General features: G+C 39.0%; 3 protein-coding genes and 1 pseudogene across 7 annotated transcripts; all 4 read right to left on the bottom strand.

Moving 5' to 3' along the window:
- Positions 1 to 13221: 13221 nt before the first annotated feature.
- MOXD1 (monooxygenase DBH like 1) lies at positions 13222 to 77692 on the bottom strand. Of its 3 annotated transcripts, none has more exons than XM_027634184.1 (12): positions 62040 to 62366; positions 50587 to 50733; positions 48990 to 49154; positions 48549 to 48632; positions 30412 to 30591; positions 28045 to 28147; positions 24815 to 24981; positions 23227 to 23418; positions 20447 to 20506; positions 18575 to 18717; positions 15895 to 16063; positions 13222 to 13693 (listed from the first exon to the last, which is right to left on the bottom strand). In XM_027634184.1, the coding sequence occupies exons 1-12, from the start codon at positions 62310 to 62312 to the stop codon at positions 13529 to 13531; spliced, it is 1848 nt and encodes a 615-aa protein (XP_027489985.1). In that variant the 5' UTR covers positions 62313 to 62366; the 3' UTR covers positions 13222 to 13528. The 3 variants fall into 3 exon arrangements, with proteins under 3 accessions (XP_027489985.1, XP_027489986.1, XP_027489987.1); XM_027634185.1 differs by lacking the exon at positions 62040 to 62366 and adding an exon at positions 76341 to 77692 and having other exon boundaries at positions 13398 to 13693; XM_027634186.1 differs by lacking the exon at positions 62040 to 62366 and adding an exon at positions 62596 to 62827 and having other exon boundaries at positions 13398 to 13693.
- Positions 77693 to 81358: 3666 nt separating this feature from the next.
- Positions 81359 to 112715, bottom strand: STX7 (syntaxin 7). 3 transcript variants are annotated; one of them, XM_027634020.1, is made up of 11 exons: positions 112612 to 112690; positions 108537 to 108674; positions 104523 to 104663; positions 92012 to 92081; positions 90657 to 90747; positions 88914 to 89051; positions 88208 to 88260; positions 87336 to 87426; positions 86477 to 86549; positions 85430 to 85512; positions 81359 to 82788 (listed from the first exon to the last, which is right to left on the bottom strand). In XM_027634020.1, exons 3-11 carry the CDS (start codon positions 104602 to 104604, stop codon positions 82693 to 82695), a joined length of 777 nt encoding a protein of 258 aa, XP_027489821.1. In that variant the 5' UTR covers positions 104605 to 104663; positions 108537 to 108674; positions 112612 to 112690; the 3' UTR covers positions 81359 to 82692. The 3 variants fall into 3 exon arrangements, with proteins under 3 accessions (XP_027489821.1, XP_027489820.1, XP_027489822.1); XM_027634019.1 differs by lacking the exon at positions 108537 to 108674 and having other exon boundaries at positions 112612 to 112715; XM_027634021.1 differs by lacking the exons at positions 108537 to 108674; positions 112612 to 112690 and adding an exon at positions 112122 to 112347.
- Positions 112319 to 113361, bottom strand: LOC113941334 (translation initiation factor IF-2-like). The gene is made up of 2 exons (XM_027632502.1): positions 113334 to 113361; positions 112319 to 112863 (listed from the first exon to the last, which is right to left on the bottom strand). The coding sequence occupies exons 1-2, from the start codon at positions 113359 to 113361 to the stop codon at positions 112319 to 112321; spliced, it is 573 nt and encodes a 190-aa protein (XP_027488303.1).
- Positions 113362 to 128741: 15380 nt separating this feature from the next.
- Positions 128742 to 130251, bottom strand: LOC113941344 (annotated as a pseudogene).
- Between the last annotated feature and the right edge of the window lie 3752 nt (positions 130252 to 134003).

Genomic DNA, 134003 nt, shown 5'->3' on the forward strand with positions numbered 1-134003 from the left:
GAAGATTATTGATTCCTCAACAATGTACGTATGTGTATGTACATAGTGAAAAACAGAGTGTAAGTGATATGAAGAAAGAGGAAAAGACAAAGAGAGAGAGTGTGAAAAGATAGCATTGGCTATTGATTAATATTTACTATAAGGACAGCCCCTCTACAGAGAAACTATTTTCCCCATCAGACTGCTTTTGCATTTTTTTCCAAACTACAGCCTGAAGAAAACAGGAAACCCCCCCCGCCTCTATTTTTCCAGATCTCATACCAGGATGCCAGTCTTCTCCTAGGTCATCATATCAGCCTTGCTGATTGTTCAGCCCACTGTGATCTGCGTAAGTTGTTTTAGCAGTTGTGTACCAATAGCAAACATTCGCCTCTTACCTTCCTGTGTCACTGAGCTTCTCTCTTTGCCCAGGAACTCCTGGCCAGCTGCCACAGACAGTAGATTCACCATCTTGACTCGATCATATTTATTAACTCAGCCTAGATAAACACAGCTGATCAGCAGCAGCCAGTGGAGCTATTTTTCCTGACAAACTCCATTGTCATGGGGTGCACTGTGTTATTGACTTGGAGGGTCACTATCTCTGCAGAGCTCTGGAGAAGGATGCAGTGTCAGAAAGTGTGAAGTGTTAAAACATAGGTCTCCAAAACAAGCCCTGTGAGCCTTCACAACTGCTAGGAAACAACCTTTTCCAGATTGACTGAAGAAAGTATGAATTAACAGACAAGAACTTAATTAATTCAGTGGTTTCAATGGAAAAATCACATTTCTTGGCTTGCCCAAAGAAAGGAAAGGATGTGAGTTTAAAGAAGGAAAAATATTACAGCCAAAAGAGCATAATTATCTTCAAGGAGAGTGACTAATTGCATGAGAAATACATAGACTGAAAGACCATGTATAAATACTTAGTAAACACCTAAAACGTATTCCTAACAAATTCCTTTGAACATAACTTTTGCCATATTTGTCAGTTTTCCTTTAGTCTTAAAGGTGCAAGAATGTCTTGTATTGAGGCCACAGTTACAGAAAGGATGAGTGCCAGTGACTGATATGGGTACTTGGGAGATCTGCTGCAAGTAATAGAGGTAATTACTGTCCTAATGATGCTTCTCATCTGCAGAGACTCTGGGGTGGGTGGAGGTACATTAAGCTCACATTTACCAAAAGAAAATATTGAAAATCAGAGAGCCAAAACACTGAGCAAAATTATTACCTCCTGTTGTCTGGTCTGTCTGCTGTCTAACTCTCTGCTGCTGCACTGAGTTACTTGTCTTGCATTTTTCTTTCTAATGACACAACTGACTAGATGTTTTCCAAAATTGTCTGAGTGGGAATATTAAAGCTCTACTAAATAAGTCCTGGAAGAAGAGTGCTGATTGATGGGTGCTGATTGGTGAGCTACAGATATTACCAGAGACCTGTTGTGGGAGGAAGGAGAAAGAAGTCTTTTCAGTACTGACAGCTGTAGCACAAATCTTTATTAGTTTTATTGTGTTTAGTTAAAATAGCTCTCAGTTGGACTCTGTGTGGAAGTCAAGGCTACACATTGCCCCTGTTTTTCACCCTGAATAGGGATTTTGTTCGTATGATCCCCTGATGTCATGAGCTCGATTTTACTTTTGATGCAATGCCCACTTGGTTTTTCCCTGACTGCCAGCAGTACAGAAACAGACACACGAGGCTGAGGGAGCCTATGTGTCCAGTCACCTATCCACCAGGATACAGGGCTGAAAACAGAAAAGGAAGATTAATAGAAAACAGTCCAAAAACCCAGTCTGAAAGAGCTGAATAAAGCTACAGAACTGGATAAAAGGGTCCCTCTTACCTTCGGACCTGCTGTCTCAGCTCTGGAGGTAATAACAAGCTGGCTTTGTTTTTGTGATCCAGCCTCTGGTTTGTGGGAGAAGGCTGGCAGCCAGAGGTCCTTACCCCGTGCCGGCAGGGGAGCTGGGGAACGCTCACTCCAGGACAGCCAGTGGGGAGATGGATTTAGGCATATTGTGCACACCACAATTAGTCTTCCTTTTCCACTATTTTGTTGTTATTTGGGCAAGCATGAACCTTTCCAAGAAAGGGATGATACAGCAGAAACAATATGCAGTATTTTGCAAGGAATATAATCTAATAATCACAATTCAGAAAAATCTTGCCAATTCTTCCACATGTGATAAAAATGTTGAAGAACAGTACAATAATATTGAATGGTAATATTTCATATTAGCTTCTGAAATGTTCATTAATTTGTCTCAGTTACTGCTATATATCTCCATAGGAGATGAGTTAAAAGACAGGTAAAAGTCAGCACTGACAAAAAAAGGTGCAAAAGAATAAAAAAATACCTTTGTTGAATTATTTATCTTTCCTGTAGGATTATTGTAAAACCGCTTAACAGAATCAGTTACTACTAAGGTCTCCCCATCATTTCCCATTTGAAGGTCTTATTTTCAGTTGTGTATAATGTTTCTGAATGCTTCATTTGGACAAAATTTTCCATGTCTAGTGTCTGCTTCAGGCTGCTTTGTTTGTGGAAAAAATCAGCCAAAATGATTCATTGGTTTCCAAGTAGGAGGTTATTTAAAAATACATTGTTTTTCACACAGTAAAAATATTCCGGTCCCCTTTCCCTGAAGGCACTGAAGTACTCCTCTCATTTGAAACCTGGAATCGGGCTTGGCAGGAAGGTCAAAAGGAGAGGGGTGCTTAGACACTACAGGTGGGCTTAGAGCACACTCTGATGTACAAGTAGTAAATCAGTAAGTCCAGTAGTCTGTCCTCACTGGGATTCTACCAGAAGATGTCCAACAAATTTGTTGTTGGGTCATTCATCTTTTTCCTCTCTTCCATATCTACCACTCTTGTGTAAATGCTATGCAGCTGTCTGCAAGAACGAGGGAACTTTAGGCCGTATGTTTGCAATGCTCCTTGGCTGACCAAAAATTGCAGATGCTTTTCTCCTCATACAGTAGAAGCTGAATTGCAGGCATTTGGCTGCTGAATTGTCAACACCTGGGAAGAGCAGTCAGCATTTCCATGGGCAGCACCTAGTGGCTTCTCTCTGATTTTCTTACGTTATTATTTTTAAAGACAAAATTGCAAAAAAACCCCCACTATTTTTGAAGAACATCTCTCAGGTTGCAAAGTCAAGTCTTTTTGTCATGTGCTGTGGTTTGCACAAGATCTCTACCTCATCAGTTGTAGAGAGTAAATAGAGGGAAATAGTGAACTGTGCTAACAACTGGCTGGCAGTTTTTAAGCAATCTACTGATTCAGCATAGGAAAAGGTACATTTTTATGTGTCTGATCTCTTTGCACAGGAGGAGTACAGAGGTGTGGTGCTGGTGGGGAAACCAACAATCTGTCAAAGAAATGAGGCACTGCCAGGAGAGTGCTGGTCTGTGTGCTTGTCTGGCCATGCCCTGCACTGCATCAGTGCATCTTGTCCTGGCTTCTCATTCAGCTCCATTTCTAAATATTTTCTTCAGCATGTGTTTATGTGGGGAAGTCTAAGTTTCAGCAGCTGGAGCAGGACTATGGGTCAAAGGGCCATGTGTCCAAGTACCAGCATCTGGAGCAGGAGGGGGTGTGGGTGTCTGTGTACAACCATCCGCCAATATCACACTGGGCTAGCTGGTGAGAATGACAAGGGACCTGCTTGGGAGTTGAGGGAAGTGTCTGTGTGTGTGTGCATGTGTCTGCTTGAACACCAGCAAATGGAGCAGGGTAGTGGGATTTTGTGGCTTGTAAGTCCAGGGGACAGCTATCAGAGGGATTCACGTTATGCATAGGCATATATTTCCCTCTGATGGACCTTCATCATGAACTGGTTGAGAAGGCAATGGAGTTAGGCTGTTTGTGCTGTCTGTTCATGTGTGTCACTGTTGGTGTTGCTTTTTGAGGTCAGCCACATGCATATGTATATTTGCGTATATGAATACATCATGTTTGTGCACACGTGCCAGATGGGGACACACATTCAGTCTTGCCACTGGCTAGACCTGGTAACATGCAGCAGCAGCAGCATCTTCACCTGTTTTGAGATGTCACAATCAGCAAACCCAAATAGTTATGGTGTTTCTAAATGTAGAGTAAATACCCTATGTGCTGATGGGAGGATAAAATGGATAAATAAAATAGGCAGATAAAACTGATAAAAGTATTTTAATAGTTCCCATTAGGTGAGAACTGAAATGTGACAGTATTTGAACACTTGCCCCTCCCACAGCCTATCATTTTTTTTAACATTAGTGGATGTTTGGGGCACTACTGGTTGCCAGGGAAGCAAGACCAGGACAGCTGAAGCACTCGAGTTATTCTCCCTTAATGCCACAAGATGGCAGGACATTAATTTTAAATCTTTCATATTTCTGTTTTATTTATTATTGCTTTTTTTTAATTTCTTTTGCTTTTTTGGGCTGCCTGACGCTCTCAGATACTGCTATTTGTTAACCGTAGAAAATGAATATAAATTTTGGGCTTTTAATGATGAGGTTTTGTCTGCCTAGTAGTTTTCCTTTAGCTCTGGCGTGGATTAAACACTTCAAAAAAATTACACTGCTTTACCAGTATAATTTGGTGTAGATAAGTGCACCTTTCTGGTTCCATTTTGGTACCATTTATTTAATTTTCCTTCTTCGAGTAGACTGACCACTGCAAATATTTTTATTCAGGTATAAATTACAGATGTAATAGTTTACACATAAAATGCCTCAACTTTTGTGCCTGAACAAGACCTTAGTAAAATGACTTATTTGAAGAAGGCAGATGTTGAGGTGTTGTTGGTGTTGCTTTTGCAGTTGTAAAGGGTTTTTTTGAAGTGCACTAATATTGCCTGATTTCAGCTCTTCCCCTCTGACCTCTGCAACTGCACATGATGTTACATCAGTAGGTAGTAAACCAGACGGGGATTGAGGATGGGGTTTTAATGCATGAGTGTACATTAAGGCCTCCCACCTTCCTGTCCTTCATTACTGGTGAGCTCTCCCCATTGCCTGGCAGAGCAAACAGCAGGGGGTAAGGCTGGCATAAAAGACTGTTTAACATCATCCTGTCTAGTGCCTTGTCAGAAGGCAGAATTTCTTCCATGTTATGAAGTGTCCTTCTTATTGAAAAGCTTAGAACTGATGCCACATGCAAATCTCTCAGAGGGCAGCAGAGAGTGCTATTCAATAAGCAGTTATTTTTTCAGTCTTCTCTCTTTTTCAAGTTTTAAAGCAAAATTGAAGAGGAAAGCATGAAAGGGGGGAAAAGAAGTATTTTACTCCTTCTGCTAATAGGAAAGAGCCCTCTGTCCTCTGCAAATTAAGTGGTGTACCAAATACAAGCTGGTGTGGGACCCTAAAAAAAGACATGAAGAGCCTTACACCTCATTGTGAGTTTGACAAGTTCATTTCTCCTGCCCAGGTATCTCATCTGTACATTGCTTCAAGGCTAGTGGCTGGGCAGATGAGGGGTAGTTCCGTAGCACAGCATGGAGTGGTTTGGAGTGTGTATTTGTTTGACTGGAGACATACTTCTGGTGATGGCATGGATAGACTACCGAACTTGGGACTCCTAGGCTCAGTTCAATGCACTAAGTATGAAGCCAATTGTTCTTTCTGTCGTGCTTTTTAAAAATATCTACAGATTTTGTATTCAGTGATCATCTCTCTTCTCGCTATAGCTCACTTCTTCTACACCTCAGCTAAAAAGCACTAACCTTTGGTGGTATGTTCAGTAGGACACATTTACCTTTATTTTTTTCCCTGCTGTCTGGTTCCTGAGATGCTTTTCTCAACTTTCTGACCTGTTTTTCTATATCCTGCCAACCTCGAAGGACCAACTCCTCTACTGCTGAAGGATGAGGTAGATTCATATAGCTTTATAATGGATTTGTGTCACCTTACATCAGCAGCAAATCCAACCTGCCAAGTCTAAAAATGTGTCCAGGTTCAGTATTCCACTTAGAGCCTCCCCAGAGAGGTACAATCTGGGAATAGCTTCTCCCAGATTTATTACATGACGCCACAAATAATGGCCAACACTTGAGCAGCTTTTGTGGTTTTCACAGCATAGTGCAGACTTGTAACTTGATGTCTGAAAGACATAGGTATATATATAAGTTTACTGTATTCCCCAGAAATGCTTTGCAAAGTTTGCATGGGTTATAAATAAGTTTTCAAACTTTATCCCCTTAAATACCTTAAGATATCCTCTGATGAGAAACTAGTCATACAATCCTAAGACAACCAGTGAAAAATATACTGCACAACATACTCTTTTAGACCTAAGAGCATAAATTCCTCCTGAAACCACAGGAGACCCACAGAAATGCTATTTGTCTTAACAAAGTAGATATTTTTAAGCATATTTTCTCTTGTACTGATAATGTGTGCTTAAAGGCATTTGAGATTGTCACATTATTTTTATTCCTTCATAAGGCAGAACTCTTCACAGTATTGTGTCTAGCTGCAAGAACCTTTTTTTCTCTAGGTCACAGGTTAGAGCAGGGGAAGGAGTCAGCAGCTCAGATTTTGGCAGGTTTCCTTTCAAGAGATTAGAAATTTCTAGTGAAAAAATACTGTTTTGTTTCTCAAAAATCACTGCAAACAGGGATAAATATTTTAAATAATGATTAAATAATGGCAATGTGTTAAGGAAACAGTTGCTCAAGCCTATAAAACTAAAAGACAGAGCAATTTTTTGCCACTATTTTGTAACAGAATTGTAAACCACCAGCAATGGTTGTCTGGTGGTTAATTAGTGACAGAACCACATTCAGCAACAAGCTGGTTTCTTGCTTACTGGGCTGGAAAAAGCTGGAAACATTTACAAGGTGATGTATATGTGACCCATGGGAGGCATCCACAGGAAAGGAGACAACAACCTCACAAAAGGCAGTTTACTTTACCAATAACTCTCTGAGTCTCCAGGAGATTATTTACATAATCTGTTCATGCTTTCTGTCTCTCAGAGCTCACCTCAACACCACAGTGTTAGTTGTCATTAGTAATGAAATTGCAATATGTTGTCCTAGATCAGATGTGGAGCCCCAGATTCTCTGTTACACAAATTTGTCTCACGCAAAGTAGCAAGCATAAAAAGACATTCACTTAAAGCAAATATTTTGTTAGTATGAGCTGGTGCAAAACATTCCTTCACATCAAAAACTGTCAGGGAAGAGTTGTTCCTCCAGGAAAACCCGTATTCCGCGCTGTTCTCCTCTGCTAGAAGAAGCAACTAGAAACCTCAGCTGGCTAGGTATAGGAAAAAACACTTGGCATCATTTAAGGAGCTCTGGCATATACCAGGTAAAAACAACAGTATGTGGGGATGCATAGCAACTGTGAAAAAAGGGCTGCCTTTTGCACAATAAGTACAAAAAAACCCCACAATGCACATATGCTTTTAACACCTGAAGCTTAAAATACAAGGCAAAGGTATAAGGGGAATGAAAAATATGTTCTACTGTATATTCTATATTTTTCGGTGGTTAAAATGTTGGCACATTTCAAGATAGATGGGCAACCCTTCCCCCAAAAGCATGCTCTGCAAGCCAAGAATTGTTGCAATATATATCTGTCATTAGGTATCTATACACTGTCTATGACATAATAAAAGTTGATTCCTGCACTACAATATGGACATGATCTTAATAAGTGAAAACATGATAGAAAGAAAGAGTTTAACTCAAGTAAAATTACCTAGAAAAAATTTAATCTAATAAGTCATGGAGATGAAAGTTTTTACCTCTCGTAGCTAACACAAACCTTGCACTGTCCACCCAGGCCTCTTCCAGTCAAGGGAACAAGCAAAGAATCACCCAATGATTTTATTTTCAGCAAGTGGTGATAAGGATGGTGCTGCAATCTGAGCTTGTACCATTATCACTTGCACACTCCCAGTGTACCATCCTTCTTTTTTTGTGAAGTCATTCACTTGCACCTTTGGGGTTTGTTTGCATTTAACTGTAAAGGTGGATATTTCATTCAAAATAAAAATATTAAAACACAGTTTAAACTTCAGTAATTTTAAAGGGACACTTCAAAAAGTATTTAATCAACCCTCATCAACTTTCCTAACTGTGCATGATGCTATATGTTATGACAGATTTTGCTTCTAAGACAGGTAATCAGAGTAGTGAAAATTTTCCCTGAATATCAGAGTAACTATGCTCCTTGGAGCTGTTAAGAAATTTCTTTTTCTTTATACCTTTACATTTGGTAGCTATGACTGGTTAAAATCCTCATAGTATATACACAATCTAACTATGCAGTTTCTTCAGAGTTCCCATTACATATTGAAATCCAACTTTACCCAACTTTGTGAGCACATTTTAAAAACATATTTCGCTTACTCCTTATCAGTTTTATTTAGACCCAAGGCAATTTGCAGAGCAGCCATGACAAAGCCAGTGGCCACAGTCAGATCCAGCCCTACTCAACACAGCTGAGGGGCAAAGAGCAGCAGAAGCTGCACAGCCAGCACTGAAGTCATCAGAGAGGTCACCAGCAGTGCTACAAGCACAGGAAAGGCAGGACACAGAGCAAACAAGTGTTGCTGGAGTCAGTGGCTCACTCAGCAAAGTTGTCTGGGAAAAGCTTCTTGTTCTCCACATACTTTTACAGGTGTGGTACCTGTAGCCTTGAAAGTTTTTATGGGTCATCTTGAAGGTAGTTAGATTTAGTGTAGGTACTGGGAGCAGGAAATATTATTCTCCTCTGTCTTTTCAGTTACATAAATCAGGGCAAAGTAGATTTTGGAACAATTATGTCAATCACAGTATTTAAAAATCATTTTGCACCATTTAATACTGGCACTTACGCACTATGCAGAACGGAAACATCCTCCATGAGCATTACCTCATACAGGTAGTACTCATTGCCTACTGAGCAGTATGAGTAGGAGAAACAATCACAAATTTAGAAGAAAAACACATTTATACTTGTAAAAAATTTGCAGTGTAACTATACCTTTTGAAAACACTTTTTGACATTGAAGCCCATGGATGCAATGCAAACCAAGTGGGTGATAGGAAGAGCCATGTCTGATTATGTGGAATTGTTCAAGTGGCGATGTGAGATTCTTGTTCAGTAGTTTGGAAGAACTTGAACTCAATTTTAGTGCATCTTCTTTTGAGCAGGATGCAACTAGTCGTCTAAAATGTCCAGCTTTCAGAAGCAGACTATGACATATTTTTAGTCATCTTAAGTTTTCCTATGTTTGTCTGATATCTTACAATCTTCCTGCAAGCTAGAGTCATCTCAAAAATAAAAATTCCATCTAGGAGAACAGTCTACTTTGCTAGTTTTGATGTAAAAACATGAATTGCTTTCATACCTTTTTCCTACATGAGTACACTAAGCACCACGCTTTAGGTTTTGGTATACAGGCCAACTGCACCTGCACTACAAGCACTTTGCAGGGGCTGAAGTAGGGAAAATTCATGGTTGCCCTCATCCATTTGTTCACCCTGTGCCAGGCTCAGTGCAACTGCAGAACACTGGTGGGGAGATGAGAAATGCTCCTGGTGATACCTGTGACCTAGGGAAACCTCTGTGGTGATGGAGGAAGAAGGACAGAAGAGCTCCTTGTGTCACAGCTGGATGTGTCATTTTCTTGTCCCAGCTTTTCCCTCTGTTAAAAGATTCAGGGTAAGTTTGCTCTCTCTCTTTCTCTCTCTCACACCGGCCAGGGATATACCAAAAATCAGAAATAAGACACAGAGAGCAAAAGAAATGAAAATTCTTAAACATTCCAGTAGTAATAATTGGTCTAAAAATATATACTTTCTGCATGAAGCGAGGAAAGGGGAGAATGAGGTCAGTGTTTCTGCTAGGTTTTATGTATTAAATTTGTACCCCTTCAGCATCTGGAACAATATGGCCACACAGGCCTCTTTTAAACCAGCCAGTCCTGTTACCAAGCCAGATCTCCCCATTGAAAGGGATTAATCCCAGCACAGTTGCACTCCCACCAGCTGCAACTCTGCCTCTCACCCTTGTGCTGGTCCACACTTGCACCCAAGCTAGATGTCACTGCGACACAGCCGTGGATGGGCTGATACAGGGTTGTATGATGGGTCTTGTGGATGGGGTATGCAATCAGAGAATGACACCCTCCTCTACAGGGGCAAATTTAGGAGCTCAGTTCTCAGACCTCCTGTGTCCTTTTTTTATAGCAAAATCCCAAATAGTTGCTGATTTAAATAACAACCATATTTGAGGACAGCCATATGTTTGTTAAATGGAAGATCCATAATGAACAAATAATAAACCTAATAGTATAAATAATATAACTATAGACAGTTGGCAGATGACAGGCAGCAGGACCATTATGTGGGGAATCTGATTTAAGCAGAACAGGATTTTTGGCACCTATTCTGGAATGCAACACCTTATCCCACTAAAATACTTATATATTTAACTTCTCACTTCTTCACATAGAAATTACGTAATCATTAAAATACAGTATCATCCTTAGTAATTTTGAGTTCATCATCCCTTAAGTCATAGATTTTACACATCTTCTCCTCTACTATGGTTTGCTTGATAATAGTATTTTCTATATATACTTTTAACTGTAACTATTATGAGAGCTTTGAGTAGAAATACAAAACAAGAACATACACTTTACCACAGCACAATAATGAATAAAAACCACAGAAATTTGTGTCTAAGAGCTTTTCATGTGCAGTGTGACTAGGTGTCTCTTTACTGCATACATTTTTAGTTCAGTGACATAGAGTTAGCTTGTGGCATTTCTCACTTTTACCCTTGTTTGAATTCTCAAAAATTTCAGATTCTTCTTATTTTTTTTCTTATTTTAAGTTTTTTTAATAGTGTAATGTGCTCACATGTTTTGAATCCTTTTATTTGGAAGTCTCCCAGAACTGTATCACCAGTCTCTCTTTTTATTTACCTGTGAAGTAAAATTTTCCTTTCCATTCCTCCAGAAGTCATAAAACAGTTGTAGGTTAAATAAAAATATTTAACGTGTATCACAGGTCTTCCTGATATACTGCCAGCTATCTCCCACAGACATCCTTTTTGAGCTGTCTTTGCTTTACATCATCTCATGGCATACTGGATGGCAACAACAAGCACCCGTCTGCTCACATGTTCTTAGGACGGGTGCCCATAGAAAGGAAATCCCTGTAGATAAGAAACCGCATAAAATCGGAGAACAACCAGAAAGGAAAATAGTCCTAGATCTATTTTATCTTTGTTACAAACCCAGTCAGCCTAGAATGGATGCTAGTAGTAGCAAATGAGACCCCACAGTGCATGTGAAAGGGCTCCCCTCTCCAACACAAATGCTCTTTTCTTATTTCATTCCCTGTTATTTTTCCCCTTGCTCCCTGACAGAAAGATGTTCAAACATTCCCATTTTAGGGATGGATCTAAGCATAAGAAAGGCCAAGGTTCCCCCTGATTACTTTTACAATAAGAGGCATCCTAGACTCCATGACATCTTAGCTGAGGATGCCCATAGCTTTTTATATTCAGAACAGATCACTAATCATTCAGAAGACTTTTCTGCCTATAATTTGCTAATACTATGTTTAGTTTTTGTTTTTCAATCAGTTTTTTTGGGAACACAAAACAGAAGAACATAGTTCTTCTGCTGGCAGGAAGAAGATATGTCAATAGTTACATTTCTTTACTGAATCTTCAGGGGCTAAACCCCAAAAAATCCATATGGTCTTTGGCATACACCTTTTCCTTACCTATCCAGGACCAAAGGGAAGAACAGTAGAACATATCACTGTCCAGAAATACTTAGAGCAAGCAGCTGCCCAACAACGGTAAAGAAATTTCCCAGGATTTCGTGGGACTTGTTCCTACTCCAAATGCAGATATATCACTAGGAGGATATAGTAGGTCCTGTGAAACTCTACCTTCATGGTTCATTTTAAACTCCCTTTATGCATAAGTTCTGCAATGAGATTGTTAGAAAATTAATCTATACTTGATTAATTCTCTCATCTCTACTTGAAGCATTAGCTGCTTCAGTGCCTTTTTCCTGTGTCATATGCATTGTCATTTTGGCTACCCACAGTGGAGCCTTACTAGCTCTGTGATGTTTTCCTTTTCACTTCTCAAACGCGGAGAAGACAGTTCTCAAATCCCCTCCTTATTTTCTTTCTTATGTGATATTTCTTTGCATCAGAACAGCCTAACAGCCTCATTAAGAGGAGTAAATGCACAGATAGATAGGTGGTATCAGTCGTTAATAGTTACTGAACAAAAACAGGGAGAAAAACAGTTTATCTCGTCTCAGTCAGGTTCTTGATCTGCTCTGGACTCACCACACTACACAAGAGCGCTCAATGACGCAAAATGTACATAAGAAAGGTCTGTATGTTACTAAGTCTACAGAGGTTAGTCATACTGCAGGTGTCGCAATGATCAGGGAAGCACTTTTAGCGTCCAAGCGAACTTATTTTTATAGCCACACTCCAGTTATGTTTCTGCAACACTGAAAAAATTATATCTTACTATAACTGAGGTATGTCTACAAAAATGAAGGGTTTTTTTAAATGTTCAATGTTGTTTTCTACTGTGTTGCCTAATTTCATTGGTGAGTAATAAATTGTGTCTCTTTTGGGAATCTTCCTCGCCCAACACCATCTGAGTCAAAAAGTTGCCGATTTCCAAATATATAAACAAATAAATAAAAAATTGTACATATAAGACAGAAAAACAACCTCTTAATCAGCAGTTTGGCCTATTATTATGCTCAGCATGTGCTAACAATACCTCCTGGCAGGCTCATACTCCGATTCCCTGTGCATGCCAGAGCCTGATTGAAAGATAGATCTTAATTGCTACTGCTGTCCAGATCAAAAAAGGAGTGCCTACTTCTTGCTAAGGATTTACTCACTGGACAAGTACCTTAAGACAGAATAAAAACACTGAATTATCAAGGATCAGGAAAAAGAAATGTCAAACAAACCAAAGGACTTGTACAGGATTCACTATGGGGAAATTTGGGGTTCTGCCTGTGTTTTCAGCCCTTTCACATCCATAGTTCCCACTTCTCTTAGGAGCTGAGATGGTTTGCAGTGTGTTGCTCCCAGAAATGTCCTCCCTGAATGAATTCCCCCTGTAGCTTTACGGCACATGTCAGTCAGACAAACATATGTTTGCAAGACCTGTTTAGTAATTTGATTAACTGCAGATGTCAAGAACTAAGACAAAATAATACAGCACTCATCAGATTGAATGTGGTTAACTAGGTTGCATTTAGTTTATTAATTTCATTCATATACATAGATGACTTTGAAAGCACCATGTGAAATAGTCAAGATAAAGTATAAGAAAATGTCACAGGAAAAGATTTCTATATGCAATGTGTCAGTGTACCTACTGTGTTTCATACATACTTTACATTGAAAACCAAAAAACCCACAGTTTTCAGAGGATATACACACTTTATTTTGAAATGGCTAGTTTCATTTATTGATATGTAAAAAAATAAATCTACAATAGCAACAGTGCAAACACATCAGAACTTGCATGGCATACAGAACACAAATGAATAAAAATTATTATACAAAGAGCTCAATGTTTCCTATGCTACTGGTTATGATGTGTAACACAAACAACAGGGTGAGGAATAAACTGCAACTTAAACAGGAAGATGAGCTGCATATTACTGGCTCTGTCTTGTATGGTCTCTCTATTTCAGGGGGTAAAGCTGTCATGCCTTGGATCTGCAATTAAAATAACAAAAAATGATCAGAGTTTTGCCACATAGGATTAGAAAACTGTATTTTGCTCTTAAGCTAGCTGGAGCTTGCATGAGAATCTATTGTTAGTTTTGTACTGGGGTTATGACTCTTATTGTGGAGACATCAAACTCAGCAAAAATATTGATATATTACATGCCAAATGATCAGCCAGTGTGCACATCCTATGTTTTCAGCTCAAGAGCAGCTGTGTACACTGGTATCCTCTCCAGTAAAGCAAGGTTATGCCGTGGCTGGTTGATTTGAGAGACCTTTTCTTGCTTTGTAGGATTGTTTGGTTGGTTTGGTTGTTGTTTGCATCCTTCTGGCAGAAAAAATTGGAAGTTTACAGTGGCACAGTGCTACAGGGATATAGAATGATATCTGAATATGTTCATTTCTATGTACAAGGTTTACACTTCCATGTACAAAGCAGCTAATTGTGTACACAGTATTTCACGGAATCACAGACTGATTGAGGTTGGAAGGGATCTCTGGAGGTCTGGAGGATCTAGAGGATCTCTGGTCCTATGTCCTTGCTCAAGCAAGGTCACATACAGCAGTGTCATGTTTCTATAAACTGAGCGTTTTACACTTTCCCCTTGAAAGTCAGTGGAATTTTTATTGGGTTGGACATAACTACATGTTTTTTATGGTTCTGACATACAGTTAGAGACACTTGTATGTGCTGCGTGGCTTGCTTTTCCTAAATGTACTCCCTACATATTAAAGAAAATAATCTCTACAAAAGCAAGCTCCTGGGCACAAACACTTTTCAAAGTCTGAATGTCCACCTGTACAGCATGTGCTTGCTTTGGGTTTTTTTCCATGTTCAATTGTTCTGCACTGCAGAAAAAAACCCAAACACCTAAATATTGACTTAATCTTAGCAAACACAACACAAAACTAAAACTGAACAAGGGACCATTACTATAGAAGGATGAAGGTATTTTCAACGCAGTTCCTCTGCTTCAATTTTTAACAACTCACAGACTGTTTGGCCATTCACGTTAAATTTACTCTTGATTTTGATTCGAATGGTCATTTTAGTGTAATATCACTAACAAGTGAAGGGAAAGGAAGGAGTCCTAATCTTAGCTTTGATGAATACGCCCTATTCATTTGAAATAGGAAACCATGATTAAAAGGAAGAACTAAGAATACCCAGTTCAGTGAGCTCATTCTTTGACTATGTTTTTTAAGTGTTGCTCCTTCATCCTGTAAGATAGAGAGGAACAGCATTTTCCAGAAAGTATACCATTAAAATAAGAGAAAAACCAGCTTATTCCTGCTTGATAAAATTTCTGTCATCATCTTAACTTGTCGTCTGACAAATAATCAGTGAAAAAACAGATATGCAACTGCTACTGCTCAGTTGTAATGATCAAGAAGTTTACCCCAAAATGGTGAATAATCACCCTAATGATGACAGCTTTTCCCAGCAGTCCTGGAAAAATACCAGTAGACATTTAGAATAAATAATAACTTACTGGGCAATTATTTTTTATTTTACAGGCTATTTTCATCAAGAGAATAGGGAAGGGAAACCTACAGAAGATAAAATCTTACAAAGGTTCACAGGGGAAACAGACAATCCAAATGTACTTTCTTTGGCCCAAGACTATAGACCATTCTATGACACAAGACAAACAGAAAAGCAAAAGATATTGGAAGAGTACTCATTATAACTCTAGATTGTCTAGATGCCTGAGTTAAGAAAGTAGATTCTTGAGGCTACCTTATGCAGTCAATAAACTTATCCCTAGAAGGTGACTCAGAGAGGAAACCGGATTTGGGGATCTTGAATCACCCATCTCAAGACCCTAACATAAGTCCCTGACCATGAAGGCAGCCAAGGAAAAACAGCTTCCTGACTCAGTCACGTAATCCGGACATGCGTGGTTACTCTCTGACCAATCCCAACCACACTGAAAGACTCCATTCTTCTATTACCGGTCCCAAGTGCTGATCAAAGCTCCAACTTTTCTCTTTAAATGCTTCTAGAACACAAGTTAGGTGAAAGCATTGATAAAACTTTCTCATCATTTGTTATTGTATGTAAATGTAATATAGCCATGTAAACATTCTAAAGAGATATAACCAGATATTTATTCATATACAATGAAAGAGAGTAAATCACATTTGTTTCACGACATTGTTGCTTCCTTTTCAACACACAGACTTACCGACCATTCTGCATTATCTGTTTTTGAACACCTCACGTTCACAGGTAGTTTAAGAACAAGTTTATTATAGGAGAGACCCTCTGATCTGGACCATTTGAATTTGTTCATTGCATCCATAAAAGATAGGTTTTTATATTGCTTAGGACTCTTGATAATGAAAGGCCAAGTCCTAAAAAAAAATACAAATAATTACAATTAGATTTAAAAAAACCCAAAACATAAATACTATCAAGTTGGAACTGATGAGGAAAAGCTTTTGGAGAATCTACTCAGAAAAATAAACGTACTATTACTGTGTATATTATGCATAGCTCACATTCACAGTTAAGTTCTATTCTACTGAAAAGCGAAGCAGTTTCATTGATTTTAACAGACTTAGGACTCTTTAGGACTTGCTGCCAGACGCTTTTAGAAATGAAGGACTTCAAGAGTTACATTGCTGTTCTCTGATCTACAAACTGAATACACAAAACAGATCTTCTGCTGTAACTTCTCAAAAAAAAACAAAACCAAAAAAACCCACACCCTCTCTGAGGCTTGGCAGGCTGGGTTGCCAAGAAACATTTGCCATTAGAAAGCTGCTTCCAGATGGTTCTGCCAAGCTCTGGTCATAACTCAGATAATAGGTCAAAACTGAGCCTAACATCACAGGAGTTGCTCTGACGTGCACTGGTTGGCAGCAGAGAATAACTGTTTGTGTGGACATTGCCTTTTGGCAGGTTCCTACATGCTGGCTGCAAAGGGAGTTTTGGCCAGAGGTTGTATAGAAAGACCTGCTGTGCTGCTCTATTGCCCACATGTGGGAACCTTCCCATCAACAAATGGGGAAAATCCCACTCCCCACCAGCCAAAGATGTGGAAAGGGAAGGAATGAGATTTCTTGTCTTTCGTTTAGTAAAGAAAATTAAAAAATAGTAACAAAGGAAAATTAGGAAAAAATCCAAAACAAAACTAAAGAAAACCTTTTCCATTCTTCCTGCTTTCTCCTTGTTTGACTCTACTGGGATGAATGAAAACAATATGGAGGACAGGTCAAGTTCTTAAAAACATAAAGTCCAATACAGCTAGTGGAAGAACAAAAGTATTCAAAACTTTATCTAAGTAACCTAATTAATATTTTGGTTGGAGCATGAGTTATCTTTTCAAAGCACTTTAGATAACACTCTGTCTTATCTTGCAGTAGGCTGTCTCCCACTTGCTTTGGGTAAATTGCCTATGCCAGAGTTCTGTGTCCACTGTGTTCTTGATGTCCACTCAGCCTCTAGGTATCGAGCATATAATTTTAATCAAGCACCTATTTGACACTATTGTGGCCCAATTACTTTCATCTGAGCTCCTCATGATTTAAACCACTGAAGAAAAATGTCCTAAAGTGAGCTACAGTGCCTTGTTCCTGCTTCCAGTTTGTCTTTGTGTGTAAATCGAGAGAGACTTTAGAGGAGTCAGTGAAGCAATTCTAGTGTTAGACTGACACAAGAGAGATGAGTATCAGGTCACATATCCTTAGGCTGACAGAGTTTAATGAAACAAGAACTGTGGATTAGGTCATAAATACTAGAGGCATTAATAATCTCCTCTTCTAATTACTATTCCATTTGTGGCAGACAGTCTGCATACTTAGTCTATTCAGAACATCCTTATTTCCCCAGGCCAAATGTGCATTTTTTCCTTAAGTACAGTTATCATGAATGAACACTCAAGAGAGCATATATTTGTTAGAATATTTTCTTTCTAAGTTCAGAGAGACTCTTTTAGCTAGGACTAATTTAGAAACTCTGTTCTCTCTGTATTAAAAGAGGTTGTAAGTGGAAATAGTGTGGAAAATTAAGTAGACATTCATTGCACGATGCATTCCTTCAAACTCTTCTTTCTTGAATATAAATTTCAGAACTAAGACCACCAAGCCTGTACATCAAATTATTTTGCAATAATAGTTTTATATGTTTTGTTAAGATAAACTGTGTAAGGAAAGACAATTTTTAAAATGTAATTGCGGTGACACACTAGTAGTCTATCCATTTGATTTTAAAATCTTGCTATTACCTTAATTTAGTGCAACTAACAATACAAATTTAATTCACCTTTCACTGCTAATAGTGCATTTTACTTTTTACTGTTTAATTTTTTTTCTGCATTTCATTCATATGGGAACTTTCCTCTTTTGATTGTTCTCACTGTTTACAATCACTTCCACTCTTGATCTGCTGTTGAGGTGCTTTAATTTTAAGCATTATGAAGGAGACTTAAAACTTGAAATAAACTCTTTATTGACTTTTATATATTCAAACAGATTTAACCTGTCTATACTGGACTTCCTCCTATCTTCTAGCAAAATTTAAGTTTTATGTTAGATTCTGGAAATCATTCTTAATGAGTGATATTGTTGTGCAGGTTATCCCATTGACTTAAAAAACAGAAAAGGCAGATTCAACAGCAAACTGGGAAGCATTTTGTGAACAATATAATTTTTTTAAAAGGATAAGCTGCTTTCCTATCAAAAGAAAAAAAAAGGCAGAGTAATTTGGCAGGAAAAATACTTATCAGCACAGCATATTGATCAAAAGAAAGCAGCATGAGTGACCATGTTGCACTACCAGAAAGAAAAGCTGTCTAAAAATTATTCTATAGGCCCATAGACAGAAGTAGAGGTGCTACACATATTCATAAACATTTTGCATACCTGACTGGTCTATAGATTTCCTTAACTCCAATGAACTGGAGCTGTTCCATTATATCTGGAATACTTGCACATCGGGTGAGGTTGATTCTTGGGTAATAGAGCAGATATGACAGGCACATTTCATTCCTGGTGCTCAGACCACCCTGAAAACGGGATTTTTCTTTTAATCAAGGTAGCGTTGTAATCCCACAGATGAAACCACTGATTAGCATTTATATGCTAATGAAATGTGTGTCAGGAGACCAACTCAGCAAGTTTATCTTGTATGCTAGGTTATCAAGTAAAAAGAATTATCACATAATTAATTACAAAATATTTAGCAAGCTCAAGCAATAGCTTCTAAGATAAAAAGACATCAGAAAGAACAACTATGAATAAAATAAGACTCATATTATGTTGAAGAGTACTATCTGAGAAGTTCAGGTTTGCTTTCAGTTGTCTCCAAGGTACTTATATCAACCATGTTTCAGAAAAGGGCTTCAAAGTGGAACAGAGGTAGAAAAAATCTGTAGGATAATTGATCTGTTAAATAAGAAATTAAGTAGCATTGCCTAGTAAAATGGAGATTGGGATGGAATATGTATCTCTCTGGACTCTGCTTATAAGTACTCAGGAAAATAAACAGTAAGAAAAAGCTCAATTATTTCTGCTAACAGACAATGTTGACTCAAGAAAAATGAGCACTAATTATAAAAGAATTAATTAGAGTAACATTTCTAGAAATAGAATCTTAAATACTCTTCCATTGAGTACCATGGTGCAAACAACTAATTTAAAATTAATCTTGGTAAATATGGAGAAGATTATGTGCTACATAATCCTAAATCCTGTGTGGGTACAGTTCCACAAATATCATGGAATCACAGGAATGGGAATGGAGAAGACAAAACACATGAACCAGAGGCCAAGAGCTAGTGTGGTCACCGCATAGAAAAACAGGACAAAACCTCAACACCCTCCATTCTTGCTATTTTGTTTCTTAATATAACTACTGCATGTGCCTACATGCAAGCCATGATTCAAGGAGAAGTATCCCTGAGCTCACTGGATGCCAGGAACAGTTCTTCCCTGCAGAACAGAAACCCCTCAGGTCTCACCTCCTAGAGGTCTGGAACCAGTCCCTCCCCAGTAAGCAAGATCAGACCCAGGCGAAGGCAGCTATATGCCTCCCATAGCCACACTGGGTCTGGCATCACTCTACATTTTTTTAGCCAACTGATACAGTCCAGCTCATGTGCCAACAACCAAATTTCTTTTACCTCCAAAACCAAGTGGCTGCATCACATTGGCCAGTGCCAATCTCTAAAGCTGCACCTGAGAGACTGCACTGACGTGTGCCAAACCTGAGCTGGACCCCCTTGATGGGGGAAGGGTCCTTGGCTCCTCTTCCCAGTCCAAAGGAGCTGCATTCTGCCTGGGTTCTACATTCAGCACAAAACTAAACAGTCCAGTAACATCCTGGTCATATCTTAAGTAAAAATCAATACATAAGAACTGGCAGTCACAATGTCGGGGAAAAACATGTAGTAAGTCCATAAAAATAATTCATTAGAATTTGCAGAATTTGCATGTAAATACATGTTGTGATGAAAGTATTCCTTATACTAGCAAAGTTTGACTTTTAAAGATTTTCTGTGAGCTGAAGTGCTTATTGTTATAAACTAGTCATATGAATGCCTTATGCAAGAGATAAGACTATGATCACAATCATTCAGAAGATTTAAAAACCTAAGAATCTACGAAAGATAATACATAATTACATGCACACAGGCCTTAACAAGTAAGTTCGTTTTTTTTAAGTGTTTTATGAAAAAGGTTTTAGTCTGCAATATTGTCTGTGTACTTATTTTGATCCACTAAAATATTGCTTACCCATGTCATGCGAATTCGGTCCACAGTATTGTAGTGACATTCTGTGATTAAATTATCTCCCTGGAACACAAGATTTAGAAAGTTCACAGTTTTGAAGCTTATCAACACCAACTTCAGGTAATCACAGATGACAGTGAGCACTTAAGAAATAAACATCAGAGCAGTGGATATGACTTTTTCAAAGAGAAGGGTTAAGTAATTGCCCTATGCTAAGGCCTCGGTACTTAGCATTCATATTATCCCAGATTCTCAGGGAACCCCCATGGATTTAAACAGAGTCTTATTAAGACTGTTGCCTGCATTTTTTTTTAAATAGCAGTGAAGGTGCCCAGTTATCATCCAATTTCTGGAAAATTATATGCTAGATGATGCATACAAATGATTCTTGCTCCAAAACTCATCCAGTGCTACTTTACTCAGGCCAGTTTATCCTGCCAACTACAGCAGAAATATTTGGCAAATGAGGAAAAGAAGGTTTTCCACATCACAAAGGCAGCTATTTCTTTGCCAAGCCTGGGAGTAGAGGAGTGGCAGGTAGAGACTTCACTACATTGACAGATATGTATGGGAAAGACTTAATACTTACCTTCTCAAGTGCATACAATTACCTTTTTTGGTACCTTGACAAACTGATCAACTGTTTGCTAATACCTTTACTCCCTGTACCTAATCAACTACAAATCTCAAAATCACCACAATAACCAAGTGGAAATTCAAGTATTCAAGAACATAGCCAGACACCAAAAACCTGGTATTTTGGTCAACTTCGTGTCATAAGGATGCCAGATGTTTGTTTGGTTTGGTTTATTTTTCTTGTATCATCATCTTCCCTTATCACCCATTATACTTCCCTGAAAAAAATCAGATCACCCTTTAAAGGCTTAGATTTTCTCCTTTCCTGAAGGCTGTCTCATCACCAGATAAATGCCAGCAGGGTCTGTACTCCAGACCGCTGGAAGAAGGTGTGTCAGCCTCATGTCAGCCAAATGGAGATGGAGGTTTCTGAAGCAGCAAGAACTGGCATTGCTTCACTACTTCCAGCAGAAATATGCTGGTTCCCACCAGAAAGATCTATGGTTTTCATAGCTTATGGACTGTATAAGGTTCACTAAAAGTGTTCCTTCCATGTTATTCCATCTCCTGCTTCTAAACGGAGAAGAGTGTGTGAGCATGTGAAGAAAGCAAATAAACTGGACTCCACAAGCTAAAAGAAGGATACACCCTTGGAAGAGCTTCTGGGAAGTGAGAACTTACTTAAAAGTAGAACTTACCTAAAAAATTTATTATTATTAGTTAATTGATTAGACTGTTACCTGAATTACACCAGATGATGTGTGCAAAGCTGCATTGGTAGTTTTGCATAAGATAAAAGCAAAGAAAGGCTTGAAAAAAGGCTCTCCACTCAAGGTGGGGGTATTTTCATGTTGCTGATACTATCAGATACCTTTTTTAGTCTTTATGCTGTCTACTCCCTTATGTTCTTGAATTGTAAGAGGCCTTCCTCTATAATCTGCATAGATTTTCCTAAAAATATTACAGGCTTTCTCTGCAAACCTGTTATCTTCTGCCAGCCTTCTTCCTAAACCTTTCAACACTTCTTTCCTGAAGGAGGTAACACCAGTTTGTCTTTGAAGTCTCTGTAGAGTACAAGCAGTTTGACTTCAAAGAGTAAATGCTGCACTTGAACATCCAGGTTTTGCTGTAGAAATTAAACTAGAAATTTAGCATTTTAGCTTCTTACCTTTAAAGTACAAATATCAAAGTATCCCAGTGTGGGAGAAGAGACAGAAGAGACAAAGAGACTTGAAAAGAAGCCTGGAAGTTTAAAACCATGGGGCTCCTGACTATACTTGAAGTTCAATGATTTCATTGGTCTTTTCTGACATTTTGTGTCTGATCAATTCTATTAAGTAACAGGCTTGTTCCCATGCACCAGGACAAGCTTCTCTGCTGGCCAGATCTGGAGCACCCAGAGTGTGCAGCACTAAACTTTCTGTCTTCAGGTCAAAACCTCAAAAAATATGCTGGCTGGAACTAATAAAAGATGAGTGAATAATTTTTAAGTGAATGACTCACCAAAAAACCCAGACTCTTTTCATGCGATATCTGTGGATAGCTACTGCTTCATAAGATAACTGTAGCTGGAAATTTTCTATAAGTTATGTTACGCTATTTTCACAAGTATAATAGATAGAGTTGTATGATTTCTTTTTCAAAAGGGTTGTGTTTACAAGTGAAACCTCATGTGGAAGATAAGCATGGAGCTTTCCTTCCAACAACAACAAAAAATGTGAAGCAAACAGAAGATACGGCTGATTTGTAGACATGTTTGCAAGGCTGGACATTTGCTGTGTGAAAAAACTGACGATGTGCTTCTTGGTTCCAACAGCTCTGTAAAGCCATGCATTGACATTTCCATTATTCATCTTGCTGAATGCACAACGATGGCACAGCCAGGCACATGTCGGATTTGCTAATCTGCTATGTTCAAACATTTGTGATAGTAAAGTTCTAATCAAGTAATTATGGATATCAAACATACTCGAAGAATAGCTTGAATTGATGGACCAAGCCAGTTCTGTGGTGAATTGTGTGGACACTCCTGAGATAACGAAATTTTAATGCATTAGTCTGTGATAAGTGGAAAAACTAACAAAACATTCAAAAATTCTATGATGCAATGATAAGAAATTTTGTAGCAAAATTAATCCTACATGTGAGAAAATGTTAGGCACATGATCTCTTAAAGAGTTTACGGGAAAGAATGAAGTGTGTCATACTGGCAAGATGGTTCTTTCTTCTTTCAGATACTGAAACTCCTGGAAGTTGAAGTCAAACTCATCATCATAAGCAAGCAGCTTCTGCTCCTCGCCATTATGGAAGTGGCGCATCCTGATAGCTCTGCCAGCAAGATGTGCATGAAGAAGGACCGCAAACACTTGAATCCCAGTAGGTCTCTCAGCACCTAGAGCCTGGCCAAGGGAAACCACTATTAGTGTGCCCAAATGCAAGGTAATGTCATGTAATGTAATGTACAGAGTGAAAATATATTAATTAATGCATTTTGCATTCACGCAGTTTACTGCAAAATGTAGTCTAGACTGAAACCAAACCTGTATGTGAAATTAAGGTTGTATACACAAAAAAAAGAAGGCTAGATTTTTTCTGTAATTTTTTTTTACAAAAAACTCATGGTTTTACTCCTAGTAAATACATTTTTTAATGAAAATCAGCTAGACTGCAAATTATTCTTAACAGTTTAAGACTTCCAAGGGAATCATACTATAAAACCTGCACATTATTTTAGTGCTAATGGCTGATACTGGAGAATGTGGATTTTTATTGTGAAAAACATTTTCTATGTAGTTATGAATGATGTCATCAATACCGTGCCAAGAGATGCACTTAAAATTGAGAGGCTGTAATTATAATATACTCTATTTCCCATCTTCAAGTGAACTGGTAGTGAAATACTGTAAGTTCACATCTGAAATTTTTTCCAGGTCAAAAACATTTGAAAATTAACTTTTCCAAATTGATACAAATCTGACATCACTCCCATTCTAGCTGAGATCTACAGATCTAAACTTCCAGTATGCTCAACCTTAGTTCTTATTCAGAGGTTAAGGTAGAAATAATCTGTTATCGCAGTACCTTTCAAGAATAGCCTTAGGGTCAGAAACCTCATGATAATAGATTATTCAAGCTGAAAAATGCTAGGAGAATATGCAATATTTAACACCTCCAAGAAGAAATCTAAATTCTCTATCTAATTTGACCTTCATAGTAAACTAAGTTCTTGATTCAACCTTTCCCTATAAAGGACAAAGTATATGAGAATCAACCATGATACATTAATCACAGATCTTGGACAATGCTTCCATTACCTGCAGAGATATTTAAGTTATTTTAATGAAACCAAGTATTTAATAAATGCATAATTGTACTTTGGGCCATACAACAAAACCTGGTCAGGTCTTTATTTTCTGTGGTTGGTCTAAGAACCTTTCAGGCTTTACCTCATCATTAGGAGCCTTTTGCACATGCACAGGTCTGAATTAGTTTCAACATTTTTTCTGGGCTAGGTATTCCAAGTTGTTAATAGCTTTGCCATGGAAAGCAGTGTATGCTTATATATTCAACACAAAATTAAAACATTGCAAGCACTGTGTCATCCAGTATTACTCATGTAAGTAAAGCAGCTTGAATATTGAGTAGTCTAAAGACCCATTTCAAAAAGACTCAGCATTTTGGACAGCAAAATGTACTACCAGATGCCTTTGCTCACATCAATCTTCCCAAGAAGTTAAAGTGACTCTAAAACTATTTCTATGAATGAAAACCAATGGATTTAGGCAGGGGTCATACCTCTTCCAGACATTCCAGTGTGCAGTGACCCTCTGACACAAATTCGGGCATGCCTGGTGGGATATTGTGGAAGAGGCTGACCCAAAGACCAGCTTCAATAACTCCAGCATCATATTTCCTTAAAACTGGAGTATAAATTAGCCTCAGACCAGAGTTATCTATCAAACCTGCAACAAAAGAACACAGTGAGCCATGGCTATAAATCTGTTTTTCAAACACAAAAAAAACAAAACCAAATTGTTTCACATTTTTCATGCTATGTCCTAAGTTTTTTACATGAAAATTGAGAAATCAACCTCAATAACCTGGAAATGAGTTCAAACTGTATTCAGGATGTAATAAATAGGGACAGTCCACAGGACAGTTTTTAAGTACAGTATCTTGTTCTCTTTGGTGTTTAGATGTGAAGGAAAAATATGTACTCCCTGTAGCCTTCCTGTCCCTTCCACTGAGATATCTAACACGGATTTCAGGGAAAAGAAGATAAATCACAGGCAGAAGAAACAATACAAGGAAATAATCAGACCTCAAAAGGTTCCGTGTATGATTTTCATATTAAATATTTAAAGCAAAGCTTAAAACTTTTGTGTTTTATTGTCTTAAAAATTATCTTCTGCTTATGAATTTTATCTATTTCTTTGCCTGGAGTCCTAGCATTAATTATATTTTTCCTTTGCTTAGGATTGCCTGTTACATTACAGCATACCTCAAATGACAAAATATACCCCTTTTACAATCTCTCAGATTAAGAGTATCAACTAAACATGAACATTTGCTTACTGAATCCCAAACCTGTACATAATACCAGTACCTTGAGTGCAGCAGACAAGAGAATTACAGAGTATTTTAATGCTGCACTGTCTCAAGAACTTCTCTTGATTTCAAAAATTAGTTTAAAGAACAAAAGCCTGCTGTGAAGAGGATGAGTTTTTAACAGTCAAAAAGATATAATCTATTTTGTTCACCTACATATGTTTAGCCATATGTGTTTGTTTGTGTAACTATTAATAATTGTTACCTTCATCATCTAAATGCTTATAATTATTAGTCATTCGTATTAATCGAGATACACACAAAAAAGATTAATTTGTATTCGCACAATTGCTACACTCTGATAGTTCACTTTTTCTTTGTATTTATGAATAATCAGTGAAATAATTTCAAATTTGAAAATTAAAAATGCAAAAGGGTATCAAGTATCTCAGAGAAGGTAAGAGGCTTCCTAATGACCTATATTAGTCTTCTAAAATACATAACAGACATAGCAGTGCCTGAAGCCAAATTTTACACCAATATGATATTAGCAGTCTATTTTAAGATAAGCAAATAGCAGAGGGACACAGCAGGGATTGTTATCCAGTCACTAAAATATCTAAGATGGAGTACTGTATATAATTATTAAGGAACAAAGAATATGAACTATGTATAGCCAATTAAAAATGGTAATCAACCATTCTGCAATATATGAATCATGACATTTATGATGATATATCCTATCCCACAACATCACAACTTTAGTATCCGGGAATCCAAAATCACTCCCTTTCTGGAGCTATCCATAAAATCTCATCAACTTGGATTTTTCCTTTTTGGAATTTCTCCCTCAAACTGGTTGCTAACATCTAAATGTCAGAGACTTTTATGCTCTGTCAGAGTTTCTGATAAACAATCTGAAAAGAGGCCATCTTTCAAATGAAAAGTTAAGAACTACAAAATCAGAAACATCCACATTAAATTAAAAATGTTTGAACTGCTCCTGACTGGGAGCCAACAGTGACTGCCAATCTGAGTCACTCAGGAAAACATTACCCCAGGTCACAAAGTGAGGGAAACAGTGCAACCTTTCACCATGAGACCCAGACTGGAAACACAGATGACAGAATATAAAACTGGAGGTCACCCAGTGGCAAGTTTGGTGTTGCGTCAGGAGAACTCTTTTGTCCCCATGTGAAGCAGATAGAGCACTCAGGTGTACGCTCTCACAGACCTGGCACAATTTTATACTGTGTATTTTGCCAGGGAGGAGGAGATGTAGGACCTGGATTACAGGTACCCTTCCCTGCCTACACTGTCTGAATTTTTCCAGGTCTTCAGTGAGATCCTGTGTTCACCTGGGAGTGTCCCTGCAATTGTCCATGTTGCTTGAAAAAGAAACAAAACATTATTGATTTCCAGCTTTTGTATGTGCCACCTGAACTAAACCAATGCTGTCATACAGCGCAGTCAATTAAAACAAAATGATAAATTTAGGGACACAGCCAAATCAGACACAGTTTTTCCACATGCGACTTCTCAGGTTTGCAGGTAACATTTGATGGAAAAGCATACAGTATCAAGGATGCAAACAAAGTTTATTGTATACTATGCAAATGTGTATGCTAAAAGGACAGAGTCTGTCACTAAATAAATAAAAAAAAAGACAGTTAATTTAGAACAACATGAAGGGGGAAATGACAGTAAGACAGAATGCCATAACCCACATAGCGGATTTTATTTTAAAACATAAGGGTGTAAAGAAAGGCCTGTACACTATGCTGTATCGGATTTTACTCAGTTCATGTATAAAAATCACCAGAATATTCTCAGGTACAGTAGCTTAACAAACTTCTGCTTCAGAACAAAAAATATCTTTTCCAAAGACAGCTTCAAAGTTCCCCTGATTTTCTGAAGTTCATTGGTTTCTTCCTTTTACTTCTTTTAAACAAAATTTACTTTCAGGAGGAACATTTAAAAAACACTGTTATAAATTTAAAGTTTATCTTATAAGACAAACTGCTTTTACCCAGTGAATGGTCTAGCAATCTGAGTCTGTACTTCAACTTCAGAAACTGCCCACAGTTCAGGTAGATTTAAAAAAGAAAAAATACTATAAAAAATTAATAAAAGGATCATTCCCTGTGTTGCTGTCTCACAGTTTGAGTGCTATGCTGTTTGTTTTCATTCTGATTGGATTTCCCAGCAAACAGAGAGAGAGATAACAAGAAGAATGTAGTGATAAAAGGAGATTTATTCACCTGGTCCCCAATTTCTTGTATACCTGAATCTCTCACTGACTTTGGGTTAAACTTTTGAGAGCAGTGAGAAAAACACTGTGAATCAGGGACTACTGATCAGGAAAAAGTAAGCCGTGGCTTTGTATTTGCTCTGTTCGCCACGCAATGCAGTGATGAGCACTTGTGCCTAGTACATTTTCCAGTGTTGCATGTTTTAAAGAGTGTGAGGCTACAAACCTTCTGTGTATGATGGATTGTCATAATGCACCTCCATAAGAACGAACAGAGGGTCAGATGCTGTGCCAATGGATAAGCCAACATGTGGAGGGTAGGTGAAGCCCTGGAAATCAATGCACGCATACAGAGTTCAGGTGTTTTTGCGATAGTTAAGAGTTAATTTCTCTTTATAAATACAATGTCTTCTTTTTACAATGATATGATCATATTAATGATAAAATTTACAAAGCTAACTTCTTTTACAGCTTTGTGAACATGACAATTTGATATAATATAGTTGTTATATGCTCAGTACACTAAATAATTCTGTCAGTATAAAATAGTAGATCCCACGATAACTAGAGGACAAAGCTCTGAGCAAACAAGCCTGACCTCACTGCTTTGAGTAGGAGGCTGGACTAGAGACTTCCTGAGATGTCTTCCAATCTGCATTATCCTGTGATCTTATGATTATTTATTCTGTATTTATTGTTTGAGAAGAAAAGGAAAATTTCATTTTAAATGTATAAACGTTGCATCATCAAACACTTAGCCTGACAATAAAACCCTTATGAAAACGTGAATCAACATTTTAAATGCTCCCAGTTTCTATGAGCAGCAATTTCCAGGTAACATTGAGGTTGCATATGATTAACTTGTTTTTCCTGCACAAATCACTGTATTCTTAGTAAAATTATTTGAACAATAAAGATGATCTTCATGGTTGCATTTACATTAGCAAGTCAATATTGCAAAAGAAGTAGTTTCTGTACCTTGCAACAGCTTGTCCTGGACCCACAGCCCCCAAATGATGCTCCTTTGGACAAGCTCTGGTCAGCCCCCATGCACTGAACCTCATTTATTGCTAGAAGGTGCTGGGTTCACCCCTGCACATTCAGTTTAACTTCATTCCAAAGGGGATTGTAAAAATTCTCAAACCACTCGCAATGATAAAAAGAGCTTGCTGAGTGGGAACAACTGGAAGATTTACTTCAGAAGCTCACTCCTGAATCAATCCAAAATGCCAGTATCTCCAAAATGAACTCATTTACCAAACTCACTGTAGTAGAAATTAATCTGCAACATTTTATAGTATATAGCTAATATTTTAATATATAATTTGAGATTCTAACTTTCTGAAATGTGCAATTTGAGATTCCAACTTTCTGATGCTTGATGGACATTAATGAATTAATTGTAATATATAGTAAAAAATATTATCACCTTCATTCGATGTAAGGGTAAACTGAAGTTAATGAAGTGGGTACTAGGTTAAACCTGAATGTACCCCAGATCTGTCAGATTCCTCTCCGCTGATCTTTAACATCGGGATCATCCTTGCAAAAGCCTCCATAGTGCTCGTTAAATGATAACTTATTTATATGAGTTTTTAATTTCACTTAGATTAAGATACTCAAAAGTACAAATACTAGGTCAGAGCATAGCTGGTGGCAAAAATGCTCAAAGCATATGTCAGGGATAATGCTCATAGTGGATTAAATGTCTTTTGATGAGTCCACGTAAGAGCTCTGACTTCCTCGCACTGCAGCACTCGCAGATGGTTTTGGACTGCAGGCTGGCAAATGAAGGCTTCAGAAACTATCATCACCCCAGTGCCTCTCTGTGCCTACACCATCATTTGTGTGGGCACACAGTGAATCATGGGGGTAAAGGGGTCGAATTCTTTTGGCAGTAATGGTGCATTATGTCAGCTGAAAGCATTAACTGGAGCCTAAATTGACATATGAAATAAGCTGAAAACACAGCCTGAGGTGAACATGGCAATCAGAGCCTATATTTTCTGTAGACATGCCCCCCTTGCCATGAGCAAAGTGGCCCTTGTGCTGGGTCAGCACTGGCACAGGGTCTCTCCTACACTGAAATGATGTCTTCTGGGGCTGCGTAGGAAACTTCAGAATGATATGCCTGAATGGGGCAACAGTGAAACCAGGTCCTGGTGAGGCACATAACTAATTACATCTATTTGAAAAGTCCTGTGCCTGTGTCTTTTACAAAGTCACCTACAGACACTGCTTTCCTTTCTGTTATTCTCCACAGGTAGCTGGTCATTCCTGGAGGCAGTGTATTTTCATACCCAACAGGACAAGCTGATACAGTGATAGATTTCCATGTTCCAAAGCTCCCCTACGGCATCTATACTATTATAATTACTTTTGGCTTGTCACTCAGGATCACCATTGCATGGTATACTTAAAAGGACAATAAGAGGTTGAGGACTTACTGATGAGGCATTTAGGGATTGTGATTGTGTACCCTTAAAAGCAGACAGATTAAGTAATCTCTAATATACTATGAAGAAACTTCATTATGATACAGCCCCTCGTAAAGCCCCACTGATGAACCATGATAGACAGACATTCATCCTACCTCTCCTCCAATGGCCCAGGCAAAAATGACTGTCTCACATGTGAGAAAAGAGTCTGGCATGTTGGGGTGGTAACATTCATGCCCATAGTCCAGCACACTGTCATTCAAATTGCTGCTGCACTGGTAAAGCAGGATATGGTGCACCAGATTCTCATGGCCTTTCTGGATCAACGGCTCAACCTGTCAAGGTTAAAATGAAAAGAAAAAAAAAAAAAAAAAAGAACACATATCTCAGTGTGACTATTTTAATGCAGGTATGAAGACAGATATAAAAATTATGCAATATATTTATTTTAAAGGGAAGACTTGATGTTATATTTTAGTTATGTTGAGATGTACTTTCAGCACTGCAAACTCAAGAAATGAAGTTGTCAAAAATTTCATTTTATCCAAGTGCATTAGTGGGGAACAGAAATAAATTCTACATCTTGACAAAACCTCTGTTACCACCTTTCTTGTTCTCTCTTCTCCCATCCCAGTCTTGCACTGTCACTTGTCTTTCTCCCTGGCCAATCTTGCTTAGCAACATTCCAGCATGAAGGGGATATAAACCAGCTAAAAGTCTGAACCAGACTGGTGTCTGAACGAGTCAGAGCTTTTCACCCCTGTTTCTGCCTCTTTTGTAGTATTTCAAATTATGGCTGCCCGTAGATTCTGTGTATCTAGGGTGAGCCTAGAGGTATACCCCACATTCTTCAGCAGCTCAAAATGGACTTTACAATTTTTTTGACATCTATGAGAAATCAGAATTATTTTAAAATCTGCTCATTTGTAAAGACTTTATTAACATGAAGTCATTCTTGAGAGGTTGGGTGTTTCAGCCTGTTTACAGCAGTGATAAGCTGGAGGGCTCTCAGTGGTGCCCGAGTGCCCCCAGTACAATTAAATCACCAAACTTCAGGGTAGGCTGAAATTATTTAATTCCCATATAAGTGTTCACCCTCTATTTGGATGGATGATGTTAAATCATCTCTGTCAGAGATTATGTCCCTGGGGTAAACATGAATACTTTTGAAAAAAATTATTTTGCTTTTCAGAAAGATCATATTCCACAAAATATCAGCATATAGAGGATAGTATTAAAATGAAAGGATTTTTCCCTTGCCTTTGCCTTCAAAGATTTCATCACATTCTATCATATTTACCTTCAAACTGAATAAAATAAACATTAATATTTTTACAAGAAAAGTCAAGCTTTGGCAATGCAACTTTTAAGACACAGGGTGCCATGCAGTATTGCCTCAATATCACTGAACCAATGAATCACTGAATAGTTGCAGTAGGAAGGGACCTTTGGAGGTCATCTAGTCCAACCCCCTGCCAAGGCAGGGTCACCTAGAGCATCAGGAGAGAGAAGGTTATTTTAAACAGGAAAAGAATGTATATACATCGTAAATTTACATCCATTTTATTTTGTAAGCACATTCATGTGCTACCAGAGGACCAAAACAGAGTAAGCAGGAACAGTTTATTACATTATTAAAATATTGTCAACACAATTTATCTCTCTGCATTTCATTCAAAAAACTAAATCAATTACAAAAGAGGAAGGGTGATAAGAAGTAGCCAGAGACTGACTGTATCAAGACCAGCCTTGTATGTATGAATCCACAAAGTACCGAGTCCAAATGATACTGAGTACCTGCATGTCCACCCAAGAAGTGCAGAACCCACTTCACTGGACTTAGAAATTAATGGAGGGATGCCAATTTAATTGGATACCCCACAGTTTTTTTCTGGAGGCAAGATTGAAATACTTCATAGGAGATCATCTGAACTGTTCATTGTTCTCAGTAATCCTCCCATCATCATGAATTACTGCACTATGGAAGTAAAAGGTATTTTTGAAGGAGATAAGAGTCAGTTTTCCCATTAAATAAGAATTCAGTTCCAAATATATCAGACTGAATGACAAAGATTCAGAAATCCATTTCAGCTTGATGTTGCTTCTTCCCTCTGCCCCATCATATACCTGCATATTTATCCAAATACTACAGAAGAAAAATGCCCTTGTAACATGGCAGCTTATACATTAAATAGCAGGATATATGTCAAGAATTCGGAAGTTCCACATAATGTAGAGGTTAGTAAAAGAAATGGTTATGGGAATATTATCCCTGTATCTACCAAGAAAAAGGAGTACTTTTGTCCCAACATGTGACAGTTCTGCCTGCTGCTACAAGATCCCAGTGCATGCTGTGCTTACAATCACTACTTCAAAACCAGCTTCCTCTCAAAACAATGGGATATCACCAAAATTAGAAACTCACATCCTGTCATCGTTTTTTAGTGTCAGTTACCTAAATAATAACAGCACTTCAAAAAACAGTTTTGTTCAGCTTTCTTAAGTGAAGAAAAGAAAAAGGAAGCTAAAACAAAATAAATCCTTAAACATACTTCTATTGCATCTTGTAGGATAACTTATATTGTTCAGATGCAGAAATAAGTCATGAAGAGCAGCAGTGAAGTTATGCTTTTTACACGTTTTTATTACTACTCAGTTGAAGAGGTCTTTCTGTTGTTAAACAAATTTTTAAAAAGAAAATGTTAGGAGTGGTCAAAATTCTATCAAAAAACATCTTAGGAAAATTTCATTAATCATGAATTATTCTGACATGTATGGAGATATTTTAATGGCCAGCTCCCTAAGGCTCACATCATTATTTCTCATTGAAATGAGAGAAGAAAGAGGACCAGACCTTTTAGGTACGTTGAGCTCCCCTTCTCTGATCTGATGAATACCTAACTGTATTTATTTACTAGAATAACTTCAGCAGAGAAAAAACCTAAAAACTATGATTTCATACTCTGTTGTACTGAATAGCTGGACTAGGGATTTAAATGTGCCATTCTACATCCCAGGTGAGTGCTGCCTCTTTACACAGCTATTTGTTATTTTGGCTCATAGAATAAGTTGGTTATTTAGGCTGCCTCACACTTCCTCTCTCACTTTCCACAAAGAGCATCTGTACAGATTACTTTGCTTCAAGCTGAGAAGAAATTCCAAAATGTCATTTTTTTCTCAAATAAACAAAATTCTTGTTTTCTGGCCAGCCTTACAAATAATGATGAACAACAATGACGTTTCTCAAATTGGGGGCCAAATTCAGAAAATCGCTTGTGTTTAGAAGTGCACATAAGTAGTCCCAGGTGTAAAATCAGTTGCTAAAGCAGGTATCTACAATTAAATATCTAGATCAGGGTGGCCTGATTTCCAGAGCACTTGCAGCCTCAGTGAATGACAACACAATTTGCAGTTACAATTTGTGCAACTTTTAGAATACTTGCGAAAAGATAATAATTTGATATGGTACAGTAGGGTAAAGGAGTGAAAACAGAAAAATAGCGATAAAAATAGGTATGTTACATAATAGTCATTAAACTCTGCAGATTTAAGTGAACAGTTAATTTTTTTTTTTGATTTTTATTTATACATAGCCTTGTTTGCTCTGCCCTCTTACAACAAGAGACTCTCAAATAACATTTTCAGCCAAGTAATTAGATAATCAGTGATTGAGTAGTTTAGACGGTTGCAGTGAAAATGGGAATCCACCTTTCATTTTCAATAATTATGAAGAAACCTGACTTTGAAATGTAGTTCCTTCTCTTGTCCTTGTGAATTCCTATCCATCTCTTGTTAGCCAAGGCAACCAAGAAAAAAGCTGAAAGGAGACTAAAAAGGAATATGCATGTAACTACCTATTTTCCCCATTTTACCTCGTTCTTTGAGGCTCCTCTGTGGTGTTTTCCCTGTTGCTGACATGCAAGGAAGACCCAGCTGTCAGGGTTCATCTCTTTGCCATGTTGTGAATAAGCCTGCAGAGATACTGCACCATCGGGCACCTCGGTGACTTCTTCCCCTGCAGGCAAAATGCATTTTCTGCTTGACATTTCCTAACTGCCAGAGGCATGGAGAACAAAAGCCCCATATTCATGCTACATTAAAATGCCCAACATGTTTGGGATTGCAAAACATAAGTGCATGCAACAAGACACAATCTCTCCTGTTTTTCATGAAACCTGTGGTAAGAAACTCATGGTTTATTATTCATGATGACTTGCTTTCTGCATCTTCCTCTATCTTTTTTTGAAAGCTTGGGAAAAAGGTCTTTATATCTGAGCACACTCACATATATGAACCTATCTGACTCCCACTAACAGAAGCAAAACATAATAGAGGTACTATAATCCTGCACCACTTCAAATCTGAGCTTTCGAAGAAGGAGGTATTTAAAATACACCATATTCAAATGTAAATGAAGACACTACCTTCTGCAACCAAAAGCAGAGGTTTCAGTTATGGTGCTTGGTTGACATGACCTGTGTTCATCAGACAGGTTGAGAAGTTTTACAGATCTCCTTTCATGGTACTGAATCTCTTAACACTGCTGAAAACACTGACTTTCAAAAACTATAAATTAAAGAATTTTCAAGTCATTATAATGTTAAACCAGATAAGATGTGTGCTGTCTACCTGTTATTTTAACAGAAGTCCTATTCTAGTCAACAGGCTGATATCACATGAACAAAGAGAACGTTTATATCTACCAGGGCCAAGTTACTCATCTTCAATTTTTCCTCCTCTCTTCTCTATTTCATAGAATCAATCACAGAATCAACCAGGTTGGAAAAGACCTCCAAGATCATCAAGTCCAACCCTTGATCCAACACCACCGTGGTTACTATTATTCCTTGTCTATTATCCCTTTCCTCCTATTATCCCTTTACCTATTATACAAACTGAACCTGTCGTATGTTGTTTCCAGTTTTTTTCCTTAAAAAAAAAATTAATATAACAGTGGCTTGCATCTCAAGGTGATGAAAAGCAGGGTCAAGATACTAATGTGTTATGTATTAAACAGGATGAAAATTAAAAGACCTTAGGTGGTCCAAGAAGTTAGATTTCCTAAAAGGAAGAAAATATCTCCAGAAACCTGGAAGTCTTTCTTGCTTATTCCTGGTTTTCTCCTTTTTTATTTGCTCTATTTTCTCTGATGTTAACAGCTGTGGTTTGTTCTTCATGCCTGTTTGTGCAGACGATGAAAGTTAGCAAAATATATCCATAGTCTCACCATAGTGTCCCTATTTAGAAAATATAGCCCACTGAATGTCAGAAAAAAAACCCACCTGAATTTATTTTTAGATATGAAAATGACAACAGGTTTTTGATCTTTTTGAAGTGATGATTCTACACTGAAATGTCAATGAAAAGCATGATTTTTTTTCTGGCTCAAAAATGTAGCTTCAACTTAATCTTATATTTTAAAGACATGATGGGATTGCATATTGCCATATAAATGACTCTGAACAAGGCCACAGCCTTACATCACACCTCATGTAAGTAGTCAGTGGTGACGCAGGGAAGAAAATGAAATTAGTTTATCTCAAAATGGACACTAAAAATTTGACAGATTTTTGTCCTGCTAGTGTTGCATCTAGAAGAGTTTCTAGCCTGTGGTTGGTTCATTTATATGTATGAGCTTTCCATGTCTCTGATTAACTCAGACCAAAAAGTGATGTCTGTGAAACTGAATACTGGTTGAGTTTAGTTGAGAGAATTTTTGCAGCAGAAAACGAAGTTATAGGCTTTCTATAATTCTCCTCAGGAAGAACTATTATTTTCTTACTGATTACTTTGGTCATTGTACTGCTGTAAATCTGTACCATGCACATGTATTGAAAAATTATCTGACTTGGAAAATTTCTTCAAAGGTTGACACAATTTCTTCTTATTAGGATCCATCAAGATGTTTTCTGATTTTTTTTCAGAAGTGTAATTGTGAAATGATCAAATATTTATCTAAAACATCTCTTTTAAGGTTTTAGATTTCTCTTCAGAAAAGCAAATACTTAGTTGGCTTTAAAAAGTTGGGTCTTTTTCAGCAAAAAACCCCTCCATGTATTCCAGAAAAAAAGGCCTCAGTAATATGGTTTTATTTTCTTATAAATTTTCTGAAAGAAAACCACCAGCCATTTGCTGCCTAGCACTTGCACACAACCCAGAAATGTGCTGAGCAAAATCTCAAGAGCTGGAAACATGCCTCTCAGCTGGGGTAGATGTTTAAGTCCATGACTCCAGGGCAGAACAGAGTTTTAACCCTAACAACACAACAACTAGCTCATGTCAGTAGAAAATCCTGTCTACACCAGTGTCACATCTGGGACACTAATCTGCTGGAGACTTTCAGCCCAGAGTTAAGGCATTCCAGGGTCAGCAGAGACCACCCTCCCCATGCCTCCATCCTACCCTGTCAGAAAGCATTAAATTAATACCACAGAATAGACAGAGCTGAAGGAGACAGTTCCAATGCTCAACTGGCTGCAGTCTAGCATGGACTAACTGCTGTAATGTTTCCTGAGATCAGCAGTATCATTTGCATGTACACAGCTAAGTGTACAGTTTCTGTTTTCCTCCCTGTACAATCCAGGTCTTAAATTCAGTCATCACTACTGACAAATCCCTTTAAATCCCTCTCTATTCCAAGTGCTTTTGAGTTTATGCCATACCCCTTACTTAGAAAGGTGTATATTTTGCTGAGTTAGGAGGCAGAGTAAAGCCACTGCTTCTTGTTGATTCATGGTCATCTGAGATGACGTACAACTGATGCATATCAGGAAGTATCACTGCTTGATGTGAATTGTCCTTCAAAGGTAAAAGTGTTCACTCAAATTTTTTTCATACATATTTTTCACATCCTCCAGCTGGAGGAAAATATAACCTGTGTAGCTAGTGACAGCTTTTGATTTTTGTATTTAAAAAAAAAAGAGATGTAGATGAGGAAAAGGCGCAGGCAACAGCGACATCTCCAATGTTAATCTTATCATGTGATTAGATAAGGTTTCCTTGGTGGATGGAAATTTTCCAGACCAAGACTTCCACGCAACTTAAGGTATTGAAATTTGTATGATTTGTACTTAATATATTTGGGTTGGGTTTTTTTCCAAAGTGAGATTCAAATACCAGACATAATCCTAAATTGAAATAACAGTGCTAACTTAATTGATTGATTGATTGGTTGATTTAAGCTATATTACTGGCATTTCCGTTTAACTGGTTTTGAGTATGTTTTGAGTACATTTTAAAATGCAGAACAAAAATCCTAACATCACTGTGGAGGAAAGGTCCTTACCACGTAAATAGAAAACAGAAAACTTTATTCAAAGTAGATATTTCCTGTTCTTGGTGTAAATAAATGATTTTTTTACTCAGTAACTGCATTGTTCAGTGAAGGCTCTTATTTAAGTTTTATTAGTATATGGCATAAAAAAGTAGTTAACATACCTCTGTTTAAAGCTGTAGAATATTTACTGGAAAAGAATATGCACTTTCAGGTAAAAGGTAACTGTTGATGTGCTGCTAGTTGGAAGAGGAGGCCATTTATCTAAATTTACACAAATCTGTCTATTCCCACATAGTATTTCTAATGATTACACTCTACATCTAGAATTTTGTAGGTCAGTGTGCAGAATACCTTAAAAATTTTAATTAGGAAAGAGGAATAAAAAAACACAATAAACAATAACCCCAAACATTTAAAAATGAGACCTAGAAATGGGTTTGGGACTTCTTGTTCTCTCTGCCATGAAGTCCATTCTTAAGTTCTTATTCCTATTTAATCACCTGGAACTCTGCCACTAATAAGGAGTTCCAGACTTTAAAGACATACAGTAATTTAGACTACATCCAAAAGAAGTATAGCTTAAAAAAAACCCCATAAAACATTGTTTCTGCCTGACGTATGTCTGAAGATTTAAGATAACACATTTAGTAGCAGTTAAAAAGTATAACCCTGAGGAACAATCTCATAAAAAGCTCAAGTCAAGAAAAAACATGTTTCATTTAATTACACTTCCTGGCAATACACTCATTGCACTCCTAAGCAGCAGCAGCAGCACTGGTAGAGTGGTTGCGGTATTCAGTATGACCATAGTCTCTCAGCACAGTTGACACACTCCAAGTAGAATTATTTGTCAATTAATCGTCAATTAATCATCAGCATCATTACTTACCTGTGAAAACAATATCATAATAAAGTAATATGAAACCAAATATGTTTCAGATCTAAAGCCAAAACAGGTACTCTATAATGAGTTTATATATATTTAAGAGGAACATACAATTTGAATAGTATAAATAAAAAAGTCAGTGAAGGTACTCCCTTTGTGAAATCCTGAAATCACCATTCATGCAGAGCAATGTCTACCTATTTTTTGAGGTAGCAATGGAGAAGGTTTTAATTCTATTGTACAACTGCAAAACATTCTCATTCAATCACGTAGTTAAATAACATTGCACTTTTTCTCCTCCTGCTTGGGAGTGAATGCACAGCTTTACCCAAAGACAGAGCATGTGAGAATTTACAACCTGTCTCTTTCTTGTTTTACACACACAGAAGTATACTATTAGGAAAAACATTTTCTGAAAAAGACATGCTGACTTCTGTGAAGAATGACCAAAAGTGAACAAATGTGAGAAAGACCTTAAGCATTTGAATACTGAGCCTCTAGAAGAGTCACCAACCTGCACACCCTGGCACCTACAGTTTGCTGAAGGGAAAGGACGGGATTAAATAAGCACAGGGCTTATGATTTTGACATGACACAGCCTCCTGTGTCAGAAGAACAGCTCTAAGGAACTATTGCCCATAACCCTCTAAAGATGGCTTACAAAATAAGAGCAGTTAAGTAATGCTCATATTAAAACTATTATTTCCAAATTTTCTCACCTAAAGTCAGTTCCTGGTACCCTTCTGCAGGATTTAACACCCCTCAACACAAGCATGAAATTACACAACATGGGCTATTTTCAGATTACATGGTTTTTTTAAAGTCTATATTAAAATTATACCATAGCAATTCTCTAGAAACCATATCTGTGATTGGCACTTCACAAAACAGAAAGACACAGCTTCAGTTCAAGCAACTTAAGCCATAGCAATGAAAGTGAGGGGATTGAAAAAGGAGAATGAAGAGCATTAAATTGTAGTTTATAATAATTTGCTTAGATATTTATTTTTTCTCAGGATTAGGTGTTTTGTGTTTGGGTGGATTTTTTGTGCATTTCAGTTAGATACAAGATGTAAATTATTTCCATTCAGGTATAACATCAGTCTTGGTGTAATGAGAAACTATTCACCATCTACCAGTGGTTCATTTGTCACGTGTATGGATTTTGATGTCATATATGTGTAGTGGGTTGACCCTGGCTGGATGCCAGGTACACACCAAAGCCGCTCAATCACTCCCCTCCACAAGTCAACAGGGGAGAGAAAATATGGCGAAAGCTCATGAGTTGAGATAAGGACCGGGAGAGATCACTCACTGAATACTATCATGGGCAAAACAGGCTCAACTTCAGGATGTTAATTGAATTTATTCCTGACAAAATCAGATCAAGATAATGAGAAGTAAAATAAATCTTAAAAACACCCTTCCCACATCCCTCACTCCTTCCCAAGCTCTACCTCCTCCCTCTCACCAGTGGCACAGGGAGATGAGGAGTGGGGGTTATGTTCAGTTCATCATTACTTGTTTCTGCCACTGCTAAGGGAGAAGAGTCCTTCTTCTGCTTCACCGTGGGGTCCCTCCCATGGGAGATAGTCCTCTGCCAAGTTGTCCAACAGGAGTCCAACCACGGGCAACAGTTCTCTGAACTGTTGCAACTTAGGTCATTCTTCCACGGGGTGCAGTCCTTCAGGTATAGGCCTCTCCAGTGTGGGTCTCCCACAGGGCCACAAGTCCTACCAGAAAAACCTGCTCCAGTGTGGGCTTCTCTCTCCATGGGTCTGCAGTTCCCTGCCAGGTGCCTGCTCCAGCACAGGTTTCCCATGGATCCACAGCCCTCTTTTGGGCATCCATCTGCTCTGGCGTGGGTCTCCTCCACAGGCTGCAGGTGGATCTCTGCATCCCTGTGGTCCTCCATGGGCTGTAGGGGCACAACTGCTTCATCATGGTCTTCACCACAGGCTGTAAGATAATCTCAGCTCCAGTGCCCAGAGCAACTCCTCCCCCTCCTTCTCCACTGACCTTGGTGTCTCCAGAGTTGTTCCTCACATATTCTAATTCCTCAGTTCTCTGGCCACAATTACTTCCATGCAATAACAGTTTTTTCTCTTATTAAATATGTTATCACAGATGTGTTACCATCATTCCTGATTGGCTCAGTCTTAGTCAGCTGCAAGTCTGCCTTGGAGCTGCCTGGCATTGTCTATGCTGGGCATAGAGGAAGTTTTTAGCAGCTTTTCACAGAACCCACCCCTGTAGCCGCCCCGCTACCAAAACCTGGCTGTGCAAACCCAATGCAGTATGCTATGTGAGGACACAGCACAGTAGCATTGTCTGACCATTGTCTGTCTATTTTCCCACCGTTACTAAAGAGAAGTCAATGAATCTATGCTGTAGACATAGCTGTGACTACTGTGCACTGCAAGGGGAAGCAGAGATGGAGGGGGTATCATAACATCATATATAGGGCAATTATATCAGCCCTATAGAAAATTTGCTTAAGATGCTGCTACTGTGTGATTTGTCTGAATTAGAAAGTTGATCTTAAGAAGCAATGCCAAGATGCTAGTAGGACCAAGTTAGATTTGTTGTGTGATCCATCCACACAACCCTCATCAAGACAGATGTTACTACCTATGAGCCTGCTATTCTGATACTGACACAAAATACACTTCATAATTGCTGATCTTAGGCCCAATCCTACTATAAAGTATTTTATTGCCTGTTGTGATAAGAAGTGTTGATTGTTTGGTTGCAGAAAATTTCTAGATACAATTTTCTTATCTTTTCAGACAAGAAGTCACAGGCTTACACTAAAACAAAGCTAAGGATGAGGAAGAAAAAATAAAGACGTAGCACAAGACAAAATGGGGTAATCATTAAGAATCCTCTCCTGAAGATCATACTACATATCATCTCAGAATTGGGAGGTGAAACTCAGACATCTTTACTAAAAGAGTTTATTTCTCTTTTCCATTCTCATATCTTAAGTTAAAGCTCCTGCCATTAAATCCTGAATGTAATTAGAAATGACACACCTTCTGATTTTTATTTAACCAGACAACCACATAGCACTCATATTTTCCAACCACATGCTGGCATAGTAAATACATTACCTTTATGGATAGAAGTTTTTATTTAAAAAGCAAAAATTAAAAGAAGATGGGCTAAATTAACTAGATATTCAACTTTGCTGATAAAAAAAATGAGTAGGTTATTTTTGCATACCAAGTATGGAATAAATAATGCAGAAATAACTGCATAACATAAGCATTCTTATCACTAACACACACAAGTGAAATGAAAGAAGACTACCACAAAATAAGAATATATTCTGTAAGAAATATTTTTTGGTGTGATAGTAAAATCTGTGGTCATGTGTAATTTAATCTTTGATCACAGAAAGCAATACTATCTCAAACAGTTTTACATATGAAATAATTTAGTAGAATATGAGAGAATAATGTATTTCTGCTATTTCCTGAGACAGTGCTTGGGAAACTTTTAATTTTCATGTTCGGTTACATGAATCTTTAGCACTGCTAAACCTAATGGGCCAATTCAGGCTTGCACTGAAGAGCCAGCCCTCCAGATCAAAGGGCAGATAGCTTACAAGCTTTGCAACCTAAGATGATTGTTTGGTTGCCAATCTAGTTTACCGAGGCTGCAATTGCCTTGTAGGGGAACATATGGGGAAATATAGAACATTATGTCAGGCTGCATAGTGCAATTTGCTAGAGTTATCACATTTAGCAAAATGTAAAAGTTCAAGCCCAAGAGGGTAACAAGCAGTTACTGTCTGGTATCACTGAAGTTAAAAATCAGTGCCCTCATTTAGGTACAGCAAGATACAAGCTTGCCTTCTGGCTTCCAATCAATCAGTCTCTTAAACTGGAGTCCCTTTGTGTTTTCACACTGAGGTCTTTGGTATTACTAAAGCATTCCACTGTCAAAAAGCAAAGTTACCCTTGGCAACAAGTTTTTTGGAGTTTTTACTTCCTTATCAGAGTTTCCCCCGAAACAGAACATGAAGATTAACTAGCAGCTGCTGGTGTGTTATAATACAGGCCTTTCTTTAACTGAAAAGAGGCTCCATCTTCTGAGGAGATCAGTAGTGGAAAACTTTGGTGCTTATATAAAAATATGCCCTATGTAATGCTTCTCAGTTAATGCTAAATAATTAAGTTTTTTCTGATTGTATGCTTAGCCTGTTTCACTAGTCACATCATAAGTTTAGTGCCAAAAAAAATCACATAGGGTTGTGGCTAAGAAAAGTTCATTTTTCCCAAAAGCAAATTTTTTTTTAAAAAGTATTATTTTGCAATATTTGCTTCTAACATAATCTCTTCTCTCCCTTGACCGCTCTGGTGGGGTATGTCTTCCTGATTCATTCATCCAAGAGTTAGTTATCTAGCACAGACTGGTTGTCTGGGTTCTCTCATCCATCAATGGAGAGAGAGATTGAACCATGCAGGGGGTGCTTGAGCTCATACATTTCAGACACCTGCTCAGGATGATACACAGCTAGTTTTGTCACTATAAAGGTCAATTAAGCAGCTGGCTCAGATCCTTGGATAAGTCAAGTTAGATAAGAGGAAGCACATCTCCATGGCTGAAAATAGGCTGTCTTTAATATGTTTCCTGAGTATTCATGAGTTGTACTTAAGAGATATTGAATTTTGACCACATAGCCTCATTCCTAGGACGGGGTTTATTCCCCATTTCAGCAGTGCTAAACCTGTTCATTCCATTTTCATAAGCTGGTTCAAATAATGCATATAGAAGGACTACTTTCTATAAAAATCCAAATGTTTAAGACCTTACAAAAAGCAACCTACCATCCTCCTTTCCAATCCCAAAGGTCCTCTAAAAGTGGACATCCCATTAAAAAAGCTCTCTTACAGAATCAGAAGTATTTTATGCTTGTGAGCATGGCCACATCACAGCCTTTTTGCTGGTATTTCTCTGACTATACTAGTTTTGAAAAAAACCCAGAAAGTTTGAGATTGAAAGAAAATGAGTAATTCTTAGAAAAAGGACATGTAGATACAGCTAAGTGACCCTGCTATCCAATTATAGTTTTTATTTTACATAAATTATTTTTCCTACTCTTAAAGTGAAATTCAATATTTGACATATTTTTCACTACAGGATTATTACTAATGAACCCTGGGGAACTACTTTTTCTAAGGAAAACACAGTGTATTTCAAAGGAATTAAGAAAACATGGAGAGAAAATTTACAATGTTGAAACTAGCACAGACTTGTTATGCACTGAAGCCGAAAAGCTTCTCACAAATTCATGATGGCATGTCTGGCATGTAGGATAAACATACTATTCCTTCACTAGTATATGTTGTAAATTTTCGGTTTACACACAGAATTAAATAATTTGTCAGGTGGAGTGGGAGACCACAGGTCTAGAGGATTCACAGAAAATCTGGAGACAATAGAGGAAATGCTATCTTAAAGTTTCTTAATTGCAGTGGAAAAAATAGTCAAGCACATGGGAGACCTGTGGTTAATGTGAAGCCAGAATAATGAATCTTTAGCAGATGCAGTTGTTTTAATAAGCAGTACAATTACATTAAGTAACAAAAGACATGGAGTATTGAAACCTAAGCTAAAGACAGTAATAAAGAAGAGTTGTATCTATAGAAACATGAGTAGAAAAAGCAGTAAGAACAAGCTCTGAACATAAAGCAAAAACAGTATTTACTGGAACACTGAGAAGCATTTCTCACAGATGTAAAACAAATTTTCTCTTTCTTGCTAATGGTAAATATCTGCATGATGCCACCTCACAATGAGCAAAATATAAATTCAGCAAATAGACAGAAAAAACCCAGTTGTCGGCAAATAGACTTGTAGCCTATCAAAATAGAAAGAGATGTGTCAGCGCACATTTATCCACACACACTGAAAATCATGAAAATCAGACGTCTCAACAGTACAAACATGAGAGGATTTTGGAAGTTTTCCAGTGTGCTGCCACTGAATAACTTTTTTTTTTACCTGAAAAAGTAGTAAGAAAGAGACTTTAAAAACAGGTAATTTACAAGAGGGAGGGTGCTGTAGAGACTCCCCTTTTCAGGGTGTGCTCCCCAGGATTAGCTGTCTCTGCCAGCCCCTCTCCCAACCCTGGCGTTCAGTGTCTCTGCCTGTGTGGGCTCTCCACAGTCAAGGAGCTGTCCTCAGCATGGTGTTTTCATGCAAAGGTGGGTGCATGGACATGCCTGTGTGTCTGTTCTACCAGTGGGTCTCTGTCTCCCTCCCTCTGACAGGTCCTGCTGGATCGGAGGTCCTTCCCAAGGTGTAATCAGTGAAACCAGAGAACTTTCTTTTAAGAGGCACATTCAGGACCAGTCAGAATAATTATATTTACAGAGAACTGCAAAAATCTTAGCAAGACATAGTCTTAAACCCATCTCTGGAAAGTCTGGGCTAAGAAATGGAATGCTTTTTTCTAAGAAAGCTACTTCTGAGAAGGCTCTCAGCTAATTTCAGTATGTGAGAAAAGTAAAAATCCCTTGGGTAGTAAGCCTGAGGCACATACCACAGCTTGAAGCTCAAAGCAGCCAAACAGGCCAATGCACACATCGCTGCAGGAGGAGCTTGCAGGCAGGCAGCCATGTGCTCTCCCATGTGAATAGCAACCAAGGTCCACCACTCCAGGACCACTGCAGAGCCATCCTGCAAATAGGTGTTTTGAAGAAAGATAGTTGCCTGCTATTACCTCCAACTAAGTCCTTTCATCTGTTTTGCTTATTATTGTTTTCAAAATTTACCTATTTCCCCTGTAATTGATTCTGCTATCAGAAAACACACAGGAGGGAAAATCTGTAGAAGTTTAACAAATTTTCAAACAGCCACAATTCAGCTGGGTGGACCGCTTGAACTGAGGAGTGATGTACACCATTAGTCACAAAACCAGCTCAGTGCCTGGTTTTGGTTGTGATATGGGTAATTATTATCACTGTTATGCCCAGCTATTGAGAAATTTTTTATTCTGTTTTATTTCTTAGCAGGTATAATGTTATTATGAGTTATCTCTCCAGAAGTTCCTGGAGGCATTACGAAAGATCTTGTAATGGAAGGCTTTGTAGGGACATGTAGGAAGACACAATCTCTTCCCTAGGGAAAAAGTTGCAAGAGATGTGAAGCAAAGGAAGATTTGACAGAGAAGTCCTAACCCTGGCTGGGTGCCCCCTTATTGCAGTGAAGCTCTGTTCTCCATTGGTAAATGCAGCACAAGGAGAAATTACTAAATCACTTATTCATGTCCTTATTCTACCTACGAGACAAACACAAGATTACAGTCTTATCTCTTTCACGATTTACATGTCATGGTGCATGCTTGATCAATGAAAATATGCTCTTTCTCATTACCTGGGATTCCCAGAAAGCAACATGACTATTATGTAAAGAGAAAGAAAAGACCTAAGGTTCTACATAATTTACTTTTGACTAAATTTGAGATCTCTTATGCTAGTTATTTCTTTGTCTTGTGCTAACAGAAGAAACTAAAACTCTAGAGTAGATGAAGCCTAAGTCCAAGTGTTATCAGTCACCCATCTGTTGCACCACCAGATTGTATCTACGAAATATATTTGTAAATACCTTAAATATATTCTGGTTAAGAGGATATAGTCACTCTTTTTAAAAACAATGCAGTCAATAGAAATTAAGTAATCCTTTTACATTCAGAATCTGAATTCAGAACCTGGCATTTGTTAACCAGAAACAATTAAAAGTCTTGTCCTCTACATTTAATGACAGGTCTGATTTTTTTCCGTTTCCTTCATTAAAACATCATGCTTTCCTGATGAAACTGATTTTTTTTTAAAAAAACCCAGTTTATTATAAAATGCTCAGAGCAATTTTCAAGAAGGAAAGAATGACAGAGAAGAGCTGAACATATGAAAAAAAAAAATCCTATTGTCGCTGTTGCACCCACTTGAGACTCCAGATTATCAGCAGATTTACATATCAGCACAGCTAAGCACACATTTTTGGTGGCACAGGTTGTCCAACATGCACTGAGCTGTGCACTTCAGTGTTCCACAAAATCATACAAGAGGACAGAAATGGCAAAAGCCAGTTCACATGTACACTACTGAAGTAGAATAAATCATACCAGAGACAAATTTGTACCATTTCTAAACCTTTTTTTTCTGTGTGTAAAAATGAGATGTGTAGATTTGTATGAAAGCTGTGTTACAGAATGAATCCAGAATCAACATCTACAAAAGTATTTAACTAACACAGACAGTTTGATCAGGCCAAATAGTTCATCTGTCCTCCCCTTTGTGAAATTCAATCTTTGTTTGCATAGCTAATGTCTTCCTGAGTAGCCATAAGCCCCATCCTTTGTGTATCAGTAGGCTTTAGGAAATGTTTAATCAGTTTGCAAGAGCACATAGATACAATTCCACAGCAACCCTCTATGTGTCATCTAAAAAAAGTCACTATATGAAAATATAAGTTATGACCCTGAAAAGAAAGGTTAGGGAAGTGTTCCTACATAGTTCTACTCTCTTTCTGTATTAGTTTTTCTCTCTCTAAACGTTTTTAAAGCAGTAACATGAAATTTTCTTGGTTTTTTGAAGATGGAAAATCACTAAGGATTATACTCTAATTTTCAATTTTATTTAAAAAAAAAATGCTTTTCTGAAAATATTATCTCTAAAATTTTAATATTTTTTATACATTGTAAAAATAAAAAAAATATAAAACTATTCTGAAAAATTAGTCAGTGTATTTCTGAGCTAAAATTTTGTTTTAGCTTCAACCAATCACAATTTTTTAAAAACTGAGCAACTGTATGTGCAGTCAGGTAAAACATTTAGAAAATATATTCCAGAGAACCTTTTAGCAGAACAGCGTGTATCTACACCTTCCACCAAATTTAACATGGAAAGCTTGAATTCTAATCCTACCATTTAAAACTCTCACTTGAAAGCAGAAAATTAGGAATCTTGACATAAACACCATAATACAAGCAAGTCTTCTTTTCATAAAGATCTGTGAAAGTAGCTGTCATAAATTTCAAATGTGATTAAAGATCAAGTACCTGAAAGCAGAAATTTGGGCCTTGCAATTGTTCATTCTGATAAGTACAGAAATCCCCAAAATTTCAGAATCATTATAGGTATATATCAGACTTACACTGGAGATCATATGTTGTCTGAGGTAAAGTTTCAGTCTTACTGAGAGCATTGGAGAAATATGACTGACAATAATAAAAAAATGGAATAGAATTGTATAATTAAAGCACTTAAGAGTTTAAAGAAAAATAAAACCGAGGGCCAGAACTATATCACTGTGCTATATTACGACTTTTAGAACAGTAAGAAGTTGTTCTTTTGTGAGGTCTTCAGTACGTTGCTCTTGGGAAGAACTGTGAGCACTATCTTTTGCTCAGCACCCCTAAGCTTTCAATTTCAAACTGGAAGAAAAGTTAGAAAATGTGTTATATAAAAACATGTTTATGCATGGGGGTTTTAAAATCACCTAGGATTCTTCTGAGTCTTGTGTGAATGTTTACACACACATTTTCACTAATTTTTAAATAAACTACAACATCCACCTCTTTTTTCATAATATTTGGCTGAAGATAACGGTGTCTTTGCTTATGTGACATAACGTGGCATAACTCCACAATGGCCATCGCAAGAGAGGTGACTGGAATCAGATAAGAACCCTTTATTTGAACAAACATCACCATTTAATTATTTTTTAATCTAAAATTACCATCTGTTAAAAGCAATTCATTAAATCCTTGTATAAAAGTAGAAACCTGATGTAACATGGTTTTTTACTTAGTCTTTGCCAGAAATATTTACAGACAAAAATAATTTTCAACCTCATTTTCTTAAAGGAGAGAGGACAAAGGAGAAGAGAAAAGAACAGAAAGAAAGGGGCTCTGTCCTTGTACATGCAGTTGTCGGTGCACACCTGAATCAGGTCCTGGGCACACATACACATACACTTGATCCATGTTTGTGAAAACAGAGAAGAGGTCTTATTTTTCCCTCCAGTAAGCAGTAAAAAAAATTTCAAAGTGCAAGAATTGATTTGAAGTGTAATTATTATCTGAGTTCCTCTAAATTTGGTTAGTCTGAATCACTCACCTTTGTCACGTGATGCTTTTCATGTTGTATGGGAATCTTAAACATTTGGCACCAGTATGTTGTATCCTTGTCTGGTACAGGCACCTGTCTTAATAAAAAGGGCAAGAACACAATACTATCATAGAATCACAGAATGGTCTGGCTTGGAAGGGACCTTAGAGACCATCTATCCCACCCTATGTCAATCCCCTCACCATGGGCAGGGACACCTTCCACTAAAACAGGTTGCTCAAAGTCCCATCCAGCCTGACTTTGAACACTTGCAGGGATGAGACATGCACAGCTTCTCTGAGCAACCTGTTACATCAACCTCATAGTGGAGAATTCCTTCCTTATATTTAATCTATATATAGAAGTCACACTACCTGTTGTGTAAGCCCGAAGCTTTGGCTACCACTTTATTCCCATCTCCACATAGACTCAAAACATGGAGTAACTTACGTCTTTGTTTGTCAAGTCAAAGTATGGCAGAGAGGCAGATAAGACTTCTTTCTCAGGATTTAGCAAGCGGAGACTCTTTGTACCACGATTAGATCCATGATAATTTTGACCCGCTTCTCCCATGTCTTTGTGGTGGTAGGCCCAGATTACCCGCACTGTGCTCTCCTGAAAAAAACAAAACAAAACCAAACAAAAAGCCCATAAGGAATAGAAGCAGCATCTTCCTTACATAGTTCACATACTTCCTACAATTGTATGACATAGATGTAGCTGTATTTGAACAATGACAATGTATACCAGAGGAGCAGTCATCTACTTACACAATTTTGCCTATAGAATTAATAATGTATAGGGTTCACTGGAGATACACAGAAGTTAAATCTTTCTCTGAGAAATTCTTTCCCTAATGTTGTGAATTGAAATCCTATCTGCAAATGGCAGAACAGATTCATAAAGAGGTATCCAACTAAATGCATGATAAATATTTTTCTAGAGATATTACTTATTTGGCCACCAATGAGATTCCCTGCCAAATTTTTTCCAGGCTCAGATCTGTGAAGATGTGAATACCTTCAGTGAAATACTGTCTTTACATACTAGGGAAGATAGACATCCAAATACAGAACAGATTTACATTTTAAAAATCATTCTAGAGTCACTGCACAGATCAGTTCTCTGCAAACTATTCTCAGGTTGCAATAATCACCCTTGAGTCAAAGTGCTCTAATAAATCCTGAAGTGTCTCAGAATGTTAAATTATGCTCAGAATTTGGAGCAGGTGTGAAAAACAGAGATCCATTGATTGCCTGGAAAACTGGTGGTTTATACAGCTGTGGTTTGCTTCCTTTGCTTCCTGCATCTTTCAGCCTCTCATGTTGCTATTATTGCATAAGTTATGAAAACATAGATAAAGCAAATACTGTTTTACTCTTACACTACAGTTTCCAAAATAAGTACTAAACAAGCCAAAGCATAGAACACCTTGCAAATTTGTCTAACTTATCTGCCATTTCCAATACAGAAGTCATCAACTTCATGTAATTTAAAATTACACTTAGGAAATAGCACAGCAGTCCCTAGGGCAACACAAGAATTTAACATGAAAAATATTTTACCGGGGAAACTTTTACCATAAAATTCTTTAACTTCTTAATTTTGAATAAAGAAATAGACACTTTAAATGTGTCTGCTCCAAACTTTTTAAAAATCTGTTTCTAAGATCAATTACAAGTTAGTGTAATATCTAAAAAGTGTTTCTTAGTTTGGCATCTTGAATGATTGGAACTGTGGCATCTGGGACTTGATGACCCAGAGATACCTGTTTCAATCCTCTGTACTCTTACTAGAAATTAAGGAACATAATGTATTAAAGTAGAAGGACAAAGAAAGCAGAAATGAAAATATAACAGCTTAATAAAACTAGCACAAGAATTTTGCTTGGTTAATTTAAGTTGAGCAAACAGATATTTTGGAAAGTGAATTTCTCTAATTCTATCTTTTTACTAAAAAGAGATTTTAATAACCAGCTTAATAACTACATATACAATTAACCTGTATAAATTACTTCATCTGCCTACATATAGTCAGAGTCTCTTACCGTTATGCTCTTGTCGTTTGTGTCACAAGTGTGCAGATCTCTGCTAAAAGCCAATATGGTATGTGTACTGTTTTCCATGGCATATTCCAGATGGTAATCCTGTTGAGGGTCCTTTTTTAGTACTCTGTTTTCATCTGTAAAATAATCCTGTTATAAAGAAAATGTGACCCATTATTATTAAAATTTAATGTTAAAAATGAAACTCTATGTCTAAAACTGAAGGCCCTTGAAACTTGTAAAGTTCTGAAGTATCAGTTTTGAAGAAAATGATAAATGTGAGGTGGCAGTGAACTATTTTTTCATACAAAATCTCCAAGAAAGTAAGTCTCCTCGATAAGCAGCTTAAAGGACATCTTGAGTAACTTTAGCAACAGGTTGTCTGGCATAACTGCAGAAATAAAGGTTGTACCCAACAACCAAGAAACCTTATTTATCATAACTGGGATGCCATGAACTTCAGAAGAAATTACAGAGATAACTAATTTCACTTAATATTTGTAACAACAATAGTCATTCCGTCCTTTCACAACTTTTTCTATGTTTTTTATTTCCCCACAAAAACAAACTTTGAATGAACATCGACTGGAACTAGAAACCCTATGGCTTAACTAGGACAGAAAGTGCTCAGTTCATTCAAAAGCTGATGGGCTGGGATTAGACTGAGGTTTTGGAAGAGACTAGGGAACTGTTTATAAGAAAGATGCTCTCCATCAAGGGTTCTGCAAAGGCCTGGTACAATGGAGTAGCAGGGCAGCAATGTCAGGTCATTAACCTCCTCACCCCAAATTCTTGCAGCCCAGTGCAGCTGGGACCCAGCCTTCCCTCTCCTCCTACACCAGCCACCTGAAAAGGGCTGGCCACTGCCTCAGAAGCACCTTCTCTGGTTGCCCTCCTTTGAGTTTTAGGCTGTTTCTGCCTGAGTTGGGGTAGGGAAGGGAGCTTTTAACTAATCAATGTATTTCTCACACCAAACAGGCAGACATCATTAATTGTGTGGTGTCCCTTGCAAAGCAATGCAGCACTGGTGATTCTGGCAGGCATTTACTTTTGTAGCTGTTTGGACCTCTATTCACTTTCGGAGAGATTTCTAGCTTTCCCCTTTTGTTTAAGTTGAGATAACAAAGACGAAAAATTGCAAAATGTTATGTCCAAGCATTTTGATACTAATAAACAACAACTGAAACCTTATTAATTCACTAACGGATCATTTAGGAGCTGTAATCTTAAATTTAACCCCACCCTAGAAACCTGTGTGTGTGCAAGAGACCACAGAATCCTTCTTTTCCTATCACCACTTCTTACAAATACAAATGAATGAGTACATATGTCAAAGAATAGACACATGAAAAAAATAATCACCAAAAAGAGCAAAAGAAGGACCTGGGACCTGAAAGAAAGGGAACTGATGAGTTGTGTTTATTTAGAGAAATAATTTTGGATTTGTGCTTTTCCAGATGGAAATAATAGACTTGTTCTGGGATGGTTCTTTGAAGATGGGTAACTAATGGGACCAAAAACACTCCACTTTAGCCCTGCATCAGAACTTGGAAAGAGGCAGTGCGTGTCTGTACACAATATCATTCCTACTCTGAAAACACTCCTCTGTGGAATCGCTGCTTCTGCTTAAAAATAGTAAGGGCTTGTCTGGATGAGAAATGTAACCTTGTGAACATCAGCTTTTATTGAAGTGTGATATCTTTGCTGAAATGTTACCTTAAATTGGAGGAAGGCACTCATATTAGAAAGAGCACCCACAGATTGCAATATTGAGGAATACAAATTCAAGAACAACCTTTCCTAAGTGAAAAAATTCAAAGTCTTTGCCTGAACCCTGTGAGAAGGAAAGCTGAGAAATGTGAAGCAAAGCTAGGTGTTCACACTCAAATATTTTGTTGGTGAACTTCACCATTTCTTCACAAGTCTAGAAGACACAGCTGTAACCAGACGAAAACCTTTTGTGATATAGTCCTGAATTCTATGAGCCTCAGGGGAGAACACAAAAATAAAGAAGTTGTGTAATTAAGGTATTAGCTCAGATGTGCCTTGATAATGTGACTGTCACTGTAATTATTTCACTTACCTGCATGACAGTCAAAACCAGGTCACATCTCTGGCTCACCACGAGGGGGTCATTTTGTGGCTGCTGGCGAATGCTTTGGGGAAGGTGGTCCCAAAGCCCAGGTCACAGGAGAGGACCAGGATCCTCCTCATGGGACAAGAGCTGTGTTGGGCACTAACATTGCTGCCTGCCCGGGTACTGGCTGCCCACCCCTGCTGTCCACAATGAACAGCATCTCACTGATTTCAGTGGCACACCTGAAAGTATTCTGTGGCTAGATGCTAATCTGACAAACTAACAATATCTTTCTCATGTGAAAATTTCTGTGAAAGAATTAATTTCTTGTCTCTACTTACTTTCTCTGCCTCATACACGCTATGTTCAAACAGGTCTTGAATATCAAGGTGCTGAGAATACCCGGGAAGCAAATTTATATAGTGCCTAGGAAGACAGTGTTTATTCCCCAGTACTTACAATTCCACTGTGTGCAGTAGAAACACCCAAGAGGAATCAACTGCAAGTACACTTGCCAAGACCTATTTAGGAGTAAGCGAACTGCTCCTATTACTATTTTTACTTCCTTTGTTGAAAATTATCCAGCTGTTCATCACAAAAATAAAACCAAATAATATAACCAAAAAAAATCTAAACAACTCAGACTTTGATTGCTCAACATCTCACATGAAAATTGTTTCTTTACCAGTTTTAAAACAAAATAATGCCATATTGCCCAGGAACTACATATATCTCTTTCTGTTCGCAGAGATTTTAAGTCAAACTATGCAGATTTTACTCAATTTACTCATCAGAGCTTAAAAGCCTTTAAGATTTGTGTTTATATACAAAACATAATGAACAAAAGGAGGTTTTCAAAAATGAAGACACACTGAAAAGATATGATGCCACATCTTTTTCAGTCACAACTTGGAAAAGTGAGAAAATGTTAGTTGTAGATATAGCTACGTAGAAATATGTCTGTATCTTCACAAGTATCTTATACTTCCTTTCAGAGTAGAAAAATAAAAATAAATTAAAGTCCTGCTCCTATGCTGCAAATGCAATCAAAATCACCATATTTGGACTTCCTACACTCCATTTAAGTCCTTGTGTCTTGTCAAAAGAGAAAGCTGGGTACTTCTGAAAGCCTTTGAAAAGTGACAGTATAGAGAATGGAATCACAAAAAGCCAGAGAGTAAGTTGGGTATCCGTGTTTCAGCTGAACTGAGGATATCTAAGTATGGTTTGAAACTCTCTCAGGTCCAGACTACTGTAACACAGAAGTAATTCAAATTCATAGGTTTCACTTATTTAATTCTTTAGAGAAAGGAGTGTGACATTTTCATCAACAGTGTTACAGTGATTTGATATCTATCACACGTGGTCTGAAACATGCTTCATATCGGAACCATTTACTCTTCCTACCAAGTATGAAAAGGCTCTAAAATGGTGACTTTTTTTACACAGATCTGGTTTTGCTACCCTATACAGTTAGCTGGAAAATCTGTGTCTTTTGTAGGATAGATTACACTGTTACAAGTCTCCCTGAATTTCATGGAGTCGCAGCAGAAATCTACACTAATTGTCAATTCCTTAAAACTGAATTTTTGAAACACTCACATGTGTGAGTGTGGATAAATCCACAAAAAATGAATGTATGTACTGATTCAGTACTTGCACCCAGATTCTTCAGTTTCTTATACACACTAAAAAGCATATATCATATGTTTAATGAAGATAAAGTTTTCAAATTACAAATCACATTTACAGAAGTATAAGAATTACAGACAGAAAAGGGTGAAGCAACTATATTTTTCTAGTATGAATATCTTTGATTATTTAAAGAGTGTTTAAAACTAAGTTTCAAAAGTGTTATTGGTCACACTACATGATAACAAGGATGTTTATTTCAGAATATTCTTATATAAATTGCTTACACATGAAACATTTAAAGTCCCTTTAATAATATTACATAAAAATACCATATTAAACTCTGGACTAAGTTGTGCAATCCATCACATAATTAAGTATCTCCTTCCTCATATTACCTGGGAGTTGAAAAAACATATGGAAAATAAAAAATCTTCCTGACAGTATAAGTTATTTTATGTTCCTTTCCAGATGTGAGGCCGATCATGTTATATGTTTTTCAAATCCCATTAGCCTCTCTCCTTCTTAAAAAAAATGTTTTGTGATATATATGGTTTCTGATTCTGCTTCACAAACAGTGAGGGAGAGTAATTTCTTAAGGATGTGAAAAGAAGTTGGTTCCTCCTTCAAGAATGCAAGCACAGCTGCAGAGGAAAGGCTGACCCCAAAAGCCCTACCAGCTGTCATCACGGACTGAAACAGGTGTTTATGGGACTACCTCCCCAGATCTTTACAATGTACAAGATTGTTTTGTTTACAATATCCATTTCCTGTACTAAATTACATATATCTCCTTTCAACCTCAGGGACCATAAAATAATTCTCAGACTGTGGCCCCATCCAGCAATCGTCTTGTGGACTTGGCTTGTGAGCAACTCAGCCACCCCAATTTATGTATGTTGCCCTTCTCTAACTGGAAGATTGCTGCTGTTTCATCAGCAATTTAACACCTAGGAGTTAAGAAAGTGACAAGCCAAGAATGGGAAATGACAGAAAAACAAGCTGTGTTGCAATTCATCCCCACCTATGTTCTGTAGCCAACCCAAATTACCAAACCAATGTCTGTGACCAGGACCAACAACAAGTTTGGCAAAAGGAATCATGAAGCTGGAACAAAGATGAAAGTTGGTGCAGGAGAGGATCTTAGTATAAATAGGGTGGATAGCTTACTACGGTACAGAAAAGAACTTAATGAAACAGTTGTTTGAAATAAACACCAAGCTATGCCTTTCTGGGTTTCAAAAAAAATAACTGTGGTTAACATTTTTCTTTTTTATTGTAGCATTCAATTTAAATGGAATCCTGCTGCTCAAGGTTCCAGTACACACTAGATATTACCACCAAAAAGAAGCTGCTTTTACACCGTATTTGGCAAGAAGCAAAAAGAACACAAGTTTACAGATAAGCAAACCAAACTTTTTTGCAACCTCAAATGAATTTCAGCTTGAGTTTCAGGCAAAGATCTTACTACACTCTTATGCTAGGGAAAAGCAGAGCCCACCTGCAGAAACCTAACACAAAGCAGGAGTCTGAAAGCATCACTGCTTAGTGCAAGAACACCTTGAGAGCATTCCAGTTGACTGAGCCAATCTTGGGATTGGACACAAATGAAAAAATAACCATAGGAAAGGTAGAGTAACAGCAATCAAGCAGTTGTGGTATGTTCCTAAAGTAACTGGGATAAGTAAGTTCAAATTAGCAAAAAGTGATTCAGTCCTTGCTAGGAAGCCTGGATCTTGCTCATGCGGGCAGTTCTGAGAAGCTGTGCACGATTCGTGGTACAATTCCAATTAAACTGGATGAAATACACTAGAGTAAATGTGGGTTGTTTACTTCCTGTGCACTACTAACTTTGACAAGGACAGAAAATTTTTACCTCTAACAAATAATTGTGGATGTGTCTGTATTTCAAATGCAGACATACAGATATACACAACAACAACACATTTTCCACTTGAGTATTTACAGAAACAGAAAATGCCTGTGTATGTACATACATTTTCTTTATAAAAAGAGGGTTTGTATTTTTTACACATTAAACACAAATGTTTATTTAGAAATATGTCTCTACTCTTTCAAACTGTGTCACTTGAATACACTTCAGGGTATTTCTTATATCTAGTTAAATGTTGCCCAGGGTGGCTTCTCAGTAGCCTATAGCTGGCAATGACATCCTTTTGTTTATGTGACATTCCTGAGAGATAAAAAAATATCGTTTATGTTGCACACAAATGAAAACACTGGAGTGTGGCGACCTGTCTAACCACACAAAGGTGTAAGAAGCACAAGCAGTTAGACGTTGAAATACAACATCACACATTGGCATGGGTAATTTGACTTAGCAGTGCAGTCCCAAGGGCCAATCCTAGTCTTTACATAGAGAATAAATGTTAGTTTAAGAGTTTATATTCCAGCTATATCAGAAGATACTAAACTAGATTAAAGGCTGTTCTTACACAAATAGACTAGACAAAACATATATCAAAGTCTTTTAAGGGAAAGAAAATCAGTAACTAGGAGATACTGCATGATACAATCTTACAACTGTACTTTATCACAAGGAACATTCCTTACACAGGAGCCACATTTAACTGGTACAAGTTTTCTTGGTTTAATTACTTTAATTACTTCAATTACTTCAACTATGAGGAAGATTAAAAACACTTAGGGGATTTTCGAGCACAACTATTAATGATACTTGTTCCCAAAATTTCTGTATGCGCCTTAGAAAATCTCCCTTCTTCCCTTTCCTACTTCTGTGATCCTTGTTTGTATAGGGAATCAAATCATTCTTCCATTATTTTAAGCCTTTACATCACTCATGGTGGCTACAATTCCATATTTTTGGGGAGCTGTAGGAAGATTTCATTTTCTTGGTGTTTCCAAAATCCAAAAGAGAGGGAAAAAAAGGATAAAAGAAAAAAACCCAACAAAACAAAACTAAACAAAACCAAAACCATCCAAACAAAACCACCAACACCCCCCCCCCACCAAACAAACAAAAACCACTTGCAAAAATGTCCTCTCCAAAGCCTGCAAACAGCTTCAGAATTCTTCCCATCTTTTGTTCACAAACTGTTTCTTCCTTGTCCTAAATATTGTACCTCTGAAAAGGAACTACAAAGCATCCAGCCAGTGGAGATGTACACTGGAGTGTCTCTTTATGCCCCACATTGAAGCCAAGAGGGAGACATTAGTCATCTGGAGATTTTACCCCAATGCCCAAAGGCATGAAATACCTCCAACAAAACACCGACTGAGATATGTCAGTGTGGCACTTGCTTTGCATCTCTTGGTGCCTTTCAAGTTGTTTTCTAAACACTTCTTTTGTTGCTATTGGCATGAGTGCACTTAAAAGCAGCATATCGTTAAGTACTGAAAATGCTCACTGTTTTCTGTCCTTCAAAATCTCTTCCAAGTACTTCCCTGTGAGCAATTAAGCTAACTCTATGGGATACATTTGATAACAGATATTCTTTAGTTTGGGTGACAGTTAACAAGCAAGGCTCTAATGAATAATAAAGTACTTTTTAGTGACACACAGTCCCTATTCACCCTGAGTAGGGACTATTTTTGTGCAAGTTCAACAGAAGATTCTAACAATGCAACCCTCTTGTATAACTTGCACAAAATAGGCATTCATCAAGGAGGATTACTCTCCCCAAAATGGGGCTCTCAGCAGCTACGTGCTGTGGGTGGGGATGCACAATTCCAGACAGGGGTGGAGACCAAGGAAAAAGCATGGGTCTAGCCTGAAAATGCATGCTGTGTCAATTCAGAAGCACAAAGAGATGTATTAGGGAAAAAAAAAAGAAAGGGAAAAAAAGAAAGAGAAAAAAAAGAAGAAAAAAAAAGATGAAAGAAAATTAGATGCAAAAGCTGAGGCTGCCCCAAGAACTTGTAACTTGTACGAAGAGTAACACATGATGAGAGTGACTGTGGTAACATTTCAAGGTAATATTTTACTAAGTATGAACTCTCCTAAGTCCACCTTCTTCCTATACAGACAAAGACAGCTTTCCAATATCAACCCCCATTGGTATCTCGTTCTCAAACACACTCACCAAAACCTCACACAATCTGGCACCACAGGGCTCTCAGTAATGTGTGAGAATAATTTGTTCACTGATCTCCTTCTTTTTCTTCTTCTGCTTGGTGGAGGTGCGTCTCTCACGACAATACACTAAAGTTATGCATGTATGCATACATATATCCATGCTATGCCCTCTAAATCCTCCCAAAATATGCTTAGCTTCCCATTTCAAATACCTTCTGAAATGTTATTATAGTAAATGTATAATTCTCTGATCATTCAAATGCTTTTCAAAAAACTATGCTGGTACACCATGAAGGTTTGTTCTTCTTCTCTTATGACATTGTAACGCTTTTCATCTTGATATAATTAAAGAAAACTAAACCTCAGATTTCCAGATAATTTTAGCTTTTCCTTATGTCAGGCACACTTTCAGATTAAATACAGCTCAAATACAGAAAAGCAAATCAAAACAAATAGCTCATTATATCCAAGTTCAGGATACACTTGAAAAATGAGAAAGTAAAACCTAATCTTCGATATCCAGGACCCCATTTTTTTCAAGGCAAACACTGTCTGCTGATGGTGGGAATAGCATTTACTTGCTCTATGAGGGCAATGAATAAATGCCAGAGGAAATAGCATTCTCTTTCTTCTCTGAAAACTATCTGAAAGTTTTCCTCTACCTCAATAGCTGGATGTTCCACAGACTAAGGAGTATCTGCTTTTACCCTTACTGACAGCTGTAGTCTAACTACATTTACATGTTTGTTCCCAGAAGAGAACTCTTACCTCCGAGAACGCTTTCTATTTTTAAGAAGGAGAGAGAATTTAAGGGGGAGAAAGAGGCAAAATTGACCCAAGAGACTAGTAATTTCAATGCCCACTTGAAAGGCTATAAAGGTGTTTCAGAACATCATCTGAATGTCAGGCCACTAACAAGCATCTCAAAACTTTCAAAGAAACCAAAAAATGACCCTTCTAAGAGTTTAGACCACGATGCACATTTTCCAACTGATGGTCATGGAATAAAAACATATTTCTAAAACCAAAAAGAAAAGTAAGTTCATTCATTATAGGGTGTACATATTTCATGGAGTGCAGCTAGGCATAAAACCACATACTTTCAAGGGTGCTATCTATGAAAAAATCTTTTTCAGGAGTAAATAATGTAAATTATGATGATATACAATTAACACAGAATGTATTTTTAAAATATCAACTGTATTTGTGTGTCCAGTAAAGGCAAGAATTGGATATTATTGAAATGGCGTCCTAGAACAAGTTATTTGTTTTATAGCAATCCCTGTGGCCTGATCAGAAAAAGCCTTTGGACAAATTTGGGGGACCATCTTGGGGCCATCTTTGTTTCCGACATTTCCTTGTTGATGCAAGTATGGAAATATATGGAAATATTTTAACTAAGCAACTTTTTAAAAAGCCTCAGTCCAGTTTAAAAGGAAACTGTGCTGACTGGAACCGAAGAAGGAATGGGGATGGAAAAGGCCTCATGTTGCAAGCAAGCATAACAGGAATATTTCTCAGAAGAAATGCTTGAGTTGCATCTCAAAAGTGCAACAAAATAACATAGCACTTAGCATAGCAGTTTATGTGCTAAATTAGTGTTTCAGGAAAAATATCAGTAGTTCTGTATCAGCAGGCACTACAGTCTGTTTCTATTTGTCATGAAGTGTCAGTGAATAAAATCTGTGGAAGAATGGAATTTGTATGGGGCCACTCCTAAAGGATGACAAAAACCTGTGAAGAGCACTGGAAAGAGCCACAGAAATGCTTTGATTGCTGGGGAAAATGTCCTGTGATGCTAAAGAGCTCAATCTTTTTATTTTATGAAAAAAGAAAATTGAGCAGTGACTTGATTGCCTTGATTGCAGCATATAAATAACTTTATGGAGGTGGGATGCAGGGGGAGTACATTTCTTAATATAGCAGAGAAGATACACAGCTGAAACCTAAACTCAGACAAACTAATACTGGAAATCAGGAACAACACAGACTATCAAGTGAAGTGATGGGTCCTCTACCATTGGATATGTGTACTCTAGTTTTGAATGCCTTTCTAAAAGGCTTGCTTTACTCTGACTGGATCTGTGAACTAACCAAGCAAGAAGTTTGGGTTTCTTTTAATTGTTAATAGGTGTATCTTCCGAAATGTAAGGCTCCAGAGAGTCTTACATCCTTTGACCAAAAAGCTCACTCTTTAATGCGCAGAATAGGTTTTATTTTTATTACTATTAATGTTTTATTTAGGCTCAGGTTTTCAGAAAAATTGTCCTCATTTTGAAATATGGAGAAAACAACATTCTGAGAATCATTGATCTGAACTTACAGAAGACAACATTTTGCCTAAACTTCATACAGTAAACTAAGAGGGAAAAAAAAAAAAAAAAGAAAGGCTCCCTTTTTCTGGAAAAGTATAGATTTTATAAAATCTTGACAAATAGTAGGGAAAGCATATTATGCATTTAGCTTTCTTATGGTAAAATGCTAATTAAAATCCATAATCTTAGAATAAAAGCTCCTAAAATTTAAGCAGCAGCTTCAAAGATCAGAAAGCTCTGACACAATGAAATAGACAACTTCTCCTAGACCATACTCTAACAACTGAGTTCTAAAAACTCTGCTCTTATATTGCCTGTAAAGTTTTTATTTATGCAATGGGGGGTGACGATGTCATTCCAGGCCTGATTCCCCTTTCACTGACCTAAGGGATGAGCTGTCCCAGCTCCCCCGGCCCCAGGGCATCTCCTCCAGGCCATATCTCAGGTTGATGAGGCAGGACCAGAGGTGTGGCTCCCTTCCTCTCTCATGGCTTCTACCCCACCAGCCACCAGTGCCTTTTGGAAGGGGTGATTCATTGGAAGCACCAGAAGAGCCTCTGTTTCACACTCCTGTTTCCAAATGCAGCCCTGACAACATCTAAACTACTACAGAAGCATACCAAGCAAATTATGCCAATACAGCTGGGCCCTTCTGAGGTTGCTTTACCAGACCAAGGACATGTATCAGAAGTCCCTGTGGTTATTCTGCAAGTTCCTTCAGATATCTTTGTCAAAACACCTCCAGGTGAGGAGAGGAGGAACAGCAGAGAAAGGAGCATCAGCGGCTCTGCCCCAGCAGACGGGGACGTCATCAGTCTTGGAAGCTGGTGGGATCGTGCTCTCATGCCAACAGAATTAGAAAGATCAAGCTCAGTCGGCATCAGGACGGCCAAGCTCCGTTGTTGGCAGGGTGAGGGGAAAGGTGGCGCACCTCTTTGGGAGACACTGCCATCCCTCCCCTCTCCTCCGCGGGTCTAGGCTTAGCGGGCAGGCAGGGAGAGCGCCCAAGAAGGGAGAAAAGGGTTGTTGCATTTTCTGGATAAAAAGGAAAGAAACCTGACACCTTTAAATAAAAACATCGTAGAAGTTTAGAGGGAAGGTTAAGGAGTATCGAAAGGAGTATCTCCTCCAGGGGAAATGAACGCCGAAAAATAGGGGTGACAAAAAAGCTTGAGGGAAGAAGTAAAGAGGTATGGAGATGCGGGGCTAGGAAGCTGAGAAAGAAAAGAAGGGCAGGGAAAGAGGGGCATCCCGAGAGAGAAGCAGTGGGGGGGGAAGGTGGGCGAACAAAGAGGACCCGGCAAGCCGAGTGGGAGCGGGGTGCCAGCAGCGCTGGTCCCGGGCCGGCGGTCGAGATAAAGAAGCCGGGCCTTACCTGCAGGTAGGGCTGGCCCCTCTCCACGCCCCCCACCACGATGTCGGCTGAGGCCATGCTGCCGCTGGCCGAGAGCCCGAAGCCCACGTAGCCGTGGGTGCGCACCTCCAGACAGAAGGCGAGGGCGCTGCCGCGGCGGCCCCAGCGGAGGCGGTAGGCGCCCGCACCGTCCAGCACCGCGCTGTGCGGGTAGCTCCGCAGCGACGGCCCGGCACCGGCACCGGCACACAGCAGCCCGCACAGCACCAGCGCCCAGGGGCGCAGCCGCCGCATCCTCTCGCCTCGCACCAGCGGCCTCTGAGTGTGTCCGAGAGGGCGTGTTCGATGTGCGGTGTCTGTGTGTGCGGTGTGTGTGTGTGTGTGTGAGCTCAGAGAAGGGGCCGGGTGCCCCGGTCACTCCGCCCCCGCTGCGGGCGGCACCGCGCCGGCCCCGTCGGGGCAGCGCGCCCTCGGCAGCTGCTTTGTTCGCTCCCCGCCCTGGCCCGGCGCTGCGGTCGCCCCCGGCTCCCCCGCGTCCCCGTCGGGGACGGGACGGACCCCGCCGCGCTCGGAGCACCTGCCGTGCGCTCGCCGCGGGGGCTTCCCGGGGAGATGCTCGGAGTCGGCACTAGCGAGCGAAAATCCTTCTCCTGACAGGAGAAGCGGAGTGAAGGCGGCGGATGGGAGACCCCCGCCTGTCCCCCGGCAGCTCTAACTCCAGTGGAAGAATTCTGAGGGAGAAAGCCCGGAGGCAAACGGGCACTTCCCCTCTCTCGGCCGCTTCTTTACTCAGTGCGAGCGCACAGTGTGGCAGACGGATGGAGCGATGCAGGAGATCTCCCGTCGGGAGAGTTCTTTTCGCTTCATGAGTGGAAAACGAGGACCCCCCGAGTGATTCGCACTGAGACGGCTACAAAAGCACAGCTCAAAAGCCCACTCGTGTCCCTTGACACCCCCACAACCGTCCCCGGTGCCACCAACACTCGGCCGGCCCGGTCATGCTATTTCCGACACACCCGCAGCAGACGCTGCCCCCCCTTTTCTCGGCACACCACCACTGCCATTGCCGTGGGAGAGCAACGAACAGAAAGATGGGTTTGTAGGAATGTTCCCAGCCCTCTGCAAATCTGGATGGAAACAAAAAGTAGCATAACATCCAAAACGGGAAAGTTAGAGTCGACAAGAAGTCATAATGGGCCTTGAAAGCTCCAAGCAATACAAAATCAATTTCAAAAGCAAATTACACTGTTTGAATTGTGTTTTCTTCACACTTAAATGAAAAAGTAAGAGTCTGGTACTCAACAAAAATTAAATATTAATTCTATAAAACCCAATTAAACTAGTACATAAGGGGAATTAGTAATGCTTCTTTTTTTTGCATTTTGCGTGACAATATTTCACAAAATCACTTGAGCTTCCAGAATATCACCACCTCCTGTCATGTGAGGAATATATCAAATGACAAAACATCTTCCAGAAAAGCAAGTGCTTAAAAAAGGATAAGCACCAAAACTTACTTTTACTTAAAGCATCATAAGAAATGAGAGAAAACAATAATTAGATACTGGTGAAATGAAAGCAATCTTTAAAGATAATAGATTATTTTGACCTGTCTTCTAATTATAGCAAGAACTTCAAATGTACAACCTCAGATGACTGACAAAACAGAAAATTGTGAGATTTTCATAGAATCACAGAATCATAGAATCAATCAGATTGGAAAAGACCTCTGAGATCACCAAGTCCAACCCTTGACCCAACACCGCTGTGGTTACTAGACCATGGCACTAAGTGCCACATCCAGTCTCATCTTAAAAACCTCCAAGGACAGAGAAACCACCACTTCCCTGGGCAGCCAATTTCAATGTCTGATTACTCTCTCCGTAAAAAAGTTCTTCCTAATACCCAACCTAAACTTCCCTCAGCAGAGCTTAAGACTGTGCCCTCTTGTCCTACTGCTGGTTGCCAGGGAGAAGAGACCGATGTCCACCTGGCTACAATCTCCTTTCAGGTAGTTGTAGAGTGATGAGGTCTCCTCTGAGCCTCCTCTTCTCCAAGCTAAACAAGCCCAGCTTCCTCAGCCTCTCTTGATAGGACTTGTGCTTGAGTCCCTTCACCAGCCACGTTGCTCTCCTCTGGACCCGCTCCAGCACCTCAGTATCCTTCCTGAACTGAGGGGCCCAGAACTGGACACAGTACTCCAGGCGTGGCCTCACCAGCGCTGAGTACAGGGGAAGAATCACTTCCCTGGTCCCATTGGCCACACTGTTCCTGATACGGGCCATGATGCCATTGGCCTTCTTGGCCACCTGGGCACACTGCTGGCTCATGTTCAGCTTCCTGTCAATCCAGACTCCCAGGTCCCTTTCTGCCTGGCTGTTCTCCAGCCACTCTGTGCCCAGCCTGTAGTGCTGCAGGGGGTTGATATGGCCAAAGTGCAGGACCCGGTACTTGGCCTTGTTGAACTTCATCCCTCTGGAATCAGCCCATCTCTCCAGCTTGTCCAGCTCCCTCTGAAGAGCCCTCCTGCCTTCCAGCAGATCAACACTCCCCCCCAACTTGGTGTCATCTGCAAATTTGCTGATGGTAGACTCAATCCCCTCATCTAAATCATCGATAAAGATATTAAACAGAACTGGGCCCAACACTGATCCCTGGGGGACACCACTGGTGACCGGCCGCCAACTGGATGCAGCACCGCTCACCACCACTCTCTGGGCCCGGCCCTCCAGCCAGTTCCTAACCCAGCAGAGAGTGCTCCTGTCCAAGCCATGGGCTGCCAGCTTTCTCAGGAGTATGCTATGGGAGATGGTGTCAAAGGCCTTGCTGAAGTCCAGATAGACTACATCCACAGCCTTCCCCTCATCTACCAGGAGGGTCACCTGATCATAAAAGGAGATTAGGTTGGTCAGACAGAACCTGCTCTTCCTAAACCCATGCTGGCTGGGTCTGATCCCTTGTCCATCTTGTAGGTGCTGTGTGATTGCACTTAGGATGATCTGCTCCACAACCTTGCCAGGAACCAAGGTCAGGCTGATATTTATCTTAGAGAAAAAAACCTCAAATTGGGAACAACAGTTTTGTCTGAACCTACTCAATTAAGGTGAGAGAACAAAGCACCATGCTTATTTTATCAATGTTTATTGAAGCTCCACTTTGGAGAGTAGAAATATAGCCATGTAAATGTATCAGAAGTTGTGTATTGGTCTTTAAAGTTTTATTCCCCTTTTATTCTTCTCTGCCACCCCTCTTTCCCAAATACTTGAAAATTATTTTTACATTGTAAAGTGGAAAATGCCTACAATTTAATTGATCACTGTAAACACAGTAACTGTATGAAGGCTTTCAGAAGTCTTTAATTCTCTTTCTTTCTATGCATTTTTTGTCCTTTTGAATTTTTCTTTTCTATTGCTGGAGGTAGTACAGAATAAGATATGGTTGTTTTTCCTTTCAGATAGGCATACTGAGGAGATGCAAATTCTTCTTATGAAGTAATATACATTAATCAGTGAAGCTGGAAGCAAAGTTTGGGAACAGTGAATACAGAGGTGAAACATTCTTTTCTTGAAGAAGACTGATTGGCTCCAGTGAGGATAGTTTTGGAGCTCTGCTGTGCTATCTACAACCTACATTTTAAATGTTCTGTTAATCTCAAACTAGTATAAATAAAGACTAGTATGCTTTCAGCTATTCTTATGATGATTCCGGACTCATGCTGGTTGATATTTTAAATTAGTTGCTTGAGGACAGAAAAATAATATCAATGTTAGAAAAAAAAAATATTTTCCCAGCCCTGTGCTTGGGGCAGCAGTAGAATGATTTAGCTTTCTTTTCCTCATCGGCAGGCTGGTTTCAGCAGATATTGCCAAATTCCCAAATACCTTGACTCAAGTTCATAAAAACTTCTTAAAACTTCTCTTGGGAGAGAAAATTGGAGGGCAAGAGTTTTATTAGACCAGTTGGAAAAGCCAACAGGCTTTGCAGCAAAGAGTTCCTCATTTCTCTTGGTTGTGGTTGTTGTCTTTTCCCCTCTTTTACGAGTACCTCTGCAGAAGGAGGCACTTAGCTGTAGTCAGTCATGCAGTGTAATGCTGAGAGCTGATTCACAGCAAGTCTCACAAGGGGATACCTCAGCAATGGCATTTTTATACAGTCATATGTCCTCAGACGTGGGGAAGAATTCATTCCCTTTCATTTGAATTTAACCTAATCTCAGCTTTTTTACTTTTCCCTGAGTGTATTTGTTCTGGTGTTGATGTTCCCTGAATAGAAATAGCTTTTAACATATGTACCTTTAAGAATGAGTACTATTTTAAAATGATTACTTATGCTTCACATATATGTTTGCTAAGTTAGCACACACATAATCACAATTCTACCTGTCTCTTCATCTGTCACATAAGACATACACAGTTCAAATGCTTTTTAGCATTAAATATTAGATATGTATATAGAGACATATAATATTTAGATAATAGGAAGAAATTATTTACTGTGAGGGTTCTAAAGCACTGGAACAGGTTGCTCAGAGAAGGGATGGATGCCCCATCCCTGGAAGTGTTCAAGACCTGGATGGATGGGGCCCTAAACAACCTGGTCTAGTGGAAAGAGTCCCTGCCCACGACAGTGGGGTTGGAACTAGATGATCTTTAAGGTCCTTTCCTGCCCAAACCATTCTATGATTCTGTGATCTTTTCTGTTTGCTCCCAGCTCCTATCAACTCCTGGGAGCAGGTTCAATAGGGTAGCACCAGGAAGGAAAGTGCATCTCTTATTTCTTAGAACTTCTTACCATTTCTAAACCTGGGCATACCCCACAGTACTAAAACCTGCCATATTTAGTTTATGTACAGAGGTTATGGTTGTAAAGTGTAGGCCTGAACAAATGAGATAATTATTATATATAATGAGTATGAAAGCAGCATGTAATTTGGGGAGAACTGTCTAACCTCAAATGCACAAAACCATAGATAAAAAACCAAATTTAGAGTTGTATAAAATGACTTTTTCAAAACAAATGAGGATTCTGAGGTTTCTGGTTTTAGGAGGTCTATGGTACATCTCTAAATTGATTTCTCATAGTTTCATTAATAATGTAATCTCAAAGATTTTAGTGATTACAAAAAGCACCCGTCTGGATTAAACACTGTAAAATAATTCCTCTTCCAGTATTTCTTCATCTAAAAAGTACCTCCTATATTCTTCCTCACATATAGCCAGATGAATCCATTTATTTGGAGCAGAGGCAGAGTGCAGGAAGCCAGCTAACCCTGGAAGAACCCTGGTGCCAGGTGGACTTTCACCACAATAACGCCATTGAAAAAATGGAGTCAAAATGCTTCTCTCTGCTGTGTCTTGGCAATTTCAAACATGACTAGAAATCTGGATAGCCAATTTTACATATTTTTTTACTGGTTATAACAAAATTGTAGAGAGATTACTATAGATTTTATTAGTTAATTAAATATTGTCATTTGCTATCTCCACATAATACTCAATTTCTGAGAGATAGAATATATGCTACTGGATTAATAATGATTTACTATTGACATCTCTTTTACTAAAAAGTAGTAAATAATGCAAGTTGACAAATAATTGTCATACTGAAAATAGACATGTTGATTTAAAATTTTTTCCTTAAGACAGGCTGACTAAAATCAAAGTGAAAGTCTTTATTTAAGTAATGCACTTCCCAGGTGACAATTAACTTTCTGAGACCACCTAAGCCAAACACTGACTCATGGGCTGGAATCACCTTTTGCCTGTATCAGACCTAGGAGATGTCTGTCTAGCCTCCCCATTGCAATGTCCATCACTCTCAATTTTTTTCTCTTCTCCTCTCTCGCTCTTCCTTTGGATAGAACCAACTTTCATTCATGACCGTTCGTCCTGCTAGGTGGCTGATCTTGGAAGAGGCAGTTCAGGCCCATAACTGCTGTTCTGCACCTTATATATTTCTTTAACTGTGTGGAAGACAAAACAGCTACTCTTGGAGGGGAGGAAGGCACTTCCTGGTCCCTATCCTTCACTGCCTTGTTGTCTGTCTTGATCCAGTTCAGAAATCAGCTGGTGGATATGGGATTTTAACCTGTATGACTTCTGTAAGAAGCTGAAGACTATCCCTCCTGTGCAGCTTTCACAAAGTTCATTAGGCATCCAGTTTTCTAAACCTAAATGAACAATCTCTCCTTTTTTCATAATTGGACAGATGGATTCAGAAAGCATAATTTACCTCTGGGTTTAGTTTTCCCCTCTTATTTATAATGTTTATATTAGCAGAACAAACACAAAACAGAAGGAGAGCAGGAGGTGGAACTTGGTGCCTTTGGGGGCATGTATTGCTCTGCAGAAGGAGAGAGTGCACCTACCTACCCTCTGTGCAAACAGCCTGCATAGCCAGTCAAAGATATAAATATACACAAGAAACAAAAATGTAGCAGAAAGAGGGTGCCAAATGTACTGCATCCTTTGGACAACAAGAGTAGTATCTTTCTTCCCCACAAATTAAAAAGATTAGCTTGAAGTTACTCCATCTAATGAAAATGTTTCCAGAATTTTTCAACACAGCAAACTACTGAACCCAATCCTGTTTTCACTGAAGGCAGTGGTAAATTCCCAATGCAAACAAGAGAAGTAACCTTGCCTTTGAGAAGGAAAACATTCTTTAGTGGAAAAAAATACTCATCTCTAAAACTTTGAAGCACTCTGCTGAGCTGAGGTTTTTTTTACTTAGAACTGATGCAATACATTTTGCTCTGTATATGTAATACCCTCCCCCCCCAAACACTTATACACAAAAGATGGCTTGTATTTAAGCCATGAAAATTTTGTTGAAATGTGGAGTTTACAAATAAAGTGTGTGCATATAAAGTGTACACAGGTTGAGAAATTAAATTCTTAACTGCTGATTCAATGGTAAGTGTACTGTAAGATTTCCAAAAGAAACTGAAAATATAGAGGAAAAATTACCTAAAGACTCACTGAAGCCCTCAAAATCTCCTTCCTTTCCTTAGCTCTGAGTCAAAGGTGAGATGAGTTGATTATGGCTTGTAAATACCTATGGATAAAATTACAGTAAAAAATATGATCTGCAAATAAAGATATGTCCCAGCTGCATCACTGAAAGTAAAAACTGTTCAAATTCAAACCAAGAAGGACAACTGTATGGAAAAGTTACAAGGTAACCATAAATGCTTGACCAGCTTCCCAAAAGATGAGGTGGGTACTCAGGCCCTGCAGGCTTCCAGGCAGGATCCATGGTCCTAATACACAGGTACATGCCAGCTCAGCCTGGAGCTGTGAGGACTCAGTGGTATCAACACATGTTATTTTATGAATTACTGACATTTTTTTCAAAGACAGGATGCAAGTGTTGCAGAAGAGACAGTGGGTATGATGAACAGATTTCTAGACTTCTTGAGAAAGTCCAGACAATAGCAGATTGCAGATTTTTCTTCTAAACATCAGGAGAAAAGCAGTTGTCTGATGTTCTAATATGAGCACTACTGTACAGATTTTCAGCTGTCTAATTTCCTAGGCACAAAAGTTTTCAAATTAGGGTTCACTTCATCAAAGCTGGAGTATTCCAAACATAACTAAACAAATTACTGCTTGGAGCACACAATACCAATCCAAAGGAAGAATACATGTTATTTCAATTTTTGGTGATGACAGGTTGGTTAATATACCCATGAGACTGTAGCCTCAAACCCAGACTTATATAAGCAACCTTTTGACATGTGACTGTACCAGCTGAGCTCAATAATCACAGACTATTTCTGGGGACTTCTGGGTGGAGCTGCATTTAACACTTTCTGCTGGTGATATGAATTTGGGTCCTTGTTTGCTTTATAAGCCATCAGATGACTCCAGGTGTGCTAACTGTGTGGGTGTGAGGGGAGAGCAAAGATCATGCAGAAGCATCTGCCTATTTGCTGGCTTTTGGTTTAACTGAAGCTTTAATTCCTTTTGTATTAGCCATAAGTCATGATATTTACGAAATACATAGATAATCCCATTTTGACAAAAGATCACTGGGCTGTGGGAAAAAGAAACTACCTCTGTCAGTAGCCAAACTTGCTTTGGACCTCCAGGAGCTGCAGCTCTTTAACATGAAAACTTGACAAGTGAAAAATAATTTAAATGTTTATTTTAATTTAGGAAAACCTTTACTTTTAAATACAAGAATGAAGACTGACTACGTGATTCCTAAATTTACTTCAGCTCAGGTTGTGTTATCATCTTGTGATTGGGGTGGAGGGAAGCAGGGAAGAGATTGCAAGAGATTCTGTAGATTCCTCATCTACAGAAACACGAAAGCCAGGGCTGTTCTTTCCGCACTCCCAAAGAGAAGATTTCTACGAGAAAAAAGCATAAAGATGGGAAAACAGCTCCAACCTCCATTCCTGACAGTCTTCAAGCTGTAAATTTACAGGTTTTGCAAAACCGGCAGCTCCGGTGTGTGTAAGACAGACTTATGCAGCAATTCCACACACAAACTATTAACAGTGAAAGTATCAGAGCAGTGACTTTTGTGCAATCTGGATATGGGAATACATGTGCACAAAAAATTTTTCTCAAATATCCCTCCCAGGGGAGGTCAGAGGCCTCCCAAGCTGCATTTCTGCAAAAGACTGGAGGGGGTGCCTTAAAAGTTCTGTGCTGGTGCCAAGATTTCAAGCAGCTAATTTGGGTGATGCTGTGTGATGATGGAGCCTGCGAAGCACCTTGTAAACAGAAATTTTTTCCACAGTCCCTGATTTCTTTGTGATACAGCATTTTGAAGACAAGTAATGTTTTCATACACTACTCTAGCTCAGAGCAGGAAAAGGAGTTTGTTGTTGTTAGGTTTATTTTTTTCTTTTTCTCCTTTTCCTTCAATCAGTAAGAGAAAAATATAACCCTAATGAGATCAATGTTTGTTCTGGAGCTCATCTATCTGTGCCCATAATGATTGTATTTTTGAAGAAGAGCTCCTCAAGGAAGCAGTGAATTCAGCACTCTCTCCCAAGCCCTCTGGAAGCTGGAGAAGTCAGCAGTACACATCCATCTGTGGTCACAACCTCAGAAGACTCATGTGATACCAACATTGTTGTTGACCACTTCTTTCCAACCCAGATGCACAATGGGTTATTTTCCGTAAGTAGTGGCATTTCCCAGACTTAAAATCATAATTTTTTTTTGTTCGTTTAGCTTCATTCATCTCTCTCTATTCTTACAAGCCTGACATTGCAACAGTCAAATACTCAGTTTTCTATTAAATAGAAGGTCTACAAGTAATGAACTTCGGTTTGTTGGTGCTGTACTATAATTTCACAGTGCTAAGTATAGACCAGTACCCGACTCCTCAGCATTTTTCAGGAGCTTCTGTGTTATTTTAACACCATACCCTCATTATCCCTGGTAGGATGTGAGGTTGCAGTCCAAACCTGACCTTCCCTGCAAATTGCTAGTTTATTGCTCACAGCCTCTTGTCAGAGATTTCTCTGTGAAGCATATCACCGCCAGTGCAAGGAACATCCACAGTCACCTGCTTGTTCTTCTAGCAAACCTGCATCTGGACTAATGATTTTAAAAACCATCATTGAGGGTTTTCCAAGAGAGCATCTTCAAGTCTTGGGCAGATCTTGCATGGTGTGTCACTAAACCGTACTCTTGCAGCTGGTGGAAAAAATGTCACTAGTAGGGTGACGGGTGTGGAGGTTGTCCAGGTTGTTCTTATCCTCTTTGAGAGAAAAGACAGCCTAAGTAGGAATACCATAGCATTTCAGGCTTCAGACTCTATTGCTAGGCTGTTGCCCTAGTGTCAAGCAGACAGGGTTTGTTGATTTGCCTTTTTGGTTTGATGGGTTTTTTTAATAAATTATTTCCCCATCACTACCCCAGAAGCAGCATGGTTCTGAGGTGCCGCTGTCACCCACTTGTTCTCATCCAAGATGATGTCCATGCACCAGCTCAGACTAGTCCCAGTCTTGTGTTATCCTGCTAAATCTTCCTCATCCCCTTGCCCACAGCATCTTTCACAAACACCCAAGGCACCTTGACACCCATTGAAAGTAAATCAGTAATATTAGCCCCATAATGACTAATAGTCATTAAGCACTACTCAGCACAGTGGGAAGTATGCTGTAATGCACATCCATGGAAAATTTTACAACCCTGCACTAGTAGAAAAAAACCAAAATAACAAGAAATTCTTAAAAAGAGCTTGTGTTAGAGGCTGGGTTAAACAATGCAAAATTTGCATTCTCCTTTCTCATTTTGATTTACAAACCCCGTGGGTTTTTTAAGGCTCAGGAATTTTTCATCAGTCAAATGGTTTCCTGATAAAGCATTTGATAATGTTGTACTTTTTGCCTTCTTTAAATTATTTTTGTCTGATTTTGTTATGGACCATATCAAAAGATCCTCTATCTACATGGCAAAGTCTAACAAGGAAAGACAGAGGGCCAAGCTAAGAAACCTGCTACTTTCTGCCTTTAGAAACAAACCAAAGGCCACCCCAAATTTCTACCTCAAAAAAACTCCCAAAAAACCCAACCAAAACCCAACCAAAAAAGGTTTTGTTGCCAGACGAAAATATTCAAGGTGTCCTTGGCATCAAAGAGCAGCAAGTCAGATTAGCATAAGATTTTACTTACATCTTCCATACCTGCCACAGTATTTTGTACACACTTTTCAAAAAATATCAGTCTTGAAGAGTCATGTCCTTGCATTCCTTTGGGGATCAGGGCTGCTGCATACAAGCAGACAACACAGGTTGGGGCAGAGTTCTTGCTAGAAACATCTCAACAAAATAGCACAGGACTGTTGCAGACATGACTTTGGTGCAGAGGAATCATGCTGAAAATCACAAATGAACAAACTCGCATTGGGAACAGGTCATATTTCACCAACACCTTCCTGACAGAACAGTAGAGATGAAGAGGCATAAAAGTAATTAAGAAACAAAAGTAATTAAAATACAACACCCTCTGACTCTTTGCAACCTTAAGGACGTTATTCAGGCAAATATGTTTTACTGAAATTTTGAATATCATTTAATAAAATATTTGACTTGCTAAGTTTTTAAGACTAGCATGTATTTTGTCTTACAACAACTCATGCATAGCCAACCTGAATTATGCCTCCATATCTCAACTTCTTCATATTACTATGATGCCAGTGCTTTCGTCTTCTTAATCCTTGCTCCAGCCCTCCTTACATTTTTACTCCAACTGCAGCCCTCCCAGAAAACAAGAAAATAACAGGTAAGTCAATAAAAGTTCAGGGAACTGGCCACTTCCCTAGAGTCATAGCCAAAATGACTCCACCAGACTATTGAATTCTCAGGCATCAAATGAAACACATGCAGGACAGCTTCTGTTTTTTCCCTCCCTGTGAAACAACAACAGCAAAAATGGGTTTTCGGGCTGTAAAGAAGGCGAGCTTCAGAAGGCTATTCATGGAAGACCAGTTTCCAAAGTTTGAGTCATCTGTTCAGGGTAATAGTCAGACACCATTTAATGCCCAGAACAATGTTGCATAGTGTTATTCAGTACAACCCTCTGCAGTCATGTCCAGTTTCTCAGACCTACAGTTGTCGTATTTGTTTCTGCCCTTCTCTATAGCACAAGCTATAGAAAGATCCTTTTATGTCTCCCCTACCTCATCCTTTCCCCTCAAATATTTTTCTTGCTTTCATTTAGTCTTGTGGCCTTTATGTAATATTTCTGGGTTTTCAAAACTCTTCTAGTCTATGTGCACGGTTTACAATATATCCCTTTAGCTCTTTTTTTGTAGAGCTGTGTTTGCAAATGGATGAATCATAAATCTCATATTTCTTCTTTTTTTTTTTTTTTTTTTGAGAAATAATTTCTACTGAAAATGTAGAGGAGTAGCAGTTTAGGTAGAGAGTTTATGGATATCTTAAGTCTGGGCGCAAAGTTAAATTTGAGGTCAAACTTCCACAGTCCTGGCAAGGTTCAGATGTAAACTGGGGACAGGCAGAGGAGATGAGAGAAGGGTTGACTTCCAAGGAAATGCACGTGGGCACGTGTCTGTTTTCAAGTGTTTGGGCACGTGTCTGTTTTCAAGTGCAGTTCCATCATGGAATTAGAACTGTAGGCATTAAATAAAAAAAATACTCTCTCCAGTATCTGTCAGAATAAATAATCTGAAATTTCTGCTTCACTGAGAAGAGCTACACTGAGATAAAACCACTAATTGGTTGAGAAGTTCACTGAAGTTTCCAAATTGATGGTGTCAGATTGCTTCATCACTGAATGCCTTTGACACTGATTGAATAAAATGTTTGTTCCCAGCCTAGAACTACTGACTTGCACAGCAATCATGTAGCCAACCTAAGTGGCCTTATTTGCAGAAAGAAAGTCATCACAATGGGGCAGGCAGAGCCTTAAAGCACAGCTGATTCTGCCCATATGGGTTGCCAGGCAAAGGCTGGAACAAAGGGAAAAGCTGCCAGTAGGAAAGCCAAGACCAGGATAAATTGTGCAGAGATGCTTTTAAAAAAAACTGCCTCCCATTTGGGTGACTTGACATAGGGAGTGTAGGGAAGATACTGAAGGAGGCAAGTCCAAGTTCTGGAGAGGGAATTCAGTTTCACCACTCCCAGGATGGTGAAGCCTGAGAGGTGGATTGGAGCACCAGTTGCCTTCACCTGCTGGTTTGTGCACCTCTCACATTCTGTTAGTGAATCAGATATAACCTCCCTTGCAAACAACAGTGGTTGCTTCTCCTGTTAAGTTTCTGCTGGGACAAACTCGCAGCGGTGCTTCACAGAGGCAGTTTCAAAGGGATGGGGACACTACAGAGTTAAGCAGAATGACTCAGCAACAGCTGACAGGGTCTCAGTCCCATCTGCCCCAAATGAAGGTTATGGAAATCCTATTGAAACAGCCCATCTTTCCTGATAGCTGCTCGTTTAGTTTAGCAGAATGAGCAACCAAGCAAATATCTTACACATCTTATAGAACCATACTGATATTTTACCTGAATAAATCCCAAATAGCATACAATCTACTCCCCTCAGTTTATACAGCACTTAAAGCAAATTTGTGTATTTCAAAATACATTTTATATTGCAAATATTTTTACCAAAATCCATACTCCTTAAAACAGCTTAGAAGGTGATTTCTACCCTTCATCGAAACATCCAGATACCAAAACCATGAAAGAAACTTCCACAAAATGCATAACAAAGATTCTTCACTCATCTCAAGGCACCATAGACTTTAAAAAGAACCAGTCCAACACTCATCTGCAAAGCAACTATTGAGAGATAGCCAAATGTCTCTTTCCAGTAAGCCAGCTGTATTTTCTCACTGTAATTTGAAATTCTTCAGGTGTTCAAACACCTGATTCTACTCCTATTTGTAACAGATGAGTTTAAATAACTACCACATCCTGCTTCAGCTCACGATGGCTGACCAGGTTGCAGAAAAGCCCTTTTCCCAACTCTAGAAACTCAGGCATCAGAGAGACATGCTTCTATTCCTCTGGTATCAGATGGTACTTAAGAGTATTTCATCCTTAAATAAAAAACTGCTTTTGCCTTAAGACTTGAAAATTAGCAGTGCCCTGTGCTTTTGCCTGGCCACTCAGGTACCGGATTGCCTTTTTCCAGGGATGCCACTGTGGGGCTACAGTAGAAGGATAGTGCCTCACTGCTGCAGAGACAGCTCCTCTTCCCTTAGAGCTTCAAGGCTTGCAGTTTCCTGCTTGGGAACCTACAAACCAGTTTGTAAACTAACAAAAACAATAGAAATTGGGGCAAATGGTCTACTTTCATTCTCTGTTGAAAGTTTTTTTATTATTATTTTAAAGAAAGACTGGTTGAAGAGAGCAAAACTGGCTGACAGAATAAGCCTCAACAATTTTTTGTCATTTTACAAAGACAGTTTAAATCTACTTTTTAATATGCATTTCTAATCCTCCAAACTTCTTCAGTCTAATTCTCCTGACAACACAGTGGCTAGTCTCCAAGACTATATTTATTCTTTATCTGGTCGAAGAAAAGCTGTTGGGGAATGGCATATCAGACAGCAAGGCATCTATTTCAGTAACACTGTACCAGAGAAGGTCTTGAAGAGCACAAGATACGAAGGTCAAATTCTTCTCTTGTGCTGGGCTCTGGGGACCCCATTTTGGGGCTTCAGTTTTCTCTGCAGCGAGAATATCTGGGTCTATGAGAAGGGAGCAAGGGTGGGTGGGAAGTGAGCAAACAGTGCTGATGGCAGGGAATATATTTCTCCACTCTCCCCACAGGTTGCTGGTTGCTGTTCTCCTTTTGAGGAGAAAAGATCCTGTCTTTGTCCCTACTTACCTCCTTCAGATAAAGGTCCATCCAGAGAACAGGGCTTGGAAGTAGCTGAATCTCTTGCTGAGGAATTCAGTGTGGGTCTTGAACACAGCTGAGTCCTTCCTCCTAAGCTGCAGACTTGGCAGCTACAGTAAGCTCCAGCAGCTTTTCTGAGTAAAGGTGGAAAGGTAGATTATAATTCGTACTGCCTGCACTGTGCAGTTTGCCTACTCCTTCCCACCTCTTATTACCTTTTTAGACTTCAGTCTTTACTGCCAAAGACCAAATGTTTCTGCATAAACATTAAACAAAGGAAAAACACAATTATAACTCAGTCCAGGATGAATCCTGAAGTACTTGGTGGAAAGGGAGGGGGTGAACAATGCTGCTACCAATTTCTAACTTCTTTTTCAATTTCTTTTTATTTTTACTTTTCTCCCACAATTTTTGCAAAACATATTTCAAAATGTGAAAGTAAAAAAAAAAAAGGCTTCAAACTGATTAATTTTCTTGTGCTAACAAGCGTTTTAATCTAGGTTATTTTTGTCTTAAATAGGAAAAATATATTTTATCAGCAGTAGCAGAGAAGTGTTGTGTTCATGGAAAGAGATATGTCTACAAAAGAGTAGACACTTATAGTGAATATTTCTTCTTTAGAATATTCTTGCAAATATAGAATCATAGAATAGTTTGGGTTGGAAGGGACCTTCAAAAGTCACCTAGTCCAATCTCTGCAATGTGCAGAGACATCTTCAACTAGATCAGGTTATTCAGAGCCCCATCCAGCCTGGTCTTGAATGTTTCCAGGGCTAGGGCGTTCACCACCTCTCTGGGAAACCTATGCCAGTGTTCCACCACCCTTATTGTAAACAATTTCTAGTCTAAACCTACCCTCTTTCAGTTCAAAGCCGTTCTGCTGCTGCCTAAAGAAAATTCAGGGAGAAAAAAACTCTGAGACAATTTAGTTTTGAAGGTGAGATAAGGAAAGGGTTTAATTTGTACCTAGGCATAGGTTACAAGATGTGAGCCCCTGCTCTGTTACAGATGTTACAATTTATAATACTGCCTGTCCAATCAGAGATTTTTCCACCCCCTGGCTTTTGCCCTGGACCACCCTCAGTCACACCCCTTGGGAATTGGGGTTGAGGTCTCAGAGACCCTCTCTTCATCAATTTTGATCTTCTTCAGAGCACAAAGGGGACCAGTTCACCCAGTTTTTGACTGTACTCTTGCGGTTCAGGCCAGGATTAGATGTCCTCAAACAGAAGAGGCCTATCTTAAAGAGAGACCAAACATTTCTACTGGAATTCAGGGGATATTGATATGGGGAATTCAGGTAAAAGGGTTGGAGAATGTGTGTAGCTTCTACACTAAGAGTAAGGAAATAAGTGCTGCTGCTTCTAAATCTTCTAAATCTTCTAAATCTTCTACTATATAACTACTTATAAAGCTTATAAAAATTAAAAAAAAATCAAAAAAACAGATGGACCTTAAGGCATCACTGCCTTGACCTATCACTATACCCCTTGTAAAAAATCCTCCTCCAGTTCTCTTGGAGGACCCCTTTAAGCACTGGAAGGCTGCAATGACTCTCCCTGGAGCATTCTCTTCTCTAGGCTGAATGACCCCAATTCTTTCAGACTTTGTGCGTAAGAGAGGTGCTCCGGCCCTCTGATCATTTTTGTGGCCTTCCTCTGTACCCACACCATATCAACAAGTGTGATGCATTTCCCTATCCTGACTGGTATGTGAAATAGACTGTGATATTTGGAATAGAAGAGCAAACCAAATCACTGCAGCTGTGTTCAAGCCTAGACATTTGATATAGCAATATGGGGGAAAAGTGGAGAATGAGTTGTATAACTAGCAAGTTACATCATCTGTTGCTTTCCAGCCTGCTTTTCAAAGATCAACACTTTTTTGCTTTTTCTGGTTATTTCTGGGCTTGTGTATTTCTTTACTATTATGCAAATATGACTCCCCTTATCATTGAAGGATATCATATATCAGGAAATATAAAGAACTAAATAAATGCCTTGTAACTTGCATTCTTAAGCTACAGAAACCTCTGCAGTGTCAGGGACATCATCAGAAACACGTATAAGGACAAAGATGTCTGGAAGCTGATGGTTTTCAGATATTTATTCTTGCAATTCTTATGTTGCAATAGCATCTAGAATGGCTCTGCAGGTGGGCACCTCATCAGAGGATAATTACTCCTCACTCCACAACAGCTTTGGGTGAGAGATCTGGACTTAATTGCAATCTGAAAAGGAAAGCTGCATGGTACCCACTTAAGCACCGCTTTTTACCGTGGGTATCATAAGAAACAGAAAGTCATCAACTGTTGATATCCAGCAGGAAGGAGATCTCTGTGCATTCCTCTCTCACTGATGTTCCCAAAAGAATCAAATAGGTTCATACAGAACTAAACAAAAGCAAAGCAAGTAATCTCTTCCAAATGTGATACTCAACAACACAGTCCTTGAAACAACCCAATACAGTGATCAACTACAAGGGTATTGGTTCTTTCCAACTTCACTAACAGATTATGTCATTCTCTCCCTCCCTCCACCTTTAGACCCCTTCCTCCCCAACGTTAACATTTTTTCATGGTTTCAAACTACTTTTGATGCCAAAAATCTAGTCCATACCTCTGACATCAAACATATTTGCTGACTATACACACACAGTGGGTGACATAAGAAGACTGTTAGGTATGAAGTTAGCTTGGGGATATTGCATACCCTGCTGATTATCAAGAACAATTTCCAAGGCGGGAAGTGCAGGGGGAGAAAGAAAAAAAAGCTTTAAAAAGCTATCTGCCCCTCTGATTTTCAGCTCTTTGAAAAAGTAAGAAAGAACAGAAAAGCACCCCTGGTGTGTGGTTAAGATAACTACAAAGGAACTATTCTTAGCAGGTTCCTTCAGTAAAATGAAGGGTGCTTTTATCGCATTTTTTGGCCTTGCTAATCTGACAGATATTGATGGATAATTTGGAACAGCCAAAATCTTTGTTCTAAAAAACATTGACTCATATATGTTACATCCAGATGTTTTACTGGTTTCTTAGTAGATATCAAAGTTTCCTTTAAACACTTGTAAGTTGCATTTTATACATTAAAGAGTGTATGCATGCACGGGAGGGAAATGATAGAGAGAAGTTCCACTAAGAATAGCTTAAAAAAGAATTTTTATACCCTTCAACGCACCAAATACAACCACTCCCAGCACTTTGTTTCTGCCTAATCAAGTTTGAAAATTAACAGAACCAAGATTCTTAATGAGCAATTAGGGCCTTGCAGGCTGGTCTCTCCAAAAGGTACAGGAGCTTGTATGTAAACACTCCAGTGCTGACTTCCCCACCACCCCCTGCCCCAGAGACAGGGCAGCAGCAGAAACCACCCAGCCTGCTGGAGCCAGCCGGCCCCACCTGGCTGCCCAAGCAGGGACATCCCTGTGATTCCTGACAGCTGGCCCTTCATCTCTTCCATAGGTAAAGGGGTCCAGTGTCCCACCTCTACTGGGATTTAAGAAAGGAAAAATACTTTCATCTGAGAGCACATGGGAAAGGCACCCCCCCACACCAGAAGCTGCTTTTTTTAGTAAATCATGAATGAAAGCAGCAAAGCACACATGCGAGCTCTCAGCAGTGCTCTTCTCCCTGACAGTGCCCCAGCCAGTACCACCAGAGAGCAGCTTAACAGGCGCATACTGAAATTAAAGAGCCAATTCCATGTGGGAAATAAAGACATGCAGACATCAGACACAGAACAAGAACAGAGGCAGCAGGTTGCAGTAGGGGTTTGGGAAAAGCAATGTGGCAAAACTCGCAGAATTTCCAAGTCATTTGGTGTTGTTGCCCAAGCCTGATTCTCACTGGCTCCTAATGGATGAAGTTTTATATACTGGCTATTCTGCTTTGCAGCCACTATGGGACAAACTCAGTAAAGACTGTATTCATCCCTTTATAAGGTAAACAGGCCATGAGTAAATACACCATTCTTCCCAAGATGAGTAATATTCTTCAAGCAGTGTTTTAGTAGAGAATCCTCCTAGTAGAAAACAAGCAGACAAATAACAATGCATATGCAACGTGACAAGTATCAAGCATAGACAAAATTTCTGATCTGTCAGGAAGGAGTCAGCTGCTGCCAAGCATTGCTTTTCCTTACTCAGCATGTCAGTGGAATCAGTCAGTCACTGACAGAGGTATTGCAGCAGCAAAAAGGATCTCCTGGGCAAGCAGAATCAGGCCATGTCTCTGTGACTGTTTGCAATAGTATAAAGAGTTTGTTAAATATTAAAGTCAGGAAATTTCCAAAGTCAGTTTTAGACAGTTCACTGGTGAGAAAGCTACTCAGCCACAATGCTGACTGCTGTTCTATTTTAGACTAGTGTAGTCTGAAAACAAAAACCCCAAGGCATTAGCATCACTAGTGCCAGCCTTAACTTAGCTGGTAGTGGCCCAAAGTGTACTTGATGGCTACTTAAAAACGGACTCCCATCCTCGTGCTCAGCACAAAGTCAGCCACAGGAACACAGGAGCTGGGATCTCAACACACAAGAGAGTCCATACTGCAATTAGAATTCCCTTTTCAGTCTCAGAGATGTTACATAAAACATAATCATGAAGTTTCACAGGACTTATTTTTACTCCATTGCTTTTGAAATCCAAACGCAGAAGCACAAGCCTCTTTCCCAAACCGTGGATGCCAATTCCTCAACAGTTACATGCTATGCTGAAGGTGAGCTAGTAAACATCTACCCTTAGCACCCATTGTCAGCAGCCACCCAGAGAAAGCAGCCTCTCCTCCCATAGCTGGGCTCACACAGGTGGGAATGCAAGATCCAGGAGCGTTTTCATTGACCCTGTGAAGTGCAGCACAGGAACAGAGGTTCCCCTGGGCCGCCCCACCAGCAGAGCTGAAATCCTCTGGAATTGTTCAGAGAAGTTTCAATCATTTACATAAAGGCAAAGACAACAGCTGTGCTCATAAAGATGGATTAAAAAAAACCCCAAACCAACTATTAGAAAAATGTACTCTTTAAAAGACCTTTATTTTGGTTGCACAGTTACAATTCTAATGTCCATTTATGCTTACAGTTAGATTGTTCCCAAATAATATTTCATAGGTCATCATGTAAACAGTGCATTATCTATCAGTCTGGTGTATAAGAACGTTATAAAATACAGATGAAATTACTTTTTCATCTATAGACTTTCAAATTAGTTCACCAAGATCAATTAAAAAGGCAAATAGATTAATTGACAAAAAAGTGTTATATTTTTAATATATTAGTACAAAATGGCACAAAAGGAAGAAGGTCATTTTAAAGGCCGTAAGCATCAAACGCCTTAAAGAGTTTCAATCAGTTCAACCGATTTTAACTTAATTTCAAATTCCAGTGTTGAACTTGGAATTGAAATTGTAATCATAATCTTTTTCTCTTCAGCTGTATGAAAGACCTTATATACGAGGTTGGACCTGTTCATGGAAACTAAATCACAGCAGTTTCAGAACAGTGACATTCAAGTGCAGCTAGGAAGTTGGGAATTTCTATTTTTCCCAGTAACTCTAAGAATTCACAGACTAGACCTTATTTTCATTTAGCCAAACTCATTGATCCACACTTCAGATGCAAAGATACCAGATGTGTGCACATAAAACACAATATTTCTTATTGCAAGAACTGAAACAAAAAATTGACATAATTACACTATCCACCCTACCTACCTTTGCAGGAGGTTCCAGACATAAACATATCCAGTGCCAGATACAGAGAAACAAGAGCATCTAAAATATTTCAAGAAAACTTAGAAGGCTTAATTCACAGGCTTCAAGTATAAAAGAGAGATCACACCAACTTCAGCAACCTAAGTTTTATTTTTGAACCACCCATATCAAATGGGCAGGTGAGTTGGATGGAAGGGAAACAGACAAGGAATACATTTCTAACTTAAAAATAAATTCTGAGATGTGAATTTGTTGCCTCAAGCAACAATTCAGCAGTTTGTTTGGCAGCAACATTTAGCAATATCCCAAAAGATAATTACCCACTCTGTCAAAACAAATTATCATGACTTTGATTAGCTCCCTAAACCTTCAGAGGTTTTTATGTTTAAGTTAACAAAACAGTTTATGATCTTGACTGCTTTTTTCTTGTAAGACAGCACCCACATCCAAGAGGGCAGGCAGTTATACTGATGGTAATACTGAGAACATTGTTTCTCAGGTCAAAACAAAAAGTCTTATAAAAAAAAAGTGAGATGAAGTACAGAATTAATATTTTACTCAGCTTCACAATGAGCAAACCATGACTAGGAATTTCCTTTCCTAATTTAAATACCAATTACAAAGCTTTCTCCAGAGACTTATTTGTTAGAAGATAACCATATGACGAGTCCAAGAAGCAATAATCCAACAACAAGTATAACAATGAGTATGCACATCTTCTTTCGGGATCTTTGCTGCCAAAAGAGAAAAAAACAAGTTGATTGAAAACTGTACCACCACAACAGAGGACTACTCAGATGCTTTTATGGTCCTACTGCTTGTGCAATCTGACCAAATTGTGTCCTTACTAACAAGTCATATAAAGATGTTCAAGGAAAAAAAAAAAGCAAACTTATCCACATTACTATTCAATGGAAAGATTTTATGGTATTTTCTGACATACCTAATAAACTAATGAAAGAGAATGCAGTAATGTAATGAATGAATGTAATTACAACACTTGGAGAAGTAAATGTGAGAGTGCAGATGACAGCTTACAGAGGAAAATGGAAGATCAGTCTGCACAGTAGAGGAGATAGAAACAGTCTGCTAGGATAAAAACATTCAAAGACCATTAATGGATATACAGAAGGGCAAAACAGACTACAATTTTAGACTTCTGTGCATCAATTCACAGAGTTATTTTAAAGCTGATTCTGTCAACTTTCTTAGGTACAACTTGCTCTTAAAGAAAACAAAAACCAACAACAACAAAAAAACCCCAAATCAAACAAAAAAGACCTGACTAGAGACCCAGATATACAGACATTACTACAGTAAAGTGTAAATATAAGCATGTTCAGAACTTCTGCATTTCCCATACAGATCTGTAACTTGAGATACCAGAGCACTTAAGACTAGAAGCCATCTGTCATCCTTTATCTGAAAGATGTGGAATCAGAAGGTTTCCTTCAAGGAGGAAAGAAAATTAGGAATGCATTTCTCAGGCTTTTGCTGATAGTCAAGGAATAATAACACTCAAATCTTGGAATTCTAGGCCACAGCCCCAGAAGTAAAGCCAGGCTGTGCTCTACTTGGCAGAAGTTCTTCTGCCTGGGTGGTTTTGTTGTGTTTTTTCCTCTCTTTTCCCCTCTGAAGAACAACATCTGTGTCAGTTCTTCATTGGAGCTGTCAGTTCTCTGCCGAGTACCACCCAGACTACCAAGTTTCCTAACAATTCTACCCTCCTAGTTTTACTGTCTCATTGCTACTTCTCCCACTGTCGGCTAATATTTGATTTCACCATTTTACTTGCTAGAACTCAATCTGTTTGCTAGCATATCTTCCTTTTTTAGACCCTGCAGCCAGTTCTCTCTTTACACACAAGTCTCTTCCTTCTGCATCCTGCAGACCACCTCTCGACAGCAACGCATTCAAGTCAAACATTTCCACTGTAATACTACTTAAGCAAGGGAGTAGACTGAAGACATGGCAATCTTATTTTCTCATGCAATTCATCATCATTTATACAAGTGCTGAAGCAGCACTGGGAAAGGGGGAAAGAAAGGAGAGAAGCCTGGCTTTGCCCAAACTGCTCTGCTGTGTGAAGGCACCCCATACAGCAGATGAGTGATGCAGACCTCATCCAACCACAAAGAAGATGCTGTGAGGGTACCAACAGCCCTGTCCCTACCAGCACACCCAGGCCTCTAACACTTCCTTGAGCAGGTCAGACCATACAGATATAATAGTTGCTGAAATTAAAATAAGTTTGCTGAAAGTGGAAATGATTTTTCAGTGCCTTAGAACAAGGACGAGTGCAAGCAAAGGAAAGTTTAAATCCAAAGCAAACTACACAATCCTTTCAAACAAACACAGGACAACTCTGCACAGCGTTTGGTCTCTGCTGCAAGACCCACTGAACAGAAGCATGTCAAAAGTATTGATAACCTTCCTTTGAGATCAGAAGATATTCATCCCTTCCTCCTCAAAATAAAACATGGAAGTTTTTAATTTTAAATTTCAACTAGAAAACTAACACCTTCCACCGAAAATTTTGGCTGCTACTACTTTTTTTTCCCCTGAACTTTGTCATTATCAAAATAGGAGCCATCAACTATAGTTAATGTGCCAGTTAGTGCCACCCATAATACAATTCAAGGATGCACCCTCTCCCACTTTTGAAATCAGTAAGCAATGCTTCAGACATGCCATCATTCATTTACTGTCCTGGTTACTACTAACACACATAAGAGGATTTAAAAAAAAAATCTAAGGACTAACTCTAACTTAAAAGAGCAGATTAATCACTAATACGATTATTTCTAATAAGTTCCAAAAATGTTATAAAGAAGTGGCATTTAAAGGTACTTAAAAGGCTTTTCAAAAAAGTTTGACAGTTTCAAATATGAGCTTTGAGAATATTGTAGACAGCAAAAATTGGTGCTAACTGGCAATGTCTTCAGAAGACTTTCCTGCCTATCTTCCATACTCCTTCAGTGATCTTTAGAGGCTTGCTCTCCATTTAAAGCAACCTTTTACTTCTTGAACTATAAAATAAGAGGTTGGTTTGTTTGCAATTTTTTGTTGGTTTGGAGGTTTTTGGTTGGTTGGTTTTAAACAAGGATGTAACTCCAGGTGCTCTCATAGAATTATAGAAGGCTCTGCAACAGCCTATCTGGAAACAGCTTTACAGGAAACCCAAAGCTTTCAGAGGTCACTGACTTTTGGTTTATAGTGACCTAGAAACACCATGGAAGTCTAACATAAACCTATAACTAAGTCTTCAAGCCTTGAGGAACTTGCTATGCAAAATCTGAACTGCCTAAAAAAGTGGAAGTCACGACTACTGAGAAAAGACAGTTACACACAACTGGCAGTAGGCATTGGCATTACCTGGTAGTTTGCTGCTCTTGCCAACTGCTGGTTTGCTTGCTGCACGTGTACATCTGCATTTTCCACATTGGCTTCTATGCTGTCTTTATTTTAAAAAGAAAAGATTTCAAATTTTTATTAATTATAACTTGGAAAAAGGTTTGGCATGCTGAAATACTCTTGAGAGCACATGTAATAGCTGCCCCCAATTGCTGGTGTCTTCATCAATATCCGAAGTTTTATACCTTGTATTATGAAAGCTTGACTCACCCTATACTTATGCCAGAGCTCATTTTAGTAGTGCCCAGGCAATGACTGGCTGAATTCATGTCAGGTAACAACTCCGCTGTTCTAGATGCAGGATTGAAACTTTGATACTAACTAGAGTAAAAACTTTCAATACTTCTACTTTTTTTTTTAATAACCTTTTACTTGCACTCCACTTGCTACTGACTACTCTCTGCTCAGACTAAAAAATTCCTAAGGCTTGTGAAAACAGAGGAAACAGACACAAAAAAACCATCCCAAAAGCTAGTTTGGTATTCTATCATATTGACAAAGATTTATTTTTTCCCCTGGAAAAATATTAACAGATTATGGGCTAAGGTGACAGAAAAAGCCCTGAAAATATATGCTGGACATAGACAACAGCATGACATGGCAACAGACTCAGAAAATGTATTCTCTAATCACGTTTTATTAAAACATTAAACCTATTTGTAAGGAAGGCAAAGCATGAGCCTTTGCTGAATCTGCACACATATTATTAGCAAATACAGTAAAACTTCCCACATAAATTCCAATTTTATGCATAAACAGTTCAAAAAACTACTTTTAAAGACATTTTATACACATGAAAAACTACATAATGTTTTAAACTACATTTTAAACACAGTTTCTGTATTCCCAGTCACCTCAACCAGTCTACTCATTATTAGGCTGCACCACATTTGCTTTAGCATTGTTATTCTCATTAGAGGAATTTTTCCAGCAAAAGGAAGTTCTACATTGCAGCTCTCCAGCGAAACCGAATAAAAATTTTTCAGATAGTATATGAATTGGACTTACCTATCACATCACCTTGTTCATGAATCATCATTCCTAGATCTTTGAAAATTTCATTGATGTCCATAATATCAGCCTGTAAAGAACCAATCATAGCATCAATTGACATCACATATTGAAGCATCTCTGCACATTTAGATAAAAATAGTGTTCCTTCTCCTCCCGAGTGCATATCCCTGACTCTTTATACTACAAGATAAAAAAAACCAACTTAATGTACTTATTTGGAAGGGATTTTTTGGTACTATGAGACCAAGTTTATCATAATCAAGTTAACCATCAAATCAAACTGAGGATAAGCATGTGCACAAAGTACACTTCCCAACACATCACAAACAGGATCTCTCATTGCTGAGGGCTCATCTAGACACATGCTTGTATTATAAGTTTGAAAAATTCATGACAACATTGCTTAAAATGTATCTAAGCCAAATTAATAAAAGCCGGTGTAGGACATATTTTGCATTAGTTTTAGCACTAGGGAGGTTCAGATTAGATATCAGAAAATTTTTTTTCACTGTTAGGTGGTCAGGCATTGGAATAGATTGCCTGAGGAGGTGGTGGAGTTACCAGACCTGGAAGTGCTTAAGAGGCATCTGGATCTGGCCCTGGGTGATTTGGTTTAGGGGTTACAGTGGTAATGTTGGGTTGACAGTTGGACTTGCTGATCATAAAGGTCTCTTCCAACCTTGATGATTCTATTATTTCAAAAGCACATTTTATATCTAAAGGCAGTATTTTCAGTTTTAAAGGAAAAAAACCACACCAACAAACAAATCTCCTCAAGATTCACTTCTGCAATTAATGCTCATACCATGGAAACATTAAAAGCATATTCTGCTGTAAAACTACTTGTACTTACTTCAAGCTGCCTAATGGAAGATTCCCTCTCCTCGATAAGACGGAGATCATCCTCTGTAATTTCTTCATCTTGCACTTGTGCTTGTGGTTGACTATCAAACAAAAAAACCCTCAAAACTCACACAGAATTGAACAGGCACAATGAGAAATAATAAAATGACAGTTAACTACATAGCACATTTTACATTACTGGTTAACAAAACGCATGTTTTTACCTTTGCCTGTTTAGCTAACAGGGACAGCATAACCGTCACACCTTAGGTGTAGGAAGCTGCTGCTGTAGCAAAGCTAGTAGCTAGCTAGAAGATAGCTGACTGGAAATTCCAAGTATGAATACAAGGGCAAAGTTCCTTCTGAATTATAAACTGCAGAGTTGATATCTATCTGAGGCAAAAGCAAGCTACCCAACAAAAAATAATCTGAGACCAAGAAGCAGTTCTTGGAGCATATGGAAGCAATGAGACACCCCAGTAAACACTGTGCCCTTATCACAACAGATTTACTCTATTCACAGGTTGGACTTTTCTTCCCTAAGTTTGGGTCTCAGAAAACCCAAAGGCAGATTAGGGGAGTTTAAGGTGATGGCTACAGCTGAAGCATCACAAGAACTCTTCCTTTTTTCTTCCCATCTACGCCATCAAAATCTCTTCTCTATGCTAGCATTATAGAAGAAAGCCTAACTGAACAACCTATCCCAAATCCCTCCAGAAAAAGGCAATTGATCAGAAAAAAACCAAAGCAAAACAAACAAAAAAAAAACCCAAGTGAAAACAAAAGAAAAAACCCAATCCAGAAAACCATGGGCAGCTGTCTTCCCTGCAGGTCATTTATTATTCTGAGTTTGGTTAAGGCTTGTGAACTAAGTCAACCTACCTGTCCCAAGACACAAGTGTTCCTTCTTTGTAGCTATCTTCTGGAGCACCACCCTACACGATCAGAGATTAAAAATACAAATATAACATTATGGCCCTGAAAGGAGCACTGTCAGCATTTCTATAATGAGTCAATATTAGAAGGTTTTTAGAAAGTCGATTTCAAACCGAAACATGATTTAACACGCTCTCATTCTGATTTTGCTTTATGTATGCACAAAGATGAAATACAAGCAAAAGCATTCAGCTCAGTAACTGCCTGCTAAAATTTTTAAGTACAGTAACAGGTATTTGGCAGAGTGAAAAGGCAAAATTGATATATTAACACAAAAAAGCTCAACATCTGAAGCTCCTTAGCACTTCTTCACTTTAATACTCTACATAAATCTGGCAAGTAATTTTTCCCTTTAGGAAAAAATCTGTTGATATCTTAAAGCTACAGCAAAAGCATTTCCAAATCTACTATAAGTTGTTTTTGCAAGACTACAGCAAGAACATGGAGGCAGTTTGTGACAAAAGCAAGGAAAAAGTAACTGTTCTCTTGGGAGATTACTACAGCTTAATGCAGCCTCTACTATAAAGTCATATAAAACACAATCTGCAGTATTTAGGGTCAGATATGAGCTTTTTTAAGTAGCATTATGGAAGCCAGTTTGACATCAAACACCACCGTAAAGAGTATAATGGCACATTTTTCTGATACTTACAGACACCCTTGAGCTGGCTCTTACTCTGGCTACAAAGTCTTTTTCTTTCTCAGCAGCTTGCCTTTGGAGTCTTTGGAAATTTGTAAGTGCTGTGGTGAACTCCCCCACAAGACGGTCTTTCTGTATTTTTCTTTGACGCTATAGGAGAAAGTTTTACCAAGTCAAATGAGCTCAGGCTTTTCAAGGCTTTGCTATTTCCAGTCTGCTCAATGCTAAGGTATATACTTGTTTTCTTCTAAATAGGTATAAGGGAAGATTGTCTACAAAACCATCTGCAATTGCATGGACAAATCTTCTTTCCTTCTGGAATAATAAAACTGCACAAATTAATGCATTTAAAGAGGAAGCTGATGTATTTATTTTCATTCAACAGCTGGAAATGAGAAATGGGCAGGGACAAGAAAGCTTTTACCTTCCTTATCATCTGCTGATCATAAAACCTACTTTTACAGTGTAAAATATTTTGATACCAAGAATGCTAAAATATGCAAAGGTAACTGAATAGAGGGGAAAGGTGCAGAAAAGAAAGAACATGGCAATTCTTATGTATTTTATGTAAATGTTGGAAATACATATTGAGCTGCATCCAGAAGTAGGTTCACATACCCACTTAAGTGCTTTAGAACTGGTACTAAAATACATATTCCAATCTTTCAGGCTTTTTTGTTTGTCTGTTTTCCTTAAGATGTAGTGAAGAGGAATACTGGACACTCAGGAAAGCCTCTACCAGATTTCCCTAAATATATACAATATATCAACCTTCCTTCCAAATGTCTAAAAGGCTGTAATTTGCCATTCATGAATCTGTTATTTATGTCTTTTGTTGAGATTTAGCTTTGATAAAAGGAGTAAAATTAAACAGCAAAATGTTTCATTGACAACTTTTCAGCTCCAAGATAAGGAAACAGAGAAACCATAAAAAAGACAACAAAATAAATATACTTTGCCTGAACTAGAGTTATGTATTAAGACCAAGTTTTAACATTGCTATTAGAAGTTTACAGCTTGACAGGATGAGCACACATGGATCATGGCCTGCCATTTGAATTCAGACCATTCATTTTCCCAAGGGCTCCTCAGTAACCTATACCGACCAGGCAAGTTGAGTGACAATAACCCAAATCCATGTTTTCTGGGATTCTGCTGTTTTTCTCTTATATAAGTGGCAGATTTTGCTAGGACAAGAAACTATAGGATGGCAGACAGGAGTGTGCTAATCACAACAGCTACTTCACATGTTATGTCCTGACAAGATTTTACACAGACCTGGGAAAGAAGCAGTTTAAAGACTGCACAAGGTGTTTTAGTAACAGCTCCTGTCTACTCCTCTTAAAAAAGGAAAAGCCTGTGGACAAGATATAGCACATATGATGATCTGAGTGATGTGGAACAAACACACTGTACATGATACATTGACCTTGGAAGCAGTCAGAGTGCCAGTGGAGTCAGACCTAGTATCACTCCAATGGATTACAAAGTGTCCAGCTACCTGAAATCACAGGCAAGCACAGCGCACTGCCTTGCTTCCCACCATTTCAGTTAAACTACCTCATTCTTGATACATAAAAACAACTTTGGGACAAGTCTGGACTGCAACAAAATATTCTTTTAAGTATCCCCACTGTGCAAATGTTTGACTAACTAAACAGTGCTTTGAAAATAGGGAAGTGGAACTGAAGTGACTCAAATACTCTACATGAGCCAACATGATAGTCAAACAAGCCATGCTGTTTGGTTTTATACCTGTTCACTTGTTGCAGCCAAAGATCCAAACTCCTTAATGTATTTGTCAGTTTCTTTGGCAAGCTGGTTGGTGTATTGCTGCTTCTGTTGCCTAAAATCAAATGCAAATTTTCATTAGAGACCATTGGGTTACTTTGTTGAATTTTACTGATTCTCAGAAACGCAGCAGCACGAAATGCTTCTTTAAAGCACACAAAGCCATCTCTACTCTGTTCTTTACTCTGCAAAGCTATTATCAAACCATCAGCATCAATATTTAAAATAATCAAATAACTCTTGAAAAGGCCAAATGTTCAGACAAGTGAAAAATGGACAGATGAAAGCTCAAGGAAACTTGATATATATACTGCATCCATAAAGGGACTGGAACATGTCCTTCACAACAGTTTCTATCCTGTTTTGTTGTGAATTTTTGCCTAGATATGTCGGGTTATTGCATAAACTATATCTTCACCTATTCCCAGTCAACAGCAGAATATCCACGTGGATTGTACCTGGCTAATCTTATGGGCCCTGAACTCAGGGTATTATAAAGCAATTTGGCTGTTCACACAAAATGAACACGATGACTTTGGTTCAATACACACATCCTCCTACTCCTCAACGGCCACAGTGCAGCATTAACCGCACTGGAAATGCCAACTTTCTCACCTACAGGGTGAGCACAACATGTCGCTTACGTGCATTCGTGATGCTGAGATTAACGTGGTAAAGGAGTTTAATGAAAAAAATCATACTGGTTCATTAGACCACACAGAGAAGCGGAAAGCAGCTGACTGTCTCTGCTAGAGGCATATTAATGAAAGACAACCTTTAGGTGACTGAACTACAGCAGAGCATCTGCCCTGGAGTCTGATTTCACTGCTGTTATATTACTATTTCTGGTACATATTTATCCTATAATGCCATCCTTTACTGCAGCTTTCATCACTAAAAACGACATTCCCCTTTCTCTCCCAGTACCCCATCTCACAAAAACCCCACCCCAATATATTCATTACCTAGTGAAACTTATACAGACAGATTAGAAGTGTTGACTGGAGTGGAGGGGTACAGGTGTATGTTTTTAAACAGTGCTATTGCTTTGTGGTTGTGCCACTTTCCCTTCCCTGACATAGAGCACAGGTTTTACAGAATGCTGATACTTCAGGCAACATGCATGGGCAAACCAGATGACTCTAGTTTACAGATTATCCAAAACTAATTTTAGAAAGCACATCTCAACATTTAAGTTTCAAATACTTCCCTATATTCACCTTTCTCAGTGAAATCAAGAACTCTACCTAACAAAAAACGACCACCAGGAGATTGTTTACAATGCGACAAAACTAAACATTTTTGTGTGAAGTACTCACAGCTGTTGCCTCAACTCAGGCGTGTCTTGTGGTGTTCCAAGCTGATGTAGTATTCTTTGTATTTCAGCAGCTGTTTGAGAAGAAGAGAAATTTTAATGGGGCAAAGACAATTCCTGCACAGTTTTATGCATTTTTGCTTGATAATTCTAAAGCAATATAAGCTGACAGAAACTGAAACTCAAGACTTTTTCAACCTCCTACAAAGACTCTACTTTTAAGTCCCAGAACAACTACTAAATGGTTTTGGCCAAGGACAAAGGTCAGGATTTCTTACAAAGGATGAGAATGTATACAAGTCTTAGGTAGAAACAGGCAATTTAAAGATTAGTTAATAGTTTCATTATAAGTCTAAATCAGGACTTCTAATATTTTGACAGTCTTATGTTTTTAAATGTGGGATGCAAACTGCCAGTGATTTTTAAATGTATTTCATAAAATACATTAGTTTTGAACAGCAAAAAGTCATATATCATCTGAGCCTTATTTTGAGCCTGCTATATATTACTATCACATGAGAAAGCAAGGAGAAAAACACATAGAAACTTCAAGGATATGTAGTTTTTCACACTGCAAGACTTATATCCTCAAGATGCTTTATCTCAGCTTAACATCCTCATGTTCTAAAACAAAATATATATCCAGAATAATTTATTTTGCTTGACCCTCAGCTGGGCGTAGACTTGTCTTCCCTGTATTTCTGTGGCCTTCCCCAGGAAGACTGGTATACTGCATAGTCAGTAGAAAATATGTTGGTATCATACTTTGTGGGATCCTCACTTTACTAGCACACTATCTTTTTTTTTTTATCCCTAAACACAGTTAAAAATGCAGTAAGTGACAACTCTATGTAATGAAGAAAACCACACTAAAAGAAAAAAAAAAGTACTTTTCCATATGCCATAAAGACACCTATAAGAGACAGAACTTCATACAAAAGAAGGAAATAACCTATGACTTATGTTAACCACTTAGATAAAACTGGAATTCCTTAAAGCAGTTTTAGTAATAATATTAATTCTAATCTTTGTTTCATAGCAAGTCTCCAGTGAATTAGTGATACTGGATTTTCTACACTGCTTTACATATCGTCCAATGCCAATAACTGCTATAGTCAATTCTTTCTGTGCACACTCATGTAATGAAAATATCAAAACAGGGGAAAGTTAGTACCTAGTTTTGCACAAGGTAAAAAAATAAAATACTTCAAGGCAGACGTTTGAGGAGCGTAAACTACCTACGGAATTTCTGAGGGAGAATAGCACTGTAAGATGGGTTTCATCATGGGTTTCAGCTTGTATTTTAATTGAGCTGAAAAGCGGTGAAACCGAAGTGAAAATCTTTGAATTTTGCCTACAGTTTGACTACCAGCCACTGAGAGCCAGCCCTTTTGTGTCCAGTGGGGCCTCCTGACTGCTGGGCTGAGGCACTGCCCAGCTGCCCATGCTTCTCCTGGGCACCTGCAGCTGGTCACACGTACTGATAAACACAGATTCAGGTCAATTAAGCTTCTTTTTTGTGGTCACGGTAATGCATTATTTAAAACAAACAAATAAAAGGATAACTGGCTGGTGTTATCTTCGATAGCATAGAGTTTTAATATCTATAAAACTGAACATTAGCTATCCATTATTTGTTCCAAGGCACTCTCCCTTCTGATTCAAGAGCCAAGGAGCTCAGTGATTCCGTATGTACTTTTAAAAGGGAGAGTAAAAGGAGAACCAAAACCGAGGCAGAAAAAGTTCCGGTGTGTGCCACCGCCACCTAGAGGTGCGTTATTTAACCGCAAGTACGGAAAATGCAGGTTTGCGTTTTAAATAAAAATTCCCTGAAACAAGGCCTATACTTAAAATATTTGCATCCCAAGTTAATTACATATTTATCCTACTTCTAAAGCTGAACGCTAGTAGATAATTGAGGGAAAATTAAAAGCCAGCCCTGCGTAACTGGTCAGCTATACAATTCCAGATGCAGAGGGAAGTTCACCTCAGCGCAAGTCTTACAACTCAGGAATTCAGCATAAAATTTAAATACATTTTACCAGAAAGTCTGTAGCATGCATCAAAATAGCAAAGTGCTAACGGGCTTTCAAGTCATGAGGGAAAAAAATAAAATAAAGAAAAAAAACCCCAAGGACTGAACCAACACCATTTTTCTGTGCTTCCTGTAATTTAGCATTTTCCACCTTAAGCCTTCATAATCAGAATACTAATCAGAAAAAAAACCAGCATTTCTAGTATCATTTTTTTTATATGAGTATATTGCATAGAAAAGTGAAAGATGGCTTATTCAAGTAAGCAAGCAGAAAAAAAGGAAGAGCATTAAAATTAAATTTTGGCCAAAAGTGATCAGCACTATTCCCAAAGCTGCTTCATAAAAAAGCCAAAAGTAAGTTGATAGGACCAGTACAATATGCGTAGTAGAGAAGGTGACCTTCCTGAAATCTTGATTTACAGTGTATGCCTGCGGGTTGATAAGTTAAAGAAATCCATCCTTTGTACTCCTTCATGTTTATATAAACACACTGGAGTGTATAGAGACTAAAACATATATTTCTTTATAGTCTTGTAATTCTTTTGGTTTGGATCGTTTACTGATTTCTTACTGTAGCTACTTCTCATTCAAATATTTGATATTATAATACACATATAATCACAAAACCACCTAAACTATAGACATTTGTTCAGACTCATGCACTCATACAGCTTTATTGATAAAAGCAAGATTTAAAACAGGCTTTAAGACATTACCATCTGAATCACACAGAAGGTGTCTTGTTCCCTCACATGTACACACAGAGATCTCACAGAATTTGATTCAAAGCAAGAACTACCTTTGAAACTTCTTAGATCAAGTCAGTATCCCTTCCTTTCCTCAAGGAAAAGCAGGGTAGCCTTAGCCTCTCTTCCTAAAGGTTAGCAACCTCTAGTTGCTCCTTCTACTGCCCCACTTGTGAAATAAGCAGGGAAAATGTCTTGGCACTGAAGAGTAAAACTGCTGGAAGCCTGGGATTACTCTTCATAAAACAGAGGTCCCTAAAGTCCTGGCCTCACAGGTGATGGTGGTATTTACAAGGGTACTGTGCCACTCTTTAACCAGCTTTTTGGCCCTGTGCAGGGAGTTCAGGCTGTCACATCAAGGCTCATGGCATCTGCTCTGGTACCTCTCAAATCACCAGTAACACTCAAATGTCCCGGAGAGCCAAAAGCTTACGCCCAGCTTACAAAGGCCTAGCTCTGCACTGTAAACATACTGGTAACAGTCAGGGGCCAAAGATCAGAGCACGGTTTTGACAGGTTCCTAGGTTACCTCACCCTTTATGGGTTTCCCTTCCCCAGTTCCCAATCCTTCAAATTTTCCAAGGAGTTCTGAAAGACAGGAGTAATTTGACTACATTACCAATCCTGTAACAGAGACTGACTGGATCTTGTACATTATTTTAATCCATTTCAGTGCAAAGTCTGACACTTTGGCTCACTTTAGCACTTAGGCTCCTTGGATGTATACAGCTGGCTGCTGGACTTTGCTCAGGAGCTGCACAAGGGTACACACCACGTGCACATAGGCGTTCTTCACCAAAGTCACCAGGACATGGGAACAGTTTGCATCAGAAGTGTGCAAACTCCTGAGACCACTTCACACTGAAGATCAGGGTACACGTTTGCATATGATGAAAATCAACAGCTCTTTTAGGGCTCAGACTACAGTCCTGCAGGAGCAGCATCTTGCCAGCTGTGGCTGGCAATAAACCACTGCAGAAAGTCCCCTTTGGGAACTGGGCAGCACAGAAAGCAGGGCACACGATACCATGCAAGCAAAATGCATGTTTTTCCAAGCAACTGCTGTCTTGCACGCAAAAGAATCTTTTTTCATCCCAAAATTAGTCTTGTCTTAGAAAGAAGAAATACTATATTAGTAAGAAGACTTTTCACTTGCAATTACAGCATTCCTGATCTAGATCTCATAATACACAACTATTAGCTGATGAAAGCTACTTAGCTACTCTCGGGCTGGTCACATGCTCAGGAACAGGTCAGACATGGTTAATGATGAGCCAGAGAAACAATTAAGACCTAACCTGAATTCCTAAGGAGAAAATTATTCCAGAGTTAGCTTATGTTTTCTTTTACTAAGCCAAACAGTGCTTCCATTTCTAATTAGTGGAAGCTCTCCCTCTAGTTAAAGAGAACAAAAAAAAAAAAAAAAAAAAAGGCACAGGAAAGAAAAAGTAACAGTGTCTCAGATAAAAGGCTTCCTTTTCTCCACAAGAGTTACAGAAGTAGTCATAGTTACAAGGGAAATATTTACATTTTTTAACAGGTAGGAGTATTTGAGAAGCATGTTCCTGACAGATCTGTAATACATATTTTTTTTCATAGATAAAACCATATCTGACATACTGGATCACACACTACCCTTGCTTAACAGCTGGCTAGGAAAGAAGAAAGTTTCATCTCCTTCCTCCTCGTCTTGACCTGTTTTTAAGCCAGCTCTGGAAAGCTGTTTCATTACCACAAGTAAATCCCTGTTGATGTAACTGCTGTTTCTGGTCCTTGAACATGAGAATGTTTAAGATCACACAGGAAGTTTTAAACTTAAAATAAAGACACAAATAATTTAATACAATGAAGACCAAAATATAAATAACTTCTTGCCTCTAAGATCATAAGTGCAAATAATGTTATCCCCATCTGAGAATAAGTAATCATTGTACAGGTTGTAACACCACAGCATTACTACAGAAGAAAAGGTGAAAAAAACCCACAAAATCCTTCAGTAAAATCCTAATGTTTGAAAGGCAATGAACCAACTAAGAGGATGGAAACAAAGAGCAGATTGCAGGTCATCCACCTTCTCTGGCAGGGCTGAGAAGTGTCCAGCTGAACAAGTGAGTCAACAAATAGCACATCTAGTTATAGATTAAGTTGTATGGAATCTAATAAACTGCACAGTCTCTTCAGAGTAGGTTACTGGAACAAAAGAATTACTTGTTAAAATTACACCAGTTCAAGCTGCTTCTGCCCGGGGACAACAGACTTCCTCAATTTATTCAAATCCAATTCAATGTGTTTTCCTTCTGCACTTCAATTGACGGTACTTGACTTAAGACGAACAGATGCTGCAGAAAACATGCCTGGATCAATCTTTTGTAAAAGCTGTTACATATAGCAACCTAATGGTTACACCTGCCTGGAGGATGGTGACGAGAGGTGTTTCAGGTCTGTCTTGGGACCGGTGCTCTTTAATATCTTTATCAATGACACAGTGAGACCAAGTGCACCCTCAGCAGTTTGCAGATACACAAAGCTGAGCAGTGCAGTTGACACAAGAGAAGAAAGAGATGCCATCCACCTGGACAAGCTTGAGAAGTGGGCCCATGAGAACTCCATAAAGTTCAAGAAGTCCAAGAGCAAGGTGCTGCACCGGAGTTGGGACAATCCCAGACATGAGCACAAACTGGGTGATTAACTCATTGAGAACAGCCCTGCCAAGATGGACTTTAGGGTTCTTGAGGATAAAAAGCCGGACATGAGCCTACAAAGTATGCTAGCAACCCAGAAGGTCAACCGCATCCTGGGCTGTATCAATGGAAGTGTGGCCAGCAGTTCGATGGAGGTGATTCTGCCCCTCTACTCTGCCTTTGTGAGACCCCACCTAGAGTCCTGCATCTGATTCTGGGGTCCTCAGCACAAGAAAGACATGGACTTGTTAGAGCAAGTCCAGAGGAGATCCGCAAAGATGATCAGAGAGCTGAAGCACCTCTCTTATGGATACAGTCAGAGAGTTGGGGTTGTTTAGCCTGGAGAAGAGAAGGCCCCAGAGAAATCTCATTGTGGCCTTCCAGTACTTAAAGGGGGCTTATAAAAAAAGAGAAAGAGTGACTTTTTATACGGGCAGAGTGTGATAGGACAAAGGGGAATAGTTTTAAACTAAAAGAGAGTAGGTTTAGATTAGATGTTAGGAAGAAATTCTTTACTGTGACGGTGGTAAGGCAGTGGAACATATTGCCCAGAGGAGCTGTGGATGTCCCATCTCCACAAATGTTCACAATTGGGTTGGATAGGCATTTGAACAACCTGATATAGTGGGTGCTACCCCCGTCCATGGCAAGGAGATTGAAACTAGATGTGATTGCAATAAATTCATCAGATGAAAATCTTCTGTGTGAGTGTGTTTCTTTAATGCTATTAGTGTAGATCACACTTATTAAATTTAACATAAACCACAATGCCACAATGCTGTCTGCACACCTCGCTAGCCCTACTTTAACCAAGAGTGACAGTTTATTAGAGGAATCAAGTACCAGACAGGCCAAATGATACCAGCTTACTAAAAAGCATTCCCATGTCCAATTCCTGATTGGAATCAAATATCTAAAAACATCAGTAATTTGGTTTTAAGTAATTTGCTTTATTCTGTCTTAATGTATAAAACTGATTATTCTAAAGCAGGATAATACATCAGCAGAGAAAAACAGTAATTGAAGTACTGTGGGAAGGAGAAAACAAAATGAGGATGGGGGTGAAGATTGTCCTCAGAGCTCTAAAGACTAAAGACTCTTTAGTCATAGAAGAGTAAGAAAACATCCCGTCTTGTAACCTTTTCTCTGAATTTTATTACAGCTTCAAGTATTTCTAAATAGAATCATGACCCAAAGTGACCAGGAAGATCAGCAACAATGTCTGGAGTTCAGGATCTGCCTTCATTTTTTTCAGTGTTTTTGTAATTATTTCATGCTAATGTACTCCCATCTAAAATGGTCTTTCAAGAACATTGTGAAGTGGAATTGAAGTAGTAGCTGTTCTTCTAATGTGGGCATAGAACACACTAAATACACATTGGTTAAGTGCACAATAACTGATCATGTGATCAAGCATTACAGCTCAGCCAAGGCGAAGTCACTAAATCAAGCTACAATCACTTTATATTTATATCCTAAAGTGTCCCTGGTAACTCCCTGAAACCCCAAAGGTTGAATGTTTCTCTAAAGAATACCAGTCACTTATTAAGTTATGAAAATGAGGCACAGTTCTGCAGTAAACTACAGCTACACAAACACCATAAACCCAACCCACTTACATGAAGAAAGTTTGGTTTTTTTAAGAGGACAGGTCATTACTACAGGAAGCTAACTCAGAAGCTAACATGGAAGCAATCCACACAACACATCACTGACTAGTCAACACAAACAAGTTGCTGATACTCCGGGGGTTACTCACAATCAACCACTGACCTGGGTTTATTCTGAGCCCTAACTGGAGTGCAGCCTCCAGCACAGCAGTTTTATAGATTTGATAGAGGGCTCTCTGTATAATCAGACTGCTATGCAATCTCCTCCTCTCCTATCCGCAAGGAGGAAAGATTCAACAGAACTGAGCAGGAACAGGTACTTTAAGTACCCTAGAGAGACTCTGAAATATAACTCTCTAGAGATAGGAAGGAGCATGAGGACCCTGGCCATATCCCTTCTCCCCTGCTGAAAAATGCAGGCTGTTTTGCAAAAGTCATCTTGTCAAGGTGAGTCCATTTATACTTGCTCCATCAGCAAAAGCAAGAGCTGCAGTAAAAATTATGGATGTCTTCCCTGGACACCTTGTTATTTGTAAATTGTGGTTTTACAATTGTTATTTAAACTGCTTCCAAACTAAGATGGCTTTATTTACAAAGGTCTTTCTTCCCCACCCTGCCCAGACTGGTTAACTATGGTAATGCAATACAGTGTAGGTCAAGGAAAAAATCTACCTTTTCTGCACATAACAACACAAGCAGTGTGCTGGGGTGTACATGGAAGATCCATTTTTCACTCTATTCTCCTGCTAGTATAAATAAATCTCTGTCCCTCTTGTTGAATATCATCCAAATCAGACACTGTTTCATATGTAATTTTCCATAGAACCAAAATATTTTAACAAACAGGACAAAACACAGGAAAATATTAACAAACTCCAGATTTATAAACAAATCTGTGAGGCAAACTACCTTAAATATATATATGTGCTACTTTACATAGAAGAAAGCCTTTAGTAACTGCATGCAAATGATTCAGACTTGAAGTTTTCAGAAATTTTTTATTTCTAAAAGAACTACGGACTTCATAACTTCACGTCATTGCAGAAAGACAAGTATGTACAAAGACCCAAAATAGATGAATTTCTCCTCAATTCCTTTGCCTTGAAAAAGTCCACAAAATGGAGGACCATAATGGGAGCTTAAAATCCCTAAATAACCAGCCTTTTCCAGGTTTTACAGAAACTTCATTTCAAATCCAAGAAACCTTTCTGACAAAAGCAACAATAATACAAAATTTGTTCCATAAAGTTAAATTTGATTAACTGCAGGGAGTTGGAAATTTCTAACAATATCATCATTAGAAGTCTCAACCAGCTCTACTTTAAGCCTATTTGCTTTAAAACCACACCTGTACAAAACCACACTTTATATAACAGGATTCTGCTTTCATACAGGCTCTGACTTTAACACCTCAGCGATTTCATTTATTTTCCATGTGCCCCTCTGTGTTCTTTAGCTAAGAGTAATCATGCAAACCTGTTGGTGACAGACATAGTTTTTAATTAATGTTTTAGCTTATTTTAGATGAACGTTTTAGCTACTTACTGGGCTTAAACGACAGCAAAAAGGCATCTCTCAATATTCTTAATTTTTTTCCAGGGTTTAATCTATGTTTAGGATTTTCTACAGTTATATAAAGTGAATGGGAAAGTCATATGATTGATCTAATTCTACTTCAATTTTAACAACACTCAGTGAAAACACTGGCTTATACAAAACTTGAGATGCAACAGAAATTGAACAAAATTGTTGTCACAGGACAAGTATCACATGACAGAGGGGATCTCTGCTGGCTTAAGCTGGCCTTCTGGGAATGTGCTCTATATGAATTGGTGTTTGTGCTACCTCAACAAATAGCAAAGAAAGTCAGCAGAAAGCAAAAGTTCTTATAAGAAAGAATCTCTCAAAGTCAGACTCCGTCTGGCCATATGTGGATCGTGGCTATTGAATTTTATTTAATTTTTATTATCTTGCAGTATTCAGAATATGTTTCTCCACCTGGGCTGATTTTCAGTGTGCATGAACAAGTCAAATATTCTATCACTGACCTTGCCAATAGTGAGCAAGGGTAGATTATGCCATTCTTACTTGCTTTGCAACTACCTCTGCACAAAATCCTGACATGACCTGGAAGAGTTGGGAAGCGAAGCGAAGGAATATGAATGCATCACTTCAGCTAGCATAGCTTCTCCAACTGTTTGATTACTGTTTGCAAACCAGAAATGTTTTAGAACTCAAAGACTGAGTGTATTTTACCAATGTTAGTCTTTGTTCTGTGTTCCCAAGCAAAAGGCAGCATTCTAAACTGCTTCTAAAGCAACAGCCCCCAAAGCCCAGCTTAAGACGCCAGTGAAGACTTGACAGTCTTGCTTTTCTTTGGGGGTTGCTCTGAGTGACATATTTGGTAGCTACAAATAAAATATCAGAAGCTAAGCAAACCAAAGGCATACTAATCTGCTTCCTCAATGACCCACACATGGGAGAATGATTTAAGAATTATGTGGGGGGAGGAAAAATCATGTCTAGCTACTTCTTGCACAGTTCCTGTCAGAGACATGAGTCAAATCTTTCCAGCTGAGCAGAAGAGGCACCTATTCCTCTAACCATATCCTTCCTACATTTATAACTGTGGAGTTCTTCTCCCTGTAGAGGAATGCAACTCCCATTTTGCTCCCTCTTGGGAACATCTTTTTAAATAAAATGCTTTCCCTCTTTTTGCCACACACAGAGAATCAATTTTTTAAAATGCAGAAAACAGTCGATTGCAAGGAAATGCTCCCCTTCATCTTCAGTTGTAAGAAGTCTGAAAGCAACATATTTTAAAGACTTTAAATTATACCTTTTGTTTGTTTTGCTTAATCCACTTTCACCTTTTCACTTGTTGAAAGAGATCACATTTATACAATTGTATGCCCTTCAAGAGGAGGAGGTAAAAAAAAAAAAAGAAAAAAATCCCAATCACATATGTATTCAATGCTCTCATTCTCCTAGGCGTATCCCAGTACACCTGGTATAAATACAGATTTGTAAGCAGGTAGGACTTGTTTTGACACAAAGAAATATATTTTACTAGCTCGTCTTGTATCTGTGCATCACACTTATTCCTTTATCCAGTTGCTGTAAATGAGTGATCAACACGAAATATTTCAAGGAAATACTGAAAGAAGGCATTGAGATTTATCTCAAGTTAAGAGCAGCTGCCATTAAACTGCCACATAAGTGAGACTGTAATCTATGAAACCCAGTTCTAGAACTACTGCTCCTTCAGTAAACACTGATTAAACCACCTTGATAATAGGTTCTCCATCTGCAAAGCCCAGACACATTGGAGCTTTACACCCCATAGGAATTCTTCCATATATTCCCTTCTCCATATTCCTGTTCTTCATATCCAGAAAGTTAGGGAAAAACCTCAACCACCTTTAAATGCACTGGACTTCTGAAATATGAAATGTAGGTCATCTAGATTTTATAATCAGATATAAGATAGGCCTGGAATGAGACTTACAGTTACTTTGGACTCAATTCCAGACAGACAGACTTTGAAACCTTAATTATCAGTTGTGTTCTCTAAGACAAATTTAGCAGCTGCCCAAGTCTAGCTCATTATATGCTTCTTTGGTTTTATTATTTAAATCTGAAATTTCCCTAGCTGTTTGTAGATCTGTTTCTCATCACTGTTAACATGAACCTGAAACCAAACCAGTGAGACATGGCTTGCAGGCATTGCTGACCTCTCCGAGGTTCAGCACACAATGCTGCAGCTCATTCAAGCACATGTGATTCAGGCTCCCCATGTGTTACAGCACTTCTCAGAGTCACAGGACCCTAAGCCCGCAGGTTTCTTCCCATTTGACCTGGAACTTCCTGCAGCTCACACTTTCCAACAGAAAGCTGGACAGGTATTACACATGGGAACAAAAGAGCTAGAAAAGTGTACATAAGCCCTTAGAGAACTCAGTCCAGGAAACATGTTCTCGATGTTCATAGGATCCAAATCCTCATAAAATCTAACAGAGAATGGACTACAAGAGTAACCAAATGGTTACAGTTCAATCAGATCTACAGAAAAGTAAGGGATGGAATCCAGCTGTGTAGCTACCAGAACCATAAAAGTGCTTGGCTGGAGCTTTTGAAGGCAAATCTCCTGTTTCTGAAGCCAGGTAACAGTGGGGCTAAGAGACATTTGGACTTGGGTCTTGGAATGGCAGACACATCTGCCTATTGCTCAGACTTTAGCTGTCTAAATTTCAAAATGCAAAAGACAGCAGGATTGCATGTCTTTCTGGCATTTCTCCTTCTATCTAAGCCTGAGCAGCTTGCTTTTAGTATGCCTTGTTTGTCACAAGGGGAGAAGACACACAGTAGAAGGAAGAGAAGAGATGGAAAAGAAAGGATGAGATTAAGGAATTGCTGCGTCCAGTATACAATGGTTAATTATGTTCAGTAACTGTCTTCACAATGCTCCAGTTTCAATCACTGAGCTGACTTTATGTTTTCACCTGACAAACAAAACTTTTTGCATCTTGGAGCCTCAGTGTCTGTCACAGGTTGGCAGTTGCCTCTGGAGGACCAACTTAGATGCCAAGAGACTGAAAGAATTCACTGAGCAGACTTTAAGAAATCAAGCATAAGGACTTTTAGAGAACCAACTTCTTAATCTTGTATTGAGGAAATACAACCCTGATCTACAGAAACTTTTCAATAAAGCAAAATTGCAATTTTTGTTCCTGTCTATTGAGATCTTAAGAAATTCTATCTGGAAGAATATAAAAAATGTAGCTGAAAAAACACGCAAAACCCTAATCTGTGCTAAACTAACTGTGCCACTAACCTGTGCTAAAAATACCAACTCCTTGAACTTGTCTTGCAAAACAAAGATCAACATTTTAATAAAAACTGACATACCCAACTGATCATTATTCATTTGAAGTTTTAATAATAAAACACTTCTTTCTGCATGCACTCTGCATCCCGAACAACATAAAAGACATGCGTGCCAAAACTAGGCACATGCTGTTCATGGATACCTCCCTTCTGATGAACAGTATACCTTGCAGAATTCGTGAATCAAGTTGTATTTGCCTCACACACACACACACACACACACACACGAGGAAGCTGCAAGGTCACAGCTTCTCTCCCTGTTAAACAACTAAAGCTTCAGCAAATACTTGATGCAGTCCTTGCTCAGCAAACATGTCAGCCAATCTCTAGGTGCCATATAACTGGCCAGGACAAAACTGGTGAATATAAAGTGACACTATACTTCCCCATGGCAGATCACACATATATGAAGGACTGAACATGCTGCGCAGGGTGCCACACATGTGCTGAATGAGTGGGCAGAGTCAGAGTGAACTCCCATGAATGAATCTGAGAAACTCACCTTGAATGGGGGCACTACTAAAGTTTTATAAAAAAATGCATAAATGCAACTTACAGCACTGCGTGATCTTCTGGATGTTAGAGGTTATGCGTTGGGCTAGTTGATTGGGATCCCCAAAACCCGGTCCGTACGACATGGCTGAGTAGAGTTGCTGTAAAGATCATCCACAATGGGAAACAGTCAGACAGTCTCTACCTATAAAAAACAACAGTTTTGATCATAAAGGTCTTCACCATCTTAAAGAAGAATACATAGGAAAAGATTAAAGAAAACTCCATATACTAATGCTTACTCTCTCTAAAAACACAGTACTTCAAGGACAGAATTTAAGGGAACACTTTCTTTAAAAAGTATCAAATAGGAATATGACGTCCTTTTTGAATTTCCTACAATAGCTCTCACTATTGAGATTCTCAGTAATACACACAGCTTAAGATCTGCAATTATTCTACAAGAGCCACATCACAGAAACTACATCCTTTGTCAGACTTCTTACATATTTTCCCCACTGTAATCAAAGAAAGAGTATACATTTTCATTTGTTGCCATTCCAGAAGAAAACTGATGTTTAATCTGAGAACGCCAAATCCTCTAAAGAATTGTGTCCCAAACTAATCATATTGTTATTTCCATACCCTGTATCACCCATCCCAGCCATGTCGGGCAGGTGGCAGGCAGGCCCCCAGCCTGAGCGGCCGCCGGCCACACCGGGCAGGCTCCCGGTGGTCGCCTCGGAGGAGGGGAGTAGAGAGGAGGGACTTTGGAGCACACAGAGGTTTGCCAGTCCAGTTTAGGGGAGGCGGAGGGGGTCTAGCGGGCCGTGGGGTCTCAGTGGAGTGGAAGCCTGTGTACCCCTATGAGGTTGCGAGCTATGCTGGTGATGGTACATGCCTTCGGTAGGGTCTCCCATGCCAGACAGGCCAAAACCAAAGGGTCAGATATAATATGTCCATGGGCAGGATGGGCTCACTAGCCTTCTGGCAACCCTCCTAGGAGAAGGACAACTCTAATTTCCAAACCCGGGCAGATGGAGCTCGCTTAGCCCTGTAAGGTCATCCATCTAAGAGGTCACTCTAATCAAACCCACATCCTGAGGACCTCGCTGCCACCGTCCAAGTTCGCTCGGCCCTGGTAGATGAACCTTAGGATTAAAGGGTGGGTTCAGTTCCGCGCATACTGCGTCTCACCTAAAAAATCCATTGTGCAGGCTCAAAGGCTTTACCCACATTTGCAAAGCCCTGCAGCGATGGGTGAGGGTCGAAACGGCAGGTTAAAGGTGCACTGGAAGCCGCAGACCCAACCCTGCATGCAGGCAGTTCAGTATCTTGGTCATTTGAGATTGACTGGAGGTGACAGTCTCTTGGGGTAGCACCCTGAATGTCCAAGCAGCCTTTTCAAGGACAGCACTGCTTGCTCCACTCGGAGAGGGGCCTAGAAAAGGTGGCCTAAACAAAGCTCATCTCCACTTTCACCCTGTTGGTTAACTGCGGCCAATGGGCATCTTCTACAAATGCGGTCACACAAAGAACAAAAGACAAAGGCACACACCTGCCTCCAAAGGTGTACCTAAATTAACTCTAGCATGCTGGAACATCAGAACCATGCTTGATTCTGCAGATAGTGGATGTCCTGAGCATCGTTCTGCCCTAACTGCCCATGAACTGTCACGTCTCAACATCGACATAGCTGCTCTCAGTGAAGTTCGCCTTCACGAGGAAGGTAGCCTTAGGGAACAGGTGCCGGTTACACCCTCTTTTGGTCAGGTAAGCCCAGAACCAAAAGGCATCTCTCAGGAGTAGGCTTCATGATCAAAAACTCTATTCTTCCCAAACTCGAAAATCGGCCGACAGGTCATTCTGACCGCATTATCTCCCTACGCCTTCCACTCCACATCATAACAAACATGGGTAGTGCCCTTCCCAAATCTTCGTTCGCAAAGCCTAGCCATGATGATGATGATGATCACCTATCCCACCAATACAATCCAGCCTATATAAACACTGGGAAAAAAACCCATCAGATATCACACAAGATATCAGAATGAAGAAGGCACTTTGTTTCCTCTAAAGATCAATAATTTGTATAAACTTCAGCTTTAGTTGTAACCCAGTGTCATCTAAGTCCTACAAATTACCACTTTATCCTGTTTCATCTGGTGTGTTTCTCAATATGAATTCATTTTTCAACAACTTGGGTATTCAAATGCATTTTAGAGGTGTTTTTTCCTCCATACAGACCAAAGTTCAGCACAAGCTCATATGCCCGTATCCTAAATCTAAATTAACAATACATGGATTACAATACCCATGCAAATCAAAACTGGCAGTTTATCTGTTCTGCAGTGAGAATGCAGACTAATCAAGCATAAATGCATCCAACACAATCCCACAATTTCATCCAGGCTGTGCTCTCCTGCACATCACCTTTGTGCATTCAGCATTTTAACTTCACCACTTTCCCACATTTCCAGTGTTCAACCCAAACCATGTGCCTTCCAAGCAATGTCCTGTTCTCCTGGCCTATCAGTTTCTGGTTAACAGACACTGCTAAAACTCAGTTTCAAGGAGAGAGAAAAAGAAAGTACATTAAATATGTAAAAAGAAGGAAATGAAAAGGCCAGCTGATTTGTCAAGTATGATAACAGCTGTGCTACAATTTGTGAACCCAAGTCCTTACAAACTTTTTTTTCAGTACAAACAATTAACACTCCCTGTTGCCAAATATTATTTTCTTTCACCTTCGGAAATGCCTGTATTAATACAGGCAGCAACGCCCTGCTTGTTTTTATATCTCTATGATATGAAATGACCTTTAGTGGAGCCAAGACACTGTATGGGTCCCATCATTGTACATGCCCAAAACTTCACCAGGGATGTAACTACAAAGGTCAGGCCCACCCCTGCTGCCCTGCAGGAGACACCACCTATGCCAGATGAACAAGCTGCTGCTACTCTGGAGACAAACCCTGCATGACTTTGAAATGAATGCTCCACTAGGGTCCCAAACCCTGCCTGGAGTCTTTAGGCCCTGAGGTATCCCCTAGAAGTGAACAACCTGATTGCAGATGAGGTGACAGGGAGTGTATCTGCACTCTTCCACTTACTTGCTGCACAATTGCCCTCTAGTCATGCCAGCTCTCTGCAGTATCATTTCCTGACTTTGTTTGTACCACATGCAGATTCAAGTTATTTTGACTGAAGTCAGTCAGCCAGACAGCCTAAATACCACTTATCTGGACCAAGGCTGGCGTAACAACCCTTGATCTTTTTGGAAACCCTAGGCAACACTGCACTGAATTTGGATTGTAAGGCCAAAGCCATGCAAACTTTAAAGTGAATAAACAGCTCTATACCCTGCTGTATTGACTAAGTAAGGAAATCTACCAATTTAGTGGAAAATACAATCATAGGCATAACATCCAAAGAAACTTCCTAAACACTTAGTTTGAAAAAGATTTCTCAGAACTGCTGACAGATTGGGTTTTTTTAAAGTTATGACTATTCCTAGACACCTTAGTAGCATGCTAGCTACAAGGCTAGCACTGACTAAAAATACTTTTTAGTTAAATATTACAGTTAATGTCAAAAGTCAATGTTAAAAGTTAAACATATGTTTGAAGTTAAAATGCCGCAAAAGACCAAATTACCTTGTGTAGAACTGACAAAGTCTTTCATGATTGTTTTTTCTTCTTTCATATTTGTATTCATGAACAGCTCCTGTAACACTGTTCTTAGGAGCATCATTACAATCAAGAGATATACACTGACTATTTCATCCAATTCTTGACAAAAGCAGTGACTGCTTTTCATTGTCTTGCAAACTTCTATGGCTAACCATAAGTATCTTTAAACAAGTTACACTGCACTATACTGACAAATGTACAGATTGTACAATACATAAGACCTTGAATTTTTCAACTTTCTAGCTACATAGGCAGCCAAACACAACACGTAATGAGAGGATGTTCAGATGATAGATTGCAAAGTCCACAGGATACAGTTCAGCTTTTCACCTGCAAATGTAGATCTCTCTGATTGTTGATACAATTCTTTGTATCAGCTCACATACCTGAATTGAGATTTATAGTAAATTTGTAGGATAGCAATGTAAATTCACAGCTGCTTTACTCCATGCAGATTCTTCCACTAGCAATGCTATTGATGAGTATTCTAATAACACAGGTTGGCAACAGAGTAAGCAACTGATCTGGGGAACAGACAGAAAGAGATGTAAGGGGTCAGCCATCAGCTCTCATCATCTCTCAGTCTTCACCACACTTTAGCCTTCTAGTTTTCACAGCAACATGGGCATCTGAACTGAACAAACATCCTATTTCAACCCACACACCCTTCACCTGTTAGTGTTAAGTTACTCAAACTCCTCTGAAGATACAGATAGATGGGCCCTTGGGAAGTCAACTGGTGTTTTTGCTAATGTCTTTGACCCAGACAAAGTCAGGGTTTCAACCACCAGGAAACAAACCAGGCATGCACCAAGCATTTCCTTCCATCCAAGGGGATAGAAGCATTCATCAAGATTCTGAATTTCCATAGAAATTACTCCTTTTCACTTCCACAGCATTTAACTACTCTGTTGTGATATATTTTGGCATTACTGGCTGCATAACTTATAAATTGGGGAAGTTAAAAATCTGCTGCAGTAGAGGAAATTACAGTTTATGTTCAAACTGGAACAGAGCTCCATCTATGGTAGTCTTTAGTTCCCCTAAAGGTTTCAGTCAGGTGTGAGCTTCTGATTGTACCTTTTATGTTCCGCTCAGTATCTCTGTCTTTGGGAGTATACCTAGTGGCAACTCAGCTTGCCAAGCTACTGAAGAAAGTCAAAGGAACCGAGTCCACTATCACAAATGAAATGAAAAATCAGGACATTTAATCAACACTCCCTGAAGCAGGACCTCACTGTACATATTTGAGGTTTAAAGAATTCAAAGGACTTCTACATACTTTTCATAATTTCTACATTAACTGGTTCCTCCACTGTCACTCTATACCAGAGCAAAAATGAACCTTAGTATCAACATATTTTCTAGAAAGATGTTTGTCCAGCATGGGAAAAGATCCATTTTTCCATAGGTTATGAATGTAGAGACAAGAAACTGGGAACTCCAAAACCAAGCAGCTCCCCAGTGTCGTTCTTGAAAGCTCCATCAGGACAAAAGGATATGATGTGTCAGATCTCACAGCAGTCACCTAAATATCTTCAAGGCTCCAGTCAGCTACACTTAAGTACCTAATTTATCTTGTATTTTCTCATTTAGATATTCTAAAAGTCTTCCTTCTCCCATAAATCTAGACCATACACATTAGGATAAGAACCCTAAAGCAATAGCTTTACTGTTTGAGGAATGTTTCAGCATCAGGACCTAGAAATGATTACATGGAACCTTAACTTTCAGAAAGAAAAAAAAAAAAATACATGCTACATTCCATAGAACACTTGGAAATTTAAATCTGATCTGAATTTACATCTGATTTTATGCCCTTAATTATCCAGAGACAAGTCATGGGGTTTTCTTTATGTGATTTTTTTTTTTCCTAAATAAAGGCCACAGTAACAAAGCTTCTCGCCAACAATAAGACTTCCCTTGTAAACTGCTTCCCCCCCACAAAAAAAAAAAAAAAAAAGTGCAAAATCCTTCAAGCAGGGTGAAAACACAAGTAAAAGTGATGAACTGCTGAAAGACTTCAGCAAAAATTTCAGCCAGTCACAATGTTAGCTACAGAAAATATAAGGATGTCCTGCTACAGCACCTCAGAGATTCTCATAACTGACTCATAGCAACTGACTTAGTGAGATACAGGTGAGCATTAAATCTGTCACTATTTTCTCTAGTGGGGATGAGGGAGGTCAGAGTTTTTTTCTGGACTTATCTCTTTTTTCTTTATTTACGAGACAGATATCATATTTTCCACTATGTGTTTTTACAGCTCTTCATGTACTGAAATCTTGGTCCACAAAGGCAGGCTGTAGGCTCCCATAATAAAAAAGCCAACTGTGGAGCATAATAAACATGCAAACAAAATTAAATCATTCCGGTCTTCTTAAAAAAAAAGTTTTCAGATTTATTTTTTTTTTGTGATCTAGTTTCAGGTGAAGTCAAACTTAAATCCATATCGGGAAGGAAAAAGTTCATTTAAAACTTTATTTCTCCTGCAGCAATACTAACATAAAAGATGTCAGAAGATAATTTTCTATCCACTCTGCCCAATTCCCTCAGCCTTGCAACACTAGTGATGCTGGAACCTAACAAAACCAAGTTTACATTGTCTGACAGCTACAAGTACTTCTTTTTTTTTCTTTCTTTTTTTTTTTTTTCCTGGAAAGAATTATTAGATTGTACCACTGGTCAGTGTTTTAGTCATTTTTCCTAGAAAAGATTCCATTGAACAAAGATGCAATTTAAAGCAGTAGTGTTTAAACTGCCCAGAAGCCTAAAATACTACTAGGCCTAATGCATCACCAATACTTAGCATATACAGATAAAAAAAATAAAATGTTTGTAATTGTCTGATTCATCCACACTGATATTTATAATGAAGTAGGTAAGAATCACATGCTTTCACAAGCCTAAAAGAACATTTTAGTTCTTGGTAAAATGCCTTAAGAGAATTATGTTTCCTAGGAGTGCACAAAGTGTTTAAAGGCCTGATGATGAAGCAGGAATAGGAAAATGAACACTACAGACTGGAACTATTGGGGAAGATAGGGAACAGGAGGTCTGAAAATGGACCTGAAATGACCGTTTCAAAGTGCCTAGTTTCTTGTGCTACTGACAGACAAACATCATTTCATGGGAAAATGAAGATGGATTAGAAGCACAGCACACCTGGCATGCTAGATAGTCTAACCCAAATCTCCCTAATGGTAATTTGTTCACATTGAACCAAGTGCTCAGATCAAGCTCACCAAGGGAGAAGTTACCTTTGCACAAAATCCCTTTGCAATGGATGTCGAGTCTCTCTGAGGCCCACCAGGATGCTAATAACTACAGATAGCTCATGGTCTCTTTTCTTCTCCTCCCCCAAGAGTTTCACTTCAGTGTAAGTCACCAAGAAGAGTGCCACTTAATATTCTGCCATAAGACTACAAAAGACATCTTCATGAAGGGAACACAAACACAGTTTATAACAACGCCACCATTTAGCATCACTTTCTTCTAATTTTAAGATATTTTAACTTTTTTTTTTTGTCCCCTTTCTTTTCTGTTAACAGTATTTGCACAAACTCCAAGCTCTGAGCAGAAGGGCTGCATTGCCGGCAAAGCACAAGACTGAATAATGACGCGTCAGGAGCGCTCCTCTCGCCCCGTGGCACAGCCCTCTTTTGCAAGGCTTGTTCATCAGTGGAGGGGGTCACAACACATGAGCACATTGCTTCTGGCAAAGTATTCCTGCGATTGTATCACTGGGCTTCTTCAATTTAGGATACAGTGCCTTGCATTGCACGCAAAGTGGAGCGAAACCTTCCATTTAATTGCAGAGTTTACAGAAGTGCCCATCCCTGATGCAGCGGAGAGTGATTCACCAGGAAAGTAGCGATAACATCGGCCCAGGGGCCCGGCGCGCCAGGCCCGGGGTCGGTATTTACATCGGTGACTTTTATAATCTCCCTTCCTCCCGCTGACATGCTCACCTCGGACCTGGAACAGCACGGGGAGCGCTTCCACACGGCGGAGGCGCGCGTCCTACCCTACAGTTCCACACAAGCTGCTGTAAAACACCCGCTGTAGGCCCCGACTCTTCTCAGAGCATCGCGGCCAGCGCCCAGTCCAAAGCCTCGGTACCAGGGGTGTGCGGGAGGGGTGCAGGGGAAAGGGGCTGATGCTGTCACTACCCACCGCGCTCCAACACCGCCCCCGCCGAGGCCCCGGCCCCGCCACCCCCGTCACCCCATTCCCGCCCGCAGCCGCCCCGCTCGCCCCAGGGCCGGGCACAGGGGGGCGGCCCGAACCCAGCGAGGGCCCGCGGGGCGCTGCGGCCCTTCCCGCCGCCCTCTGACGGGCTTCCCGTGCCTGGCAGCCCCTTCCCGGTTGGCTGGACACCGCCCTGGTCACCCCTTTCCCCGGCGGGCGGGGGGACAGCGAACACCCCCCACACCCCTGAGGGGCTCCGGCTGCTCTTACCCGGCCCCGGCGAACCCGCTCGCAGGGGCGCGGCGGGGGCGGCGGCGGCTGCAGGGCGTGGAGGGGCGGGTGGGACCCGGCCCGGCCCGCCCCGCCGTGACGGCGACGGCGAAGGGAGGTACGGCCCTGCCCGGCCGGTGCCAGAGCAGGGCGGGCCGGGGCCGGGGCAGGGGCGGGCGTGGTGCCGCTTGGGCCTCCGGGGGGACCCCGCTGCTGGAGGGCCCGGGGGCGTCCGGGGGGAGAGGGGCAGCCCTGTGCGAGCGGAAAAAATGGGGATAGGGAGCGGGGAGAGTGTAATTTAGGCAATAGATACTGTTGCGTCCGGAAGTAAGGGGTAAACATGAACAAGGAAACGATATTGCAGAGAAAAACACGAAGTTGCTACGTTAAGACCCTGCTTTGCAGCTCCGCCTTCAGCTTGGGTCATTTCTTCTCCAAATGGGAATGGACACTTCAAAGAGAGTGAGTGGGAAACTGCAGATCTATTTAAAGGTGCCTTTAAAGCAGAGGTACATGATATACAGCTGAGAGAGGGGCCAAGTGATGCCAGGAACAGGAGGAAAGAAGGGTGCGTTCACACGGCTGCCAGGACTGGGCTCGGGAGGAGGAAGAGGAGGAGGAGGCCACGCGTGGCTGCGAGGGCAGTAGCCCCGGCACCAGGGCTCCTCCTGACCCAGCCGCCTGAGCAGGAGAGACTGGTGAGCCCCGAGGCTCTCCTCAACCTGCACGGCAGCTGAGGCGCTTCCTCATGCTCCCCACTTCTTCAAAGCGAAAATGTCAGGGCCAAATGCTCCCTAGAGCCCCGGGGCTGGGCTGCTTCATCTGGAGGATATCCCCGTGCACATTAAATACAGAGCAAACATCCCACAGCACCCGGTTGCTGGGAATGCTGCTGCCTCTGCAGAGCCTAGCCTCACCTAGGGAAGAGCTGCAGAATTTGAGAAGTGCAAGTTTGTTTCTGCTTCATCATAGATCTTGGTGATTGCTAAGATTTAGAAATAGCTGGAGCAGTGAAAACTTAATAGGCATCCTAATCAAATAATAATAGAAAAGTCCATTAAACTACCAACACAAAGGAGCGAAGCTAAAGATCTGAAAAAACAAGACTACCCTTTACGTGGTTCTCAATGGGTCTGCAAGCATGCTGAAAGGAGAGGCAACCTAACCTGCAAGACTCGGATGCCTACAAATAGTTTTTATGTTAACTGATGCTTGGAAATGTCATTTTCTCACTTTCATGAATTAAAGTTACTAGGGAAAAAAACATTCTGATATGCCTTTTGTTAAAGGAATGCTGTATACATGGTCAATCTACTTTTAATAGGTTATTAGCAATGATTTTAGTATTACTATCTGGACAGGTGTTTTCCCCATGCTGTTGACATACCGAAGCTGATCCAGGATGATCCCACTAGATGGTGCACTAATGAGAGTATAATGCAAGTCCCTTCCAAATTAAGGCCTCATCTTGATTATTATCCTAAATGTTTGTCATATAAACTTCATTCATTGAGCCCAATCACTCTTGTTTTATAAAACTTCAGCTGAGATCACTGTCAACTTTTTTCCAGAGAATAGTACATCTTTTATATATGATTTCAAAAATGTATTTCCTATTCTAGAAGTGACCCCTCATCAGTGAGAATACTTTATCTACAGATCACCACTTGGGTACTTTTTTTTTAGGCTTGGAAGTAATACACAATCATTACTGACCAATGTTCATTCTCATTCTATAGAAAGGAGGTATCCAAATGCTTTCCTAGGAATGCTGCTTGTTTTATGAAGAAAATGCTGGTCCTCACCTGCAGTTAGCTGACTTATCATCAGCATCCACCTTTCATTATTAAATAAGTAAAAATCTTTGTGATATGATTATTTAAAGCAACCAGTTACAGCAACAATGTTACAACCTGGGAGGGAAATATGGATTATAAAAAAACCTTTGCATTGAAATGTTATTCGTACTGTAAAAATACTTAAATAGCTTTTTAACATAATCATAAAATAATTATGAAAGTTACTAGAACATTGATCTGATACTGCCAAGAGCATGGTATGCCCTCAGAAGATTTTTGTTATCTCCTATAGGAAAGCCATTGACTGGGAGAACATGCCCTGTTTCACACTTCTAAATAAAACAGGAAAATTCCTTCAATTTCTTCTGCTAGCAATAGTGTATTGACAGGCCTTGTGAAGAAGCCGTCTCTAAGTGTTATCATCAGAGTTCCTGAAAGGGAGTACTGCTACACCATTTTGTCTCTAAATGCATTTCATTGGCTTCTCTCTAGACTTCCCACACAAGCATTACCTTGGGATTGAGTTCAGAATCATGTATTCATTTATGTTTCCTGTTTCTTATGGAACATGATCAGATTTCAAATGATTAAATGAAATGGGGAAAGCTCTGGGGAAAAAAAGGGGAAAATGTTGAGACCCTGCTATGCATATTCACAGCGTACCATGGAGGATGCTCTGGATACTTACTGACTTAAGGGCAGAGTATCTGCCAATTATATTCTAGTAATTGTGTGTAAAACTGAAAAGAAAGGGATGTCACCTCAACCACATGCTTTTTGAGAATCCATGCACAGTATGGTATATAATGCCTGAAAGAGCTGGAAGTTAAGGCACACCAGTATGGTGTGATTTTGAAAGAGCACACCTTCCTCCTAGCCCAGTACCCAGATCTGCCCCACCTTCCTGACTGTATTCCTGCCTCCCACCTCCTTCTCCTGCCCTGGCCACAAACCAGCAGACACACAGGCCCAGCAGCGTGGGTGGCACAAGCATTGGGGCCACCAGTGACGCAGAAATAAGGCACTCATTTCCGTGCAGCTCCCCATGCCTGCATGATGCATGATGAAATGAAGAGGAAGCAGCCCAACCCTGGCCTCATGTTCCTGATGAGTGTCCTCTTTTCAAGGTGTGAGCAAGTGCGCAAGTCATTTGTAATTTACCTTATGGGCCAATTTCATTCTCTGCCATCACATTTCACTTGCACACTTTTAGCTTTAGATAGGAAAAGCAATGTTGCCAGTATTTGGTACTGATGTCAAACTGTCTGGCAGAGCTTCCCAGGTGGTTGTTACTGATGCATTCCACCATCAGCAACAATTCCTCTTATTGTCATCATCTCTGTTGGGTAATTTAATAAAAATATCCACTCCAGACTCTGAAATGAGATTAGGTTCCTAATACACCTAATGCTGAATGTAATTATGATGGATGATGGTTTTCTAGCCTGAACAATTTTATGGGTTCATTATATTGCAGAATAGCCTGTAAAACCTACTTGTTAAAAAAAAAAAAAAAAAGGAATGACAATTTGCATGTTATTTAGACTGGTACTTGCTCTCCAGTAGCAGTAATTAACATAGTAGCATGTTTTAAATAAACAGAGTAACATTCTGTTCCTGATATTGATAATGTTTCCACCCTCAAAAAAAAAAAAAGTTTACTAGCAACTTATTTTCAAATATTTCTTTGCTTTTCTGTTTAATTTTCAAAGACATATTATACTTTTATAGGCATTAGTGAAATGAGCTGACATTATTATTTCAAAGCCCAGTCTTTAAGTAGTATCTGCAAATACACAATCCCTCTAACTTCAGACAGATCATTTTGAAATAATAAACATTTATAAAGGGTATAAAATTAAATGGTAATATTTTATGCAGATAAAGAAATACTAACCTAGACAAGAAAAAATATTAAAAATAAGAGAATATATGGACTTTAAGGTCAGCACCTAGCTCTGTTGGAATCCAATAGATCTTCATTTTGAAAGTGAGGTCATTGTTGAGCAATTAATATTTTTCACTTTATAGCTCCTCATAATCTTCCTCCTACTCCTAATTTTCAACTCATAATTACCTTCATTGCTTTTTGAAATAATGTGGAATAAAAAAAAAAAAACACACACAAAGGGATCTTGGCAGAATTTGCCTAGGTAAATGAAACAGACATCAAAGATAAGGGGACAAGGGGAGTTACAAAGATGAGGTAGATGTTGTTTAAGGATATTTGCAAAATGTAGTATTAGAAAATTAGGAAAGCAAACTTGACTACTCCCAGAATTTTAGCAGCTTTTCCTGCTCACTTGTATGCTCTACCATTGTGACTGTACACATCAGTACTCTGGGTTCTGCTTTTCCCTCTCTCCATTATTTACCCTGTTATTTAGCCAAAAAGGAGATCTAGAAACAGTCACAAGATGTTATGGCATAGTATTTATATAGCAGCATAGACAGTGGTCACCCATTGCGGAAACAAGGTTCATCCACCTCCACTGAAGAAAACAGTAAAGACAGATTATGCAGTGGGACTCAAAAAAAAAGAGGGCAAATTGAATGCGTTCATGGCATATACCCTCTGTGATCAGTTGAGGACTGGTAGAAAACATCTCAAAAAACAACTAGAACTTCAGTGGATGTTCCCTTTCTTTACGGATTTGGCTACAGTGAGTTCAGAGCAGAAAGTGTCAATGAAAGATGTAAAGATGTCGCTAGGATAGACTCAGTTTGAGACTTGCAGATTTCTACATGGCTAAATGTCAAAAATTCTGTTATGTACCCCACAGATAAGCATCTAGTACCATTTAAGATGCCCAGATGGGTCCCACCTTGCTCTCAGCTACTGCTTCATTGGTGCTGTCTGTGTAGATATCTCAAGTTCCCTACGACACCTTAGCTGGCATTAGGCAAATGATTCATATCCTCTGAATACCCACTGACTACAACCTGAGCTTAAACAGCCATTCCAGCTGTAGTTGTAATCAGGACTTAGAAAATTACCATAATTATAAACACCTACCTGTACATATTAAATTTAAGAGTCTTAATCTCAACACTCATCCCACAGTCTAGGTCTTCCAGCATGTACCACAGCTTCCCTATATGTTTCTGTGGTAACTTGGCACCTGAACTTTTATAAGAATCCTATTCTACTGTTCAGTCCTTAGCCTGATGCCTTGGGTTTGGTACCCTTATTACAGAAAATCTACAGCTGCATGCAGTAGGGTATCAAGTTTTTACCTTCATGCTACAGCATGAGTAGACAGAGGAACAGTAGAAGCAGCTTTGGCTTATGTTCAAAGAAACAATGAATATAGCAAACTGGGGGTACATCAGACAGTGGGAGAATGAAGTGAGATTGAATTACACTCCAACTCCAGGCATAAGACTTCATAAATGGCACAGTTTAAGATGACCAACATTTTATGATCACTATGTATTCAGAACATCCCCCAAAAATATCATTTAAGCTCTCCTTCTCTTCTCCTTCCTCCAGTTATATGTTTTAGCTTTAATTATTTTGAATACCAACATTTTCTCTGCCCAGTGTCTTAACATTAAGGACAAAACCACAAAGGATTTGAAATAAGCACATGTCTGAACAAGTTACAATGTCCTACAGATGTAGCTAATTTTGTACTAGCAAAAGAAACTGTTCTTGCTGTACAAAAACATAATGATAAGATAAAACAGAGGAAAAAGAGTTTTACCATTAGTTTATTGCATGTATTAAAATATATAGCTTCTACAGCAATCACTGTATTGCACTGATTTCCTACAGAATATCTACTGTGCAATTGCTTTGTCTGCTTCTTACACATGTAGGGCCTGATCCAATTGCCTGCTGCATGTAGTGAAAAACTGACCACTCTTTTTAGTAAACTGTAGGGCATCTGCTAGTCTCTTGCTCTTAGCTGCATGCTTCCTATAGCTGTTTGTTTTTCTAGTGTTTGTCATTCAGAAAATATACAGATGACTATGCAACAGAATTACTTTTTTTTAAGAAGCATTAAAGATTTTAACAATTTTCAGACTGTTGCCTAAAAAGAAAATTCAGGGAGAAAAAAACTCTGAGACAATTTAGTTTTTAAGGTAAGATAAGGAAAGGATTTAATTTGTACCTAGGCATAAAGTTACAAGACGCACACCCCACGCTGTTACAGATGTTACAATTTATAATTCTGCCTGTCCAATCCGAGATTTTTCCACCCTCTGGCTTTTGCCCTGGACCATCCTTGATCTACCTCTTGAGAATTGGGGCTGGAGTCTTTTGAGACCACCTCTTCATCAATCTTCATCTTCTTCAGAGCACAAAGGGTACACGGTTACCCAGTTTTTGACCATGTTCTGCGGTTTAGGCTAAAATACAAGCATTCTCCAAACAGAACAGGCCTATCTTAGAGTGAGACTAAACATGTCCTAATGGAATTCAGGGGTAGAATTGATATGGGGATCATAGAATGGGATTAGAGGGTTGGTAATCTATGTATCTTCTACGTTAAGGGTAAAGGAATGAAATGCTGCTGCTTCTAAATCTACTTCTACTATATAACTACTTATAAAACTCATAAAAATTAGAAAAATCAAAAACCTAAAAGGACATTAAGGCATCAAAACCTAATGATAGGTTTACACAACATTAACAGAAAAAAAGATCTAATTATTAGAATTTTATTTGTATGCTTGTTAATTTTGTATAGAGTTACTACACTATTACTACGCTATTACTACTCGTAATAGTGAGGTAGAAAATAACTCCCTTATAAATATAACAAAATTTTACCATGCAGCTTGCTGCTGAACAAAGATTTAAAGAAAGATCCAACAAGTTAAGACAAATTTCACAGCTTTCCTGAACCAATGGTAGGAAAATACATAAATGCACAATATGCAGGATTGCAGACAGAACTGAAATAAGCCAACCAAATTAGGACCAAACAGAGCTGGAGGGATAATGAAATCCAGAAGTCTGTCTGCAATGGTGTCAATAGAAAAGGGCAACCAACACAAAAGATGGACTCTTACATCTACCCAAAGAGTCTTTGCTGCTTTCCTTTCATTCTTGGATGCCTCTATGTGTAGCTGAGAGGCAATACTCCTACTCATGTTGTTTATCATCCTGACTTGCTGATGCCAGCCTGCTCAGATCCCACTGCCCCCCTTCCCCCAACCCCAGACTCCAGCTCTGCACACATTATTTGTTGGATTCACTTTGTATTTTTTTCCCCTCTCTTCTCATGCGGTCATGAAAAAAGAGATCAGTTCATGATTAAGAAAAGGCTCAATTAAGGACAATTTACATCCATATGCTTTTGACCAACAAAAAGAGCTTTTTAACATGTATTAACTTATAAAGTTAAGAATGCAACCACAAAATGAAAAAATACTCATCATACTCAAGATGTTCCTTGTCTTTACCTTCCCTTCTTTAGACAAAACTGGTGGATACAGTCTCAAACTGAAGTTTCATTGAATGTACTATGCAGCCCACTAATCCACAGAAAAACACAGAAAAACAGGATAAGTGTGCTATCTGATATGGTTCAATCTGCAGTGAAGTCATGCATAGCCAATGTCTTTTTTTATTAAAACTCCTGCACATAACTTCTAAGATCTAAATATCTCTAAGTAACCTCTGAGTCTGAGTTCCTTAAAATAGAAGAAGACAGTTTCAAAGGATTATTGATTTTCTAAAAGGGCCATCATCAGTGCCCCTTTGCTGTGCATTTTTTCCTCACAGCTTCCAAAAGAGTCAGACTGGGATCTTTAAATAGAATATAATAGTACAAGAAGTCTGTAGGCTTACTAAAATGACCTACACAGAGCTAGCGTGCCCAAATCCCAAATCTTCCATCACGTGTATTACAGCCATATAGCACATAGGGCAGGCTTTTGCCCTCTCTTGTAGTAGTGAGAAGTGATCATCTCTGAAGAAGTTACTGTATTGTATATGAGTGTTTTATCATTACTGTAGAGTGGTGGGAATGTTTGGAGAGTAAATATTCACTCTGTTCTGTTTAAAATTCTGCTAAGTGTAGCACACCCCACCTCTGAGACAGGGGGTCTCCATAGCGTGTGGTATGTACTTTTTCTTCATATTTCTTGCACAAAAAGCAACATTTGACCATAAGCTTTGTAACTATGGAAAATTCTAGTCCAAAGCACTCACAAGAAATTCTTCTACCTGCTGCATCCTACTTTTATTTAACTTCCACTTTTATGTTTCCCTGCTTTTAATTGCATTGGTCTGTGTTCTGTCTATTCAACTACTTATATAGGACACACCTATATGATCAGTTTTAGAAGCAATACCTCTGTAAGTTAGCTGTGGCAACTTAAATCATGTTAAAAGTGGAAGTGAATATGGAGCAAAAAGAACTCACTGGCTTCCCTATCTGTAGCATCTTTGTCCAAATTACTCAGCTGAAGGATTAGAGAAGAATTAAAAAAGGATAATTTAGTTTAGAAAATTGATAAAAAGAATAAATTCAGATATTTTTTCTGTTATCTTTGAAATTAACAACTCATATATTTATTTCAATCTAGGATTGTCCTAATACAAAATGAAATGTTTTTCTTTCAATTTATTGATCTTGTTATCCTTTTATTGTCTCATTTTTTCTATTATGACAAATTTGCAATTATTAATCTCATAAAGTGAAAAATCCCAATCATTCCTCATCTTCAGAACATTCTCTCTCATCACTTTTTTCTGTCTAAAATTTTTTCTGATGAAGCACTTTGGCCCCAAAGTGCAGTTTGTAGTGAACTTAGTGTTTAGTGATGAAGCAGAAGAATTGCAAAAGATGTGACAGAAAACATCAAAATACATACAGAAAAAAAGTTGAATAGTCAAATGTGACATCCTCTGGTTCAATAGTTCCCTGCAGAAGAATTAATTAATAACAGGTGTTAAAAGAAATCCCAAGACTGCAAAAGAGTTCTGCAGTGACAACCAATACAGTCCTTCCCCAGAGCTCCCAATTCACTTTGCTGTTGTTTGCAGTGAGGAAAACAAAAGTCAGCTGGGAATAATCTAACCAAAACAAGCAATGTGTTAATAGGACCTGTTAATTCCTATCTTAGAAGAAAAATTAGAAACTTAAGTTATTTTAAGCTGGTAGAAAAGAAGAGGAGGGGGAGATGTAACGTGTTGTGCTTCACAGCCCTGACAGAACAAAATGAATGAAGAAATAATACCCAAATACAAACCACCGAGTAGTTCAACCTGTGGAAAGCATCAAATGGCCCATGCAAAGCTGCCTTTTTACACTGAGCAATTATTTAGTGGCACAAAGCAGGCAGAAGTGGCTGAACTGCCCTAGGCAAGGGGCAAGGAGAACGCATGGGAGGTTGAAGCAGATCTCCTCAACACCTACATTTAACACATCTTCTGCTTGTTCCAGGCACCTGCGCATCACGGACCTGCAACCAGACCACAGATCCCAGGCTGCACAGATACTACTCAGTCCCTGCCATTTCCACCAAAGTAAGCAGAAATGGCCAATATAATTGCCCACAATTCCTTTCTTTCTTGTCCAGTGTGGGGTCTGCAAGATTAGAGATGATGCTCTGGTCCACAGCTGCTCCATGGACATCAAACATCACTTTCAAACTCTGTAGAAAACACATTTTCTTCCTCCCTGACTGCACAATGTTTCACTACTGGTACTGTTACTTGAATGAGATATTGATTTCTGCTAAATTGTCACAAAAAGAAATAAAAATCACTATCACTATTATTATGGGCTGATAAAAAAAATTATCAGCCCATAATATTAGAAAAGCCAGATGCACTGAAATGTCCTGCATCACCAAATAGGATCATCTTCCTTCTGTACTCACACACTAGAGGAGCTGCCTGGCAGCACTCAACTATCCCTTTGGTGTCCTGCCAGTGGGAAAGTAACCACTTTCCTGACTGTACAGTAACCACTGGGAAGACAGAATTGAAGTTTTGACCATGCAACCTCTGACAAACATGATAGGGCTTTTAATTTATATTTGATTTACTACCTTTTTAAATATCTAACTTTTAGTTCCTCTGAGGGAATGTACCCACCTCCCTAGATGATAACTAATTTTCATAAGCAGTGTAGTGCAGCACATGGAGAAACAGGCAGTTTTTCAGAGACCACACCATCATACTCTAAATCAACTCACATTTAAAATATTTTTCAGCTTCAGAATGAAAAATTACCTTTATAACAGCAGGCTGAGGTTAGTTTACCCATGCCATGTCTGGAGCCCCATGAGTAGATAAAGATGATGGAATATTTTCAGCTGGAAAAATTTTTGGCTCCATTCTGATCTCCTGGTTCATTTGGAAAGTTTGGTTAATAGATTGGGGTGATGAGGGTGCTAATTTTCAGATAATGATATCTAAATAATTACCTCATGCAACTTAAACATGAGCATTCCCACTGGCTGTTGGGCACAATGGTTCTTCAGTGTCATGACCATGTAGCTTGTGACTCTGTACACACAGCAGAAAATCTGGATAATGTATCCTGTATGTGTTGTCAGTTGTCATTTCCTAGAATATGGCATATTTCTTGGGATACTGTAGTATTTTGCTGTATGTAAGTACATTCATATGTTACCTGTTACTGTATGTGACAGTATATGTAAATATTGAAAAGATAAAAGAACCTATATAAGTATTCACAAAGTTTTCTGAAAGTAATTCCAGGAGTTGCTAATTAATGTATAATGAATATGACTATGTAACCAAGTTTTTACAGGAAGGCAGTAGAGTACCCTGAAAATAGCAGTCTGAATATTGCACCTGCGATGACCATTTTCAAAGGTTTTCTTGAATCAAATGATAAAACAAAGCATAAATTATAGGTCTGCAGACAGAGCTGATATAATCCATCCTGAAGGCAGCATTGCGCAAGTCCTTAGGTGCTGAGAAGCTGGTAAAAATATCGATTATTGGAGAAAAGCAGTCAAGAACAACAAAACCAACCAAAGAACCAACAACAACAACAACAAAAGCAAACCAAAATTAAACAAACTAGTTAGTATTTAACACTGAGAAAACCATGCTAAATGTGAACAAGAATAAAATTCGTGAGCCATCTAAGAAAATTACTTCTTCCATAAGGATGTAATTTTGGGGATCTAATGCAATTGGTCAAAGATAGTATAATTACAATCAAGAGAGAAAACTCCAACAGGAAGGTGAGGTGCTACACACAACTGCATGACAAGATGTGTAGGGTTTGAAGGAGAACCCCAAGCTACCAGCATGATTTAATGGAGCTGGCTGTGACGTGGACCATAGCATAACACTGAGGAAAAGTCAGTTTTGACTACGAAGTAAACCAGAAACTTGGTGAGAGAGTGGATATCTGGAGATGATGGATGAAACCACTCACAGACATATTTCCCCCCATTTTGAACAGATTGGTTCTACCTGTGCACGTAGCACAGGGGCAAAGCCTAAGCCTTGCATTTCTAGGCACTGAAATCTTAACAAAGTCAAGCCAATATTACACCAGCTGTGAGCTCCAGAGCTGTATGAAGTCATGATTTGGCAACTTGAGATATTCACAAAAGTATTGCAACACAGTCGGTCCTGGGGAAGAAAATCAGATAAAACAAAATTACTTAAACATAGAAGAACAAGAACTGTTGGGGAGAGTTTTCTTGGGAAAAAGATGTCTTTCAGTACACAATACTTCCTTTGAGTCAAAGCTTGCCTCTTCTGATTTGTTTAAAGCATATCTTTATGTCTTCAGAAGTGCTTTTGAACCATCATGATTACAGTGTTACATCAGGTCTAGAGACAAATGTGACAGTCACAAGTGCTGTGACAGTCACTTCTGTCACTCAACATCTGATCTGAAGGATGAGGGAACAAAATCTGGCTCTTAGCTCTGCTGATGTCAGGTACCTGAAGTGTCAGTGCACTTCAGTCACAGAACAGGCTCTGAAATTAAAGTAGGGGACAGTTCTGATGGGGACTGGTGACTGAGGCCAGCAGCCTCCCTCCCAACTGGCATTGTCTGCAACCTGCTGCAGCGACAGCCTCTGTTTGCTGGCACGGAGCAAGAGAAGGTTGTGCCAAATCAGAGTGAAAAAAAAAATATTTGCCTGTTTTTATACCCCTTCTTGCCTCAGAAGGTTACCTTCCTCTGCCTCTTCATCTTGGTTCTAGTCTGCACCCCAAAGCACTACCAGATTGCTCTTTTTTTTCTGTGTGTTTAGGTATCCTTTCTTTATTAAAATCTAAAGCTGCTTTGGGTGGTCCTTTTTCTCCATTCTGCATTTTGGTGGAAATGCGGAATTCAAAATGAAAGTGAAAACATTCCTCCTTCCTTACAAGAAGAACTAGAATGTTCTTGATTTATATAGAGATAAAAAGATTCATGGCTGTCTTTTGAGACACTGCACGTCCTTTTCTATGTCAGTGTTCTCTGTAATGCTTCATTGATCCTTGTTGCTGCTGCAGTCATGAAGGTAGACATGCAGCTCATCCAGAGGAAAAATAATATGATTACTTTAATATGTTACTGTTACTACTTAGAGCCTGTACAGTATAACCTTTTGTCAGGAGTTTCTTGTAACAATTACTTTCATTTACTTAATTTTAATTGAAGATTATTAAAATGTTGTCTTTTTTTTGTCAAAAAACATTGTAATTGTAAAATGTATGATGGCTATTGGGCATTAATTTGCCTGAACTTATCTGAGTTCTTTGACATATTTTAATTTTGAATAGAAAAATTAATACCTTTAAACGAAAAATTTTTAATTTAAATTTTGAAAGACTAATTTTGGAACTTCATGCTAGATATTTTTAAGTCCTCCACAGTATTAAGGTGTAAAATAAAAATCAACAGACAACTTGCAAAATTAAAAAAATCTATTTATCAAAGTTTTCAGCTGTTGTTTCTGCAACCCACACTTTTTTTTTTTTACCCCTGTCTTAATTTAAGATATTGTTGACTTTTTTGTTAAAGCTGCTTTTGCCTGTGGACTCCACAAGAGGGTAGGAAATCCTTTCTCAATGTTTAGGCTGTGACAGAAAAGATTAAAAGAAAAAATAGTGAATTTAACTATTCTGACCACAAGCAGGCACTGCAGATATACCTGCAAGTTCCTGAGTTGCAAACCATTTAAGAGTAAAAATATAACACTTTTTAAAATAAAAATCACTGGCTTTGAAGACAGCTCTGAATGTAGGTGTTAAAGGTGCTGCAAGAGAGAGGCTGAGTGTGGATTTCCCAGCTGGAATGCTCTAAAGCATATTTTGCTGCCCTACGTGTTCAATCTGGAATGTTTCAGAAAGGAAAAGGGCCGTGGAGGTGCTCTCAGACTGAGGGGCTTGCCTGGATGTGGAAGCTTGAGGTCCCTTCTGAAGCCAGAATTGGAAATATATCCTCCAAGAGCAACATTAGCTCTTGCTAGAATAATTCACAGCAATAGAAGATACAAGAGATCCTAACCCTTCTGCCTGCTTCCCTGAGGAATAAGAACACCATCTGGATTTGACATAGACCAGAATTCCTGTCAAAACATTTCACTGTGTAGGGTGGAAAAATAGATTAATGTATAGGCATGTGTTTCAGAAAAAAAAAACCAACACAAACTTATCTTGATATAGAGGAGAGGAAGAAATTATGAGATCTGTAGTACTTGCAACTGAACATAAGTGAACTGAATGTCAGGTACTCCTGACACCAGCACGTGTGGTCCACAAAAAAAATCCCTTTCATTCTGATTCCCTAGGTTTTGTGCCAAGCAGTGGGTTTTTTTTAGAACCAAGTTTAGCACCAGCATCAAGTTTAACAGCAGGTAGAACAGCATGGCATGCCACTAAGTCGCTCAGTAGCCAAATGGCACCATCCTGACACATCTGCAAGACCCTTTGGCTGGAAGAACTACTGAAGACCTACTAGTAAGCTGCAAGGTGGGTAGGAAGACTGACTAGATACTCATTTAACATCCAAGAGCACACACTGAACACACAGAAGGACATGACACACTGAGGCCTCACAGATAGCTCAAAATTGTTCCCTGAAGATGTGCTGTCTGAGAGAAATGTTGTTCTTATAGGAGAATGTAATGTATTGGGTTGACTCTAAATGATTTATGCTGCATATTAATGAAGTAATTTAATTATTATTTAAAATATCTCCAGTTGCATTGTGTGTCACCAGCTAGACATCCAATACTTAGAAGAGTTTTCAGAAATACCTGAATGTGTATTTAGAGACTCAGACACCTAACATTAACGCAACACATTCTTGTGTAACTAACAGAAGAGATTTAAACTCTGCAAAATAGTTGAGAACTGTGGCAAATATCGCTGGCAGCAACTTTGTGAAGACACTTTAAAAGGATCTATACTATCTCTAAGACTAGTGCTCTATATAATTTTTTGTGATCCATCATTTGACTCATGGTTTCACTGCTGGAAGGATGTCAGGGACATATATAATTTGTTAGCTTTCAAGAAAAACCCTTCATGGACCAGTTTTAACTAGATCTAGATTAAACTAGATCTAATTCGAATCAAGTTTCTCTGAAGAAGCCGCATTGAGCTTCATGCAGACATGATCTGGCACAGCTGGCAGGGACACCATCTCTGCTGCATAAATGGGAACATGGAGCTCCCCTCTCCCTGCCGTTGCTGACATACTGCAGGCTCTCTGTACTGTCCCCAAACACTGTGTATTTCATATGACTCAGCTCCAAAAGGAGAACCAAGAGTTCCTGGTGACCTCCCAGATGGTACCCTGGCCACTAAGTTGTCATGTAAAATGTATGCAAAAAGTTGCTCTTCTGCTTCACCAGTGTCCAAAGAGCTGGTCCTCAGGAAAGCACTGCAGATTAAGTCTAGAAAAACCTGAGGCAACTGTACAGGCTCTAAAAGTCAAGGCTAGGCTGTGTAACAGGTCCAGCTGAGTCACTGGCTGCAAGCAACCTGCTGCTCAGTTTTCTTGCTCTCCCTGAGCACTGCTCCTGCTGCCTCCTGTTTAATCCAGGGGTCTCCCTTGGCATGCATTTAGCAATGGTATGGGACAGTATATTATCCAAATTCTAGGTGCCTAAAGACTTTGTTGCATCCAGCCCTGATCTATCTGTTCAGCTACTGATACTCGTGCACAGAGAAAGTACTTGTATCAACTTAAAGTCTTTGGGTTTGTGTTTCTATCGTGAAAAGTGAGAGCCTTACGCAACACCTCAGATAAGTCTGTGACTTTCCAGCTCCTTGCCATCTTAAGTGCTTCAGAGCTGGTGTGCAATTAGAATTCTCCAGATCCAAAATATGTGTTACAGATCCACAAAAAAGTTCTCAGCAAAGAAAACAAGCTGCTATCACTGGCATGGCATGCTAGTATAGATGTGATAAGTCAAGAAGTGGATAAACACGGATAGCTTTGTGGTAATCACTGTTTGATAAGGGTAGAGTATACACTGTATGCATACCGCAAAAGGTAAGTCAGAGGCACAATTCACAATAAAAAGATTGCAGTGGCTGCATTCAGTAACGACAGCTCAGCCAAACTTATTTTAAGCAGGTAACTGACGTGAATGCTAACAATGCCTCTTTCTGACTTCAGAGGGAGCTCAGCATGGCAAGGACCTCAATCAGATGTTCCATTTCAGTGTGACAGTGTGGTTGGATGTCAGCAAGTGTATTTTATAACATCTGGAGCCCGACATCTAAGCAAAGACAGGACAAGAACATACCTGAGTATGAGCCATACTCTTGTTCCTGCGTACTCCTTCCCAGGTATGAAGCACACAAGAAATAAGGGTTGAAAACTTGATTCTATTATTTTCAGGAAAAGGTTAACTTCAAGCCAAAATTACACTCCCATTCTATTTGCTTGGGAATAACAGTAAACTCTATACTATCACAAGGAGTGACAAAGACCAATATGAGCCTGTTTAGTAATCCTAAACTGATGTATTCAGTTTAGGATTACTAATGGTGAACCCTAAAAAGATTAGCTGCACACATGCAAGATGAAGTGAAATACTGACTTTATGGGCTGCATGTAAATAATTTCTGAAATTAAAAAAACCCAAATCAATACATTAAGGGTTTCTAGAAAGACTCATACTTCCAAAACACTATCAAGGCATTAAGAGTGAAAACAAGTGATAAATAAATATCATATAATATTAGTCTGATTTATTAGAGAAAATTCAGCAGAAATGATAGGTTAGAGGTAATAAATGATTTATTAGAGAGACTTTTACAGAACTGACTCATAAAATTCATGTTATACATTTCAGGCTTTTACTGAACCACGAATATCCAGTAAGCCACTGTCTCTTCATTTCTAGAGCTACTGTCACTAATAGAATCTGTTACTGTGACTGATCTTCAGATAAAAGTTTTATTGTACAAAAATGTTGGTTAAATATTTTGCCTTTTAAGAAATGTTTTCCAAAACCATGGATAGAAAAATCCATATATTAATGGATTGCAGAAAGAGTTTAAATACCCAAGCCAGTTTACAGAATCGAACAGAGATACAGGAACAGAGAAATTTAAAAATGGATCAATTAAGATTACAAAAAAATGAGGAAACCAACATATTAAGAAACCCAGCATAACAATACTCAAAGTCTTAGCAGCTTTCCTATCTTTATTCTTAGAAAGCTCATGTTTCTTATCAATTTTTGACTGCCTGTGTACCTGACTCAACTCCCATGTGTGCCTTTGGGAGACTGTAAAAATTTTAACATAAATTCCTATCATAATGCAAGCAGGAGCAAGGAAACCAACTGTAAATAAAAAAGCCCCCCCGCAGTTTGTTGAACACAATCATCATCGTGGCCAGTCTTCGCGAACGAAGATTTGGGAAAGGTCTTCACCCACATTTGTTACAAGCACGCTGGTGATACAGGGCTTTGCAAATGTGGGTAAGGCCTTTGAGCCTGCGCAATGGATTTTTTAGGTGAGACGCAGTGTGCACCCTTTAATCCTAAGATTCATCTGCTGGGGCCGAGCGAGCTTGGACGGTGGCAGCGAGGTCCTCAGGACGTAGGTTTGTTTAGAGTGACCTTCTCTTAGATGGATGGCCTTACAGGGCTGATGAGCTCCATCTGTCTGGGTTTAGAGTTGTCCTTCTCTTCTGTGTGTTCCAGGGCTCCCCTCTCAAATCCCACAATGGTACTGTCCGCACAGGCGAAGCTCCCATTCTCTCCCTCCTTTCTGCGCCAAGGGCCGCCAGGCCCCTGAACACAAAAGGGTACAAGCATTTAACTAGCTTTTCATAGCCCTCAATTTCAGAAGCTTAAGCTTCCGAGAAACCACACCAAAAGCAAAAGCAGCAGGTACTGACCAGCAGACTGCTACAATTTGTTTTATGGTTGTGACAGTCATGGTGCTGGTGTAATGCAGAGGATGGCGGATTGCATAAAACCGATCCACAGCAATGGAACAAAGATGGAAAATGGAAGCCAAACAGAGCATCAAGTCAAAACTATAATGAACTTTGCAGAATATAATCCAAAAAAACCAGCATTTCTCTATAGACCTCACCATGCTGTAGGGTATAATGGCAAAGCCCAGCAGGAAATCTGTGCCGGCCATGGATAAGATGAGGAAACTGGTTGGAGAATGAAGCTGCTTGAAATATGAGATGGAAATGATTATGGCCAAATTCCCTAAAATGGTGAGAATGAAGACTGCAGTTATGAATAGATATAGTGCCTCTCATACTCCTGCTGACCTAAAGCTCTCCGGACAAGATCTGTTTCCAAACTCAGAGCGATCAGTCAAATCCCTCGAGATATTCAGAGAAAGCATAATCAATCCTTTATTAGACTTTTCTTTTCGAGATGCAGTTCCATCGGCAGATTTAATTCTCATTAGTTTCCAAAAGATTCCAAATCCTAACATGAGAATACAAGATAAAGTAAGTCAAGACTATGAACTCAATTACTACGTGAAATGCAGTAATTCAGAGGGGAATTTTCTCTCACCTTAAAAATAGGGACTAACTACAACCAATTATTCTTCTGAAATGGTACCTGAAATCTAGTAACTGGAAGCCATTATAAAATTAATTGCAAGTAATATTTAAAACAAAGCAGTTGAAAGTAAACTTAATTACTTCTTAAATCAATAAATCATATGATAATATAAATCTTATTTTGTATCTGGAGCATTTTGTAAAATATCGTTCTTGTATTTTATATAAATTGTAATATTAGTAAATTTAAATTGATAGAAGAAAAACATACATGGACAAAGAAACCTCTCAAGTCACTTCAATCTGAAAATACTATGTAACATTTTTATGTCTCCTTAATCTTAGAATATTGATATTTTTTCTATAGGAGAAATGCTATGCAAACTGTCATACTTTAGCTTTCTTGAAGATTTCAGTTAATGAGCTACTCACCTAAATGATCGTCTTAAGAGACACAAATCAGTTGCTAAACCCTCACTTTCCAAGTTATTTATAATGATAAACTCACCTGCTGTGCATTATAAAGTACTAGCAATGAACACATCTCATGGAAATCAGTTATAAAACTGGTATGATAAGCAATATTCTTTTCTTTCCCTATATATACACTTGTTTTCTATCATTATAATTCCACCAGCAAAAAGAGTGTGGAGGCAGGCTAAGGCTTATCTCCAGTACTGCACTGCAGTCCAGGCGCAGTAGTTATAAATGAATACACTAATGAACAGTTTCAAGGGGCAAAAAATTCTCTTCCTTTATCTGGGAAGAACCAGACAAATTTCTTCCCCCTCTTTTCCTGATAATTTGTTTTGGACTAACAGCAAATTTAGAAATCGGAGCAGAAAGAGATACTCTTCTCCACAGCAATTTAATCCACTTAAAAGGAATATGGGAAGCAGCTAAGTCTGCTGATCTTTTTTCCAATAGGTATCACCCGACATTGAGGAAAATACAGAGATTGTGCATCTAAAGATTGAAAACAGATCTTGGCAGTCAGTCTTATAGGCTAATCCTTCCAGCATCTCTTTTAATTGTACCATAAATAAATTCTCTAAGTAGACATTTTTCTGTTCTGTTATTGTCCTGCAAAATTGCAATCTTGATAACAGACAGATCCCCTCTGTAACTTGGCTCTGATTCATGAAAGGTGGGAATTTATTTTTCTTTTATGATATTACATTTTATTCCCAGTAGATTTTGAGCTAAACATATGTATGCAATTTAGGGGTTTACATCAACTGGAGATAAACAAAGCCAAGTGCCTATATTGACACCACCATTATTTTTATTTGTTCTATTAATTATCTACCCTCACATACAGGGGAGCTCTTTTGGTGACTTAGTCATGTGACAAGTCATGTTGTACCTCATAATTTCCATGTTGGGCTTAAATATTAATTGAAGAGAACTATTTGGTTACTTATTACTAACTGCTTTTATTACTCTGGGCTTCCTTCGATAAAAAAACAATAGAGAGCAAAAGACAAACTCAAGCTTTCTCAATGAATTGTTTGATCCCATTGGTAACTGAGAAAGTCCAAAGGGTATAGGATGCACTCTGTTTTCAGCAATCCCTCTCTAACTGACAGATACGTTTTAGTCAATATGCTGTGAGTACTCAGTGTTGGAGGAAAATTACTTTTCCTATACCTATGGGAAATAAGAAGTCGATACATTTAGGAGTGGGCTGTGGAGTTCTCATTGTCCAAGTTATGCTGTGGATTGAGTCTCTTAAGAAATTAATCTGTTTTACAAACACTGTTGCATAATCATTTCATAGAAACATTTTCAATTACCCATGCAGCTGGTTGGATTTAAGGTGCAGTATGAAGAGGAAAAGAACTTACTAAAAATCCCACAAAGTAGGAAATTAAATGTAGCTGGTTATGCAAGACCATGTAAAATTATGCAAGACAGTAAATATCAAAGGAATAAAATATCATAGAATCACAGAATCATGGAATGGTTAAAGTTGAAAAGGTACATTCTACCCTATCATCCAGATCATTAATGAAGGTGTTGAAGAGGATTGGACTGAGTATTGACCTTAGGGCACACCACTATTTGATGGCCTCCAACTGGACTTTTTGCCAATGATCAGCAGCACCCTAGGGGCCTGGCCAGTTTTCAATCTGCTCCATTCAGCCTGTTTTCAATCTACTTCATAGTCTTCTCATCCAGCCCCATAATTCATTACCTTCCTTGTGAAAATCTTATGAGAGACAGTGTTAAAAGCCCTACTGAAGTCTAGGTAGACAATAACCACTGTTCTCTTGTCTATCAGGCCAGTCATTTCATCATAGAAGTTTATAAACTTTATAATTTGTCTAATGGAAACAGACTAGTCAAAAAGTGCTTACAGATAGACATGGTCTTTTTCCAAATCAAGTCTTTCAATGCAGTAGCATGGAAGTAGTAGATAATGAAGATGAGCAGAAAATCTCCAGAAGACTTTTGTAGAACACTGTGTCTTATGTTTGACTATGTCCAGTATTTTCCCTCTTGTTGAACGGGTATTAATGCATTGTAGAGGACAGAGAGTGCACAGTGTGCATGACATAGATGAGTTAATGATTTAAAGAAAGCCATACAGTTTGCAATATTTATAGATTTTGAGAGCTCAATATTTCCATTTGAACACTGTACTAATGTATTTTTTTTATCTAGCAGTTTAAAATACTCCCATTTTAGAGTGATGATTTCTCTGTGAGGTTTCTAGAAGGGACTTTCTTGGTGTTCCTCCTCTTCCCCTGTCTTCCTGCATCTGGTACCTGAGAGGTTATGAGATTTGGACACAGGTGGCACCACCATGCATGATGTAGTCCACCAAAACATGAGCTACAGGGACTAAGGCAGGATACAGGCAGCAGTTCAGGACTCTCAAATTTGCTATCAGTTTTGTACAAAGCATGAGAGGAAGGTGACATTGCAAATGGTGCTCACTGGTGACAAAATGAACAGACAGAAGAGAGACTTTCATCATGCTGGAGTAATTGCTTTGCACAAGTTTTCAGGGAAGTTAAGATATATGAAATCACCCATGGGGGAATAATTTGTTTTGCAAAAAGTAGCCAGCTGGAAATTGTTTAATAAGATCACTAATTAAATGTGTTAATAAGGAATTTAACAATACCATTTGTGCATCATTTGCATTATGATACTTTGAAATCCCAGTGCAGTGTATTCTGTTTCACCAGACCTAACTCATAATCTGATTGGACAGCAGCAAGAAGCATTTTTCTTGTGCTGTCCTTATTTATCCATGTCTTGGGTCCAAATAGAGTCCTTGTGGCCTCATTAACATATCTCATTTGTCCGTTCCCCTCATAGTGAGAAATAGCTTTGTGGTGTCTGCGATTAGAGCTAATGAGACAAAGTAACCTGGGACTTCATTACGGTCCCTCTGCTAGAGAAGGTTCTCTGTAAATAGAAAGCAAGGAGGTTCTTTGGGAAAGTGCCACCTCTAGGTAATAGGACACTAGAGGAAAAAGTTATTTCTGAAACTTTCTGAGCTGGGCTGTGCACAAAGCTGGCTAATGTTGTAGGTTGTTAAGAACAAGGAGTCCTGTCTTTTAGCTATAGATGAAGGTCACCAGCAATCTGTGTGTGGAAACTCCTTCTCAATTCTGCAGAGAATAAATATTGGTTA

The sequence above is a fragment of the Corapipo altera genome, unplaced genomic scaffold (assembly GCF_003945725.1).
Source record: "Corapipo altera isolate COAL_440 unplaced genomic scaffold, ASM394572v1 2b, whole genome shotgun sequence".
Classification (NCBI taxonomy): Eukaryota; Metazoa; Chordata; class Aves; order Passeriformes; family Pipridae; genus Corapipo; species Corapipo altera.

What these genes read in the sequence shown, in the direction of transcription:
- LOC113941334 (XM_027632502.1), bottom strand. Translation starts at nt 113,361, where the DNA reads ATGAGGAAGCGCCTCAGCTGCCGTGCAG. An exon ending in GCGCCTCAGCTGCCGTGCAG is followed by an intron (nt 112,864 to 113,333) that starts GTTGAGGAGAGC and finishes CCGCTCGCACAG; the next exon opens with GGCTGCCCCTCTCCCCCCGG.
- STX7 (XM_027634019.1), bottom strand. Translation starts at nt 104,604, where the DNA reads ATGTCGTACGGACCGGGTTTTGGGGATCCCAATCAACTAGCCCAACGC. An exon ending in GAGCCAGCTCAAGGGTGTCT is followed by an intron (nt 88,261 to 88,913) that starts GTAAGTATCAGA and finishes CTGATCGTGTAG; the next exon opens with GGTGGTGCTCCAGAAGATAG. An exon ending in CAAGAGCAGCAAACTACCAG is followed by an intron (nt 82,789 to 85,429) that starts GTAATGCCAATG and finishes CTCTTTTGGCAG; the next exon opens with CAAAGATCCCGAAAGAAGAT.
- MOXD1 (XM_027634184.1), bottom strand. Translation starts at nt 62,312, where the DNA reads ATGCGGCGGCTGCGCCCCTGGGCGCTGGTGCTGTGCGGGCTGCTGTGT. An exon ending in CAAACGACAAGAGCATAACG is followed by an intron (nt 49,155 to 50,586) that starts GTAAGAGACTCT and finishes TGTTTTTTTCAG; the next exon opens with GAGAGCACAGTGCGGGTAAT. An exon ending in CCTGGGCCATTGGAGGAGAG is followed by an intron (nt 28,148 to 30,411) that starts GTAGGATGAATG and finishes ATTGATTTCCAG; the next exon opens with GGCTTCACCTACCCTCCACA.